We start from the raw sequence: 144,179 nt of genomic DNA, 5'->3' as shown, positions 1-144,179 counted from the left end.
CCAAAGAAATGACAAACTAAAGTTTATAATATCACAGTCCCCTTTAAGTACACAATCTCATGTAATCTTTCCGGAAACCCACAAGGAAGGCATTTCACTCCCATTTTACAGATGAGGAAACTGAGGCTTAGGCGAAGTGACATCTGTGGTTATTCAGCCAATATCAAGCATGGCTGGATTTGAACGGAGGTCTGTCAGGCTCCAGTGCTCACGAGAGGAGAGACAGCTGAGTGACACAGGCTGGAAGTGACTTAGGCTTGCTGGTCGAGGTTCTTGTTCTCATTAAATAGGACATCTATTTGGTGCTCTGTTTTCTTTCGCTCACTCATAATTTTCCTGAAAATTTCTCTCTTTAGGGCAACGTTTTTCATCACAAAAGGTGATTTGTTTTGGAAAAGTTGGAGTAAAAACAGCTCTGTATTTCTTGATTTTCAGAGAATGGAAAAACACATGTTATTCCATTGTGTTTTTAATAGCTACTTGAAGAAATTACATAAGACACATTAATTATTCTTCCTCGTGAATCACCCCAAATGCCATCCAAGTTTTCCAAAGAATAATAGGGAACGTGAGTTAAGAAAATGATTAATTTCTCAGCATATTTATTCTTTTTGAAATCTGTGTCCTCTGCTTTAGAAAAGTAAATGTGCTTGCTTTTTTTTTTTTTTTTAAAATAACTTGGAGTTATTTAACATTTTTCAAGGAACAGCCGACTTCCAGGTGCTTTTGGGGCATTCAAGTAGATATGGTTCCTATCTATGGGATTTTCAACTTTAAAATCTCATAAGTGGCTGGGTGCGGTGGCTCATGCCTGTAATCCCAGCACTTTGGGAGGCTGAAGAGGGTGGATCACCTGAGGTCAGGAGTTTGAAACCAGCCTGACCAACATGGTGAAACCCCATTTCTACTAAATATAAAAAATTAGCTGGGTGTGGTGGTGCACACCTGTAATCCCAGCTACTTATGGGAGGTGGAGGCCGGAGAATCGTTTGAACCCAGGAGGTGGAGGTTGCAGTGAGCTGATTGTACCACTGCACTCCAACCTGGGCAACAGAGCGAGACTCTGTCTCAGAAAAAAAAAAAAAGTCTCGTAAAATGGGCAAAGACATACAAAGCTGTGTGAACTCATAATAACGGCTAGTATTTATAGTGTTTTGCAATTTAAACAGCTCATTCACATGGAGTATTTCATCCAATAACCCTGTGAGATGGAAGAGGGGACACTAATCTCTGTTGTACAGAACAGGCAAGCAGAGTGCTCTGTGATTGAGGGACTGGATTAGGGCACCTGGCTGGTGAGTGGCAAAACTGCTCCTCCAACAAAAGTCTTCTGACTCCCAGATCTGTGTCCATTCCATAGGGAAGCTGATTAGGCTTTCAATCCTGACTCTGATGCTGGCCAACTCTGTGCCCTTAACCAGACACTTAACTACTCTGAGCCTCATTCCTGAATCTGTGGAAGGAGCAACTAGGATGCTTGTATCAGATGGGATACGAGAAGCATCTGTGAGCCTAGGAGAGATCCGAAAGAACAGACGTCTTAGATCAGACTTAGCAGAAAGCGGGGCTCAATGGGAGGATCCTGGGGTGGCTTATGAAAACTAAGGGTGCATGTGCATGCTCTCTCTCTCTCTTTCCTCCTTCCACACTTCTCCCCTAGACCCTGTGGCCTCTTGTTTCTGCTCTTCATTCTGCCTGTTTTCATCTTTCTCTCTTCCTGCAGTCTTCACCCACTTCTGTGGACACAGGACATACAAGGGCCACTTCAGCTCTTACCTGTCAGCTTGCTCCAAGAGACAACAGTAAAGAACTGGAGGCCGGGCGCAGTGGCTCATGCCTGTAATCCCAGCACTTTGGGAGGCCGAGGCAGGCCGATCACGAGGTCAGGAGATCGAGACCATCCTGGCTAACACGGTGAAACCCCGTCTCTACTAAAAATACAAAAAATTAGCCAGGCGTGGTGGTGGGTGCCTGTAGTCCCAGCTACTCGGGAGGCTGAGGCAGGAGAATGGCGTGAACTCGGGAGGCGGAGCTTACAGTGAGCCGAGATTGCGCCACTGCACTCCAGCCTGGGCAACAGAGTGAGACTCTGTCTCAAAAAAAAAAGGAACTGGAATTTCTTTTCTTTCTTTTTCTTTGTAGAAATAGGGGTCTCACTATGTTGTCCAGGCTGGTCCCGAACTCCTGGGCTTAAGTAATCCTCCCACTTTGGCCTCCCAAAGTGCTGGAATTACAGGTGTGAGCCACCGCGCCTGGGGACTGGAATTCCTGAGTAGCAATTACAAATTTTAGAAAAACAAAATCCAATTGGTCTAGCTTGGGTCAAGGTTCTTGGAGAGAGGGCCATGGTGGGGGCATGGGTCCAGTGGTCAACAGCATTTAATAAGCCCTTAAGTACCCATCAGTGTGTTTACTGCCATGACCAGGTCAGATTTTTAAAGCTACTGTTAATTGAGTGTTTCTGTAAGTCGGGGACTGTGCTTGGCATCAGTGATTTCATTTCATCCTCACAGTAACCGTTTGAGGGATGCATAATAAATCCCAAATTTTTACATATGAGGAAACTGAGGCTTATAGATAAAACCATTTGCCCAAGATGCATAGGTAATAAGAGGCAGAGCCAAGATTTGAACCAAGGTCTGTGTGACTCCAGATCAGGTGCAATGTAACCACCTGCCCATAAGACATTTATTGCTCATCTGAATATTCAGGAATGAATGAAGGAATGAGTGCCTTAATTACTAGTATTTGAAATATGCACAAGGTTAAGGGAGTGCTGTGTTCCCTTCCCAAGCTTTCCTGGAGACAAGTGTGCTCTGATTTACTTAAGAGTCATTCCTGGGTCTTGAGGCTGCCTGTCTTGGCCCTACAACTCTTTCCAGTCCAAGCACCAACCCAAGCCACTGACAGCCAGACCCCCGCTACCCCTGCTAAAGTTACCCAGCCCTCCAGCCTGCACTGAAGTTCCAGCTTTTCTTTTTGTACCTCATCACAAGGTAACTGATGAAGCAGAACTTCATACAAACTGAACTGCACCTTTTCAGACCCCTGTGTGATGAGATGTCTTGGAGGGTGAGGTGAGAGGCCTGTTCACTGACCATTCACTGACCACAGGGCAGTGTAAATGGGCCTTGGCGTTCATGGTGTCAGCTACTGAACCATCCCCAGGCCTTTTCTGGGGCTGTGTTGGGGTTGGAGAGTCAAAGATTGTTATGTAGGGCATGATGTGACTCTGTTCCCACTACTCCACCCCCAGTTAGACTTCTTACTGTCTTATTTAGGAAACAGGTGAAAGATTTTATACTAAGTTGACACTAGCATGGGCCAAGACGGCTCACCCTCATTTTACAGATGAGGAAACTGAGACTTAGATGAAGTGATATATTTGGTTTTTCAGCCAATCAAGTGCAGTTGGATTTGAACTTAGATCTGTCAGACTCCAGTGCTCACGAGAGGAGAGACAGCTGAGTGACACAGGCTGCAAGTGACTTAGGCTTGCTGGCCAAGGTTCTTGTTCTCATTAAATAGGACTGTTGGCTTCAAGTATCAACAGTAAAGAACTGGAGTCTCCTCTCTCCTCTTCTCTTCTCTTCTCTCCTCTCCTCTCCTCTCCTCTCCCCTCCCCTCTGCTCCCCTCCCCTCTCATTAGAGATGGGGTCTCACTATGTTGTCCAGGGTGGTCCTGAACATCTCACTATGTTGTCCAGGCTGGCTCCCAAGGCAGATAGGAAACCATGAATGAATGGGTCTCTTGGAAGGTGCACACTTTTTGAACAGGATTAGCATCGTGTGGCTGGATTTGTGTCTACTTAAGACAATCCTCTATAGATCTCAGGGGTTGGGAAGGCCCATTTACATCTGGGTTAGAAATAGAGCCTTTGTGGCCAGGAGTGGTGGCTCAAGCCTGTAATCCCAGCACTTTGGAAGGCCGAGGCGGGCAGATCACTTGAGGTTAGGAGTTCAAGACCAGCCTGGCCAATATGGTAAAAACCCGTCTCTGCTAAAAATACAAAAATTAGCCGGGCGTGGTGGTGGATGCCTGGAATCCCAGCTACTTGGGAGGCTGAGGCGGGGGAATCACTTGAACCTGGGAGGCAGAGACTGCAGTGAGCTGAGATCGTGCCATTGCACTCCAGCCTGGGCGACAGAGATCAGGGGGCAGACATAAAGACCAGGAACTTGTAAAAGTTAACCTCCCAATTAAACCTCTCAGATTTCTCCTGTGTGATATGGAGATAGTAGTGGGTGCTTTGCAGGGTAGATGTGAGGATGAAATGAGATCATGGACATACAGATCCTTGCATACTGCACACTGAACATGCTTTTTTCTCTCCTGCAATTCCCTCCCTTTCTTGCTGCTCTTTGGGAATGTCCTCTCTATCTCTGGGAGTAGCTCCTGGGTCACCTCCTCCAGGAAGCCCACCCAGCTCTCAGTCAGAGTAAGGCTGAATTTCCTCTGTGCTCCCACGTTTCTGTATGCTTTCCTTTCTTGGAGACTTCCTGGCAAGGTAGTCTAAGAAAAGTGTTTATGTCTGCCCTCTGATCTCATTTCAGCTCTTTGGAGGGATTTAATTTTATTCATGAGCCTATTCTTTAGTAATAAGTCCCTCCCTCCCTCCCTCCCTTCCTTCCTTTTCTTTTTCTTTTCTTTTCTTTTCTTTTTTTTTTACATGGAATTTCACTCTTGTCACCCAGGCTGGAGTACAATGGCATGATTTCAGCTCACTGCAACCTCCGCCTCCCAGGTTCAAGCGATTCTCCTGCCTCAGCTTCCCAAGTAGCTGGGATTACAGGTGCCCGCCACCACGCCCAGCTAATTTTTGTATTTTTAGTAGAGACCAGGTTTCACCATGTTGGCCAGGCTGGTCTGAAACTCCTGACCTCAGGTGATCCACCCATCTTGGCCTCCCAAAGTGCTAGGATTACAGGTGTGAGCCATTGCGCCTGGCCAGTTTTTACTTATTTCTAATGGACAGCGCATGGCTGTTCAGAATAAAGACTGCACTTCCCAACCTCCCCTGCGGCTAGTATGGCCATGTGACCAAGCTATGATATAGACAGAAGTGATGTGGGAAACTTCTAGACCCTTAGCCAGAGGGGGTCTGTCTGCTTTCTCTTTCCTCCTTCTTCCCTGTGGCTGGAAGGCACATATGGTGGAAAACCATGGTAGATCACGTGGGTGATGGCAACACTCTGTATTAGTTTGCTGAGGCTGCTGTAACAAAGCACCACAAACTGCATGCTTAATCAATGGAAATTTACTCTCTCACAGTTCTAGAGGCCACAAGTCTGAGATCAAGATGTTGGCAGGATTGTTCTGAGGGAAGGATCCATTTTGGGCTTCTCTCCTTGGCTTGTAGATGGCCATCTTCTCCCTGTGTCTTCACGTCGCCTTCCCTCTGTATGAGTCCAAGTCCAAACTGCCCCTTTGTAGAAGGACTCCAGTCATATTGGATAGGGCCCATCTACTCCAGTATGACCTCATCTTAACTAATTATATCAGCAACGACCCTGTTTCCAAATAAGGTGGCATTTTGAGATACTGGGGGTTAGGACTTCCACATATGAATTTTTAGGGAGGCACAAATACAACCCAGAATAACCTCATAGTGGAGGCTGCATTGCCCCGATGACCTTTCAGGGCCGAAGGCCTTATTCCCACAGCTGCCAGCTCTCAGCTATCAGCCCTCCTGAGAATGGCTCTCAGCTAAAGGGAGTCTTCCAGTCCAAGGCCACACCCCTTCCCAGGGACAGCGGTATCCAGTGACTAGTCTCTCTCTGTGTGTATCAAGACCCTGCTCCGTTATCTCAATTCGGACAACTCTGAAAGGCCACCACAGCTTCAGGGCTCCCCTGGGCCTGGCTGAGGCCTTGGTTGTGACTATATCACAGCCCAACTCCTCCCTCTGCTGCTTAGTCCAGCTTTGTACCTCTTCCCACAGGTGTTCATCCTGAGAGGCGCCTTCAATGAGCTTCCTGCATGTGGAGCTCCATCCTGAAGTCGGCTTCCTGGGAAGCCCGCACCGCAACATACCCTAATGACCCCAGAACGGTGAAAAATTCTATGTCTCTGATCCCAGGGAGCTGCCATATTAGCCCTGTACTGTTTACACCCAGCCTGTGATGTGAGAAGAAAAGACACTTCTTCATCAACCGTTGGTGTTTTCAGTCTGTTGTTTCAGCAGAGTCTATATCCTAAGTACTTGCTGGAGGCTGCAGGGAGGGATTAACACAGAGAAGGTGGTTGCACCCAGTGAGCTCTGATGGTCTTTCTAGTCTGGATTTTCCAGGATTCCCAGATTCCGTGAACATAGCATACTGGGCAGCGATCCCCAAATCTGTCTGTGCATCACTAAAAAATACTTGTTTGGGAGTTTATCCCAGACCTCCAAAATCTCTATGGTCACGCCCAGATGGTCCTGATGCAGCCAGCTGGGGCAGCCTCTATGAGTGGGATTTGGGAGGCACTGGCGTGTGAGAAACTCAGTGAATTTTGATTGGGAAACTTAGTTCCAGCTCTGAATGTATCTCTTCCTAGCTCTGCTATCTTTCTGGGTTTCAATTTCCTCATGCCTAAAATAGGACTAAGTTATTTGAAAGTCCTGTGCTCTGCCTCCTATAGAAAGTTGCACGAGGCCAAATTGAGCCCAGATGAGGGGTTCTGAAGGGTCAGGAGAGCTGTCTAAATACATGAGGTGCTATTATCATTATTGGTATTGACGTTAAAAGGCTGTTTTGGTCACAGGTTGTGCGAACAAATACTTGACAGATGGTGCTTCCAGAGCGCTCCCAGGGGCCTTGTTACTGGGGGATTTTCCACTGAATGCAGTCCTCTTTCAAAGTTTTTGTTTTGTCTTGAAACCAGAGAGCCAGTGAGAAGCCTTGGTTAATCCTGGATGTGGCCTGAGCAATTCAACTAGCGGAGCATGGGGCAAGCCTTTTATCTAGGCCTCAACCTTTAGTTGACCCGGGAAGAGAAACGCTCAGTCCCGAAGACAGCTGTCCACAGTTGACCAAATGTGAGCTGCAGGCTTATTGCAGTTCCCAGAAGTCTCTGGACTGAGCTGAGCCACTTTCTCTGCCTTGTCTAGATATGCTTTGTTTTGGGCAGGTGTGGAGGGGGCAGAGGGAGGGGGAGAGGGAGGAGGAGTGGGAGGGGGAGAGGGAGGGGGAGAGGGAGGGGGAGGGGGATCATAGCATATTGCAGTTATAGGGACCTTAGAACCATCTAATCCAACTAATCTTCATGTTGGTAATCATGACACAAAGCCCAGAGAAGCTTAGTATCCTGTCTAATAGCATGCAGAAAATTAGAAGACAGCTAGGAACAGAACACAGGACTTCTAACCTCTAGGCCTGGGGCTGTTTACCCACCCACAGAGGCTGTTTACTGCAGCTACCTGAGCACCTCAGCTGAGCGGGGGAGTGGGGGAAGGACTGGACCCAATTCCACATCTCAGCGACTGGTTCTCCCTCTGGTGTGGCAGGGCCCTGTCAGAGGTGACTCTCCACAAAAGCAGCCACAGTGACCTGGCTGACCCTGGCTAACCCGCTTTCAAATGCAACGGAAAGTTGATGAGGGTCTGATTTCTGCCTCCAGGACTGTCCCGACCACTGCCTGAAATTCCTCCATTAACACCCCTCTTTGGGGATGCCTCTCTAGGATTTCACTATTTAGAATGTGCATACCCCTGGGAGCAGCGACACTTTTGACACTTTTCCATCCGCTCTGCCTGAGCAGGTCCTGACAGAGTCAAGCAGAAAGCATTTGGGGGTGTGGTGGGTTGGGGTGACAGGAGAGGGTGTAGAAGCGAGGACTTGGGTTGTGGAAAACAAACTTTTCTACCCATACTCTGGTGACAGCCTGACGGCTCTGTGGGCCTGGCCCCTGCCCGGACGAGGGGTCATGTGCCCTTCTCACCTGATGGTCTTGACCTGACTTCTAACTTCACCGAGGCAGCCTGGGAAATCCAGGCTCTCCTCGGAATTTCATCTGCCTTTGACTCCGCTCACAGAGTTGAGGTAAGGGTTTTGGGGGGCACCGCACCTGGGAGCAGGAGGTGCTGGGAACAGGGGCCCAGGCAGAGGGCCAGGTCTCCTTCCGGTCATTTCTGGGGCATGGAAGGCCTCTTGAGGGTTTTTGCTTAAGGCTTCAAGTTGGCCTTGGCCAGAGTGCACAGTTGGTGCTTAGCGGCTATGATGGCCATGAGAGGGCTTGGGGAGGGAGTCTTTGCAAAGTCAGGGAAAGCCCTCCTCATTCTTGTGTGATTTCAGGGGAAAAGAGGAGCACTACCTGACCCCTAAATTTGCTCCCTCTGTTGACTCTGCCTTCTCACAAAGGGATTTCTTTGAAAAAATAGGGTCTGACAAAAAATAGCCATCTTCCCATCCTAACGGTGGAGTAGCGCTCCACCGCTGCCTCCTCACCCACTCCTCCAGGGAAAGGAAGACTGTTGTCTATTCATTTATCCCTGCCCTGCCAATCCATTCTCTGTTAAAGGCTGTTCTAAGTCTGAACCTCTTGAGAGTGCGAAGAGCTGGTGGGGCAGATCCAAGTGAAGAAAAGGGAGCATCGCGGAGGCCTGGGCAGGGTTCAGGAGCAAAAACCGTGACGCCCTGAGACTACCCACAGCTGGAAGACTTACCTCTCCTAGGAATGCAAGGAGATTCGGAGAGGCTGTGGCCATGAAAAGGGCTACAGGGTAAGATCCGAGGACACAGAAACTGCACTTCTCACCCTCTGGTCTTTGCCGGTGCTTCCCATGGACTGTGCCCAACAGAAAGCCAGAGGTGAGGGGAGCCCAGGAGATGCAGTCCCCAGGGCTCAGCCTTCCAAGACCAGAGAAAGAACAGAGAATGGATTGGCGGGACAGGGATAAATGAATAGACACCAGAGTCTTCCTTTCCCTGGAGGAGTGGGTGAGGAGGCAGTGGTGGAGCGCTACTTCCCCATTAGGAGTGGGAGACAGGCCAGGTGCGGTGGCTCATGCTAATAATCCCAGCACCTGGGGAGGTGGAGGCGGGCGGATTACGAGGTTAAGAGATTGAGACTGTCCTGGCCAACAGGGTGAAACCCTGTCTCTATTAAAAATACAATAATTAGCCAGGCGTGGTGGCACGTGCCTGTAGTCCCAGCTGCTCGGGAGGCTGAGGCAGGAGAATCACTTGAACCTGGGAGGCGGAGGGTGCAGTAAGCCGCGATCGCACCACTACACTCCAACCCAGCAACAGAGCGAGACTCCATCTCAAAAAATAAAAAATATAAAAATAAATAAGGAGTGGGAGACAGAGGCCAATTTTGGCGCTACTCCACAGGTACAGAAAGCCCCCTTTATCTGTGGGTTTGCTTTCCACGGTTTCACTTACATCAACCACAGTTCCAGAAATAAATGATTCATGTTTGACATATGGTCAGAAGGTCAATAGCAGTCTAACGCCACGTCACGATGCCTGTGTCATTCACCTTACTTCATCTTATCATGCAGGCATTTTATCATCTGATGTCTTCACGAGAAGGGTGAGTGCAGAACAAGAAGGTATTTTGAGGGAGAGGAGAGAGAGACACACCACATTCACACAACCCTTATTATAGTATATTTTACAATTGTTCAATTTTATTTTTAGCTATCGTGGTTAAGCTCTTAACTGGGCCTAATTTGTAAGTTAAACTTCATCATAGGTGTGTATACACAGGAAAAAACGTAGTACTGCATATATAAAGTTTGGCACCATCCACAGGAATGTATTCCCCACAAATAAGAGAGGAAAGACTGTAAATAAAAGTCAGGAGTGAATAAAAAGCCCTATCTATCTATCTATCTATCTATCTATCTATCTATCTATCTATCTATCTTTATCTCTATCGTGTATATCTGTCTACAAATTCTAGAAGAAAATCAGACGCCGTCTAGAATAGCAGCTAAGTGCAGGCTTTAGAACCAGGTCACTGAGTGCTGGCTGGGCCACTCACCAGCTGTGTGAGTTTGAGCTGTTACTTTACCTCTCTGAGGCTCCGTTCCCTCATTTTGCAGTGGTAGCAATGGTGGCTGGGAGAGTCAGATGACTGAGTATATGCAAGGTGTTTAGAACAGCTCCTGGCACGTGGTAGGCAGCTATGTCAACAATTCTTTTTTTATTTGTTTGCTAAAAAAATTTTCTTATTGTGAATGAAGACATTGTCAACTTACATATATCATTTTTATTTGGAGTATATTTTCACCTTACAGTGGTCTTGAGAAATTAAAAAATGCATTAACTTTAGCTCTATACATAACACAACTTAATATTAAGGTTGGATTGGAAATTTCCCACATTTAGATATTTCCCTGAAAATCAAAAGACAATTTATCAGTTTTACATAGAAAAATCTTAATAAGTATTTAACTTTTTAATAAGTTAAAAGATAAAGACTGGCAAATAATCATAAATGTCAGAGCATTAAAGCAGCATTTTTTCCATAGGAATATATAAAATAAATATTACCTATACTTACTCAATATTCACAAAATTAAAGATAAATTTTTGTTGATGGAAGATGTTTTAAATACTTTGATATGTGGAAAAACTTCATTATCTTTAAAAATCAGGTTCAAATGCTTTTAAGTTTGATGCATGATAGCATTTTCTAAATAATTCTCATTACTCTTCTGTCCCTGAAGACATAGCTTTTCCCCCCATCTATTGATTGGATAAGGATTTTGATAGTTTCTGTACTCTTTTTCAATTAACCATTAAGAGGTTAAAAGAAACCAAAGGCTTTATTTGGGGGAATACTGGACGTTTTAGTTGGCTAGTTGAAAAGAAGCCTTTCCTTTTTTCCTAAGGTTTTGTTTAATTTTGTTTTTTCTTCCTTTCATTTTTTAAAAATCAAGAATGACAGGAATGAAAATTCAAACAATTTGATCCAGAATTATGCTAAAATTAAATTCAACAGCTGGATGAATTTTCTACTACAGTATAGAGGTTGAAAACCATTAGGAATGTGGTGAAAAACTATGGCAGGGAAGGTGGAATTCAACCACAAATTCTGAGTGGATAGAGAAATAAACAGAAAAATTACTGTAGTTAAAATGTTGCAGTTAAATGCACTGTTAGCAATGTCCTACTGCCAACATTAGAATCATATGTTTCATCACTGTCTGGTTACTAAGATGGTTCTGTGAGCAGGTGGTTCATTTCTGACACAACTAAGTTTCAGAAAAATCGATGTGTTATATCTGGTTTAGATCAATGAACACTAAGTATGCATACCAGTCAGCTATAGTTTCAATGACACAATGGAAACATTAGGTAGTATAGCTTTAGGACAAAGTCACATACTTATTTAAATAGCAGCCATTTAATATCACGCTCTGTGATGTTTAACTATGCAATTCACCCACAACAGCTTTTAAAATTATGTTAAACTATGGGATGAGAGGGGGACACGTTGTTTCGGTCAGAGAAGGAAATACTAAAAATGTCACAAAAGGCATTTCAAATATGATGACATACTACCTAAATACCATGCATACCTTTTTCAAATTAAAAGAGAAAACTTTTTACAAATTCTATTTCTTAAAAATAAAGGACTGTGTGTGTGTGTGTTTTTAACTTAGAAACTAATGTTTCATTTGCTCCACACTGAAATGAAACTTCAATGGCAAGCGGCAAATAATGTAGAATAGTCAGTGAAAATATCTCTGCTAGGAGCGTATGAAAACCAAGGAGTACGCTGGGCACAGTGGCTCATGCTTGTAATCTCAGCACTTTGGGCGACTGAGGCAGGTGGCTCCCTTGAGGTCAGGAGTTTGAGACCAGCCTGGCCAACATGGCGAAACCCTGTCTCTACTAAAAATACAAAAATTAGCCTGTCGTGGTGGTGCACACCTGTAATCCCAGCTACTTGGGAGGCTGGGGCAGGAGAATCACTTGAACCCGGGAAGCAGAGGTTGCAGTGAGCTGGGATCATGCCATTGCACCCTAGCCTGGGCAACAAGAGGGAAATTCCGTCTCAAAAAACAAAACAAAACAAAACCGAAACCCAAAAAACCAAGGGGTAACAACTCATAGAGAAATAATAATGGGCAAAAAACCAAGAGGAGGCAGCTTGACAGTTCTAATATAGAACTTGTATGACCACTTCCTTTAAAGTATACTAAATAAAGAATGGCAATATAAATTAGTTATCCAAAGAGATAGAAGACATTCTGAAGCAGCATTCTCAGTTACTTCATTTTTCAGAAATAGAAGTTTCACCCATCAACGTCTAATTAAGAGTTCTAGTCTTCCAAATGTATTAGAAAGTACAGTTAATCACAGCAAAACTTGCAAGCAACCAAAAATAGTTCTGGCCTGAGCCAGGCCTATTTACATATTTGAATTTGTCTCATTTTCACCTTTCTTTGTTACATAAATGTTTCTATTTTAAAGGCATATAGAAATTTACAAAATTTGCAAGAAATGTCTTTTTAAAAATGTACAACTTTAACTAATAAAAATATGAATATCCAGATACAGTTAGGTTTCAAGTTAGGATTTTTTTATGATGGGTTTATAAAAAATTGAGGAAATACTCTCTTCAGTTTCAGACATCTGGGTACTAGTGCTATCAAAGGAATTTCACTGCCCTCCGTCGCTACTGTGATGAGAACAGTTAGGTCTCGGATTGCTATACCTCATATATCAGGAAGTGGCATGTTCAGTGATATTGCTAATTATACTTATGTAGATGCAGCTGTATGGTTTAACACTTATATGAAAGTTGTATGAATTTGTGTAAAGAAACATGTTTTAAGATGATGTCTTTAAATAGATATCGTAGCTGTTAAAACTAAGTGATATATCTGCACTACATATCCAACAATAAAAAGGAGAAAACTAGTGATACATCCAAAAACTTGGATGGATCTCAAGGGAGTTACGTTGAGTGAAAAAAACGCCGGTCTCAAGAGGTTACATACTGATTTCATTTATATAACATTCTTGAAATAACAAAATGACTGAGATGGAGAACAGTTAGTGATTGTCAGGGATTCAGGAAAGGGATCAGGAGGTGGCTACGATTATGAGAGGGTGACACGGGATGCTTGTGATGGAAGTGTTCTGTATCTTGACTGTGGTGGTAGTCACATGAATCTACAGCCAGGGCTGGGCACGGTGACTCATGCCTGTAATCCCAGCACTTTGGGAGGCCGAGGTTGGAGGATCACTTGAGCCTGGTAATTCAACACCAGCCTGGCAACATAGTGAGACCCCATCTCTATTTAAAACAACAACAACAAAAGAATTTACACACATGATGACATTACACAGGACCAAATACATACTTCATCTCAGGGCACCGATGACCTTCCAGGGACCATCTTGTTGGCCTATTACCACAAAGTCCTCTAAAGATGATCACTATATGCTTCAGATCAACTTTCCACACTATGCGGAGAAGCCACTACTAGTATTTTTTTATTCTTCATTAAAAAAAAAAAAAAACTCTCTTGACAAACCACAATCTCCAGCTTAAATGGGCTTGGAAATCACAGAAGGAAATAGAAAGCTAACATATAGCTACTAGTATTTTTGTCTGTCTGTATTTTTGTAAATTAAGATGAAAGATAAATCAAATGTTCCTAGCGTAAATTAAGTCAAATCAGAAGGAATAAATCAGATGATATAGCAAACACTTCCTCTTGACACCTGCAATTTCTAAAAGCATTAGGAATATTTTTATTAAATTCAGAGGAAGCATTAACTACAAATAAATACGTGACGTTTTTTTAAAGGCCACTTGGTGATAAAGTACATATCTATAGTGTTCATGGTTTCTTTAAAGTGCTAGACTGTCTCTGGCTTGAGAATCTTCTGTTGTTTCACAAGGTCTTTCAACACAGCTCCAGCGTTGTTGTCAGGTAACACTAGCAAAGGTGTGAATGTGGGCCAAATATCTGAGATGGGTTTCAAAAGAAGATGCTGGGGCCCACCAGGTCCAAGTCCAGCTGGGTTAGTAAGAGGTACACCCGCTGAGTGAGGAGCCAAAAACGGATTTACATCTCGTCTTTTACCCGACCTAGATTCTGCTGTATCTTTAAAACTTTCTGGTGCATTTGTATCTAGTTTTCTCCTTCCTGGTGAATCTAGAGGTTTCATATCATGAACAGAAAGCTTTGGTGGTGGAACAGATGAATGAGATTCTGTTTCTGGAAATTTAAGAAAAAGTTCTGAAAAAGAACTATTAAGCACAGATTGCTGATTTGGTCTCAAAGGTGTGTTGGGAACACTTTTTGATCCTCCTTCAAGCCACCCAAGTCATCCACCTGGTAACACTACCCTGATCGTCATGAAACAACTGCTCCATCTCCTCCCTTCTGACACCCAGGATGCTTCCCATCAACCGGAACATGTCAAGACGCTGATTTTTTTGGTGTGTGGAAATGACTGATGAAGAGGTTTCTCATTAGGACTTTGTCCACTTTTCCTTCTAAGCTGTTTGCTAAGTTCATCAATTTCTTTTGTACATCATCCAGCATTTCTTATCGGAACTCATTTTAAGTCCTTCAATTTGTTCTTCTTTTGGATCTGACTGTTCTGTAAGTCTTGATGCTGAATTCAATACAGCATTTGCTTCATCCAAACCTTCCTGTGATGATATCACTTTTCCTTCCGGATTTTCTGCCTTTTTCTTCCATTCAGCTATAAGCTGTTTTTGCTTTCCGAGTTCAACAGAATACATAGCTTTTTCCTCTTGCTGGAAATGCTGTAGTACCATCTGCAGGTTGGCCAGTGACAGAGCATACTGCTTTACTTGTTCCTGAGAGGCAGAAAGCAGCAGCGCAGTTTCATCCCTTTGCTTGGAGACTATATTCAATTGTTCTTGCAATGACTGTACCTACACATTGGCTTGATGACTTGCATTTTCCACTGCATTAGAGGACGAAACCGGCTTTTCCTCCAATACTGTGACTTTCTTTCTTAGTTTAGCCTATCTTCTGTGGCCAAAGCTTCATGGGTATGAGAATCTTCTGATTTTAAAAGATGATTACGCAATGTCTCTAGCTCCTGGTTTGACTGAAATTCTTGGTCACGTAAACGTTGAACCTTTCTCTGTAGGGCAGTGTTTTCCCTTTGTTTTTGTTTCAGGGCCAACATGACTTGGTCTCTCCTGTTGAAACTCAACTGTCTTCTCCTGCACGGATTTAACTGCATTTAAAAGCTGATTTAACTCCCAGTCTTGCTCTGTTCTTTTTCTTTCAGTAACTGTTCAAAAGCAAGAGTCTTCTCCTTCACTGAGTGGCTCTCAAACTCTTTTTCTCGCAGTATCTAGAAAACTTCATGTTAGTCTCTTGTAACGCTTGATATTCTGTTTCCTTTCCCCTGGAAGTTTCTACTATTTTTTCATTTTCTCCTTTTAGTTTGCCAATGTCCATCTCTAGAATTAATATTCTCTCCTTCAGGTTTGTTACTGCCTGCCTCAAAAGTTCATTTTCATTTACTTTGTTAGTGAAATGTTCATTGGAAGAAAGTAATTGATCACTTTTGGCTTTGAGGTCTTTTTCCTTAAGCAACTTTTGCAAAACATCTTGTTTCTCCTTTAGCTGCTTAATTTCTGAATTGGTTTGTTCGTGTTCTTTTCTTTCTAGCTCTGAGGTGGCAGCAATCGAATCAGACAATCTGTGATTATTTTCCTGGAGAGTTCCAATCATTGCATCTTTTTCCTGTAGTGATTTTCTTTGCTCTTCTACCTCTTGCTGAAGCAATTCAGAAGATTCACTCAACACATCAGACTTACTTGCTCTAAGAGACTCTGCTGGGAGTAAGCAATGACGCAGAAGACAGCTAAGGTGAAATAATATCAAGTTTTCCTAAAAGAAGATCCTTGGTATTGGAAAGCTGCCCAGTGCCGTGCTGAACTTGTGTGAATTCCTGCCCCAGATTTTTGAATTTGGTTTCATTCTGCTCATAACTTTGAATCGGGCCGGTTTAGTTCATTTGTAATTTAGAATTATTATTGCTGTCAACCAAAACCTGTGCCTGCAGTTGGTGAAGCTCTTCCTGAAACTGGGCTGACTCGTATTGCATATTTTGTACTGTGGTCACCACTTGCTGTTTCTACTCTTCCTTTTTTTTTTAACTTGCTGTTTTAACTTGTCACGTTCTTGTAGAAGCCCCTCAAACTGATTACAATTAACACCTCCAGCCTCATTACCAGTGCTGGATGTCTGTAAAACTGCCAGTAAAGTCTGACATTTCTGACTTAGTGTATATATTTCGATGTCTTTTTCTCGAATGATACATGATAAATTCTGAGCAGTTTCTCTAAACGTATCTTGGTCACTACTTTCAAATCTAGTGGACAATTTTTTATTTTCATCTTGCAGTTTGATGAGAGCTGCTTCTTTGGCAGCAACTATATCCATCATTTTGTGATATTCTGTTTTTAGATGGCTATTTTCCCTAGTCTTCTCATTCAAAACAGCTAATACCTATTCTCTTTCCATAGTATAGGCCTGCAGTTGCTGTTGAAGATAAATAACATCTTGAGTATAGGAAGTTGAAGAAATTCTAGCATGAAGAGCTTGTATCTCCAAATCTTTCTGCTGAATAATCTCAGTTAGTTTACCAACTTCATCTTTGGACAACTGATCAATCTGTTTAGTTGAAAATATATTCTTTTCATTTAGAAGTTTAATCTCTAGTTCTCTTTCTTTTATTCCTTTCACTGATCTTATCTAAAGCTTTCTGGACAAATGGATACTGATCATAAAGAAACTAAGGACATTTTGTCATCTAGTTTAGAAGAGCAGAAGCAATTGACACAACTTTTAAATGAGAAATTTTTATTGAAAAACTTAAAGATATATTCTTATCTTTAAGTTTTAATTTGGCAGAAAATCTGGAAGGAAAAGTGATATCATCACAGGAAGGTTTGGATGAAGCAAATGCTGCATTGAATTCGCATCAAGACTTACAGAACAGTTAGATCCAAAAGAAGAACAAATGGAAGGACTTAAAAAACAAAATGAGTTCCGATAAGAAATGCTGGATGATGTATATAATTTAAGTTATCTTTAACTTAAAGATATATGCTTATCTAAAGTTTTCTGGACAAATGAATACTGATCATAAAGAAACTAAGGACATTTTGTCATCTAGTTTAGAGATAAATCATGCTTTTCACTTCCATTTTCTATTTTAAGGCTCTGAACTTTTGTTTCTTGAAAAATATCAGAGTTACCTGTTTGAATGTCTTGTCTTTCTTCACGGAACTGGATTTTGATTTGATTGTTTTTTGCAAACTCTTAATTTCCTCATCTGTCTCTAAAAAGTGCTGGGTGTGTGTGGTGTTCATTTGCTCATGCTGGTATCTAAACTCATTCATTTCCTTCTTCTGCTCTTGTAAAGACTGAAGTAGTTGCATCTTACTCTGGTTTTGATCTTCAATTATCTTTTGATGATGTTTAATTGCCTCTTCAAGATGATCCTTGATTATGATCAGTTGAGATACCTCAGATTCTAGTTCAGTAATACTATCAAGGGTTTTAGGATCAGTCACAGGTGTGGTTCAACTCTGCTGTTCCCTGAGTCGTTCCAGTTCTTCTTGCAGACGATTATTTTCTTCTTTCATGGATCCAAGACTTCTGTCCTTTTCCCATATGGTCTGCCTTAAAATTTCATTTTTTCTTAAGGCCTGAGAATATTTATCCAATTGCTCCTGCAGCTTTGAACTTCTTTAAGTTTTTCAATAAAAATTTCTCATTTAAAAGTTGTGTTAATTGCTTCTGCTTTTCTAAACTAGATGACAAAATATCCTTAGTTTCTTTATGATCAGTATCCATTTGTCCAATATTCTGTTTGGGTTCTGCTATTTCAATGTCTTTCTTTTGATTGAGTTTAATTAAATGCTCATGTTCCAGCTGTAAGGCAGAGGTATTCAAATTACGTGCATTTGACAGTTCTTCAGTGGTTTTCTCTCATGTGTTTACTTCTTCCAACAGCCTCTTTACAGCCCGACACAATTCTGCTTCTTTCCCTCCTTTTTCCATTTTTGGAGTCTCCACATTGGTGATTTTTTCCCAGAGAAAGCTGATTGTTAGTAGCAATAGATTCTTCCCAAGTGATGCCTCACATCTTCACATGCTGAAACTAACTTTTCATTTTCCATTTTGACATCAAAAACAACTGTCTTTAAATTTTCATTGAGCTGTTCTAATTCTGAAAGACTTTGCTTTAAGTTTCTGACTTTGGCTTCTCTTTCTTTAAGTAAGTTGTCCTTAAAATTACTACTAGAGTCTTGATTTAGAGACTGAGTTAACTCATTCCTGACTCTAGGAAGCTCCTCCTCATTTTATCTAATATGCTCCTTAAGTTCCAAATTCTCCTGGATGCTTACAATTTTTTTGTGTGTGTGATTTATTTAGCTTATCTACTAAAACTTCTACTTTGTCCTCAAGTTTCTGGTTGGTTAAATGTAAATCATTTAGGGCCACTTCACTTTGAATTAACTTTTCTTTCTGTACATCCAACTCTTTAGGAATGTCCATTTTATCATCTTCAAGTTGACGAACTCTCTTTTTTTCATCATTTAGATCTTGTTTCAGTTTACTGATGGTGCTATCTCCTTCATTTTGTTGTTTTGATAGCTGATTTTTTATCAAAATCATGTGCTTTGTAGTTTCTTGATTTTCTCTGTCCAATTCTTCTATCTCAGCTATCAGTATTTCCTTTTCACTAATACTCTAATTGAGTTCTTGTTCCTTTGCCTCCAAATTAAGTCTTAAGTCATTTAATTCTGAATGCAAACTTATGCCTCTTGTAGCTGTACTTTTAATTACTTCATATTCATTGTTGGATTTTAAAAGTGATATCTGAAGTTCTTCCTTTTCTTGACTCAGTAATGACTTCTCTTTTTCTAAAACTTTGATATACATTTTAAGTTTCAGATTGTCTTCAGCAAGACTGTTATCCTGGTTTAAACTACTCAATCTCATTATTTCATTTTTGGCATCAGACAGTGCTTGTTGTACTCTGAACACTTCTTCCACTGAGGCACACTGTGCAAGAATTCTTTACTTTTCTATCACAGTATCACTTTGCTTCATAGCATAAGACTGCAATTTACTACACTCCAATTTCAAGTTTTCACATTCTTCCATTATTTATCTCTTTTCCACATTTAGCTGTTCTTATTCTCTCCTCAAAATAACTCTACCATTTTCTGCAGAAGATAATTTTTTATTTGTATCTTTTATTTTATCCTCAAGCTCCTCAATTTTTTTTTGGTGGACTTCACTTTTTCTGTTTGTAGAGGTTGGATAGTTTTTGCATCTCATAGATTTTAGAGTGATCAATTTCTGTAACTCCAGAGCCACCTTGTTGTAACAGATTTTTGAGTTCTTCAATTCGTTCTTCATAGTCACTTAATTCTTCTCGATGTCGTCGACTTATTTCTGTTGGTGTGCTTTGTGCAGTACTGATATTTCATGTTGATGGTCATCAATTTCCTGACTTCGGTTCTGTTTCAGTTCCTTAATGATATTTCATAGTTTGCATGTTTCACTTTGGGCAGAGCTATGTGTTCTTTGTGCTTTCAAAGTCTAAGCAATATGCCTCCAATAGCCAACTTCAGACTAAAGCCTTGAAACTTCATTTGAGAGTCGGTTTATTTCTCGTTGGAACAAAATTATATCAACAAAGTCCACGTCATCGTCATGGAAAGCTGAAGAATGATAACTAATCACATAAAAGAATGAAGCTGCAGTGGTTGCTGGTACATCGCCAACTCCCGAAGGTACTGACTGAGTAGATGACGGCAGTTTCAGCAACTGATCCCGGAGCACAATCTGTCTGGCTTTAAGATGGCTGATTTCTACCTCTTTTTGTTGAAGTTGATTTCTGCAACTTGTAGAATTCTGGTTTAATTTGAAGCTCTGATGCTTCATATTTCACTTCCAGATCAGTAAAAAGTTTCTTACGCCTTTCATTCTCTTGATCTCAAGATTGAATGAATGGCTTCAATTTCCTTTGTCCTAGAATCAGGTAATTCTACTTCCACTTCCTCCCAGTCCTCCATCAGCATAACCTTTGTAAAGTTTGAAATCTGGCCAGTGAGGGAAGCCAGGCTGTCCTCGACTTGACCCAGAGACTGGCCCCAGCCGAGCCGAGGCTCCCAAGCCAGGACGACATCGCGGTGACTTTAGTGAACGACCTGGCCCGCTCGGAAAAGAAAGGCTTAGTGCTGTCGGACGATCTGACCAAATATCCTTGAACGCCTGCCTTCGTGAGACTAGTCCAAAACACTCAGGATTCGATAACACAAGGCGGGGTTCCTAGGCAACGCCGGCTCCGAGTTCTGCTTAGAACCGCAGAGGCCTGGCCTGAGACTTGACCAGGTGCCTACCTCTAGTGACACAGTCACCCATGCAGGGTTTCTGCTCATTCCCACGAATTCCCGCTGTCCAGATTGGGTCACTTCTTCCTCTGCTCTAGTGCGTTTCCCCAGTTCCGTGAGCAATGCCTGCCAACTCGACACCGGCCGCCATGACACTCGCCAACAATTCTTCCTTTTTTTTAAATTTTACTTTAAGTTCTGGGATACACGTGCAGAACATGCAGGCTTGTTACATAGGTTTGCATGTGCCATGGTGGTTTGCTGCACCCATCAGCTTGTCATCTATGTTTTCAGCCCAGCATACATTAGGTATTTGTCCTAATGCTCTCCCTCCCCTTCCCCTAACTCCCCAACAGGCCCTGGTGTGTGATGATCCCCTCCCTGTGTCCATGTGTTCTCATTGTTCAACTTCCACTTATGAGTCAGGACATGCGCTGTTTGGTTTTCTGTTCCTGTGTTAATTTGCTGAGAATGATGGTTTCCAGCTTCATTCATGTCCCTGAAAGGACATAAACTCATCCTTTTTTTATGGCTGCATGGTATTCCATGGTGTATATGTGTCACATTTTCTTTATCCAGTCTATCATTGATGGGCATTTGGGTTGGTTCCAAGTCTTTGCTATTGTGAACAGTGCTGCAGTATGTGTACATGTGTCTTTATAGTGAAATGATTTATAATCCTTTGGGTATATGCCCAGTAATGGGATTGCTGGTTCAAATGGTATTTCTGGTTCTAGATCCTTGAGGAATCACCACACTGTCCTCCACAATGATTGAACTAATTTACACTCCCACCAACAGTGTAAAAGAATTCCTATTTCTCCGTACCCTCTCCAGCATCTGTTGTTTCCTGACTTTTTAATGATCACCATTCTCACTGACTGAGATGGTATCTCATTTTGGGTTTGATTTACATTTCTCTAATGACCAGCAATGATGAGCATTTTTTTATATTTTTGTTGGCCACATAAATGTCTTTTTTTGAGAAGTGTTTGTTCATATCCTTCCTCCACCTTTTGATGGCGTTGTTGTTTTCTTGTAAATTTGTTTATGTTTCTTATAGATTCTGGATATTAGAACTTTGTCAGATGGATAGATTGCAAAAATGTTCTCCCATTCTATAGGTTGCCTATTCACTCTGTTGATAGTTTCTCTTGCTGTGTAGAAGCTCTTTAGTTTGATTAGATCCCATTTGTCAATTTTGGCTTTTGTTGCAATTGCTTTTGGTGTTTCAGTCATGAAGTGTTTGCCCATGCCTATGTCCTGAATGATATTGCCTAGCTTTTCTTCTAGAGTTTTTATGGTTTTAGGTTTTACGTTTAAGTCTTTAATCCATCTTGAGTTATTTTTTGTATAAGGTGTAAGGAAGGGGTTCAGTTTCTGTTTTCTGCATATGGCTAGCCAGTTTTCCCAATACCATTTATTAAATAGGGAATCCTTTCCCCATTGCTTGTTTTTGTCAGGTTTGTCAAAGATCAGATTGTTGTAGATCTGTGGTGTTATTTCTGAGGCCTCTATTCTGTTTCATTGGTCTATATATCTGTTTTGATACCAGTCCCATGCTGTTTTGGTTACTGTAGCTTTGTAGTATAGTTTGAAGTCAGGTAGCGTGATGCCTTGAGCTTTGTTCTTTTTGCCTAGAATTGTCTTGGCTATATGGGCTCTTTTTTGGTTTTGTATGAAATTTAAAGTAGTTTTTTTCTAATTCTGTGAAGAAAGTAAACAGTAGCTTGATGGGAATAGCATTGAATCTATAAATTACTTTGGTTAGTATGACCATTTTCATGATATTAATTCCTCCTGTCCATGAGCATAACTTTTTTTTTTTTCCATTTGTTTGTGTCCTCTCTTATTTCTTTGAGCAGTGGTTCATAGTTCTTCTTGAAGAGGTCATTCATGTCCCTTGTAAATTATATTCCTAGGTATTTTATTCTCTTTGTAGCAATTGTGAATGGGAGTTCACTCATGATTTGGCTCTCTGTTTGTCTTATTATTGGTGTATAGGAATGTTTTTGATTTTTCCACATTGATTTTGTATCCTGAGACGGCTGAAGTTGCTTCTCAGCTTAAGGAGTTTTGGGGCTGAGATGATGGGGTTTTCTAAATATACAATCATGTCATCTGCAAACAGAGACAATTTCACTTCTTTTCTTCCTATTTGAATATGGTTTATTTCTTTCTCTTGCCTGATTGCCCTGGCCAGAACTTCCAATACTATGTTGAATAGGAGTGGTGAGAGAGGACATCCTTGTCTTGTGCCGGTTTTCAAAAGGAATACTTCCAGCTTTTGCTAATTCAGTGTGATATTGGCTATGATTTTGCTATAAATATCTCTTATTATTTGAGATATGTTCCATCAACACCTAGTTTATTGAGAGTTTTTAGCATGAAGGGGTGTTGAATTTTATTGAAGGCGTTTTCTGGATCTATTGAGATAATCCTGTGGTTTTTGTCATTGGTTCCGTTTATGTGATGGATTACATTTGTTGATTTGCATATGTTGAACCAGGCTTGCATCCCAGGGATGAAGCCAACTTGATCATGGTGGATAAGCTTTTTGATGTGCTACTGGATTCGGTTTACCAGTATTTTATTGAGGATTTTCGCATTGGTGTTCATCAGGGATATTGGCCTGAAATTTTCTTTTTTTGTTGTGTCTCTGCCAGATTTTGGTATCAGGATGATGCCGGCCTCATAAAATGAGTTAGGGAGGAGTTCCTGTTTTTCTGTTGCTTAGAATAGTTTCAAAAGGAATGGTACCAGCTCCTCTTTGTAACTCTGGTAGAATTCAGCTGTGAATCTGTCTGGTCCTGGGCTTTTTTTGGTTTGTAGGATATTAATTACTGCCTCAATTTCAGAACTTATGATCAGTCTATTCAGGGATTTGACTTCTTCCTGATTTAGTCTTGGGAGGGCATATGTGTCCAGGAATTTATCCATTTCTTCTAGATTTTCTAGTTTATTTGTGTAGAGGTGTTTATAGTATTCTCTGATGGTAGTTCGTATTTCTGTGGGATCAGTGGTGATATACCCTTTATCATTTTCTATTGTCTCTATTTGATTCTTCTCTCTTTGCTTGTTTATTAGTCTGGCTAGTGATCTATTTTGTTAATCTTTTCAAACAAACAGCTCCTGGATTCATTGATTTTTTGAGGGGGTTTTCATGTCTCTATCTCCTTCAGTTTTGCTCTGATATTAGTTCTTTCTTGTCTTCTGCTAGCTTTTGAATTTGTTTGCTCTTGCTTCTCCTGTTCTTTTAATTGTGATGTTAGGGTGCCAGTTTTAGATCTTTCCTACTTTCTGATGTGAGCATTTAGTGCATAAATTTCTCTCTTAACACTGCTTTAGCTGTGTCCTAGAGATTCTGGTATGTTGTCTCTTTGTTCTCATTGGTTTCAAAGAACTTCTTTATTTCTGCCTTAATTGCATTATTTACCCAGTAGTCATTCAGGAGCAGGTTGCTCATTTTTCATGTAGTTGCGCAGTTTTGAGTGACTTTCTTAATCTAGAGTTCTAATTTGATTGCACTGTGGTCTGAGAGACTGTTTGTTATGATATCTGTTCTTTTACATTTGCTGAGGAGTATTTTATTTCCAATTATGTGGTCAATTTTAGAATAAGTGCTATGTGGTGCTGAGAAGAATGTATATTCTGTTGATTTGGGGTGGAGAGTTCTGTAGATGTCTGTTAGGTCTGCTTGGTCCAGAGCTGAGTTCAATCTTGAATGTCCTTGTTTATTTTCTGTCTCATTGATCTGTCTAACATTGACAGTGGGGTGTTGAAGTCTCCCACTATTGTTGCATGGGAGTCTAAGTCTCTTTGTAGGTCTCTAAGAACTTGTTTTATGAATCTATGTGCTCCTGCATTGGGAGCATATTTAGGATAGTTAGTTCTTCTTGTTGCATTTATGCCTTTACTGTTATGTAATGCACTTCTTTGTCTCTTTTGATCTTTGTTGGTTTAAAGTCTGTTTTATCAGAGAATAGGATTGCAACCCCTGCTTTTTTTTTTTTTTTTGGTTCCTATTTGCTTGGTAAATATTCCTCCATCCCTTTATTTTGAGCCTATGTATGTCTTTGCATGTGAGTTGGGTCTCCTTAATACAGTACACCAATGGGGCTTGACTCTTGATCCAGCTTGCCAGCCTGTGTCTTTTAATTGGGGCATTTAGCCTATTTACATTTAAAGTTAATATTATTATGTGTGAATTTGATCCTGTCATCATGATGCTAGCTGGTTATTTTGCACATTAGTTGATGTAATTTCTTCATAATGTCATTGGTCTTTATATTTTGGTGTGTTTTTGCAGTTGCTGGTACTGATTTTTCCTTTCCATATTTAGTGCTTCCTTCATGAGCTCTTGTAAGGCAGGCCTGGTGGTGACAAAATCCTTCAAAATTTGCATTTCTGTAGAGGATTTTATTTCTCCTTGTCTTATGAACCTTAGTTTGACTGGATATGAAATTCTGTGTTGAAAATTCTTTTATTTAAGAATGTTGAATATTGGCCACACTCTCTTCTGGCTTGTAGGGTTTCTGCAGCGAGATCCACTGTTAGTCTGATGGGCTTCCCTTTGTAGGTAACCTGACCTTTCTCTCTGGCTGCCGTTAACATTTTTTTCCTTCATTTCAACCTTGGAGAATCTGACAATTATGTGTCTTGGGGTTGCTCTTCTCGAGGAGTATCTTAGTTGTGTTCTCTGTATTTCCTGAATTTAAATGTTGGCCTGTCTTGCTAGGTTGGAAAGGTTCTCCTGGATAATATCCTGAAGAGTGTTTTCCAACTTGGTTCCATTTTCCCTGTCACTTTCAAGTACACCAATCAATCATAGGTTTGGTCTTTTCACGTAGTCCCATATTTCTTGGAGGCTTTGTTAGTTTCTTTTCATTCTTTTTTCTCTAATCTTGTTTTTACACCTTATTTCATTAAGTTGATCTTCAATCTCTAATATCCTTTCTTCCACTTGATCGATTTGGCTATTGATACTTGTGTATGTTTCACAAAGTTGTTGTGCTGTGTTTTTCGGCTCTATCAGGTCATTTATGTTCTTCTCTAAACTGGTTATTCTAGTTAGCAGCTCCTGTAACCTTTTATCAAGGTTCTTAGTTTCCTTCCATTGGGTTAGAACTGCTCCTTTAGCTCAGAGGAGTTTGTTTTTACCCACCTTCTGAAGCCTACTTCTGTCAATTCGTCAAACTCATTCTTCTTCCAGTTTTGTGCCCTTGCTGGAGAGGAGTTGTGATCATTTGGAGGGGAAGAGGCTTTCTGCTTTTTGAAATTTTCAGCATTTTTGGGCTGGTTTTCCCCCATCTTCGTGGATTTATATACCTTTGATCTTTGATGATGACCTTTGGATGGGGTTTTTGTGTGGGGGTACTTTTTGTTGATGTTGGTGTTACTGCTTTCTGTTTGTTAGTTTTTCTTCTAACAGTCAGGCCCCTCTTCTGCAGGTCTGGTGGAATTTGCTGGAGGTCCACTCCAGACCCTGTTTACCTGGGTACCACCCGCAGAGGCTTCAGAACAGCAAAGATTGTTGTCTGCTCCTTCCTCTGGTAGCTTCATCCTAGAGGAGGCACCCACCTGATGCCAGCTGGAGCTCTCCTGTATGAGGGTCTGTTGACCCCTGCTGGGAGGTGTCACCCAGCCAGGAGGCACGGGAGACAGGGACCCACTTGAGGAGGATTCCACTTATATACCTTAGCAGAGCTTGAGCACTGTGCTGGGAGATCCACTGCTTTCTTCAGAGCAGGCAGGCAGGGACATTTACGTCCGCTGAAACTGTGCCCATGCCTACAGCTGCCTCCCCCCAGGTACTCTGTCCCAGGCAGATGGGAGTTTTATCTGTAAGCCCCTGACTGGGGCTGCTGCTTTCTTTCAGAGATGCCCTGCCCAGAGAGGAGGAATCTAGAGAGGTAGTCTGGCCACAGCCACTTTGCCACGCTGTGGTGAGTTCCCAACAATTCATTTTTATGAAGAACTAGCAAATAGTTGGGTAACACTTCCTAGCTAAAAAAAAAAAATTTGCTATTCACCAGGTTATGGGGGTGGGTCTCGGGTCTGCTTGCCCCAGGTTAGATTCAGATTCTCAGTCAGATACCCAGGGGTGACCCTCTAGGGGATCTTTCTGGGGACTTTCTCTTCCAGTTCATTCCTTTGAAAATGGGAGGGAGTGATTCTCACTGGGGTACTAAGAATTTATCACCTCCTGGCGGGTAAGAAGGAGATATTTACTTAGCCCAGACCCAAAAAGGAAAGAAAAGGGAAGGGAAAGAAGAAAGAGGGGTAGGAACTGCAGCAAAAGGCACCAAAGGGGATATGTGGGACCCAAAGACAAGTCCCACGGGGGCAAGTGGATACTGGGTTTCCCCTCCCACTCCCTTCTGCAGGTCTTCTCCACCTGAACTGCAGTGTGACTTAGTGGGGTCAGCCAGGCCTGCCTCAAATCCCTTTCTGCCCCTTCTGAGGTGGCCCCTGGGGCAAGCCATGAAAAAAGCCTCAGTTTTCTTACCTGTAAAATAAAGACAATAACCCCCTCATTTTTCTTGTAGGGAGGTTAAATCCAATAAGGCATCTGTGGTGCTTGCTAGAGTGCCTGGAACAAAACGTGAAAGCAAAATTTGATCAGGAAAAATAAAACCAAGGGCCTTGAACAGACATTTCTCCAAAGAAGATACAAGTGGCCGATAAGCACATGGAAATATAATCAATATTATTAATCATCAGGGAGATGCAAATTATAACCTAAAGGAGATACACACACCAACACATGCACCCATTATTATTTTTAAAAAAGAAAACACAACATAACAAGTGTTGGTGAAGATGTGGAGACATTGGAACCCTTGTGCACTGTTGGTGGGAATGTAAAATGGCACAGCCACTGTGGAAGACAGTATGGCACCTCCTCAAAATATGAAACATAGAACCACCATGTGATCCAGCAATTCCACTTCTGAGTGTATACCCGAGAGAAATGAAAGCAGGAACTTGGAGAGAGATTTGCACACCCATGTTCGGAGTAGCATTACTCACAGCAGTCACCATGTGAAAGCAACTCAAGTATCCACTGAAGGATGAATGGGTAAACAAAAGGGATATATCCAACAAAGGAATATTATCCAGTCTTAAAGTGGGAGGGAATTCTTACCAATTCTATAGCATGGATGAAACCTGAAGACATTATGCTCAGTGAAATAATCCAGATACAAAAGGACAAATATTGTATGATTCCACTTATATACCTGTTAAAGCAAACTAAGTATGGCCTGAGAAGGACTCCATACTTTCCATATATTTGAGTCCTTGTGATGAACCGTAACCTAGCTTAATAGGCAGACAAAATTGAAAACCTAACTTAGTAGTATGCAACTGTAACACTAGTGAAGTCTTGGCCAATCCCAGTGGCTACACTTCAACCATTCAAACACTGCTGTAAGCCACTTACACTGCTGTAAGTGTTCAAACTATGTTTAAATAAGGCATATACTGAGTTGTAACCAATCCAGTCGTCCTGTACCTCACTTCTAATTTCTGTACATCATTTCCCTTTTTTTTTTTTTTTGTCTATAAATCTTTTTCCACCAGGTGGCTGTGTCGGAGTCTCTGTGAATCTGCTGTGATTCTGGGGACTGCCCAATTCTTGAATTGTTCATTGCTCAATTAAACTCCTTTAAATTTAATTCAGCTGAAGTTTCTATTTTATTATGCCTGAGAGCAGTCAAATCTACAGAGACAGAAAATCTCTACAGTAGTTTCCAAGGGCTGGGGGAAGGGGACATAGAAAAATAGTTGTTAATGGACATGGAGTTTCAGTTGTGGAAGATGAAGAAGTTGTCGAGGTGGATAGTGGTGATGATTGCATAATAATGGGGATGTGCTTGATGCCACTGAACTGTACACTAAAAAATGGTTAAAATAGCAAATGTTATAAGATTTGACATCAAACAAGTAAAAGCAAATAAAACCAAGGAAGTTATCATAGCAATGTTATTAACAATAATTACTATTATTTTTCTGAAAGCAGATCCTGTTTATTTTCTTAACACACTTTTCTTCCCTGAGCCTAGCACGGTGCCAGGGTCTCAATACACAAAAGCTTAAACCAAAATGAAATACACAAACTGAAGAAGCAAAAATCCATGGTAGTTATAAGGATCTTCTCCCCTTCCTCTTCTTTGTCATCCTTCTTCATGCCCTTCCTCTTCCAGCGGGCAGGTCCTATGTCCTTTCACTGTTTTATTTTCAGGACCTATCACTGTGCCAGTTCACTAGATTTTTCTTCAATGAATACCTTACAAAAGGCTATTCCTGAGAAAGGCTTGTCTCCTAGTTACAACAGAGAAATGCACCTTGAGGCTATTGACTTGGGCTATATAAATACAGCAGGGTGGCCGGGCGCGGTGGCTCAAGCCTGTAATCCCAGTACTTTGGGAGGCCAAGGCGGGTGGATCACGAAGTCAGGAGATCGAGACCATCCTGGCTAACATGGTGAAACCCCGTCTCTACTAAAAATACAAAAAACTAGCCGGGCGTGGTGGCGGGCGCCTGTAGTCCCAGCTACTCGGAGGCTGAGGCAGGAGAATGGCGTGAACCCGGGAGGCGGAGCTTGCAGTGAGCCGAGATCGCGCCACTGCACTCCAGCCTGGGTGACACAGCGAGACTCCGTCTCAAAAAAAATAAATAAATAAAAATAAAAAATAAATAAATAAATAAATAAATAAATACAGCAGGGCATGAAGAAGCCAATAAAAAAGATGCTCCTCTTTCCTGGAGAGATCAGAAGCTACCCTTGGTTTTTTGAGACAGAGCTCATTAGGTGGAAATGAAAAGCTTTGCCGGGGCAGAGGAGTAAAGATTTGGCGAGAGAACTGGAAGGTTCTCATCCTTTTCAAGAAATTTGGAGTCCTTAATCACTAACCACACATGTGTTCTCTTCAAGAGTCATGTCACTATTTCTAAAAGAACTGGCTTCATTCCCTTTGAATACATGAGATTCTTTCCCAGCACTTTGTCTTCTTCTTCTCCTCCTCCTTCTCCTCCTCCTCCTCCTCCTCCTCCTCCTCCTCCTCTTCCTCCTCCTTCTTCTTCTTCCTTTTTTTTTTGTTGACAGAGTCTCTATTGCCCAGGCTGGAGTGCAGTGGTGTGATCTTGGCTCACTGCAACCTCTGCCTCCTGAGTTCAAGTGATTCTCCTGCCTCACCCTCCCGAATAGCTGGGATTACAGGTGCTCGCCACCATGCCCAGCTAGTTTTTGAATTTTTAGTAGAGACGAGGTTTCGCCATGTTGGCCAGGGTGGCCTTGAACTCCTCACCTCAAGTGATGCGCCCTCCTCAGCCTCCCAAAGTGCTAGGATTACAGGCATGAGCCACCACGCCTGGGTATCATTGAACATTTCCTTGAAAGGTTCTAATTCTGAGATACACAATAGTCACTTCCTGGTAGAGTAAAGTTTATCTCAGGGATTAAGAGCTGGTATGTTAAAACCCTTGAAGACTGGAACGAGGGGTCTGTTGGCCTGTCTGGCTTATTTTTATCCAGTATTTGAACCATCCATAGTCCTTTCTCATTTTGCAGACCATGTGACTAGTCTTTGGAGTGACAGGAAAAGGGAAGAGGCAGAACTGGGGTCTTTGGCTTAATTGACAAGGACAGCATGTGGGCTGGTTGCTGTCTCACTTCTTCATCCTTAGGAGAGTCTGTGCACAGTCACTGTAACTCTCACCACCATCCTTGGACAAACCCAGGTTGCCATTTTATTAGTTAGCTTTTGCTGGGTAACAAACAGTTCCAAAACTTAGTAGCTTATAACAATAGCAATTTGTTTAGCTCATGAGACTCTGTTTTCACTGGCTGTTTCTCATTATCTGGGCCAGGTGGGACTTATGTCTTCTGGGTTCATGTGTCTGCAGTCAGTTGCAAGATAACCCAAGGCCAGGCTGGTCTAGGATGGCCTCAGCTACGCTGGCTTATCTCTGCTTCATATGGTCTCCCATTCTCCAGTGGGCTGGCCTAGCCCAGGCTTATTCCTGTGGTACTACCTAGGGCCTCAAGGGAGTGAGCAGAAGTGGGTAAGGACTCTTGAGGTCCAAGTTTGGAACTGGCTGGACATCATTTCCACTTCATTTTATTGGTCAAAGCAAGTCACAAAACCAGCCTAGATTCAAGGAGTGGGGTAATTGATTCATGGAGGGGAATTATTGCAGCGCATTTTTGTTTGCAGTCTCCCATTCTAACTTTACAAGTTTGCGGTCATCTGGAACAGCATGTGGATTGAAGAAATAATGGAGTCGCACTTAGCACAGTGCTTGCCATTAGTCATGCTCGGGTAATGTTGAGTGAATAAAGAAAACTATCTTCTTAGGCTGAAGAGATAAAGTAAGAACAAGATGCATTTCATGTCCTCAAGAATCTCAGAGCCAACTGGGCATTGTGTCTGATGCCTATAATCTCAGCAGTTTGGGAGGCCAAGGCAAGAGGATCACTTGAAGTCAGGAGTTCGAGACCTGGGCAACAAAGTGAGACCCCCATCTCTACAAAAAGTAAAACAAAAAGTAGCCAGACACAGTGCTGTGCCCCCTCTAGTCTCAGCTATTTGGGAGGCTGAGGTGGAAAGATTGCTTGAGGCAGGAGTTTGAGGCTACAGTGAGCTATAATGATGCCCTGGCCTCCAGCATGTGTGACAGAGCTAGACCCTATCTCTTAAAAAAAAACAAAAAACAAAAAAAACAATGAAGTCTCAGAGCCAAAAGGAGAAGACAGACTCGTAAACAGATTACTCTGTAACAGTCGTCAGTGCTGTGATAGGAGTTTGTATGGTGCTTTGCAGACACCAATAAGAGAAGGACTCCACTCATCCAGCCTGGGAGACAATATGCAGGGGAGCTAGAGGCAGTAAAGCATAGTGTTCGGGTCCTGGTTTCCTACCATGTTGCCCACGTTGGAATCTGGCTCTGATACTAATTATGTGACCTGGGTCAAGTCCCTTGACTTCTCTGTGCCTCAGTTCATTCATCTTTGATTTGTGGATCTTAAAAATAGTAGTGTCTACCTTATAGTGTTTACATGAATTTGATTAATTAATTATTACTATTATGATTGAGACATGGTCTCACTCTGTTGTCCAGGCTGGAGTGCAGTGGCACAATCATAGCTCACTGTAGCCTCAAACACCTGGGCTCAAGGGATCTTCCCTCCTCAGCCTCCTGAGTAGCTGGGACTACAGGCATGTGCCACTATGCCTGGCTAATTTTTTTTTTAGAGGTCTTGCTATGTTGGCCAGGCTGATCTTGAACTCCTGACTTCAAGCAGTTCTCCTGCCTCAGCCTCCCGAAGCACTGAGATTACAGACATAAGCCACCATGCCCAGGCTGCATGAGTTTTAAATTGATAAATATTTGAAAAACACTTATGACAGTGACTAACACATAGTAAGCATTACACGAGTGTTAGTTATTATTATTATTTTTTAATTACTATTGTTCAGGAATGAGTAGATGTTAGCCAGATAGAGCCTGACAGAGGTTAGTGCGTTCTAAGTATCGGGGGTTTGGTGAAACGTTAGTCAGTTCTCTTCTCCTTCATACTGTAACCCCTGAGAAATGGACACAGGAGTCAGATAGAAGTGAAAAGATCAGTTTTATGCTGGTAAAGGTGGATCTCAGCTTGGGTCTCTCTGAAGTTGGTATGGTCTTCCTGCTCCTTTGCCCTATTAATAGACTGACTTACCTTTTGTTGGGGGCTAAATCCTGCACTGGTGAACTTATCACAGGACACAAGGAAAGGAAAAAATAGGCAGGCAGGTTTCTAGGGAGAGACCTTATTTGGGACAGTTCCCTTTTCCATCTTCCCACTTGGATAGTGAGAGATTGTTGAGAGAGGAAGCAATCTCTTAATATTGTTCTCTCCTGAATGGTGATCCCGTGGAAACAGAAGTGCAGTAGATTGTGTTATTGCATTTCAGATATTCATTGTCCTTCCCACTTTGCAGTGTAAGGAGTACACACTCTTGCCTCATTGGCCTTTGGCCCCCTAATGTGACTTGCCCTTGGCAATGCAATGGAACAGAGCTGACATACACCAGATCTGGTCAGAAGCTTGACATGTGCTCTTGTGGCTGGCTTGACCTCTTGAGCATCTGCCTCCATCATGAGATCAACGTGCCCCAGAGAGTGGCTTCTCTTCCAGTCCGGGTCCTCCAATTTGTAGACAAAAAGCTCACACTTGAACTGGAGCTAAACCCAGCTACACCCAGCAGAGCCACAGAAGACTGGTGAACCCACATTTGAGAAATAATTTCTTATCATAAACCCCTGAGATTTCGGACGTTGGTTGTTGCCACAGGAAAAGATAACTTCTAATGGCAAAGATTATTTTTAATGGCAAAAACTGCATTACTTTTGCACCAGCCTAATACTAAAGGTGAGTAATTGGCATGTTCCTTGATCGTTAAATGAGAAAAGGGCATGAACGAAGTCAGAGAGGCAAGGAGAGAAGGTGCAGGCTGTCAGGGCTGCTGGAGCATCACCATGGACTCGAAGATAGATGGAGAGTAGGCAGGGGACAGGCTAAGAAGGGTGGGTCCCGCGGTCAAGGCCTGTGAACTTTAACACCAAAGAAATGGAAGACATTGAAGAGTTTTAAGCATGGAGGTGACTTGAATAAGATGTGAACTTTAACTCATCCAGGAGTTGTTGCAGTGCAATGCATTACTCACATATCTGTGGTGATGCTGGTGTAAACAAAGCACTGTGCTGCCAGTCATATAGCAGTCCGGCACATACAAGGATGCACAGTAGATAATGCTTAATAATGATAATAAATGACGATGTTATGGGTGCACGCATTTAGTATACTGTGCTTTTTGTTGTTATTTTAGAGTACATTCCTTCTACTTATAAAAAGAAGAAGTTAACTGTAAAACAGCTCCAGGGAGGTCATTCCAGAAGAAGGCACTGTTATCATAAGAGATGACTGCCCCATGTGTGTTATTACCACTGAAGTCCTTCCAGTGGGGCAAGATGTGGAGGTGGAAGGTGGTGATACTGATTATCCTGACTGTGTAGGACTAGATCAATGTGTGTGTTTGCATAGTTTTTAGCAAAAAAAGTTTAAAAAATAAAAATAAAAAATTAAAAAAATGGAAAAGCTTATAGAATAAGGGTATAAAGAAAGAAAATATTTATATACAGTTGCACAATGTTTGTATTTTAAGCTAAGTGTTATTACATGAGTCATAAAGTTGAAAACGTTAAAAAGTCTATAAAGTAAAAAGGTTACAGTAAGCTTTATTATCAAGGTTCATTGATTGAAGAAAGAAAAACATTTTAAAAATAAATTTAGTGTAGCTTAAGTGTACAGTATTTCTAAAGTCTACAGTCATATCCAGTACTGTTCTCAACCTTCACCTTCACTCGCCACTCACTCAAAGTAACTTCCAGTTACATAGAACTTAGTTACATGTATAAGAGAATGTAATTACATATAAGGAAGGCTGGGAAATATAGTCTCTATTCTGGATGGCCATAATCTCTGTTAAAAATTGGGAGTTCTGCTACTACCAAAGAAAGGGAGAAGCAGATTAAATGGTGTGGCTAAGTGACTCACCCAAAGCAACTTCCAGTCCTGCTCCACTCATGGGAAGTGCCCGGTACAGGGGTACCATTTTCTAATCTTATATACTGTATTTTTACTATATCTTCTTTATGTTTAGATATATTTAGATACAAGAATACTTCCCATTGTGTTACAATTGCCTACAGTATTCAGTACAGTTACGTGCTATACAGGTTTGTAATCTAGGAGCAATAGACTCTACACAAGCTTGTCAACTCATGGCCCACGGGCTGCATGTGGCCCAGGATGGCTTTGAACACCACCCAACAGAAATGTGTAAACTTTCTTAAAACATTATGAGATTTTGTTTTGCAATTTTTTTTTTTTTTTTTTTTTTTTTTGTAGCTCATCAGCTATCGTTAGTGTTAGTGTATTGTATTTTATGTGTGGCCAAAGACAATTTTTCCTCCAATGTGGCCTAGAGAAGCTGAAAGATTGAACACCCCTGCTCTACCGTATAGCCTCGGTTTGGAGTAGCCAACACCATCTAGGTTTATGTAAGCATACTCTGATGTTCACACAAGGAAATTACCAAATGATGAATTTCCCAGAGTGTACCCCATCATTAGTTGATGCATGACTATAATTATAAAAGTTCCAGAGATACATTTGGGCTTTCTGAAAAGAAGTGAGATGGCGGAGACTCAACTCCTATTTCAAGTATTAGGTGGAACTTAGGGGACCTAGGCCAGACTGGAATTTAAGAACTTCGTTTCCTAAATCCTGTCTTTCCCAGATGTGTCCATTGAAAAAGAAAAGAGAGGTGAGACCAGCTTTCCCCATTAAGCTGTGAAGTATGTCTACTGAGGGGAGAGCCGTGGACACAGAATGACAGAAGCTGAGCCTGTGGCTTGGTCCTGCCACTTGCTTGGCTTTACTGAGTCTCATGATATTATTTGCAACTCTGCTTGCAAGTGTAACAAACACCTATTTGAGCTAGGGAAGCTCAAAGTGGGGGATTTACTGTAAAAATATAGAGATGGTTTGCAGAATTTAAGGAAAGAGATGCAGCTGAACCTTTGGCTAAGACTGGGATCAGGGTTGTAAAAGCCATCGGGGACCATACAGCTTCTCTCTGCTCACCTGCTTCAATCTCTGTTTATAGACTGACTTTTTCTGCTTCTTGGTCCACAGCTCTGGAGCTTACATCACCTCTACTCAAGTCATCAGCTCAGACCAAACTAGAATCACTTAATCCTCATTGCAAATAGATGTAGAAAAAGGCCTCTGACCCATTTTGGGTTAATTGTTCACTCTGGTGGCCATCAGGTCAAGGTCGGGGGCACATATTTAATTAGGGGAGCTCATACTTATTGGTGAAGTGGGAGGGCAAGGGCACTGCTGTAGCCTGGGTAGTTATCCCAAATTTTATCTGTAAGGAATCTTAGAACACAAGTTCACTGGTTTAACAGAGACTTCAAATACAGTGGTTTGAATAGGAAGTATATTCCTCTTATAACAGTCCAGTGATAAGAAATGTAGGATTGAGAGATTAAAGCCACAATGCCAGCACACTGGGTTGTACTGATGGTGGAGTCTTACTTTGATGTCTACCATCCCTAGGCTTTCACCCTCATCTCTGATGTTCATGGTTCTCCATCAGATTCACCTTCCAGGTAGCAACATAGGGGAAGGGGAAAAGAGAGGGAAGGCCATTCTCTTTAAGGGCATGACTCAGAAATTGGCCAGATCTTTTTGTTTATAATAGAACTTAGTTACATGTATAAGAGAACTTAGTTACATATAAGGAAGGTCTCTATTCTGGGTGGCCATAATCTCTGTTAAAAATTGGGAGTTCTGCTACTACCGAAGAAAGGGAGAAGCAGATTAAATGGTGTGGCTAAATGCTGCGGGCCAACTGAAAATCCTCCTGCAGTATAATATTTCCTACAAATTGTTCTGAGGATCAAATGACCTGGTTGGTGCAGGCGAAAATGGAAAGCACAATATAACTGTTCACCTCAGCCTCCCTCAGTTTTATGAGCCATAAAACCTTCTTATGAATAGTTTTCAGTCTAGTTTTAGAATTAAAAGCCTTATATTGGAGTTGGCAGGGCTTTGCCATTTGTTATTTGTGTGCCCTGGGGAGAGTAATTTCACCTTTCTGGTGTCAGTTTCCTCAATGATAAAATGGGGCTAACAATAGTGGCTACCTCAAGGGTGTTGGGAAGATTAAGACAACATACGCTGAGGACTTACTACTAATCTGGGGTATAGTTAGTGTTGAACATGTTATCATGATTTATGGTCCCACCTTGAGGTTAGAGCTCAGATTGCAACTGACTTTTGGCTTTTATCAGAAATCAAATCTCTGAGAACCCTTCTTGGTTGCCTCCCAGCAGCCGTCCTCCATCTTCCTTCTCTCCCTGCCTTTCGCTTCAGAGACTGAATGTGCCAGGTACTCAGCCTACTTTGCAGCTAAGGGTAGCTAGGTGACGGGGTGTTTAGGGAAGCATTTCCATCTGTCATAAAAGGAGAGAAAGACACATGAAGGGAGCTACTCTTTTCTCCTGGCTGAGCCTCCACTTCATTCCTTCTTACTTCCTTCAAAAATAATAGTATGAGAGTCTGATATCTGGAACAAAGGCACCCATCTGTGATTATTGGGTCACAACCCAGTGGATTTTAGAAAGCTAAATGGTAGAGAAGAATAGAAAGAGCCTGGATCTTTGATGACTTTGTCAAGCTACTGAGCCAACCTTGGAACCATTAACGCCAGTCGTCTTGTGTGAGATAATAACATTTTCACTATTTTTTTTTTTTTTTTTTTTTTTGTGACACAGTTTCACTCTGTCACCCAGGCTGGAGTGCAATGGCGTGATCTCAGCTCACTGCAACCTCTGCCTCCTGGGTTCAAGCTATTCTCTTGCCTCAGCCTCCCGAGCAGCTGGGATTACAGGCGTGTGCCACCATGCCCAGCTACTTTTTGTATTTTTAGTAGAGATGGGGTTTCACCATGTTGACCAGGCTGGCCTTGAACTTCTGACCTCAGGAGATGCACCTCAGCCTCCCAAAGTGCTTGGATTACAGGCGTGAGCCACCGCGCCTGGCACATTTTCATTGTTTAAGGCGCTTTTACTTAGCTGTTTTGTTTCTTGTCGCTAAAAGGATTCTCATATAAATCCTCCCATTAGGAGAGGAAAATGCACTCTCACTAAAGCTGTTCAAAAGAATGTGTCACCCACTAAAAAGGCTGTTTCCCCAACAGGGTACAGCAAGTGCACCCCTTCTTAAGGTGACTTCCCTGAAATGGACACCATTCATTTTGTATGTATGCATTCTGATATATTTATTTTTTAAAAAAACAGTCTCATTCCTTCATAGTTACAATTCTGGGCTTCCGCTCAGCTAAGTTCAATATTTACTTATCACCAGCAATATGAGGAACAGTAATAGTGCCAATGATGCACAATAAAAAGAGACCCCAACACTGCCTTCAAAGAGCTTGTAGTCTAGAGGGGAGAACAAATAGATAAATAGAGGATCCCAATACACAATGGAAAGAGCTATGATGCTATGGAAGGACAAAGAAGAGGAACTCAGCCATAAGGCAGGGGGGAAAGTGGGGAGCAAAACAAACCAGGAAAGGGAATATTTATTGAACACCTACTATGGGTGTGTTAAATGTATGAGTATGTGATTTTTAACTAGAAGTCTCACTTCTGGCACTAATATATCAGCACAAGAGGTCTGTCTGTCTCCCAGCAAGGACCATCATCAGCATTTTAAGGTAGCCTAATTTACACATCCATACAAAATAGAATGATAGGTGGAGGGGAAATAGAGTCAGCAGGCACTAATTAACATATCTAGGATCAACATATTTGGCCTTGCTTATTCACATATAGCCAATCAGAGCAAGAGGGTGAACAGCAACACCACAAATAAACCAATCACAAAAGGGAGTTCCTCAGGACAAAGCCCAAGGACACTGAGGGCAGATGGCTAGATGGCAGGGACTGTGCTGTGCTTCCTCATTCCATTTTCCCACTTCCTAAGTAACTTGTGGAGCTCTTTGTCTAGAGGCTCTGGGTCATGCTCTGGTAAGAACTCTTCTCCTAGATCCAACCTGTGGTGAAGGCTGAGATGAAGGCTGAGGTGACACAGCATTCATTCCTACAGGTGAGTGATTCCTACGGGTACCTCCTTGGACATTCTGGCTTCCTAGTAATACCCAGGAGAACCATGATATCACATTCTTTGTGTCCAATTTACGGATGAACAATGTGAGTCCCAGCAGCCTATATTATCAATAGAAATTTGGAATTTGAGCCAAGAGATAAGGCCTTTTATCACAAAACAATCTATGTGTGTGCATTAATGGGAAGGTTTAGTCGAGACAGTTTAGATAATTTTATATTAGATGATTCTTTTATTATTAAATACTCCCAATTTTGTGTGTGTGTGTGTGTGTGTGTGTGTGTGTATAATTTGAAAAGGCCTCCTCTGATGGGTTTCTACCTATGACAGAGCCAGTGGAGTGCACGAAGCATAGCTCACTGTAACCTTAGATCCCTGAAAGTTTGGTGGGTGCTCATAAATGGGAACTATGCCAGATGCTTCTGCTGAAGGAACAAGGATGGATTTGTGGAGTATGTCAGTGTCTTCTGCAGCTCTGTTGCCTGCAGGTTTCACTCAGGGGCCAGAGCCACAGTCGAGGCTGGACTCTACAAATTCAGGATAACACCTTCAGAGGACAAGGTCACTGACTCCTGGCCACACCGCCATATACCACTTATTTGCAAAGGTGATGGGAAGTTCCCATTTCATCTGCATTGACACTTGTCAAGCTCATGTGACTATGCCTCAAATTCCATAATTAGAATTTCATCCTTTCGGCTAAAGCCAAATAGGGAATCTGTGTCTTATTAAAGGACATTTCTACCTGGAGAGTGAGGTTTTATGCTTAATAGCCACAAATGTGATGTTCTCACATCCCCTCCTCTCCTTGGATGCCCTTGACAGCTCAGTAATATAGGTTTGACGATTTTACCTGTTTACCTGATGAGCAAACAGAGGCCCAAACGGAAACCAAAATGTAAACCCTTGACTCGAATTCCAGATTTCTATGGATAATGTAGGCTGTTGGGACTCACATTGTTCATTTGTAAATTGGACACAAGAGTGTGACATCATGGTTCTCCTGGGCGTTATCAGGAAGCCAGAATGAGGCACCCTGCTCTTTTGCTTGTCAGTTCCTCTGTTCATTCATTCATTCACATGCAGCAAGTGGTTCTTTGCAGTCTTTGTAGACAAACAGCTACCAAGATGCCTAAGCAGAACTTGCTGCCCCAACTCCCCTTTAACTGAGCCCTTATTATTTTCCAGATACCAGGCATATTTTAATACAATCTTCCCCAAATAACTATATTTGTTAGGCATTCTTTCCATCTTGTGGATGCAGAAACTGAGACCCAGAGAAGTTAAGCAAGTTACCTAAAGTCACACAGCTAGAAATGGTGGGAGCTGGAGTTTGACCCAGATCAGACTACAATAGCTTTCATTCTCCATATTACACAGCCTCTCTCACATTGGAATTTCTCTGTGCTTTATTCCCTTCAACTTTGGCTGGACTTACTTTAGATGGATGTAGCTGGATACTAAGGGGCTACACTGGATACTAAAATCTGAGCCAGCAGGTAGGCCGATGATCCAAGTATTTTGGTGAGAGCTACTGGGACTTTTAGGTAAAGGTGTTTATTTAAATTTTCTCTGGAAAATTGGTGTATCTGTGCTGTGGCCAGGTGTGGACCGAGTGGGTTGCTCACCGGCTCCTGCCTCAGCAGTAGGTCTTTGCTTCTTTTCTAGAACTGCCCTAGGGACTACTCATCCACTCTTTTTTTTTTAAATTTATTTTTATTATTTTTTAAATTTTTTTTGAGAGGGAGTCTCGGCTGTGTCTCCCAGGCTAGGCTGGAGTGCAATGGCGCAATCTCAGCTCACTGCAACTTACACCTCCTGGGTTCAAGTGATTCTCATGACTCAGCCTCCCAAGTAGCTGGGATTACAGGCACAAGCCACCACGCCTGGCTAATTTTTTATAGTTTTGGTAGAGATGGTGTTTCACCAAATTGGCCAGGCTGCTCTCGAACTCCTGACCTCAAGTGATCCACCAGCCTCGGCCTCCCACAAGTGCTGGGATTACAGGAGTGAGTCACCCCGCCTGGCCTCTCATTCACTCTGTCAGTACAGAGATTGGTCCCTATGGCCAGAGTCCACTCATCACCTGCTGTCTGTCTGCTATGAGTGGCTGGTACCACCTCTGAAGAGATCGCCAGCTGGTAACATGAGAAGCCAGGGGTGAGAGCGAAGTGCAAGGCTGGAGGGGACTGCTGGATAGCAATCCCCCAAGGACACATTAATTTCCCTAAATGCCCTTCCAGCATAATGAAGGTGCAGAGAATCCAATCAGTTGCCCTTTTGAAAGAACAGTGAGGCAGCTGCTCTTTTTGAAAAAGCAGGACTCCAAGCTGAAGCCACGCTGGATTTCTTTGTCCTGTCCTTTCTCTGGCTCACAAATATTCTACCTTGGAGGCTGAAAACTCATGGCATTCAGTTTCATTTTAAAAAGGAGATCGGGACCCTGAAACGAAGTATCTACAAATTATTTCAGAAGTGGCTTTCACAAACATGCTCTTTTGTTTTTTTTCATTTTGATGATGTCTCTACGTAGGAGGGTATCATTATCTCCATTTTCTAGATGGGGAAACTAAGGCCAGGAGAGGTTGTGTGATGTGATGGGAAATGTTGGGAAATTGAGACTATAAGCTGGCTCCAGTCTGATAAATAACAATAGACACAACATGTAGAGCCCTTTGCAGCTGACAGAGTATTTGCATGTTTAAACTTTTTAATCCATCCATCCAACAAACCCAGGAGGACATGTGATTGTTATCCCTGGTCTTACAGGTCAGTCAGTGACAGGCCTGGCCTTCTAACTCCTTCCCATTCTTCTGATCTCTTTCCATTGTATCACTTCTTCTTGGGTTCCTTGACTTCTTTGAGCCTTTATTCTAGGAGCTGGTATCTTTTTCTGTAGACAGCCAGATAGTAAATATTTTAGGCTTTGATGGCCATATGATCTCTGTTGAAACTACTCAATTCTGCCCTTCTAGTTCAAAAGCAGCCATAGATGTACATAAAGAAATGGACGTTACTGTGTTCAAATAAATCTCCATTTATGGCCCTGAAATCTGAATTTCATATAATTTTCATGAATCATGAAATATTATTCTTATTTGATTTTCAAAAGCAACTCAAAAGTGTGAAAACCATTCTTAGATTACGTATGGCATAAAAACAGGCAGGGGGCCATAGCATGCTGGCCCTTGGCCTATCTTCGTCTGTAACATTGGGAAGTAGTAATACCTCCGCCTTAGACTCACGTGGATTAAATAAGATCACAACAGTAACGTGTTTTGCACAGGATCCACCATTGCCCTTCTACCAGATGATGAGAGCATGAACGTCTCTGGGTTTCAGTTCTCTTATCTATTAGGAGGGAAGTGTTGGCTACTTCTAGCTCTGAGTCTATACATTTTTGCCAAATTACCTTTTGCTAAAGAGCTTCAACCGCCTTCCTTCTCCCTGCCCTGAGGACATCCATGCCTCCTGGTTTCCGTCTCTTCAGAATTTCTCCACCCCATTTTCATTTGGCCAACTTCTCTTTCTTGGCCCTAGTCGTTATTTTGTACCTTGGCTTGCACTGAAGCGAGTGAACTAGATTTCTTCTCCATTTCTTGGAGAAGTTTTCAGTGGGCAGACCCAGCCACTTGGTGGAGCTGTGGGAAGATGTTTTCCCTTATAAAGGTACCTGATGCTTCCCCTGGAGAACTTCAGGTTTAAAGATGGGGATGCTGGAAATGGTGCTTCTGGGGAAAAGAGGTGTTTTTCTTACCTGTGTGCATGTTTCCAGCATCTGTCCACATCCAGTTCATTTGGGCAGTCAGGGTTTTGAGTTCAGATGTTTCAAGAGTCCCAAGTCGGGCATCTGTATGGGAGAGGCCAGGGACAGATAGATCCTAGATCTGGCGAGGTGCTCAATCCAAATTCTTGGAAGTTTCCCAGTTGTCCCTGGTTCTGTCATAGAGGAAATCAGTCTCCCGCCTCACCATGCAAAACATGCAATTTCTTTTTGGAGCCATTAGATATACAATCAAATAGACTTTATCTCTCAAGGAGCTTTTTGTGACTTTTATATAACAACTGTTGGTGAGATGTGATTTCTTCCCCCTTTCTTGGAGAAGTTTTTGTTGCTTAGATATTAGCTACTGTGTAGCCAAATTACCTGAGTTTGTAAGTTGTGAGACCGCAGGGTAGTCTCTCGATCTCTTAGCATATCCCATGAAAAATGGGGGAAATAAAAATATCTAATCCTAAGTAAAGTATCATTTTGAGAATTAAAAAAGACCACTTGTGGGAAAGTGTTTTGTAAACTGTAAAGCATCATGCTGATGGGAGGTATTAGAAACTCCTTGAGGGCAGAGGACTAGTAATAAATGTATTACTCTTTGTCTGCAGAATGACTGCACCATCATAGATGCTCAATTAACATCTGTTGAATGAATGAGTGAACAGGTGAATTAAGACCATCATGAAGGGGTTGGCAGACTGGAAATGTGCCTATTAAATTAAGGGTTTCAAAGGATGAGACTGGGAGGAGCAGGAGAAGCAGGCCCTTGAGAGGAATCTAGGGCACGTGGCTTGTCTGCCAGGAAGGCAGCTAATGCATCACTTGCCAGTTAGCCAGCTGCTGGGCAGGCTGGCTCCACTGGGCAAGCTGCCAGGCCCCAGGCCATCTAAGGCTTGTGTGAGTGTCCCAGAGCAGGTAGGCCGGGAGCTTCTGTCGTCACGGGCGGGCTGGTGACCCGCCTGGAATGCCTTCCCTCTCGTGCCTGCTTTTAGAACCTTAGTCCCTGGTGACAGTAAACAGAACGGACGTAGGGCCTGACACTGAGCCACCCTGGGTCTTGGCAGGGTGGGTCTGATAGACCTGTTTCCCAGACTTAAAAGAATACACAGAAACACAGCACAGATAAATGTAGGCAGTTATATAGGAAATATTGGTCCCATGGCTATTTTTTCCTGACCTAGTTTTTTTATTTGTTTGTTTAAGACATAATTACTTGAGAAATGGTAATTGTTTTACATGCTTGCTATAGACCTGATAGAATAAATCTAATAATAATATTATTTAAACAACAATAATAGCAGCTACTATTTTGTCTGTGTTTACCACATGCCTATGTAGTACTATGTTAAACACTTCGTAGACATTTTCTTTAGTTCTACAAGGTAAGCATTAACTCTGTAGGATTGTATCCTGTCAATCCTACGAACTAAGTATTATGACTCTACCTATTTTACGTATGGAGGGATTGAGGTTCAGTTACTTCCTGGGGTCACAGAGCTGAATGGTGGAAGAGCTGCTAGAACTCAAACCATTCATCCACCCATTCATTCATTACATAATGATTGAGCACCTACTAGATAGCAGGTACTAGGGATTCATGTGTGAATAATACCAATGAAAACTCCTGCTATGTGGGGACAAACACAACAAATAAGGAAATGTTATAATGTATTACATGGTGGTAAATGCAATGGTGAAGAATAAAGCATCCAGGGAAGGAAAGCAGTGCCAGTAGCGGAATGGGAGGTGGAGAAGGTGGCCTGCAAAGGTAGACAGGATGGTCAGGAAAGGCCCCATGGAGAGGGTGACATCTGAGCAGAGTCAAAGGTACTGGGTTGCTGAACTGTGTGGATCGGAAAGTAGAATTTTGGTTTGTATGAACTTTGTCCAATGTGGCAAACAGGCAAATTGGAGTCCAAGGAAGATTTCTGTGAATTCACTTTTTTTCTTAAGTTCATTCTCACTTTCTTTTCTGGGTTATGCATTTCCCGAATAGGAAATTGAATGGCAAACTAGGGAGAAAGTAAAGGTATCAAATCAATTCATCCATCCATCCATCCATCCATCTACCCACCCACCCATCCATCCATAAATCTGTTCAACATTTCTAAGGCACCCACTACAAGCCAGATCTATGCTTCTGTTAGAAGAGTAAGATCTAGATCTATACTATTGGATATATAAAATATATATAAAATAAACATATATGTATAAAATAAAGATAAAAAACATTATATATAATTTTATATAATTTTATATAATCAACTGTAAATATATTTTACACTGCTTCAGATTTTTTCAATTTAAATTTTCAAATGAAAGTTTTATGGAATACAACTATTGTTTTGCTAGAGTTGCATTTCAGTTTAATCATTGAAAATTTATCTCTGAATTGAGAATTACTCTAAGTATGAAATGCATAATGAATTTTGAAGATTGAGTGCAGAAAAAGGTAAAATATTTTATCAGTGAGTTGTTTATATTAATTACATATTGAAATGATACTATTCCAAATATTTTATTATTGCTATTTATTTTATAGTAATATAGTAATATATTTATTATTACTATTCCAAATATTATTAAAGTTAATTTCTCTTGCTTTTGACTGGTTTTTAACATGGCTGCCAGAAAAGCTAAAATTATTTATGTGGCTTGCATTATATTTGTATTGGATAGCGCCGTTCTAGACCTTGCCATTCCAGAGCTTCCAGGCAACTGCAGGGAGCTGGGCACACAATTGAGTAATTGTAATACCATGTGGTAAGTGCTATAATAGACCCAGGAACCGAGTGCTCTGGGGACACAGAACTGAGCCTTCAGTTCTGCCCAGCCCAGGATCAGGGGAGAGGTGACGTCCTCAGTCAGGTCTCTGAGATGGTAGAAGTTTGTCATCTGGAGGCCAGGAAATGAGGTGTCCCAGGAATTGGGTATAGTGTGTGCGAAGGCCAAGAGACATGAAACCCTGAGAATCACGAAGGGAAAGGAATGTGTGCATTATTCAGCAAGAGAAAGGACCCCAACCTGCCCAGAACCCTATTTAACCTCAGTGAAACCCTAAGCCTCTTCCATTGTAGCCAATTAGAGTTTTTCTGCCACCTGACCCCAGCACGTTCCTGCACGTTCCTGACATTTTTACTCTCGCGACTTTCTGGCAGCCACTCTTTCCAGGGTGGCAGGGTGTTGTTTCTGCTCTGGAGTCCTGCCAGTGCCTTCTCTGTTGATGGGGATTTATCACCGTTCAGTTTCTTTTTTTGATAACAGAAACTTCCAGCAAATCCCTGCTGTTTTATTCCCCAGGAAGAAGCTATCTTATTTTTCAGTACAGGGTTTAGAACAGAGAAAACAAGGCAAATGGGACTTCTGCCAGCTGTCCACGTGCTCCATCCTATTCACAAGTGCAGGAGGAAGGGAAGAAGGAATGTGCAAGGAACGTAAGCCTGACATCTCCAAAAGGAATCAAGAATGTCAGTGTGAGAGAGTGTCATCGGTCATCTCCTGCTCCATTGGTTACCCACTGAGGTGGCTCCCCAAACTGACACTCTTCCCAACAGGCTCAACGGGCCCTCTCAACCATCAAATGCATGAGATAAATTAAAACTAAAACTCCTTCTGGGCTATTTCTGTTGACCCTTGTAAATATCCACTGATTCTATTTATACTTCTGTTTCCTGATATCACTCGTCAACCCCCATGGAAAGGCCTTCTCTTATATCCTTTTACACACAGAATGGAATATCAGTGGGCAAGTTGCAAAAAAACAAAACAAAACAAAACAAACAAACAAAACAGCCTACATTTATTGGGTGCGGCTACTTGTATCTTGCTGATCTTGTGCTTTCTTTAATTTTTTTTAAATTAACTCATCCAATCCTTAACAACAACAACAACAAAACCCTTTTGAGACAGGTATTACTAATGCCCCCATCTTAAAGCTGAGAAAACTGAGAAACAAAGAGGAAGTTGACCAAGATAACACAGCTAGAAAGTGGGAGAGTCAGCATTTGTACTCCGGTTTTTCTGATTCTGGAGTCTCTGCCCTTAGTCATCATTCTTATTGTTTTTCTAGCCATTTGGCAGGGGGAAGAAACATAGCTTTCTGTTGGATTTGTAAGCTTTAGTTTTATTGTAGTTATCTAGTCCACATTCAAGTAGCCTGACTTCTCCCAAGAAGTCTGATGGCTGGAAGTCAGTTGAATGCTATCAACTGTACTTAATACTCGTAGACTGCAAGCCACATGAAGATGAGATCAGACCTGTCTTGTCCCAGCACATTCTCAGACCCAGGTGCCTGGCATGTACGGGAAAATACTGTAGAATGAATAAATTTGTTTCTTCCTGTTTTATGACTTTGAATACTCCTCTTTTTTAATCTCTGACACAAACAATGCAGGAAAAATAAAGGAAAAACTCAAGACCCCAAATAATCTGCTATCTCCTTGAATAAACAGATAGAGAGAAAATAAAAAAGGCATTTTGGGTTCCAACTATTCAGGTACTTGTTATAATCTTACATTTTGCTTTTTCTGTGTAAATACAGATTTGGTGTAAACTGTATATTAGTTAGGGTAGTACTAGCTGTCATGACATATAAACCATCAAATTGCAGGGGCTTAACACAATCAGTTAAGTTTATTATTCACTGATGCAGCAGTCCAATGTCCTGGTCAGACAGTGACTTTATTTCTCAAGGTGAAGTAGGGGCCCAGGTTTCTTTTATCTTGTGGCTTCACCATTCACTTAGGGCCTCCAAGTCCTCTGCTTCCAGCTAGGCAATGTGGAGAAGGCACACCCACTTTTTAAACACCCTGGATTGGAAGAAAAAAACATCACTTTTGCTTCTGTTCCATTAGAGAGACCTTGTCTCACGGCCGCACTTGGATGTATGGAGACTGGGCAACGTGTCCCTGGCTGAGCAGCCGTCTGTCAGCTCTATGGATGAAGAAGCATGAATTTTTGGTTGCAATTATCTTCCTTCCTCTACAGTGAAGACTAAGCGCTTATTGAGCTTGCTATTTAATGTAAATTGTCCACCAGACCACATATTTTAAGTTAGAAACGTCACAGTCTTAGGTAACTTTTCAAAACTTCATCTAGCAAAGTGGAAGAACAGTTATCAACCAAAGCACAGGCATTAATTGACATGAGCTCGGGATAGAGCTTGGAGCAAAGCCTTAGAGTCAGAAGCTCTAAATCCCAAATGCAGTTACTATTTGATCACAGGCAAATTAGCCTCTTTGAGACTCCGATTTCCCAGTAGTGAAATGGGCAATGTAACAGCCACCTTGCAGATGATTAGCAGAGCGATATGTATATGTAGGGGTCCTAGCAGGCAGGAGGTAGCAAATAAACAATGACTGCTATTACGATGTTTTCTGAACAAATGTTTCTTTTTTTCTTTTTATTTTTAATTGACACATCATGGTACATATTTACAGGGCACAGTGTGATATTTTGATACATGCATACGACATGTAATGATCAAATCAGTGTTATTCGCATAGCAAACATATTTCATTTTGTTGTGTTGGGAACATTCAAAATCTGCTCTTCTATCTATCTGAATATATATAATAAATTATTAATTTATACAATATTCTACTGTATGTTTTTAAATATACAATATAAATTATTAATTTATTGTATCCTTCCATCCTCCCAATTATTAATTATAGTCACCCTGCAGTGCTATCAAACATGAGCACTTATTTGTCTTACCTAGCTGTAATTTTGTACTTGTTAACCAACCTCTGGCTATCCCCATCCCCTCCCCCAACCTGTAGTAACCACAGTTCTACTCTCTATTTCAACGAGATTAACTTTTTCAGCTTCCACATATGAGTGAGAACATGTGGTATTTGTCTTGCTGGGCCTGGCTTATTTCTCTCAACACAATGCTCCTCCAAACTCATCTATGCTGCCTGAATGACAGGATTCCTGAATGATTTCTTGAGAAAGCGAACATACCTTCTTTCTTTTAAATTGCTTTGAAAATAGAAAGTGCAGTGAAGGCCCAGTAATGAGCTTTATGTAAATAAAAGATGTAGGAGAATGTGGATGTCACACTTTCAAATGCCACCGTTACTACATCTGTCCTGTATCCAGAACAAAACCAGAAATCAGAGTCTAACCAAGCAGTATGATTAAACTGCTTAAAATTGTCCCAGGCCAGGCACGGTAGCTCATGCCTGTAATCTCAGCACTTTGGGAGGCCTAGGCGGGTGGGTCACCTGTGGTCAGGAGTTTGAGACCAGCCTGACCGACATGGTGAAACCTCGTCTCTACTAAAAATACAAAAAAATTAGCTGGGCGTGGTGGCACATGCCTGTAATTCCAGCTACTTGGGAGGCTGAGGCAGGGGAATCGCTTCAACCAGGGAGGCGGAGGTTGCAGGGAACCAAGATCGTGCCATGCACTCCAGCCTGCGTGACAAGAGTGAAATTCCATCTAAAAAAAAAAAAAAAAAAGACAAATTCTAGTAGGATCCATGGAAGATGAAAAGCATCATATTAATATCCACGATTTATTGAGTGTATATATTCTAGCCCTTAATCTTCATACCAACCCTGTGGGATGTATTACTGGTATAACTGCTAATACCACATACATTGTTACCATCACCACTTTGCAGATTAGAGAACTGAGGCATAGAGGGGGAAAGCAATTATCCAAGATGATCATAAGTGGTGGAACAGGGATTTGAACCCAGTCACTCTACCTCTAGATCTCAAGCTCTTCATCAAGGAGCCTGGGCTCTTGTTGGAGAAAATCCTTTAGCGATGTGAAAACATTCACACACAGTGCCTGATAGCATTGTGCTGAAGTGTGGTTCCAATTATAAATGTGGTAGGAATTCAGTCTGGAGAGGAACTCCCAGTGCCTGGGCATGACTGTGTGCTACGCATTGTACCGGGTGTTTTTCATCCTTCCCATTTAAGGAGATGGAGCATGGCATATATGGAAGGAGAAGAGGGGGAGCTTTGGAACTGGACAGGTAGGGTTTAAATCCTGGTGCTGCCATTTACAAACTGTGTAACCTCTGGGAAATTACTTAACCATTCTGATACGGTTTCTTCAATTGAAAATAGGGATTGTGGCCGGGCGCGGTGGCTCAAGCCTGTAATCCCAGCACTTTGGGAGGCCGAGGCGGGCGGATCACAAGGTCAGGAGATCGAGACCACAGTGAAACCCCGTCTCTACTAAAAATACAAAAAATTAACCGGGCGCGGTGGCGGGCGCCTGTAGTCCCAGCTACTCAGGAGGCTGAGGCAGGAGAATGGCGGGAACCCGGGAGGCGGAGCTTGCAGTGAGCCGAGATCGCGCCACTGCACTCCAGCCTGGGCAACAGCGTGAGACTCCGTCTCAAAAAAAAAAAAAAAAAAAAAAAAAGAAAATAGGGATTGTAAACAGCTACTTTACAGAGGAGGGTTCACTGTCATAAAACAGTACCAGCCTATGGTAGAGCAGATGCTGTTGATTCAATAGATACTGATGAAGTCCCACATATCTGGGAGTAACACTATCAGCCAGAATAAGCCAGGTTATGCTGCTTTAACAAATCCCACTGGCTTAACATAAATAAAGTTTAATATTTGCTGACGCTACTTTTCCAAAGCAGATTGGCTGGGATTTTCTGCCATCTTTACACAGAGACTCAGCTGGCTTAGGGAGGCTCCAACTTTGTACCACCATGATTGTCAAGACAGGAAAAAGAAGACATGGGGATTTGGTCACTGGCTCCTAAAGTTTCCATGTGAAAGCAACACAATCACTTCTGCTCTCATTCCATTGGCCTAAGCAAGTCCTATGGTCACATCTAACTTCAAGAGAATGGGGTAGTGGATTTCTACCACATCCCAGGGGAGAGGAAAAAGTAGAAAACATTTTAAAATACTACTGCAGACACAATGTGTTTCTCTCTACAATAGATCTGCTAATCCGTATCTTAAGAGGAAACCCAAGCTCTGAGAGGTTAAGTCATTTGACCAAGGTCACACAGCCAATCCTCTGTGAAAACAGGACTCAACACATGCCACTCACCCTGACTGTAGGATCTATAGGGACAACATCCACAAACTTTGTATAGAAAGCAGAACAGTTTCAGGATGGGGGGCAGGGAGGCCCTGCAGAAAAGGAATTGAACAGGCATGATGGTGGACAGAATAGGAATTGAATAGGCATGATGGTGGACAGAATAGGAATTGAATAGGCATGATGGTGGACAGAATAGGAACTGAATAGGCATGATGCACCTTTGTGTTTGTGTTCTGTGATTGATCCTGGGAAAGGGAAGAAGGGGCAGGGGAGTTTGTGTCAAACTTCAGTAGAAGAAAAGTTTGGACAGGTAAGAATATCACGCGTCAGAGTACAGCAGAGACACATGTGTGGAGGATGAGGGCAGTGTTTCAGGCCATTACTCTGGCAGCAGTGAGGAGGCTCCCGGGGAGGGCGGGCTGTTGCAGGAGTCCGGGGTAAGGTGAGGAGGGGCAGACAGGAATGAAGGCGGCGGGAATGCAGAGGAAGGGCTGGACCTGAGAGCTGCAGAGGAGGCTCCAGTGAGGTCCACTGGTGGAAAAGAATCGCCATGCGATTTGCAGAACACCAGATATTCTTCAGCCTTCACTCTTCCCACCCCAGTCTGGTATATTGCACCATTTGTTTAAAAAAAAAAAAAAATTCCCCAAGACCTTTTTCTCTAGCTTTCTTCCTTATTTTTCATGGTCTCTTCTTAGAAGGGGGGCAGTCACACCGCGGTGGGAGGCCCTTCCTGCCTGACCCTTACCGTGCGGGGTACCGTTCCTGTCACCATCGCCAGGATCAGGCTGGCCCTTACAGTGAAAGGAAATCTTCCAAGGCCTAAGGAGGCAAGAGGCCTTCAAGTCGCCTCCTGCTCAGCAAAGGGGTTGCTCAGCAGGCCGGGGTTCCTGGTCCACCCCAGGTCCCTGGTTTGCCCACCTCCGATGGCGGCCTTCGCTGGCAGTGTGGGCGCCTCTGGGGAGCCAGCTCCATCTCAGCGCCTTTAGAACCTCATCTCTTCCACGTCCCCGGCCTTCCTCCCCTTCCAGGCTGCTGTCCCTGCCGGGGTCCAGATAGTGTCCGAGGGCCGGCGGTTCGACGGCGGGCCCGGGGTTCAGCCTCCCGGCCTCCCTCGTCCCCGACTCTCCTTTCTTCCGAGAGGGCGCGGGGTCCGGGGCCAAAGCGCCGCTCTTGGGATTCTCCTGGACTCGGAGGTGCCCCAGGCGGGCGCAGCTCTGCCCCGCGGGGTGCCAGCCTCGGCGGGCAAGGTCCGTGAGTCACCGCCTGTAACCCAACACCAGGCCTCCCTGCCCCCTCCCCCAGCTCCGGCCGCCAGGCCGCGGCGACACCTACAAGAAAATGAAGGGGCGCCTGGGCCCGCGGCGCCCCCGGCCGGATGGCGAGCAGGTCCCGGCGGCCCCCGGCTCGCGGCGCTCTAGCTTCCCTGGCCCCGGGGCTCGGTCAGCCGCAACCGCCGTCCCGGCGCGAGCAGGAATCCAGGCCGAGCGGCCGGAGCCGGAGCCCCGAGGCGGCGGAGGGCCCGCGATAGCTGCGACTGGCGAGCCCTAGAGCGCCCGGGGAGGGGGCGCCCAGCTTGGAATTTCCCGGTCCCCTCCGGCCCAGCGAGGACCAAGCGCCCCTGGCCGCCGCCGCCGCCGCCGTGGCCTACGCCGCGCCGCACAAAGAGCGAGTCGCGACACGCTCCCATCCCCCTCCCAGCTCACGGCGGCCCCGGCCCGGGGTGGCTGCAGGGAGGTGGGGGAAGCCCTAGCTGCACCGCCCCTCGCTCCTCCTCCCCCGGGGCAGCGCGAGCGCCGTCCCTGCCCCCGCCCCCGCCCCGTCTGCGCGTCCTCCAGGGGAGGGGTTGGGGGGCGCGGCGCCCCACATAACACTCCCCCTCCTGCGCTCCGAGCCACCCTCTCCCCTCCTTCCTGCAAACACCACCGCCTCCCCTGCCACCGCCGCCACCTCGCCCGAAGCTCCACAGTTCGCCGCGGCCGGGGGGCGGTGCGCGGACCGTGCGCGCCGCGGGCGCCAGATGTGCAGTCCCCGCCGCCGCCAGTGACCGAGCCGCAGCCCGAGCGGGATCGGGCCGCCTCCCTGATGCTGCGGGGGCGACCTTGAGCGTACCGCGGCTTCCCTTAGTGGGGACCACGACAACCCAGCGCTGTGCCCGGTGTTGCCCTCTGCAGCCCGGCTCGCCCCGCGCTTGGACATGGAAGGGGCCGCCGCGCCCGTGGCGGGGGACCGCCCCGACTTGGGGCTGGGGGCGCCGGGCTCTCCTCGAGAGGCGGTGGCGGGGGCAACTGCTGCCCCCGCGGCGGCGGCCGCCCCGGAGCCCAGGAAGCCTCACGGGGTGAAGCGGCATCACCACAAGCACAACTTGAAGCACCGCTACGAGCTGCAGGAGACCCTGGGCAAAGGCACCTACGGCAAAGTCAAGAGGGCCACCGAGAGGTTTTCGGGCCGAGTGGTGAGTGGGTCAATCCTGGAGGGTGCGGGGGAAGCTGGCTGGACGGGCTGGGGACCGATGGCGTGGGAGGCGGGGATCTGTGCGCCCTAGGGCTCTCTTGACAGAGAGGGGGCTCATTGGGAAGCCCCGAGACAGACTCCTCACTCTTTCCCTAGCACCCCGTGACTCAGGCGTGTCTCTGTCCTGAAACACTTGTTACATCCTGTCTGCACATATTTTATTTTATTTTTTGGTTTGTTTTAAAAAATTTAATCCCAGCAGCAAAGGAATGTTTTAGATTTGCAAACATTTTGCAGCGTTGGGACGGCCGGGGTCTCCCTCGCAGGCACACATTCAGACCATGCCCCGAAATGCCTTATTTCCACAACTCTCCAAATAACCACATTCCCAGCTAGGAGCTAGCCCCTCAAGTCCCGTGTTTTTAGCCCCTCAAGTCCCGTGTTTTGTAGGTGTCCCTACCCCCTTGCACCCATCTGCCCGCAGCCCCTTGCTCTGCATCCTCCCACTCAGACTCTGCATTGCCCTGATGATGCTGTGGCTGCAAGGGAGGGCGACTCCTGCCTGTTTTTGAGACAAGGTTAGGGAGCAAAAATAAAGACTACTGCAAGTCTGAGGATTCTAACAGTTTGCATTGTGGCTTTGGGAGGAGTGAAATGTCCAAGGCATGTGTAGCTACACAGATAGCTGTGCTTAGTTGCAGCCGGCTCAATTGCGTTTCAGCTCCTGGTTGCAGGGCTACCAAACTGCTGAAGGGGTCTGGCCCCGCTGCTCTTGTGACAGCTGACACCCTGCCAGGGTCCTGGCACCATTTGCACAGCTACAAGAAGTGCTTTGAGTGCCTTGGGGTCTGTCTGCCTTGTCCCAGCCTTGGTTTGTTGTTATTTTCACTTCTGCAGAACAGGCCCTTGAAATCCACACTGCTTGTGGCTAGAGAGTTGGGTTCAAAGTGACTGACTGTTGCAGAAAGATTTTGTGTGGTGTGTGGCAGAAAATTAACATGGTTCTTTGATTTGAAACAGATCAGATGTATTTTAATCGATTTAGGGCCAAAGTCAGAAACTAGTTATGGGGCTTCTTGTGTGCACTTTTGGGAGTGTTTTGGGGGCTCAGGGTTGCTTATAAACAACAAATGACTGCAGGAAAAAAGGAAAATGAGCTGTCAAATAGCAGCTTAATATTGACATGTTTCTTTTGCATTTGGGCAGGGACAGTTCTGTGAAAAAAATGGGGGTGCCAAGTCAGCAAAGTTCAGTCCCCAAATTCTCAAATATCTGGATATCTGGATAATGTCCTCCCAACCCATTTCTCAGATTCGGTGTTTGAGTCTATATAACTTCATCCCATAACGTTATTTTAAAAAAAAATCTGTTATCAATTAATTGGAAATTTGAGATGTACATTTCTTTTTAAAGCTAGCTCTGTAATAAATTCTACAGCAAGCAAGTAGTTGAGAATTCACTCTGGGCAGGTGCCATTTTTGTAGGATGAAATTGTTACAGGGGCGGGTTGTAGGGGTGGCCTCTGATGAAGGCATTTTCAGGTTTGTGGAAGAAGAGGCTGGGACATGTGCGCTTCATTCATGCTTTTCTTCTGAGGTGATATTCCCCAGGCTGGATGTTGAATAAGCAAAAACTAAGCTTAGCTCCCTGCTCATGTTGTCTTAATAGCTGCTGAAGAATCGCACTGGGAAGGTGGGAAGCAGAATAATGAAAAACAGACGCAGTTCGAGTTGCAGGTTGAGAATGTGAGACTATGAGGGGTTGTTGAAGTGGTAAGGGTGTGCCTGGGGTCTGTGAAGGGACCCCAAAGTCTAAATGCTGGGGCACTGCCTCAGACCCTTCTAAAGAACGAACCCTTGTCTTATGGCAGATGCCTTTCTGAGCGTCAGTGGGACTTCCTGTCAGGCGTTCTTCGAACTGCCTGATCCACAGACTAGGTTAGAGTGAAAGGCATTTGCATCAGTAGGCAGCAGTCCGCCTTTCTCTTTGGGGGATGTCTTTCTCTTATTTGCAGAAACTGAACATTCCGTCAGGATTTAGTCAAGAGGCCGCGAGGGGGCGCCCTGAGAACGAGAGAGGCTTCTTTACCAGCCACAGGTCTGAAGTCCCGCTGTGTTATTGTTCAACCCTAGTTCAGTTTCCCATTGTGCTATTAATTTCAGCTAAATCACTAGTTTTACCCCAAAATTATATAAAGATTTTAAATCTGGCATCAGACCCACGCCCAGAAACTGGCAGTCTCTAAAATGCTTCATTTATTCACGGGGCTGCTTTCTCCTTGATAGCTAAGCTTATAGAATGTTAGCCAGATCCCTGGGTGAAAACCTTGCATAAAACAGATGGGAAAACTGAGGTTTGGGGAAGGGAAGTCCTCCTTGGCCCCCCTGTCCTCCCCCTGCCGAGCACACTGCTCACGGATGGTGTTAAGAACTTAAGTGAGAAACAGGAATTGTCAAGTGGAGAATTTCCTGTGACTGGCTGAACAGAAAATAACACCAAACACACAAGAAATTGGTCAACGAGTTGTTCTTGCCCATACAGTGCCTGGTGACTCAGAACCTGTTAAGAGCAGCAAGAAATTTTCATCTAAAATATGAACTTGGAGTTTTCTTCTGGTACCGATGATGTGCTAAACATTCATAACTTGCTTTGAAGGTGCAGTTGAGGAGAACTGAAAGGGCGCTATCTTAATTTAGCCTTTTGATCTTTGGGTAGAATTTTGAAGTGATGCTTTATTTTCATTTGCATCAGTGCCTTTTACAGCGTCTCTCAAGAGGAGCAGTGGTTCTAACGTATTTTACTAATGTGAGTGGCCCAAGACAGGTGCCGGGTACGGGGCTCTATGAAATGCTGTGAAATCAACATCCCTGTTGAAAGCAGGGGCTCTTTTCAGAGAGCAGAGAAGTTTCAAAAAAATGAGGATGTGGTGGTTTTTAATTGCATACCTGGAAGGACCTTCTGAATAAAACACAACACAACACAGCATCATTTTCTATGTGCCGCTAAAGGCAGTTCTGAAGAAAAGTGCAGAATGAGATGCTTGGAGTCAGCTGGTGCGACCGTGTGCGCCATCCAGGCATCCTCCTGCAGTCTTGCGGCCTCTGCTAAAGCATGTCCGTGAGACCAGGACTCAGAGTGGCTTGTTCCAGAGATGAACAAGCTCAAAAATGAGGCACTCTTGCAGAAAGGCTAAGAGCCCTGGCTTACATTCAAATCCTTGATCTATCCCCTACTAGCTTTGTGTCTTTTGGCAAGCTATGCGACTTTTTGAAACCTCAGCTTCTTCATCGGTAAAACGAGCTACTAAGAGTACCAACTTCATGGACTTGTGAGAACTGAATATAGTGATCTATATAAAACCTCAAAAGGGGACATTAATCAATTTAGTTCCTCCTTTGAGCAGATTTTTTTTTCTCATCTCATTTTAGGATTTCATTAGCTTTTAAGACCATGAGAGAGACACAATGCATTGTATCATGCAGAGAGAGATAGAAGAAATAATCAACTTTTCAGAGTAATAAAATAAATATCAAATTAATTAGGGAGGTGTGTCCATAGGAAGGTGAGATAATTAGCCAGATTCAGATAGGATCTGAATGCATTTCTCAAGTCTTGAATTTGGGCCTTGTTTATTGCACAACTTTTGTTTTGATACAGTTTTGGGCAGGCCTGTCGGGTGAGCCTCTGTGTCATAATTCAGCATGCATTTTCTTTGAGCTAAGCTCCCTGGACCTGCGGGCCACACAAAGCATTGCAAAAAAAAAAAAAAAACAAAAAAAACAAAACCACACAATTTTATGTCCTGTGATCACCTCTGTATCAAGGGGCCAAGTTCGACTTCCTCCCTGTACCAGGTTGTCTCTAGTGAGCAGTAGGTGGTATGGTGTGAGCTGGAGGCAGGGTCCCTGGCAGGGAGTATGGGATGGGAGTGGCAGGACTGGTGGTCAGTGTGTGCCCCTCCCCCACAGTCTGCCCTGCTGCCCCCGGCCACTAGAGCATTAGCTTGGGTGATGGGGCATCCTCACCTAGCAAGCCAAGTGTTTTGACCAAAAATGGGTGTTTTAAGCACTGGCCCAAAGCTATTCATAGCCCCCTGCTGGAAAACTGCAAATCAGGGAGGTAAATTAGCAAGCTGGCCTGCCAAGCCAGAGGGTGTGTTGACGTCACATGCATGGTGGCAGAAGTGCCATGTTGCAGCTAAGGCCCAAATCCAGTTTTAGAATGTAAGGGACCATGGCAAACATGTGGTTCAAACTTCTCATCTTCGAGGCGGGACCAATAAGGAGCAGAAGTGTTAAGTGACTTTGTCGAGGTTGCACAGCTGTTGAATGACTGAGCTTGATCTTAGAAACCTGATTCTTGGTTTGGTATTTTTCCATCACTCATTTAATAAATCTTTACTGGAGAAAGATATGGGCCTCACTCTTAAAGAACTTATAATCTAGTAGCAAAGATGAAATGTACTTACAAACATTGAACTAATTCTGTTCAGTTCAACGAAGATTTATTACCATCTGCCATATGCTACTCACCATGTTAAACGCTGAGACATAGAAATGAGTAAGACTCAGGGAGCTTCCAGCCTGGTGAAAGAGAAGGCGGAAGTAGTTACTAGGCATGAGTAACTCTTCCATAGAGGATTCGATTGTTTCAGGTGATTTTCAAGTTGGATGACAGCTCATTGAAGCTTAGCTCATCAAACTGAGTTTGATCCTGGACAGAATCATATTTCTGCTGCTACCATTATTTACTACCAGTTGATATTTTGAGAGCTTGTGGTACCTCGCACTGTGCTAAGTGCTTTAGAGACATTTTCCCTCACTTAACCTTCACAGCAACCCTGTGAGGTGTAAAGTAGTGAGACCCATTTTACAGATGGGGAAAATGACACATAGGGAGGTGAGGTAACTTGCCAAGGGTCAGACAGCTGGATGGTGTCTGACCAGTTTCCAAACGAGTTTGTTTGGAAACCCGTTGCTGCTAGAGGAATTGAGAACCTTCCTTAATGTTGCACAGCTGGTGACCTCTGGATTTGGGTGCGGTTCTTTGCTAATGGTGCCAGAAGAGCAGCCATGGAGTGATCCCCCACCCTTCCGGAAGGGGATCTAGAGGAGGGGCCAGGGCATACTGTGGGATTAGAAAGTGTTCTCCAGCTAATGGGAGGACAAGTGCTATTGAAAATAACCCTTGATTTGGGTTTCAGATGATTGAAATGTGAGGCTTTCCAAGGCATTCATTCACTTGTGTTTGGGGGAAGGTGAATATTCCAGGTGACTTGGAATGCAAGGTTTGTGCTGGGACACAATGGGAGGGCAGGATTAGTAAGGTAGGATGGGGGTAATAATAATAATTGATGCTAATGCAAATAATAGCAACTAATACTTCTTGAGTGCTTATAACATGCTAGGTGCATGTTAACTGATTTAATCCTCATAACAATTCTGCTATCATCCCATTTTCCAGATGAAGAACCTGAAGTCCCAGAGATGTTAACTAGCTTGCTCAAGGTCACAGGCAGCAGCAGAGCCAGGCCTGGACCCGGGCAATGTGAATGCAGAGACCTTGACCTTAACTCTCCCTCTAGAGGTGTCTGAGCTGGGTTCTGATCACAGTGGGCCTTGAGCCCATCAGTTTGGTGTGCTGGCTTGGAGCAGGGAGTTTTTGCAAGAGTTGAGTTGGGAAGATAAGAATCAGAGCCAAGTTAGGGAGATGAGATTTGCCTGCTTCTGGTGAGCCGTCTGTTTTTTGGTCTGTTTGTTGGACCTGGAGGAGCTTGTTTTAATGAATCAGGTCAGGGAGCTCTTCACCTGGACACACACAGAGTTCTTTGTTTCCCAAGCAGCCTCAGACCCTGGAGTCCCTAGGGGGCTTTGAGGGGTAAGCGGGTTCACTTCCCTGCCTGTAGACAAAAATGCCCCCACACCATGCCAGTATGTGTTGATCTTGCTTCCTCCTGGGAAGCAGCAGGAGATAAGGGTTTGAGTCAAGGTATCTTGTGTGTCGCTGTGTCCTGTGTGTCTTGAATCCATCCTGCATAGCTACTTATTGTCAATGCCTCGCGTGGTGCCAAGCACATAGTAGGTCCTCAACAGAGGCTTGTAGGATGGAACTGAAGTGAATACATTGAGTGAGAGAATATCTTGGGAGATGTAGAAGTTGTACGTTATCTTTCCAGACCTCAAGGAACTTCAGATTTGTAGGTAAGGAAAGACAATGGTTGGAAATGAATGGCAGGTTACAGAGTAAAGTCTGAAAAGACAGGCAGACCCTTCTCTGCACGAATTCCCCTTCTGTTACGTTTGCACATGCATTTGTTAGGGAGAGATGTATATCCAGGGTTTGTCAGGTTTCTGGCTGTGGCTTCCTGTCCTCAGTGGCTCCAGAGTCAGACAGCAGAAGTCTCATTTGTCTTTCCCACATGAAAGTCCTGGAGCATCTGTAAGTTATGATTTGTGAAGTATCTGCTTTAAAGCAGAATGCATTTATCATCGTACTGGCCCAGACGACATTGTAGAGTACAGGAATGAGAGGATCCGAGGCCTCAGAGTAGGAGGGGCCGGGCCAGATGACCCACCGTGAATGGAGTCTGGCTGAATTGATAAAATTCCCTGGAAACAGCCCAGGAGCAGCCAGATGTTGGCTTTACAGTGAAACTCTTCGGTAAACTTTTAACTGCATGTGAAAACCAGGGCTGGGCAGTTCCACTTCTAGGTTTACCCAGGAGAAATGCAAACATATGTCCACACAGAAACTTATACACAAACGTCCATAGAGCATTATTATTAATAAAAGCCCCAAAGTGGAAGGAACTGATGAATGGATAAATAAAATGTGGCACGTCCATTTCATTTGTGCAATATTATTTATGATCTATTCCATAATTTTATTTATGGAATATTTTTGGACTGTTATTCAGCAGTAAAAAGAAATGAAGTACTTAATACATGCGACAGCGTGGATGAGCCTTGAAAACATTATGCACAGTGAAGGAAGCCAGACACAAAAGGCCACAGATTCCATTTGTATGTAATGTCCACAAGAGACAGATCCATACAGACAGAGTGTAGATGAGTGGGCCTGGGGGTGGGGCTGGGAGTAAATGGGGAGTAGCTGCTAATGGGTATGGAGTTTTTTGGGGGATGCTGAAAATGTTCTAAAATTGTGATGATGGTTGCACCACTCTGAATGTACTAAAAAACCCTGAATTGTGCACTTTAAATGGGTGAATTGTATCATATGTGAATTACATTTCAATAAAGCTGGTAATAACTTTAAAAAGGAGGGCGCAGGATGGAGAGTGGGAAAGCGGTGGAAGCCTGTATCTCTCAGGCCTCTAAGATTGCAACCTCTGGTTCCACAGAAATCTCACACTCATTTTGTGAAAGAAGCGAAGACAATATCCTGCCAACCATGGTCAACATACAGAGCCCCAGGGCCAGGCTGCCTGTGTCCATATGCCAGCCCACCCCTTGATAGCTGTGTGACCTTGGGCTAGTTACTAATTTTTAACCTCTGGATTCTTTGCTGTGGCTCACGATAGTTCTTCTTTTATGGATTGTTGAGAGGAAGCGCCAAAGTGACATAGCTAAGCCTTTTGCCTGGTGCCTGGCATGCAGTAGGTGCACAATAGATGCAGCCAGGGCCATTGCTACTCTACAAGGCACCTTGACGCTAATTTTAAAAAGGCCTCCTCTAGGTGGATACATACGAAAAGGCTTCTGTCCTGGCCAGAAGCAGCCCCTCTCTGACTAGTGGCTCTGTGAGAACGACGTGGGCTGGGGCCCATTCACCTGTGCATTGGCTGGTGCCTTGTACGTGTGTGATCTGCACATCCCTGCTTGGCAGCCCTGGTGGTAGCTTGCTTTCTTCTTCTTCTTAGCTACCACTTGTCAATACTCTGTGGCTGAAGCTTCCCCATAAAAAAGATATAACATCTCCATATTGGGGCTCAACACACCTGCTCTTCTTTTCAATCTAGCAATAAACCAGATAGATGTATTTAATATGTGCTTATTTAATATGTCCAGCACCATAGGGACTTTCAGAGGAGGATATTACAAGTCCTGCCACTGAGATACCTCGAATTTAGTTGGGGCTATTAGATTCAGACATCTGGAATAATCTGAGAACAATGCAATAATCTGAGTATAGAAATGAGGTGTCGAGGCCGGGTGCGTTGGTTCACGCCTGCAATCCCCGGACTTGGGGAGGCCGAGGCAGGTGGATCACCGGAGGTCAGGAGTTTGAGACCAGCCTGGCCAACATGGTGAAACCCCATCTCTACTAAAAGTATAAAAATGCGCCAGACATGGTGGCGCATGCCTGTAATCCCAGCTACGCGGGAGGCTGAGGCAGGAGAATCGCTTGCACCTGTGAGGCAGAGGTTACAGTGAGTCAAGATTGTGCCACTGCACTCCAGTCTGGGTGACAGAGGCAGACTCCATCTCAAAAAAAAAAAAAAGAAAAAGAAAAAAGGAATGAGGTGTGGAAGAAGAAATCCCAGCTGTCAAATCAGACAGACTTGGGTTCAAATTCTGTCCTGCTAGCCAGGAGCTAGATGGTCCCAGGTAAGCTGCTCATTTTCTCTGGCTTCTGTTTACTCATCTGGAAAATGCAGCTATGAAATATCCTACCAAGTGTGAAATATCCTACCGAGTGAGATTGCCATCAGAAATAGGATTTGGAAGCTTCCAGCACAGAGCCTGGTGCATAGTAGGTTCTTGAAAACTAGAGCTAATATTACTGTTTCAGGGAGAAGTGCTAGGGTGGAGTACCCAGTGACCTTCTTATCTTGGCTCATGGCTCTTCATGCTTAAAATCCTCCCATGGGTTGCATGGGAACCAAAGTCTGAATTTACCATGTCCTTCGAGGCTCCTGCTTGGGTCTTCAGACCACCACTTCCTTACTCCTTTGTTTCAGCCCCATGTCTTGTGTCCTTCTGAGCACATGGAGAGTGTGTATTGGACTATGTGTAGGCTCCATTCTTCCTTGTCTATTAGAAAGGCAGCAGGGCTGCTGTCTGTCTCACTCGTCACTGCAGCCCAGCCTGTAGCCCAGTGCTAGGCATCTAGTGGGTGCTCAGTAAGAATGAATGAATGATCGAATGAACAATTGCGGGAAGAAGCACCAGCAATCCTGAGAAGGGAGAGTTCTGTGAAGGCAGGAGTCATCAGGGAAGGCCCTGGGGCTCCATCCTCCTCCTTGTCTGGATCACGCCTCCCCTTAGCATTGTGTGCACAGCATTGCCCGGTGCTTCTCAGTGACAGCTCTGCACCGCAGCTGGAGAGGCGGCTCAAGCCCATCCCAAACCCATTCCCCACCCTTGGAGGCTGCTCCAGGTGGGTAGTTTTTCAGCTCTCAGTAGCCTCCTTGGGCTACTCCCACACTGGCCCGGCTTCCTTCGGAGAGTCCAGCCCTCCATCTGAGAAGCCCGGGTAATCAGCTCTGCAGAGCCTGCAAGGTTTAGATGCAAAATGCGTCTGCAAGGTTTTCAAAACATTTCTTTCTGGATTGTAAATCAAGTACTTTAAGAATGGTAAACCGGCTGGGGTGCGGAGTTAATGTATGTCTTGAAAAAACACCATCATGATTTGCCTTTTAAATTTGAGAAAAGAATTCCACTTCGCTTAGTTTCATTAGAGATATTGAGATTTCCAGGGGGAAGTGCTAAGAGGAGGCTGTGGTAGGTGTTAGCTCCTTCCTTGGAAGGGCGGGGAATGGTGAATGGCTTAGGGCTCAACTTTCATCTATTTGGCTGAAGGGCAATTTCCGTGTTTAAAAAAGGTAGCCGCTGCTTCTCTTAGTATCTCCAGTGGGACCCCATTCACTTCTGCCTGTGTCAGGCTCCCATTATTCATGTGGCTCAAGGGCCACAAAGATGCTCGATTGCAGCAGGTTCAAACGAAGCCTTGCTGGCTGCTGCCATTTCACCATGAACTAGGCTCAGCTCATGTGCGGTTCACCTCAACTGCCAAAGGTCACTCCTATCCCAGTCTTCTACAGGATCATGGAAGGGAAGTGGACCGTCCAATCTACACATTGAAAAGGGAAGCGGGCGTGGTGGCTCATTCCTGTAATCCCAGCACTTTGAGAGGCCGAGGTGGGTGGATTACTTGAGGTCAGGAGTTTGAGACTAGCCTGACCAACATGGCGAAACCCCGTCTCTACTAAAAATACAAAATTAGCCAGGCACGGTGGCGCACACCAGTACTACTGGTGGCGCAACTACTCAGTAGGCTGAGGCAGGAGAATCACTTGAACCTGGGAGGCGGAGGTTGCAGTGAGCCGAGATCACACCACTGCACTCCAGCCTAGGCAACAGAATGAGTCTCTGCATAAAAAAAAAAAAAAAAAAAGAAAGAAGAAGAAGAAAAGAGAGAATCTGGAGAAGAAAAAGAAAAGAGATAATCTAGAGCTAGGCTTCCTGGATTTGAAAGAACGTGAACCTCCTGTGTAACCTTGAGATAGTCAGCTGTGACTCGATTTCTTCATCTGTGAAATGGGAGTTGCAGGGTTAACAAATTGTATGTCGAGTTCTTAGAAAAGTGTGTTGCCAACAGTGAATGGTCTGTAAATCTAAGTTTTGGAAGGAGGACTCTTTGGAAAGGCAGGATGGGGTCTCTGCCATGTCTGTCCCTGCAGCAGCCTGGGCACGGGGCATTGCACACAGTAGGTGCCGCTTTGTCGAGCACGCTTGCTTCACTTGTAAATTGAGGGGCTGAGACAAAAATGTCCTTAAGGGTTCCTTCCAACCCATAGGAAGAGATCCTAGGATTCCCTGACAGCCTTCATTTCCTGTTGCTTGTTTTTTGGCAGAAGGACTCCTTGCTGGGGAAAGCGGAAGTATCTTCCATTCTCATACCCACTTTGCAAGTGTACGGAGACTCTCCCTATGTAGATTGTCAGTCTACGTTTAGGGAGGTCTGCTCACCTTCCCTGCTCTCTGGTTCTGTGGGATGTGAATGCATTCTGTTCAGCTCCAGGCAGCCAGGGCTTTCTTAAACATGTGTATGAGGTGGCTTCTGAACTAGACTCTATGTGAGACAGAAAATGTTCACCCATGCTGGGTGTGGTTGCTCCTGCCTGTAATCCCACACTTTGGGAGGCCAAGGCAGGGGGATCGCTTGAGGCCAGGAGCTCTAGACCAGCCTGGTCAACACAGTGAGACTCCTCTGTCTCTATGAAAAAATTAAAAAGTTAGCCGGGCATGGTGGCCTGCCCCTGTAGTCCTGGCTACTTGGGGGGCCAAGATGGGAGGATTGCTTGAGCCCAGGAGTTGGAGGCCACAGTAATCTATGATCATACCACCGCACTCCAGCCTGAGCGAGAAGTTGTCTCAAATAAAAGAAAAGAAAAGGAAAAAAAAAAAAAAGAAAGTGCTCATCCTCAAAGAACCTCTCAGTTTTGTCATCTGTAAAATGGGCTGGTAATAGAACTGAACTCCTAGGTCGTCACAAGGACTCATGGGCCACACACATGCTGAGAACAGTGCCTGACATGAAGCCAGTTGTCAAGCAGTGTTATTTGTTGTTATTTATGATTCAGAGGAGGGTAAGCTCATGTTCTGCTGGGCTGCTCAGAAGAATCTTTGCTCATTCCTTAAATGTTTAGACTTTAAAGGGACTTTGCTTTTGGTCCCAGTGAGGCCAGAGGCTCGTGGCTGCCTCTGCTCTCAGGATCTCTCTGGGGACACCACTTAGTCTTCCCAAGGCTGTAGCAGTGATTGGGCACATTGAGCACGCGGGAGAGCTTGGCTTCTTGATCCTGGGTGACAGGTAGGCTAGAGGCAAGATTCCAGGGATGAGGAAAAGACTTAAGAGAGCCCTGTCCCCAGGGGAAGGGATGTTTTTGCAGTCTCACTTAAAGGGAAGACTTGACTCATATGTTTGCTACTCTTTCATCCTTGATGATGAACAAATAAAGCTAACCTTTACTGAGCACTTTATTTGCCAGGCCCTGTGCTGAGTGCATTGCCCGTGTCATCTCGCCGAACTCTTAGAACCATTCTATGAGATAGATGCTGTCACCTGACTTTGCCCAGAGGTAACTGAGGCCCAGGGCCCCACTGTTTGTAATTTGGGGATGATGGCAGGAAGGCAACCCATGTCTGTCTGAGCTTGAAATTATGAGCCTAGACTGCTTCCCAGGAAAGAGTAGAAATAACTGTTAATTTTTCTTGTGGCAGGTGTTCCCTTCTGCCTCTCTCAGGTAGCTGGTTTAAAAATATTTATTCGAATAGCACTGTGCTAGGCACAGGGGGAGGCAACAGAGAGTAAGATATTGCCCCAATGAGTTCACCCACCTCTTGCTTCTAGAGTGTACATCTAACCCTGGCATTTGAAGATCCTCAGTCTTTGTGGTCCACATTTATCCCTCCTTGCTGGTCCTTTTAAGGAGACTGATTTCTTGTTGTATTTTTTTTTTCTTCTTTAATCTCTCAGAATGTTATTACTTTCTATCAAACACATCCGTTAGGCAGCCTGGGCTTTCTCAGTATCAATTAAGACAGATACCAGCAAACCTTAGAAGCTCTCAGTGGTCCTTGAGGCAAGATAATTACCTTGTGTGATTCTTAGTAGATTTGGAAGTGAACGCTTTCTTTTATTAGCAGAAGCCATGCAGGGAGGAGGCTAATGGTCTGTTTCTCTGGTGAGCTCAAAGCCCAGCCGTGAACGTGTTTGCCTGGAGAGACAGGGCAGTGACGTGCTTGCTGCCCTGAGGAGAACCTCATTTTGCATCTTCCTCATGGTTTGTGGGTATCTGTTTTTCAGGCAGGACCAAATGGAATACTGAGGGAGGAAGCGAATGAGTGTGTGGGCGTGAAGCAGGTAGTAGAGATCCTAGAGAGGAGAAAAATGAAGTGGAAGTCTCCACTTATTTGGTTGTGCAGGAAGGTCCAGGGCAGAGGGAGCATCCTTCCCCTGACAACCCTAATAGCAGGAATCATTGAGTGATCAGTGTGCACCAGGCACTATTCTAACTATTTCCCGCTTTTTCACCTTCAAACCTGTATTATTATCACATTCATTTTGTAGATGAGGAAGCAGAGGCTTAGAGGAAGTCCAACCGCTTGCCCAAAGTCTCAGAGCCGGGATCACAGGATGTAGGGCTGGACCGTCTGACTTCAGCGTTCACGATTACAACCACTGTTGGAGCCGGACTTAAAGCACAGAGAAGTTGCCTCCGTGCTTGGGAAAATAGCAGTGTGAAGAACTTAATTTCATGATCCCAGTCGCTCTACGTCTTACTCATTTATTTCCTCCCAGCGCCTAGTTCAGTGCCTGGCACGCAGTCAGAATGCAATAAATATTTGTTGAATGGCTGTGGACTGTTATGAGTCTGCGTATGTTGGGCGACTTGACTGCTGGTTCCATCACTGCCACAACTTAAGCTGTGTGACCTTGGGCAAGACATGTCCCTCCATGGTTTCAGCTAACTTATCTGTAAGATGAGCGCTCTGGGCCAGATTTTTGTTTTAGAATTTGTTATCCATTCAACAGATATTTATTTATTTATTTATTTATTGAGATGGAGTCTGGCTCTGTCGCCCAGGTGGGAGTGCAGTGGTGTGATCTTGGCTCATTGCAACCTCCACCTCCCGGGTTCAAGCAATTCTCCTGCCTCAGCCTCCCGAGTAGCTGGGACTACAGGTGGGCACCACCACACCTAGCTGACTTTTGTATTTTTTAGTAGAGACGGGGCACAGGCTGGTCTCGAACTCCTAACCTCAGGTGATCCACCTGCCTCAGCCTCCTAATGTGCTGGGGTTATGGTCACGAACCACCACACCTGGCCATTTAACAGATATTTATTGATTACGTTCTTTGTGTGAGATACCACTCTAGATGGTAGGGAGACAGCCATCGTGAGACAGATGACGTTTCTGCTCCCTTCCTTGCAGCTTACATTCAAGCCCCTTCTAGAAACTGCATTTTATGAATCTTCATGCCTTGCACCAAAATTGTTTCAAAGTGGCAGTTGCTGGATTCTCTTCTGTTTGTCTTCCTCTACTAAAAGGCAAGCTCCACCAGGCCAGGGGTTTCCATCAGTTTTGCCTACTGATGTACCCCAAGTGCCTAGAACAGTGCTTGGCAAGTAAATATTGCTGATACGCATGCATGAATGATTGCAGTATCTCCTCTGCTAATGAGATCTCAGGATATAAAAATTCTAGGGCTGAAGCCTAAGAAAAAAATTAAGGAGCAAAAATCCAATTTTCCGGGAAAAAAAATCCCATTTTCCAGGAAAAACACTGCCTTTATAAAGGCAAGAACAGTTAAGATTGGGATGGTTTGTTATTATTCCTGCTAGCTGAGGGATCGGGGAGTCAGGCAGGATTCCTTACTTTTTCATCTGGTGATGCTTTTTGCAAACCGCAGAGAAAACAAAACAAAAACAAAAACTCTTCCTTTCCCCCAACCCCTCTGCTTCAAGCAGAAAAAGCACTTGCTTCTTCAAACAGCTCATGAAGGAAAAAATTATAATGAATATTTTGTATTTCTCTGGTGGCAGCACAGTCTGAATTCCATTCAGCCCCACAGTGAGTTCTAATTTTATGAAATGTTTGGATTAGCCACCAATTTTCCGGTGGAATTTAGGAGGCTTGTAATCGTGCTTACGCTTAAAGCGAAGAAATCTCATAAAATCCTTGCAGTGTCTCGGGCCCAGTGGGACGTTGTAGCCAAGGACAAAATGACCATCAGCAGAATGACGGGAGGAAAGAGATCCCTTTGGCAGCTGTGGCCTGGCTTTGCAGATGATGGTGTGATCCTGAGCTGCAGTCTCTGGGGCTTGGCTGGGCTGCATACCATTTTCAACTGCTCATGGGCTGTAAAAATTCCAGCCCAAGCACAATGCCTCGTACCTGACCTTGTTCTTTCAATTCCCAGAGCCAGAGAACATTAGGGCATCTGGTAATTGGGTGAGAGGCATTTGATATAGCACATGGTGCTCTGTCTTCCCCTCCTTATAGCTCATATTACCTTGTGTTGTAATTTCCAGCTCACATATCTGCCTCTTTGCCTCTTGACCTACACTGTCTGATAGGGTCACATATGGCTATTAAAGTTAAAATTAATTATAATTAAATTAAATAAAACATTCAGTTCCTCGGTGGCACCAGGCACATTTTAAGTGCCCAGTAGCCCCATGTGGCTAGTGGCTATCATGGGATGTTGCAGAATAGATCATTTCCGTTATCATAGAAAGTTCTGCTGGGCAGGACTAGTGCTGCTGTAGACACTGGGTTGAATGAGGATGTGGCACACACTTGGCCCCTTACCTTGCTTTATTAGCTCCACAGCACGCATTATGATCTATAAAGTATTATATTTCTGAGCAACCTCGTTCATCACATTTGTTGTATCTCCAGTGTCTAGAACAGTTTCTGGTATGCACTAAGCACCCAGTAACGATTTTTAGAATGAATGAAATTGCCTGAATCAGCATTGCTTTGCATGAGCCTAACACATAATGGGCCTGCAAACAAATGGAACACATACTTCTAGAGTTGAAACCATGGAGTGGATTCATCTGATATTTGTCAAGCATGGACTACAGGCTGGGTGCTATGCGAGGCTCCGGGTATATAGTGATGAGCAAACAGACATAGATGCTTTAGGTAAGGAGCTTATTCAATCCAGTGGCTCTTAAATTTTCAGGGATATGGGAGTCTCCTAGGTGCACCTGTTAAAATATGCCATCCTTGTCACTGACCTCAGAGAGTCTGATTCTGATTCAACAGGGTTGGGGTGGGACTTAGGGACACCTGAGTATCTTCTGCATTTTAACGAAGCAACTCAAGTGAATGTGATGGGGGAAGTCCATATGTTATTTTGAGAACACAGCTCTGGACAACGGGAAGCTAGCTGCTGTATTCATTTGGGGATACACCACACCATTTTCTGTAGTCTATACCTTCTCTTGTGATAAATGGAGGGCTCCTATTTGGACCTGAAACTCGAGGTCTCTTTCTTGTTATCCAATCATGGAGTAATAATAGTGGCAAACAATTACATAGCAGCAATTACTTGCCAGGCAGTAGTCTAAGCATGTCAGTCACTGACCTGAATTCATCCCCATGGTAACCCTAAGAGGTGAACACCATTATCATCCCCATTTTTCAGATGGATAAACAGGCACAGAAAATTAAGTCACTTGCCCATGTTTATACTCCTTGTAAGACCTGAAAATCCTGAACTGCTGTGATACTGCTGCTCGTGGCCACTGGACTTGGGGCAGCTGCCTCCTGAATGCCCAGTGTGCCTTTTTATCCTTTTCTGCTAGTTGCTTGGAATCAAAGTTCTGGTATACTTATGAAATGCCTGTTTAGGGGATTACCACGTGTGGATGTTATGAGCACTGTTGGTCTACAAATGTCTACCTCTGCCCCCAAGGAGCTTAACTATTCAATGGCCATTCTCTTGGGCCTACTGTGCAGCAGCCCTGTGTCGTACACCCAGGCATAAGACTTCACCTGGTCTGATGGAGGAGGCAGAAGCACAGGCAAAGAGTTTCTGAGAAAGTGTCACACACAAGATAGATTTTCTTCTAGACGGGAAAAGCGAAGCAAATCTTTAAGATTGGATTTTCCTCTCTTTTGCTGCTTGTGACTCAGGTTTTACATAGTTTTGCTGTTTCACCCAATAGGGGTGTATGTGTGTGTAGGGATCCACCACCCCATTCTGTCAGCAGTGTCGTTCATACCTGCTTTTCAGGAAGGATGTACCTCCCTCCCCACCCCCACTTTTTTTCCCCAAGACAGGGTCTCGCTCTGTACCCCAGGCTGGAATGCAGTGGAAAATCTGGGCTCACTATAACCTCTGCCTCCCAGGTTCAAGTGATTCCAGTGCCTCAGCCACTCAAGTAGCTGGGATTACAGGCACCTGCCACCACGCCTGGCTAATATTTGTATTTTTAGTAGAGATGGGGTTTTACCATGTTGGCCAGGCTGGTCTTGAATGCCTGACCTCAAGTGATCTGCTGGCCTTGGCTTCCCAAAGTGCTGAGATTACAGGTGTGGGCTACCACGCCCAGCCTCCCACCCTTTTTGAACCACTTAGAAAGGCAAGAGACCCCTTAGAACTGAGAGCTGCTTAGAACTCCTATCCCACATGGGAATACCTTGAAAAGAGAAACATGAAATGAGGAGGGGTTAACATTTAGAAACCACCTTGTGTGTGCCTTCTGCAAGGTACACTAGATGAGGCAGTTTACATACGTTATCTTGTACGATTTTCACAGCAACACTGTGATGGGGAGTGATGATCATCCTCACTTTAGGGTTAAAAGAAACCGATGCTCAGACAGAGTGGCTGATCTGCTCAAGAAAGCAAGACGGCATTGGAGTTAAAAACTCGGGTCTACCTGACCCCACTGTGGGTTCTTTCCACTATGCGGCTACTAGTTCTCAGGCCCGGCTGAGCATGAGAATCACCTGGGATCTTTTCAAAACACTGACGTCTGGACTTTTCCCCAGGCTAACCAAAGGAGGCTGTCTGGGGAAGGAACCCGAGTATCAGTGACCTACCTGTAGGTCACTGTAATGCACTGCTAGGGCTGAGAGCCACTGGTTAGAGCGTGCTGACAGCAGAGGTTCAAGGGTCTGCTCTCCTGAAGGTGTCCCCATCCATGCCTGGTCAAGCTGGAACCTTGCTCACAGGAAGGTGAGCCCCCTCCTCCATCCTTGCCCCTGTGGGACTGGTGTGTCCGAAGCCATTGCACTGGACCTGGGCCGTGACCTCTTGCTATCTTGCATCATAGGCTGCCTGTAAATCAGCAGCTGGCTTGTTTTCTTTTAGGCCCCAGTTGTAGTGACCTTTGACTGTCTGTTTATTTCAGGGAAATAATTCCATCCTGCGAAATCAATTCCCTGGGGGCTACAGAAGTACATTTGGAGGGACTTCTGTTAGTGGGGTGACCTGAAATGGCTTCTCAGAAGAGACGACAGCTGCTGTTTTTCTCCCAGCCCCCTTCTCACTTTGCCCCCGACATTATTCTCTGAGTCTCAGATTTTGAAGTTCTCATTGTGGTGTTTGTATTTGAACACACCTCTGCATAAGGTCTGTTTGTTATTATTATACTAATAAAGATGATAAGAACAGCCAGTGTTTTTGGAGCATATACTGGATGTTGGGCACAATATTGGGCATTTTCTGTATGCCATCTCACATCACTTTGTCTTTTCTTGGCAATGATGAGGGCAAATCTAAGTCTGAAATTGGACTTCTTATCCTTAGCAGAGGGCCAGTTGCAGTGGTACTGTAAGTTTCTGGTCGTGTTGGAGGCCGTGGTCTGTAGAGACTGCCGTACTGGAAGCGGTAGACTTGGCTGAGATGAGGGTGGGTAGTTGGCTCATTGTGTGGACCGGTGTGAGAAGAGCGGAGAGTAGCCCAACAGCCCCTAGTGTTCAGCCTGCCGTGAGCCTCAGTCAATGGAATGGAGAACGCTGGTTAATTGGATGCTTTGGTTAAGTGGAAATACTAATAAGTTATAATAGAGTGCTCTAAATATATATTTTTTCCAGACAATTGAAGCTCACCCATTTAAGAGCCAATCCTCTTAAACATTGCAGGCATTTCTTTAGGAACTCTTTCTCATCGGGATGCACACTTTCTTGCCTTCTTAAAACAAAGCTCCTTGAAGGTAATTAAAACCTTTTCTTGATGAGTTTGAGAAAATTCTCCTCGATGGTCCTCTGTACTGTGTTTTGGAGTTCTCATGTCTACTATTTATAGTTTGTGTCTGTCATCTCCCTCATTAACTTTCATTCCTCTTTGTGACCTTTTTAAAAAATAAAATTCTTCTTTTCCCTTAGCGAAAATAGTGCATGCTCAATACTGAAAATTCACCAGATACAGAAAAGTTAAAGATTAAGGGGAAAGTGAGTTGTCATGTCTTGCTTCTGTCAGTGAGGCTGTGTCTCTTAGCTTTCTAATTCCATTTTTTCCAGCTTCCCTACAGATTTTCTGTGACTAAGCTTTCCTCGTAATTGTGTTAGTGGGAAAGCTATGGGTGACCATCTGCAGGGGCTCTGTGCGTGGAATCCATGGCATTTCTTTGGGTGGCGTTTCTAAGGGCTTATTTCCCTTCCCCAAAGTCTTCAGGGCTGAATAGCACTCCAGGCATGAAGTTGTGTTTTCTGGGTAACAGGATGAGCTGCGTTGGGGTAAATAGGGCTGGTTGGGGTCACTCAGTTAGGTTGTGGCTGAACTGGGTCTCTTGACTCAAGGTCAAGTGCATTTCCTATTTTGCTACCTGTTGTGTTTTACACTACAGGTTAAGGGATAGTGGTTTTGGCATAAAGAAGCTATTGCTATATTTGGATAATTAAAACCAGGAAAAACCTACTTGTATCTCAATCATCTATGTTGCTCAGGTGACAGAGTTTTAGATTTCTTTTTTGAGGCAGTAAGAAGTAGAATTTAGTCCCCTCGTTAGCATGCGAGACCCAGTCTCTGTTGGAACATCAGTCTTAGATTAATACTGAGATGGACTCAGAAACACACTTGAAAGCAACTTGCATTATTATCCTTACATAGCTTACATTTTATGACCTGCTTAAAGATGCAAGGAGCATAAATCTTGGGAAGGACGGTCTTATTTACTTGTTCGTCTTTTCCACAGATGGGATGCTCACATTAGACCCGGGCTGGCTTCAGATGTCTGCTCCAGGATATTTTAGCTGAACTGTATGAGTCCATTAAACAAATGTAAAAGTTTTTGGGAAAGAAGAGCAGTGTCTCAAACCAAATGTTTTACATGGAGAACATCTGGGGAATATTGGTATTTGTGTGTACAGTACATCAGAAAGCAGCTTGGCGGGGTTCCACAGGGATGTTTCTGGCCTGTGGTTGCTGGATTTGACAGTTTTGTTGTAAGGGAATGGTTCTTATAAAGTATTGCCATCAAAGCAACGCTTGATCCAGGAAGGAGTGTCCTTGCTTAGCCGCACATTCAAATTGTTCTGATTAGCTCTCCGACCAGACCTTCCATTTGAGCAATCCGCTATCTGAGCTAGTTTCCCCCCCCCAAGGCTTTACACTCCAGAGAAAGAAAGCATCTCAATGCCAGGGCTAAGAGTGTTTTCTTCCTTAGCACACATTTCCATAGATTTGACAAATGTGGCAACAGGTGTGGTCCAGTGGAAGCAGCATTGGCCATCGGATCTAAGTACCTGGGTTGAAACTTGGGTGGGGCCTTCATGACCTGTGGAAACTTGGGGAGTTCTTTTCGGTTTCTGTTTTCCTCTCCTGCAAAATTTCTAGCCTGTCTTGTGGGGTGGTGGTGGGGGGAATAAAAGAAAGTGGGATGACATCATATCTACAAGTGGGAGGTCATTCATGCAACATGGCATTGCCTCCGTGGATCTGTGGTCTTAGCCACAAGTACAGAGGCCACTTGGACCAGAGTGGAATCTGGGTAGATTGCCCGACTTCAGCAACTTGTAGATATTGGGCCAAGTTGGTGGTAGTGGGTGGATGTGTAAGAAAGGAATAATTCTTATACAAATTAAGACTTACGATAGTCATCGTTTTTGTTAAAATTAAGCTCAACAAATATTTATTGGAATTCTACTACTATAGAGCCAGATCCTTTCCTAGATATTGAGGACACAGAGGGGAACACGGCAGTTCCTGGCTTGCAGTCTCTGCTTGCTATGTCTGGGGCATTGACAATGAATGACCTTCCCTTTTGTTAGGCTGTCATTATATAGCATGGACAGTGACAGGTAAATATTTTGTAGGTGTGAACATTTTTTGGCAGAGAATGCGGCTGCACTTCCTGCACCTTTGTGCAAAGTAGGTCAGTGTTATCCTTAATGAATCCCTCCCCCGAAACGGGACAAAGCTCCACAATAATTTAATATTGCATTTTGTGGTGTTTGAGGAAGTTATTACAAAAATGACGTCTACATGGGTCCTGAAGACTGCATTTCAACTAGCACCGGTCAAGTGAAATAGGCCCACTTTATGGAGGAGATGACTGAGTGTAAGGCACGCAGTGTGAGAAAGAGGCAGCAGCGACAATGCCTTGGCTCTTTCTGGAAACAGGAAAATGAATAGCTGAGCAAAGTGAGACTCGGTTTTCTGGTTTGAATTGATTCTTATTTAGGAGCGTGAGAAAGACACAGGGATAGAAATGAGGGAGCCATGCATGGAATGACTTCTCAGGAGGCCCCATCTCTGTGTATACACATCATGTGCCTGTGGGCTCCCAAAAGAACACTTTGCTGGGACGGTTCTTGAAACCTTAGAAAGAGCATCTCCAGGGCCAGCTCTAGAGTCGTATGCCTGCCTGTTGGCATGGGAGAGGGTGAAGTATCTTGGTCTCTTTCGAAAGGCATCTGGGAGGTAGGGATAGTCCTCACAGTGAAGTCAGGGTGTTCCTACCAAGAGGAGAGTGAATAGGGGCTGGGTGGGGAGGACCCCCTGTGACTACTGGCCTCTCCCATTGGATGGTAGGCAACTTGAAGGGTAGGTCTAGGTCATGTTCTCTAGGACTGGATCAATGCCTTATCCAGAACAGATTTTCCAAAATTGCTTGCTGTGGAGCTGACTCATTCCCACATCGTTTTAGGGACATGCCTCCCAGCCCCTCCCATACAATTCTGCCTTTTGCCCACCTGGTCCCACAGAAAGCAGCAGGAACACTGATTGATAGGTGTACTTTTGAAGATGGAAGTGGTTTAAATATTAGCTAACAAAAGGACTTCTGGTGGCGACAAGGCAGTGTGGCCTTGATGGGGCCTTCATGTCCAGAGGTTCTGATTCAGCTCGTATTTATGTAACCCCAGAGGGGTTGGGGATGACAGTAATGTGCCAGGCACTGTGCTGATTGCTTTGTCAGTGTGCTTCAGAGGTTAAGAGTATGGTCTTTCGGCATATGGAGACCCAGATCTCCTATTTATTTATGTGCCTTAGGGCATGTTACTTAACTTCCCTCAGACTCAGGTTATATTCATTGAGAAGGCAGAAATAATAATGTTTTTGTAAGAATTTAACGAGTGAGAGGTTGAGAGGCTTAACAGAAAGGTACTGAGGGCCTGGCACATAGTGAGGGCTTGATAACTGGTAGTTATTATGATTGCTAGCTGTGATTGTGAATCACCCCCAACCCCTCTGGAGTGGGCACTGTTATTATCTCCATTTGGAAGATGAAGATGTTCAGGCTCAGTGATTTTGGGACAAGAAGGTATTCCACATTTGAAAGGTGAGTAAGTAAAAGAAGGCTCAGGGGCAGGTGGCTGGGGTTTAGGTTGACCAGAATGATCAGATGTCCCACTATGGTTTTCTGTTTGTCAAGGGTCCTTCTTAATACTTGGGTTCCAGCTTTTTTGAATATACCATACATTAGGTGCATGCTCGGTACGGGAGATGCCATGGTGCATAAAACAGAAATGGTTTTCGTGCAAATGAAGCACGAAATGAGCAATGGCGAGCAAGGTTATAAAAGGGGACCCATATCTGCAAAGGGGTCATTGCAGGGGATGGGCCATGTCTGCAGCAGATGGATGCAGAGGAGTTGGTCAACTGAAAATGTTAATGGCAAGGACAGGGTGTGGAGGATCCTGGCAGAGAAAATGGCAGGTGCGTGTCTAGGGGCATGAGCACACTTCCCAACCCAGGGCACAACTTGGGTCTCTGAGATGACCACAGACCCCTGTCTCAGCCTCCTTGAGGGTAGGAACTGAGAGTTGAGTACTGGGCGAGGCTCATCCCCATGCTGGGACGGCAGGAAATGCTCGTCTGGGGTTGAGCACACGCCTCTGAGCTCAGCCTGCGGTTTCTTGGGGCTGTGCATTTGCAATGAGCAAGAGCATCCCAGCAGGCAGGCTTGTGGAGCACTAATAAGGGAGATGACAAGCCTCCCGACGGATCTTGCAATGGGCTAGGGAGCAGGGACCAGCCTGTTAACTCTAGGAATAATGGACAATGAGAGCTTCTCTTGGAAGAAAAAGATGCTTGTGAGGAGATAATGAGAGAGGCCTCAGGGGCTCCTGAGTGCTCTCCAGAGGCTTTAGGGGACAGACGGCAGCCTGCACCGTTGCTCCCACCCTATCCAATAGGTCTTATACATCCTGATTGCTCTAAATCAGTTTTCTATACAGAAGAGATTCTGTCTGGATAAAAATAACTTCTGCAGAATCTTCTCTTTCACTTTTTTATAAAACCATTCATGATTAAAGTATGAAATAAGATAGAAAATCATGCCTCTTTTTTGCTTGTTATATTTTACCATATTAAGAAATGAAGAAAAGTTTTTTTGGTTCTGCTCACCTGGATCCACTGAACTCAACTGACTAATTTCCTTTCCCTTTGGAAAACTAATTTTGCTTCTTAGGTCTCTGTGTTCCTAGCTCATTGTCCCCAAGGTTAGTGATTCAGTAGTGGTCTGAAGTTATTTAAAAGCAATGTTTGCAATGAATTAAGAAATAATGGGATGGAAACTTCCCAAGTGTGCGTGTTCATGGGTGATATTAAATCAGTCTTCAGAAATTGGAGGAAGGTTTGGATAGAACTGAACTGAAAACAGCGTCTCTGGAATAGCTATGTGAAGACAGACAATAGTTGGAGGTGAAACGCACCACGCTGCAACACAAGTCATGATTTGTCAGCACCCTGAAGAGTATCTGCCATTCCCATCTGGGTTTATTAATGATGCAACAGTTCTGGGGACTTGGCTGTGACTGGGGCCAGCCTCCCATGTAAATGTTGAATTTTGTTGTGGCAGTTTCAGCCCTGCTGCTCACTGTGGCTTAGTATTTGGTTAGGAAGGACCCCTTGCTCAGAGTGTTTATCCCTCCTGGAGTGGGAATCAGGACTCTTTTGTTGCAATTCCAGTGCTACCGATAACTTCATGAACTTGGGGCCTGTATGTACTTTAACCTCCCTGGGACTCAGTTTCCCAATCTGTAACATGAGGAGATTGGCGTAGAACATTCTAAGTCCTTACAGCTCTAACATCCACTGATGATAACAGTGCTCATTTTGGCTTCTGCCATAGGTACTATTTGCCTTCTCTGCCATTCATCATATACACAATCTGCCATGTTGCCACAGCAACCTTGTGAGGTTGGTACCATCATCGTCCTCATTTGCAGGTGAGGAAACTGAGCCGGTGGCGTAATCATCCGAGTCCCTCTGCTTATAGGAGTCGCCTTGGCTGAGTTGCTGTGACTGACGACGAGCCCAAGGTGCAGATGCTGGATTTCTTAGTAGTACTAGCTTGGGTTCTTCTGAGTTTGGAGGTTGATAAATAAAAGTTGCAGAACCTTAAGCTTATCCAAGCCTTGTTATAAACAGTGTCAGAGTGATCAGATGCTACTGGTTGAGGCTGTCCAAGTTGTAAGCAACCTCAGCCCTCTGGCCCAGCCCTTTCCCTCCCTCCCCAGGGCAATTGTAACCTGGAAGAAAAACAGTTGCACTTTAGAATTCTGATTTGGTGTTGCATTTGGCTTCAGAGATGTGAAAGTCCAAAAATAAACAGCTGCTTGGCAACTCCAGTCTCAGCTAAACAGCCTGGCATTTTCAGTCTTTCTTTGAATCTGATATTGCCTGTGTTAGCGTCTCTTGTGTTACCAGAGGCTTTCTCATGCTCTGGGTTGTATGTGTAGACTGTGAAGTAACCCATCCGCACCCAGCTTCCCTGGCCTCACTTCATCCACAGGCCCACCTTGGGCTGGGACTAGGGAGATACCCGTTGGAGGCAAACTTTCCATTTACCAGGGGTGAATTAATTCAAGTCACCGAGCCCCCTCAAGGAAGCCTGTGTTTAATTCCCCTCTGTATAAATGGAAGTTTCATTAATTTCATCAGTCATCTAGTGTGTAACATAACTGCTTCCTGTTTAAGCTACAGAATAATAGATATCGTCAGGGCCACATTTGCCCTGCTTTAAGGTGACTGCCCTCAAACCTCAGAGTGCAGCAGAATCACCTGGGAGGTTGTAAAGAATGCTGAGACCAGGTCTGCCCCCTACCCTGGACACCGCCACCTTCATTCACTAGCTCTGGGGTGGTCCCAGGAATCTGCATTTTAGCAATGTTTCCCCTTTCCCCCTAACCAGGGGATCAGAGGCAGGTGATCTGCTCACCACCCTTGGACAGATAGTGCTCTGGAGTCTCTGACTGTCCTTTTCAGGCTGATTTGTGGCTCACTTTTGGCATGCCCACTCAGCACGAACTTTACGGTGGCCTTTTTGCTATTTCTTTGGTTCTTGCCTGGTCAGCCACGGTTTGTATCTTATGTTTACATACCTCGACAGGGAGTGTAAATCTGCCTACTATTTCTTAGTCATTAATTCCACTTCCCTTGTGGCATCACCGCTTGCAATAAGGACATTCTTAGCTCAGTCTTTGAAGGGGAGAGGTGTGGGGGTGAGCCTTAGAGACCAAGGAATGACTGTCCCTGTAGATAAAATTGTCCCAGCCCTCTGAGGCCCTCCTGAGCTGGCCCAGGCCCAGTCAAGCACCAATCTGCTTTGTTGTTTATGTTCTGAAAATAGAATGCGTTTTTCATGGCAGGAGAGAAATCGATATAATCACAGGAATCCTCATCTCTTTAATGGAGAATTTTGAGAAATAGAGGTTTGAGAACCAAGTTACAGAGGCTTAAATTTTCAGAACCTCTGATAAGATTGAAGGGCTGATGGGGGCTAGTGAGGGGATGCCACTCTTTAAAGGAAAAGCTCCTAGCTACACATGCCGTGCTCCCTGACTTCAGTGCCTCGCCTCAGAGCCTGCTGATACAACTCTTGGCTTCCAATCCATTTCCTTCTGAAATACATTCATGTAGGACATGAACCAACAGGCCAAAGAGGAAGGGAAGAAGAGGCCCATGGGCCCCAGGCAGAGCTGGCTTGGTTCCCATGGGGCCCGTTGCATCATGGCAACTTGCTGGGGGGTTGTTCTGAGTTGGCCAGGCCCCTCCGTAAAGAGCTGGGGGTCATTTAATTAGGGGCTTTGTTTGCAAGATGGGTGACATCACCGTGGTGACTGTCGTTGGGCAGAGCCTTTCTGAATGAAAGCCACTTGGCGATCCTGGGAGCTTTGGACCGGTGTGGCCTCAGTGGGGCCGTGCCTTGCCCCACACTCTGTCCATCTCCCAGGCAGGAGCAGGAGCCCTTTACCCTAGCTTCCAGCTGGGCTTGGCTGCCTGCTCCTGCTGCAGGTGGCCTTTGGGCTCCTAGGTAAGAAGAGATCCCCTGTGCTGCCTCTGACTTCGTGCCCTGCAGCTCCTGTGGAACGTGCCTGGGTATGAGATCACACCTTGTGAATGGCAGGGAAGTTGCCAGCTCGTGTTGCTGGGATTAGGATGCAAACTTGTTCTCACTAAGCGATGCTAATGCCATATTTATGACTGTGTTTCTTCCCTGCTGCTCAGCCCTCCAGTCCCTCCTTTTGGGACCTCACATATGACCCTGTAAAACTTCATCTGCTTGGAGGGGGGTCCATCTCACTAGGTTTAGGGACCCTTTCTGATCCTACAGGAGATTCTGTTCCCTGTGATGTTTTCTGTTCATCCCGACTTTATTCATAGCCTTAAAAGTCAGCAGCCTCTGGGCTCAAATTCTAGCTCCACTTTTTTTTTTTAAACAAACTATGTAACTTTGGGAAATATTTATCTTTCCTGGCTTCAATGTTCTCATCTGCAAAATGGGATTGTAGGTAGGCTTAAATGAGAAAGTCCACTGGCACGTGGTTAACACCTAAGAAATACTAGTTATTGTTATCATTAAGAATATTGCCATTGATTAAAAAATGTTGAGACATCAGGGTCAAAGACAAAGCACTAAGACCTGGCTTAGTGTGGTCCCTGGGGCTGGCATCACCTGGGACCTTGCTGGAAATGCAGAATCCCAGGCTGGATCCCCAGACCTATGGATTCAGAATCTGCACTTTTACAAGATGCACAGGTGACTCCTATTTGAGAGGCATTTCAAGAATACTCCTTGAAGGCCAGCTTATATCAATGAATGAGCATGCAGGGAGATGGTTGCAAAAGGAGGAGGGCAGGGATTCTCTTGGTTAGAGCCTCGACAACATACCACCTGCCCAGACTCTCTGCCACGCCCCCAAGGCTGGTCCTACACTACACAGGCATCCTCTCGATAAGACACCAGGATACCCTGGGGCTGGCCAGATATTAATTTTAACCTGCTTTTGCCACTGTGCAAATGTGGGGAGGGGGAGGATATGTATAGTGGTGGAGGGGAGCTGAGAGACCTATGATATGATTTGCTGTGGGCTCATTACCCCTTAAATGTGGTTTATAATCACTGCCATTCAGTGAATACTGTGCCCTGGGGCCTTTACTTACCTAGTTTCCACTCCTCACAACAACCCCAAGAAACAGGATTTTCTAACCCCATTTTACAGGTGAGGAAACTGTGACCTGGGAAGTTTGGGCTTGCCTGAGGTTACCCAGCCGATGACAGTCTGAGCATGTACTCTTCCACTCTGCATCCCCCAGCCCTTCCTAGGTCACCAAGCTCTGAACACCCACAGCAGCGAATGTGGGAGAGGATGCCCAGCAGGCCGCAGAGCAGGTGGTTTTTGGTGATTATTCAAAAAAGGAAAAACCTCCAACCCTCAAGAGGAGGCTGTGCCTGAGTTTGCTTCCGAAACAGGCAGGCACCACAGGGCAGGATTCACAGGTTCTTCACCAAACCTGCTGCTGCAGAAGGTTTAAACATTAAACCATAGGGTGGCCTTATTTAAAAGCAGACCGTTTTATAAGGCACACGGTGCTGTCTAGACTTGAGAACATTTATGAACGTGGCTGTACTGTGAGTCGGGCTCAAACACCTGAGTTCCCTCCTCCTTGCAGGCTCTCTGACTTGTGCAGGAACAAATGGGATTTTTGGGGGTGAAGGGTGTGTGATTGCAGACGTTTGGTAATCTCTTCCTACTGGGCCCCTTCCTTACCTCTGTGTTTCTTTGTAGATGTGAGAATTGAGGAAAACTGGAGAGGAGTTTTCCTCTGCAATGCCGGGCATGTCTGTGCATTTCTTTGGTAGCCCTGGCCATGAGGGTAATTATGTAATTACTGGTGTGAGTTTTGCTTATTGCCCGTACCCTCCCCACCCCACCTCCCACCTTGAGGGCTGGAGCAGTCGCGCTGGCTCCCTCCTGTGTAGCCTGGTACATGGTAGGTTTTCAAAAAGAACAAGTGGATGAACAGCCAAATTTCATATAGGCTGAAGTGTGAATATCTTGAGGCTGACTTTTGATTTTAAGTAGAAACATATTTGTGCCCTGTTCAGCTGAATGGTCAAAGGAGGCAGTGTGGGAGCGGGTAGAGAAATGGTCCTGGGATTGCTTTTTGGGTTCAAGGTGTTCATCCTCCTGTCTGGTTTGGACTCAGGAGCCCTGCTGATAATGGTGTGTGACCAGCTGATCTGATCTTCCTGATTTCAGGTGAGGTTGCAATGTGAAGACCCAGGATGGAGATGCTCTTGTTCTTTATGTACTTTGGAAACATGTCCCTAAGACCTCCAGTGACTGTCCCTTGAGGAGCCAGGAGAAATTCAAGTTTGCTCTGAAAAAGAAAGGAAGAAAGGAAGTTTGTACTTATAGAACACTCACTCTGGGTTAAAAAAGACTGACACTTATTGAGCAGTGACCCCCTGGCCCAGGCGTATTCTTGAGCACCTGACATGTAATCCTCACCAGGACCTCTGAGGCAGGTACTATTATTTCTCTACTAGATGAATGAGAAAACTGGTGCACAGAGAGGTTATGTAACCTGCCCAGGGTCACACAGCTAGAGAGTGGCTTTAGCCTGGACTTAGAGCCATGTTCCTAAGCATTATGCAGTACTGTCTGTGCACTGGCTCAGTGTATCCTTCAACTTCCTCAAGCAGACACTCTTACAGGAGCTGCATTTAGAGATTTTCTTTTTTTTCTTAACAACCCTCAAGCAATATGACAACCATTCTTAGCTCCCTGGGTCCTACAAAAACAGGCTAAATATGCAGCTAATAAAGCAGTTGGTGTGAGATGCTCCAGAGAAGATAAAATGGGAAGGGTATAGAGAGAGGGAGGTGGCCATAAGGGTGGCCTTATCAGCTAGAGGGGTCAGGAAGGGTCTCCCTAAGAGGGTGCTGTGAAGCTGAGGCTTGAATGAGAAAGGTGCAAAGATCCCCGGTGTGTAAAGCATTCAGCATGGTGTCTGCTCTATCTATTAAGTGGCTAATGAATGCTGGCCATTATTATTAGTAGCAGTATTGTTTTTTTGTCTTGTCATTAACTGGCTGTCAGGACCTTGGATGGGTCTGCCACCACTCTGGGAGTAGAGCTGAATGTCTTCCCTCCAGCCTTGGCAGGTGCACAGATGAAAGTGATATCTAGCATTTGTCTCCTCCTGACTTCCTGTCACCCCTTTGAAATAGGGGAGCAGAATGCACCCTCTTTTACATTTTCAGTGGAAAACTCATTGTAGGGAAAGGGAACATTTTTGTGGAGAGACAGCCACAATGCTTATTAACATTTATGGAACCCTTTTAGTTTCCTCAGTGCTGAGCACGGCTTGATGAGAATGTGGGCACTTTCCTTTTCACACCCAGCTGAAAGCATCCCCTGGCGATTGCACCGTGGGACCCTCCGCCTCGCTGGACTGTTAGGGGGGAATCAGCAAGTGGGCTTATTTTCTTGCCCTTTAGAATGTTGCTACCCTCCTCTGACCCTGCATGGTGAAGAATTTATGCCTATTGTAACTTGACAATAGAGCCTCCTTGAGGCCAAGTTCAGCTTGCTGCATAATCAAAGGGGTGGTTTCTACCCTTGACCATCTTTAGCTTATGGAGGAATGTAGGAGTTGTTCCAGCAGCCACCCACACCCTCCACAGCCTGTGTGTGTTCACTGTCTGCTTCCTCCCAGAACAAGGTCCCAGGATTACAGCCCTTCCTCAGATAAAATAAAGCCATCCAGTCATATCTTTACATTTGACGTAAGCGAAGCGAAGTTTTTCTTGCCATATACTGAATGGGGCTGTCGTGAGGACTTGGGGTAGCTCTGAGTCTGGCTCTCTGCTGAAAAGGGGCCTTTAAGCTGGGAGGCTCATTCATCTCCATGCAGCCTCCTTCTATCCAGCCATGGGTCCACCCACGGTCGAAGGGAGGTGGAGCCTGCCCCTGGGTTTACAGCAGGGCCTCCTGTGTTTTATATTTGTTTATCTATTTCTCTATTGCCTGTGTAGATAGATGTTAAAGAAATTCTGAATCTTCTTCCCATTATGCTTGTCTTGGCAGTATTATTTAACTGGGGTGGTTCCCACATTTTTTGCCCCAGTTCTGCTACCACTTCTCTGGTCTGAGCTTGCATCAGTTAATAACATCAACCCTCCCCTCCCTTTAGCTTCCCTCCTTTCCTTCATCTTTCCTTCCTTTTTTATCTACCTGCCTGCCTGTCTACACTAAATGTTTTCTCGAGTCTACCATATGCCAAGCATGGTGTTAAGGACTGGAGTTAAAAAAAAGCAGTGAATAAGATCCCTACCAGTGTAGAGTCAAGTAAAGACACAAATGCTGACTTAATCACAACTGGGATAAGGAGACTGCAAAGGAGAAATCCAGGGAGCTGCTAGTCAGACATAACCTGTCTTTTGGGAGGTCAGCACATAGCGAAAACAGTCATAACAGCTACCCAGTTCTTGTTGAGTCATAGACGGACTGATGTATTTTAGAAATGTTTCCATTTGTAGTGCTTGGTGGAGAGCTGGTGCAAGTCAGAAGTAGCACGTGCTCCCAGAAGTGAATATATCCCTGCTGAGGCTGGCTGGGGTTGACTGTGTGATAGGCAAGGTGTAGCCGTGGGTTGCTGATAACGAGGACTTTCTTTGCTCCAGATAACTCTATGCCCTTATAATCCAGAAGGATGGTTTAGCTGCCTTTCCCCTAGGAAAGTTTACCTGACCTCCACTGATGAGAGTCGAGGTCACAAGAGGACCAGCCTGGAAGGGAACTGGGCAGGCTTTCTGATCCGGCAGCACATTGATTGGTGGGCTTCTTTGTTACCCATGGATGCTCCTTCCTCAAGTAGTTTTTGGCCCGCTTAGAGCCAATCTGATTAAGTTACCAACCAGCTTGTTTATGAGCAAAGATGAATCCATTGGCAAACACGCTTTTCCTTATTAGGTTCCTGTTGTCATTCATTGCCTTTTTCTTGGTGTGTTTCTTTTGAGTAATTGCTCTGTGTGTTGGCCCTAGCAGGTCTCTGCAGTTTGGATTTGCAACTTTGGCACTGAGCTTTGGAAATTGACAGGGGTCGGGCAGGGAGATGAGCTGTCACTCGCTTTGTTTTACCCTGATTTGTCTCCAGAAGAGCCCTCTAGTCATACCATGTGCTATTGAAGGTGCCTTGAGCAAGAGGAAGGATGTAGGAAGGAATTCGCTTCTGAGCCCTTGCGTAAACACAGCATAGCCTGGAGTCTTAAAAACCAAGGCTTGAGGCAGAGCTGGCCTTGAGGTTGGCCAGGCAGTAATGATTCTTTATAGCCACCGCTGTGGCAGCTGCACCGTGGAGCTGAGTGGTAACCAGTTTCACCTAACCATGTTTAATCATCAATACCCTGTAAACTGAACTTGCCTTTTTTCTTTTTTCAAAGCATCAGGGTTCCTCGAGTAAATGACTCTGGCCGTGTTAAGCAGCCTCTGCTTTATGAAAAAAACAAAAACAAAACAAAACAAGAACAAAAACAAAAACCACCATCACAAATCCCAGGCTGTTAAAACCTGATGTTTTCTGTTGCCGGGAGAAGAATGTTTTTGCTATGTATGAAAGACATGACAGGGGGCTTTTCCAAGCTTTGTTTTGGTTATTGTCGGTTCTGCCAACAAGTAACATCTGTATTTATTTTCCAAACTCCCCCAATGGCTGATTTGCATCTGTTTAGTTCTCTGAATAACATTTCATTTCCTGACTTTATAGGTTGCTATAAAATCCATTCGTAAGGACAAAATTAAGGATGAACAAGACATGGTTCACATCAGACGAGAGATTGAGATCATGTCATCTCTCAACCATCCTCATATCATCAGTATTTATGAAGGTCAGTGATTTTTTTTTTTTCACCCCCGTATCAGTTACCATTTCTCATACCATGGGGCCTGCCAAGACTTTGAGATAATTGCCCTTCTGGGCAGAAGCCAAGTATTTTTCCTCATGATGCAAAAATAGTCCGGTGTTATCTCTTACTTGGTTACCTTGAACACAACCAGACACATGAGTGCAGCTCATTTTGGTCATAAAATATCTCTGGCAGATGCCTTATTCTGTCTTCTTAATTCCTTGGCAGTTGCTAAGCAACCCACCTTATTGAAAGGCAGTCTGTGAGACAGCCCTGGTTTCTGAAAAATGACAGTTTGCTGGGTGACCAAATAACAGTGGATACGTTGTAAATGTCATTCCCCAAAGTCAGTCGCTTTGCCGGTGGTATGGAGTTATTCAAAGTTAGGTTCTTTGAGTTAGAAATTAACCCTGAGCAGGTCCAGTAAGCACCAAGAAAGAGGGTTGGTGCAGCAGATGCCTTATAAATGGAGCCCAAATTGTGTTGGTGTTTGCCAAAGAGCAGGGTGGGGAAAAGCTTATACAAATGCTCAGGCTTCAATTCAACTCTTTGGTCCTTCATGAGAAGAAATGGAGAGAATAAACCGCCTACAGACTATCATTTATTTTTTAAGACCCTGTAAATAAATTACACAGCAGTATGTGTTTATTGTAGAAATGATTGAAATAGAAATGTTAAAATTAAAAAATAATTTTTGTCCTAACTCCCAATTTGGTAAATAGCTTTCTTGCCATAGCTCTGTTTTTATCTATTTCTCTATATCTATTTGTGGGTTTTGTCCAGTTAGATCATGCTATTTAAACTATTTTTTAGCTTGATTATTTTTTCATTTGTTGTCTCATGCATCTTTTCTGTATCCATAAATATTCCCCTGTAAAGACCTTTGAAAAGGTTTTATAGCATTCTGTTTATGGACATACCATAATTTATTGAATCTAATTTCTTTTGCCAAACACTTAAGTTGTTCCAAATTTCTGGTTATTGTAAACAGGTCTTCACAACTCTCCTTGTGCATCATTTTGACATTCATTTCTGATTATTTTCTTATGAAAATTTCCCAATTTTGGTTTTACTGAGTCAGAGTGTTTCCCTAGAATATTTAAAAATACATGACTGAGTCAGAAAAATAAACTTATTGCCAGGTGCGATGGCTTATGCCTGTGATCCTGGCACTTTGGGAGGCTGAGGCAGGCAGATGACTTGAGGTCAGGAATTTGAGACCCGCCTGGCCAACATGGCGAAACCTGTCTCTACTAAAAATGCAAAAAGTAACCAGGCATGGTGGCGCGTACCTGTAGTCCCAGCTACTCAGGAGGCTGAGGCACGAGAATCACTTGAGCTAGGGAGATAGAGGTGGCAGTGAGCTGAGACTGTGCCACTGCACTCCAGCCTGGGTAACAGAGTGAGACTCTGTTTAAGAAAAAAAAAAAAAAAAGGAAAAATGAACTTATTTTTAATTTCTGGTCTGATTGTAAAAAGTTATCAGGTAGGGCTAAAAGGAAACCAACAGTGGTGCTCCTAAAGTTTTTCTGACAGTTTTCATTTTTCATCTGGTTCCCTGATCTTTTGTTGCCATTCTTTTTTTCTGCTGCTTCTATTTTTGCCTCTTATCTAGAAGTAAATGTTGGTAATATATTTCTTTTATCCTGGTCATTTGAAGGCTCATTTTTGGAGCCCTTGGTGATAGGATTTTTAAGGGAAATTTTAATCCATTCCATCTTTTATTTATGCCACAAACACCTCTTACAGTGCTTCTCAAGCTTACAGTGCTTCCCTAGGCCAGTGGCATCAGTGTCACTTGAGATTATTAGAAGTGCAGATTCTCAGGCTTCACCCAGGACCTGCTGAATCTGAAACTCTCTGGGTGGGGCTCAGCAATCTGTGTTTTAATAAGTTTGAGAACCACTAGTCTACTGAGTGTCTACTTCTTGTCAAGCACTCTGTTCAATGAGGTTAGAAATTTAAAAGCTGAATGTGATATGGACCACACACTCAAGAAGCAACATGGATCCCACACTCAGGAAGCAATACAGGTCGGACACAGTGGCTCACGCCTGTAATCCCAGCACTTTGAGAGGCCGAGGCAGGAGGATCACTTGAGGTCAGGAGTTTGAGACCAGCCTGGCCAACATGGTGAAACCCTATCTCTCCTAAAAATACAAAAATTACCTGAGTGTGGTGGCATGTGCCTGTAATCCCAGCTATTTGGAAGGCTGAGACAGGAGAATAACTTGAACCCGGGAGGCAGAGGTTGCAGTGAGCTGAGATTGTGCCATTGCATTCCAGCCTGGGTGACCAAGTGAGACTCTGTCAAAAAAAAAAAAAAAAAAAAAGCAATACAAGACAGTGTGGAAAAAGTGCTATGTAGATGTAGTTTGTTCTCATGCTGCTGTAAAGAACTGTCCAAGAGTGGGTAATTTATAAAGGAAAGAGATTTAATTGACTCAACAGTTCTGCAAGGCTGGGGAGGCCTCAGGAAACTTACAATCATGGTGGAAGGGGAAGCAAACATGTCCTTCTTCACATGGATGGAGGAAGGATAAGTGCCAAGCAAAAGGGGGAAAAGCCCCTTATAGAATCATCAGATCTTGTGAGAACTTACTCACTATCACGAGAACAGCATGAGGGTAACTGCCCCCATGATTAAATTACCTCCCTCCGGGTCTCTCCCACAACACGTAGGGATTATGGAAACTGCAATTCAAGATGAGATTTGGGTGGGGAGACAGCCAAAGCATATCAGTAGACATGTAAGCAGTATATTTTGGTACCATGTTCTGGAAGCTTGGGGGCTGGAAGTTTTCATGGAGGTGTATGGCATTTGGGCTGGGCCTTGAAGGAATTTTTTGATGGGGGAAGAATTGGGGAAAATAGAATTCCAGGCTGATAAGATAAAATCTGAATATGCCTGGTGAATGAGGGGAAGTTTTAGAAGTTAGAAGTGAGTAGAGACACAGACACAACGTGGAAGTGAGTTTTGTTAAGCTCCATAGGCCATGGTGAAGGATTGACCTGTATGGTGTGGACCCATATGGTCCTGTGGCCTGTGAACACTATTGTGATTTGGGATTTCTTGGCCCAGAGTAGAAGGCAAAGAGAGTGCATTCCCAGCATGAAGGTTCCGGGTTCTTTATTTGAGAGGCAGTGTGTAGTCGCTGGCATCCCACATGGAGAAACCCGACTTCTTTACCAGCACCATGCCCTCTATGGCCTTGGGAATCAGACAGGACTAATGGAGAACAGGAAATCATCCCTCTGCCAAAGAGAAGATCAGAGACAAACCTTAATGGAAGAATACTCAGTTACCAACGTGAAGTTGGCCTCAGTAGAGCCCGGGCTGGAGGCTTTAAGGAGAAGAGAAGCCCCCAAAGCTCTTGCTTGTCACTTTAAAGATGCATAGCAGTGTGAATGGAAGTTCTTTAGGTTACTAGAAATAATTTCTATCAAGGCCTCAGGAGGGAACCGGGGCTTCAGTTGGTGAAACCCTTAGGACAGGTTTTAGAGAGTTGGGGAAGACTTGAGGTCTCACATCAGGAGGTCTTCAGTTTCAGTCCCCAGTCCTCCACTGTGATCTAGGTACAACACTTGGGGTAAGATGGTAGGCTTCTCAGTGCCTCAGTAATCACATCTATAAAATGGGGATGACCATTCTAGCTCTGTCATGGGGTTTTCAACAGGATTAAATGGCATGATACATGTATCCGGTAAGCTCAAAAAAAGAGATAATTATTATGAGAACACTGTAATCATCACAAATAGTTCATAACATGGGGTCCATTGACAAGGGTATTTCATGGATGAGCTGCAGGGATCTGTGAATCCCTTGGAATAGTATGTAACTATGTTGTCCAACACAAAAGCCACTAGCCACAGGTGGATATTTAAATGGAAAATAATTAAAACAAAATAATTTAAAATTCATTTCCCCAGTCACACTAGCCATGTTTCATGTGCTCAGTAGCCACAGGAGGCTAGTGGCGACCGTATGGGACAGCATAGCTACAGAACATTTTCATCCTCATAGAAAGTTCTGCTGGACAGTGCTGCTCTATAATGTTTTATGTGTTGTGTGCATGAGTTACTTTTTTCTGAGAGAGGGTATGTAGCTTTCATCAGACTCTCAAAGGCATTCCTGACCTCAAGTAGGTTAACGAGAACCCAGTGCCTCCAAGTGTTTTGTGACCTGCAGGGTATCATGCAAATAAAAGGTGTTGTTTTTATCCAGAAAACTCCCGGGGTGTTACATGTGTCCTTTTTCTTTCTTTTAATTTCTTAGAGCTCTCCAGTTTCTGTTCTGTTCCCTTTCCCTTCTCCCACGCAAGTTCTGTTTCTCCCACATCCACTAAATAACTGTGGAGGAGGGCAGCTCCCCTCCCTTCCCTGGGGGTTGGGAGCAGGAGATTGCCAAGGCTGTATTCCAGCTCCTGCACCTCTCACTGGGAACCACAGTCCCAGGATCCCATGCCTTTATCTGCTTTCTTGCCCAATAGGACCCAAAGATCCAGCTCTGAAAGTGAAGTTAGACATCCTGTCATCTGTAGAACTCTTCATAGTTTACAAACATCTCCCACATCTGGTCTCATTTTATCCCCACAGCAAACCTGTGAGGTGGGCAGGCCAGGGATTCCCATTTTGCAGTTGTGGAAACTGAGGCTCTAGAAGGTTTAATGACTTGCTGGGTGTGTTAGTTTGTTAGGGCTGTTATAAGAAAATACCATAGACTGGTGACTTAAGCAATAGAAATGTATTTTCTCACAATTCTGGAGGCTGGAAGTCTGAGATCAAAGTTAATTCTTTCTGAGGGTGGTGAGGGAAGGATCTGTTCCAGGCCTCCCTCCTTGACTTATAGATGGCCGACTTCTAACTATGTCTTCATACCTCTTACCACCACATGTGTCTGTGTCCAAATTTCCTCTTCTCATGAGAACACCAGTCATATTGGATTTGGGCCTGTGCTAAGGACCTCATTTTAACTTATCTCCGTAAAGACTCTGTGTCCAAATAGGGTCACATTCTGAAGTATTCGGTGTACTCAATGCCTGAGTTTTTGCGGGGATGCAATTCAGCTCTTCATGCTGGGTGTCACGGCTACGTGATGGGTCTCCTGGTCCCCTTTGTTTTCTTGCTCTGCCTTGTCTCATCCCTGTATTTCTGATCCTGTGTCTTCTTTTGCTGGCTCTGCAGGCCACCTCAGCCTGGCCTTTTCCATTCTGCCCCTGCCTGCCCCTGCTGCAACCTGGAGGTGTGGTAGGGGCAAGAAGGGTGGCAACAGTGGTGGTGGGACCCGAGTCTGTGAGCCCATCTGCTGGTCTCCCTGCTACTCACAGAATGAGAGGGGAACCTTCTCTCCGAAAGCCGATTGGTTGACAGGCCAATCAAGAGCCTTAGCTTGGTGCAGAAATGCATTAATTTGCTTAGAAAGAAATGGATGCTAAGGCACCAAGTGGCTATTCGGATACCAGCCAAAGGAGTAGAAGCTGTAAAAGAACTTGCCAATGTCTTCTTTAGCAAAGATCTTTATGATTGAAATAAAGAGCCAAATGTGCACACACATAGTGACAGCAGCAACAACAACATCTACAAAACAACAATAGCAACATGACAACGCAATGATGTGCCTAACCCTGTATGTTTAGAAAGTGTGGGTTTTCATGAAAGGGAGCCATCATCTTGAGCTGTACTCACCGGTGATATTGAAATACCAGTTCTAGAGAAAACGTGACTTATTCATTAATGAAAATGCTAATAAAGTGCTTACTATGTGCCAGGCCCTATTCTAGGCACTAGGAATACAGGGGCCAACAAAACAAGCTCCTGTCCTTCTTGGAGCTGCCATTCAAGGAGAGGAGATGGAGAGTCAACAAAGTGAACAGACTAGGCGGTCCCTTTCGAACTGAGTCTTGAGCTGAAAGACTTTTGAGTAAGTGGTTATTGAGTGAAGACCTGAATGAAGCAGAGACTAAGCCCTTCAGAGTCCTGGGAATTCCATACAAAGGGAACAGCATGCGCAAATGCTCAGAGGAGAGAAGGCACTGGTATGGGTAGAAGGGACAAAGGATCTGGGAGGTTTGCAGGGGTGAGGAGGAGGGTAACAGGAGAAGGAGGTGGAGAAGGCTAGATCTGGACCACACTGGCCAGAGGAAGGAGTGTGGATTCTTTATAAGGAATGATGGGAAACTGCTAGAAAGGAGGAAGTAGTGTTTTTTGATTTACATTTTAAAATAATACTAAGGCCGGGCGTGGTGGCTCACGCCGGTAATCCCAGCACTCTGGGAGGTCATGTTGCTAGAGATGGGGTTTCATCATGTTGCCCAGGCTGGTCTCGAACTCTTGAGCTCAAGTGAGGTATTTTTGGTGGATCCTCTGGCCTCACTTGAGCTCAAGAGTTTGAGACCAGCCTGGGCAACGTGGTAAAACCCCGTCTCTACCAAAAATACAAAAAATTAGCTGGATGTGGCGGCACATGCCTGTAGTCCCAGCTACTCAGGAGGTTAAGGTGGGAGAATCGCTTGAACCTGGGAGGCAGAGGTTTCAGTGAAGAGCCAAGTTTGTGCCACTGCATTCCAGCCTGGGTGACAGAGTGAGACCCTATCTCACAAAAACAAATAAAATAAAATAGTACTAGTAATAGCAAGGAGTTATTGAGTGTTTACCTTGGGCTAGGAGGTGTGCATGTACTATCTCGTTTAACCCTTGTATCTGGGAAATATGAAATGTTAAGATCCCTATTTTTTGGTAAGGAAAATTCAGCTTTAGGGGCAAAGTCCATTTTCTAAGGTTACCAACTAATAAGTGGTGGATCCGAGAGTTGAACCCAGGCAGCGACACTCAGAACTCGGTGCTCCCGATACTAACCAGGTCATTTGGTGGTCTGCAGAGACTGCTAATTGGAAGGAAGTATTATTCTAGACCCTGTGATATGGAGAATTCCCAGTCTTCATAGAGGTTGCAGTCTTACATATCTGACAGCATTAAATCCTAGCTTTGTAGGCATTTTAGAAAATACTTCTGCCAGCATCTGAGGAAGAAGGTTGGGGTTCAATTATGTTAAACTCATAGGTCAAGTGTTTTCTAAACTGCAGAACACCATGAAAATTTGATTTTTATATAATCACAATACCCACAGGCCTGTGAAATCTGTGACTTCACTGAAGCAACTCTGCTGCTCACCAAATCTCAAAAATAATTCCTTTCAAATGTATCTTTCTTGAACCAAACCCTGGGGTTAACTCTCCTATTGACCCGTGGGTGAAGGTGATTAACCCTCAAATTTGTCAACTCTGTGTAAATACAAACATAACTGCCTTCTAATGCTAAGTAAATAAAAGAGGATAGACCTACGCTTTTCAGTGTGTGATACCGAGGGGAGCCTAATCAAGAGAAAAGAAAGAAATCTCTGGCACCATCTCAAAGAGGGACCCCTGTTTCCAGTCAAAGGAATTCCATTCTCTCAGCAGGGAGGTAATTGACAATATGGAAAAAACAGCTGAAAAGGAAGTACCCACTGGAGCTTTCAACTGGGTTGCCTAGGATGGAAGAGATAAAAACAGCTTTTGCCTGAGGTTCTGATTTCAGGACCGAAGTTCAAACATCAAAGGCATGCTGTCTCACCCCCACTTCCCCTTTGAAAGCCTAGGAGACCCGATCTGCAAAACCACTGAGAACAAACATCTTTAGCATCCCATCTGGTAACAGTCCGGTATATAAAATTGAAAAGGTGGGTGGAGGGGTGGGGGAGATTCGGCCTGTGACTTCCCTTTGACACCCTTGGTTTTGGTTTCTGGAAATCTCTCCTCTTGGCCATGCAAGATTGCATCTCTTTATGGGTTCTTTGCATTGTGATACGCTGGAACTGGCCAACCCTTTCATCACTTCTCCTATTTTAGGTAAGGGTGATCCTGGGTTTCTGGGACAAAGTTGGAAGCCTCTTTGGCATTTGTTAACTGTGATCTCTCATCCGTTGGAAGTGTTTCTCCAACTTGAAAAGAAACGAAATAGACAAACACGTCCTTTGATAAGCATTTGAATCTCATGCCCCCACCCTGTGAGCCTTAAGCATCCTGCCCATGAGAAGATAAGTTATAATAAGTCTGTATTCTCAAATATTCTCTGAATTCCCACCATGAAGACACTTTGGATGAGTGCACTATCAGTTAAAAGCTCCTCTCATCTTACTAGAGAAATTGCACTACAATATGCTTTTGCAAGCTACCTGTGCTCCCTGAGGTTTGGATAGGTCTTTCTAGGGGGAGATATCACTCTTGGCGAAAATCACTGCTCTAAAAATCCAGAGAAGCAGAAGAGAAATCAAGAGACAGGGGCTATGGAAAAGCCTGTATTCCTTATTGTACACGGCATTGCCCCCACCCCCCACTCTGACCTCCAGCTTGTGGCCAGGGGCAGTGGAGCTTGTGTAAGATGTTTCTGCAGACCCCAGCACAGGTCCTGGAATCAGAAAGTGTTGCTGCTCCATCCTGTGCCCCTGGAAAATCACCTCTTGAGAATGGCAGGACCCTGGTAAACTGCTTAATAATGCATTTAAGCAGCAGTTCTCAAAGGGCAGTCTCGGACCAGCTGGAGTCTGCCCCAGACCTGCTGAACTGGAAATGCTGAGGGTGGGTTCCAGCACCCAGAGTAATCATTAGCCCTCCAGGTGGCTCTGATGTACACCCAAATTTGACAACCCCACTGTGCTAGAAAAACCCCTCCATAGAAGGTTAGAAGCAAAACCTTCCAAATAATTGATTCTTGTTTCCTTAGAAACAAAAGCAGGGCTGTATTTCTAGCATCAGTTATTTGGAAATACTTACAAGCAGTTTATGTTTCTCTTCTCAGACACAACTGTGCTACTCCAGGGTTCTCAGCCAGGAAGATTTGCAAGCAGGTCCTGATTTAGTTTGTTTTGAAGGCAGAGAGTGGCTGAATTGATCTAACAAGATCAATGATGCTTAACATTACCCACTGTCCTCATTCATTCCTTTGCTTATTTAGTCTTTGAATCATTCATGTGTTTTACAAAAATGTATTGAGCACTTGTGTTCCAGGTGCTGTTCTATTAACACTTTTGTTTCGGGTACCATTCATTAAAGTAATGGTGAAAGCCGCAGTCACTTCTGCACCAACCTAATAGTAGGGCAAGAGTGTAAATTTGTCATCCACGTAGGCTGGGATTCGAATGAGCCAATTGCACTGCCAGTTACTGCTGTGTGACCTTGGGCTAGTGACTAAGCTTTCTGAGGCTGTTTCCCTGTCTATAAAATGGGACCAGTAGCTAGCTACTCTATAGATAATGTAGGATTAAATGAGCTAGTGAATAAAATTGCTAAGCACCGTGCCAGGGCCATGCTCAAGAAATGGAATTGATTATTCCTGATGTCATATCTAGGGATCAGTGAGATGTCCTTTCTGGCTGGGGTAGAAACTTCTGTTGGGAGGTTGGAGAAGAGAAGAAGATTGAGGCCAGCTTGCCTGTCAGTGATTCTGAACGATGGAGGCATATTAAAATCTCATGAGGAGTTTGTAAAAAATGCTGATGCCTGGGTCTCACCTGCAAATATTCCAGTGTAATTGACCAGGCTGAGAAATACAGGCTTACTCCTACAACAAAGAGAAAATGAGCCCTGCTCTGGAAACGTGTCTTGGTCTGATCACTTATCATCAGTGAATTCCAGGGAAGAACGTGTGTCTGGCGGCAGTCACCAGTGAGCAGTGAGTGATACGTTCGGGCTTGGGTGTACTTAGCTGTTGGGTTGCTGCCCTCATCAGAGACTCAGAGCCCCATGAAACGGTTTGTTGAACTTGGCAAAGTAGTGTATTATGCTTGTGTTTACTCTTTTGAACCCATGGCAAATCATTGAGCATTTTAACACACTCCCTCTGCTGCCAGATTCATAAGTTCCACATGAAGTCCCTGCAGACTAGATCCGAACTGAGGACTCGCCCCTGTTCGTAACACAGCCCCGGAGCGTTCTCTTCACGTGTAATCATGTGAGCGAGCGCTTCAGCTGTGAGCCTGTCCAGCCATGTTTCTAATGAGTTTCCTATTAAGTTAGCTATTTGACCTTCAAGTTATTACTTTCATTGTTTTCTTTTGATTACACCCAAGTCATTTTTCTAGAGGCTGGAGATCAGAAACAAAACAGCTACAAACTAACGCTACTCCCAGGCTGTCCTGCCTCACCCTCCTGGGTTTCCTGGAATTCAGTATTTTCCAGTGCCTTAAATAATGCCACTTATACTTGACACTAATGTTTAAAGAAAAAAAAAAAAAACAACTCTATTGCCCTTTACTATGGAGTCTTTCGGAATGAACTGGGATAGCTTTCTTAATTTGCACAGACAGTCACCAGCATGCATTTGGGAAGGCTCACAGAGCACAGAAGAGGGGCCTCCACAATGGCCATGTACAACAGTGGGGATTTGGATATTGAAAGGGGGGTCAGATTAGATGAACTGTAACTTTTAACCTACAGAGTCTGGGATTTTTTTTGATTTGGGGAATTTGTGCTCCCCGCCATGACTTCTGACAGCAGGTGCCTCTGGTAGGTATGGCTCAGAGATTGACACCCATGCTTGGAATGGCCCTAGGCACCAAAGAATGGAAGAGAGCTAGGTTTGCCTTCACCTCAGCTTTTACTGGGCGGCACTCGAATCCTCCGATGTCTTTAAGTGTTCATTCACTATTTCTGCCATTCCTCTACCTCCAGCCCATCACACACATACCTCAAGGGCACGAATGCAGCCTTGGGTGTGGACTCTGCCACTGCATACCCATAATTCTGGATTTGATGTCTTCCTTAGTTCCCATTTGCTGCTGAATCGGAACAGCTAACACTTCTGCTTACACTTGCTGCCGTGTGGTGTGATAATACTTACTATGAGGCATAAGGTAGAGGCTTCGTTTTAGCAGAGGAAGAGCCTGCGGTACAGAAAGGCTAAGTAACTTGCCAAGGTCACCCAACTGGGAAGTGGCTGGAGCCAGAGGTGTGATGACCACGGGCCTGGCCTTTCCACCTTGGTGAGGTGGTGAGGGTGAGATGAACCCCTGTATCAAAGCCCTCTGCCAGGGTTTCCAGGGGTGGAAGACTAAGGCTCTCTTCACAAAGGTATTTCTATCCCCATCACTGCCAGAACTGGGGAGCATGCTTTTTCAGAAGTTCACGGCATCAAGTACAAGAACCCTTGCTTCTTTCTGGGGGTAGTTGTGAGAGGTTCTGATCAATTGCCGGGGCTTTCTACGTTCAGGATTGTGTGAGTGAGTTGTGTTTTTTTTGAGAGAGAGAGAGAGTGGTGTGTGTGTGTTGTGTATGACACAAAGGCTGAGACAGAGCAATAGAGGGAATGATCAGGGAGGCTCTGGAGTGCGTGTGTGATATTGAGTGTGTATCATGAGCCTGTGGTGATGGCTGATAGAGCCCATTTCCACCTTAGGGTCTTTCTTGGTTTCTAGAAATGCTCCCCAGGGATGGTTGTGGAAGGAGGGTGGAGTCCAGTGGCTTGTCCAGCATGGTGTTGTCAAGTCCCCTCTCCCACACAACTTCTCTCTCTATCCTGACCACGTCCCCTGCCTTCCTAGGATTGGATATTGGGCCCCATTGGCACTATTAATCCTAGCAGGCATGGATGGGTCTTGGCAAGGCTTCTGCATCCCCTCTTCTGCAGGTGGCTTCTACACTTTCTTACCATTTATTCTGCCTTCCGTGGAGTCCACGTCTGGCCGTGGGTAGCCTCGTTGGCTGTGGTTCTCTTCGGGCATGCCAGCCAACATCTAGAAAGAGTTTTGGTTCAAGAAAAGACAGTGAGTGAACAAAAAAGCCTTTTGTTATGCAAACCAGGAACTGCACTGAATCAACTCAGACCAATTTATTGACAGGGAGATGCCAGTTTACATTTCTCATCCTCACTGCTCTGGGCTTTCAGATTCAAGAGATCAGAGGACCATTTAGTGAAGCCGTGAGCCCACGAGGTGTTTGAAATTGACTTCCAGGGTGGAAAGTTTTGAAGAACGAATCTTGTATTGACTAAGTGACTCAGTTGGTTTGCAGACAGTCCTTTCAAAGAAAAGATCACTTCATTTTTGAAGTGAAAAATAAGCTACTTTCTGTGAGGATTGTCCTGACCTTTAATAAAAGAGCACCCATGAGGACTGGAAAGGTACTTTGGTCTGAGATTTTGGGAAAATGACAAAAACGCTGCTGCCTAGGGAGGCAGTGCCGTGGAAGAAATGGCAGCACCCTGGATGCCACCTAGGAGACGGAGCTGATAGAAGGCAAAGGTGTGAAGAGAATTCTCATGGGGCCACTCCTAGGCCCTAGGCCTTTTTTATTAAAATCAACAGATGGGCTGGGTGCAGAGACTCACACCTGTAATCCCAGCATTTTGGGAGGCCGAGGTGGGCCAATGGCTTGAGTTCAGATGTTTGAGAGCAGCCTGGGGAACATGGCAAAACCGAGTCTCCAGCAAAAAAAAAAAAAAAATAATAATAATAAATAAATAAATAATAAAAAAATTACAAAGATTAGCCAGGAGTGGTGGTGTGTGCCTGTGGTCTTAGCTACTTGGGAGACTGAGACAGGAGGATCACTTAAGCCTGGGAGGCGGAGGTTGCAGTGAGCCGAGATCTTGCCACTGCACTCCCGCCTGTGTGACAAAGCAAGACCCTGTCTCAACAAACAAACAAGAAAACCAACCAACCAACTAACCAAAAAACTCAACAAAGGACTCTTCCTCCCTGGAGATTACAGAAAGAAATTCTCCCTTTCTAAAAGCCCACCCTTCCTGGCACATCCTGTAAATTGGTCCTCATTCTCTCTGCTTTCCAGGCCTCTTTCTTCCAAAACAGCCCAGTGTATTCTGCTGCCACATGGCCAGTGGATGCTTAAAATCCCAGGATCTCCTCACTCATCAGCGTTTCCCTCAGACCAGAGCACTGTTTTTATAATACACATTTTCTCAAGTTCTACACGTTGTGTTATTAACCTCGAGAGCTGCAGGAGGCAATCTCTGGGAGCTGGGTCATTAGCCTGGTTGTGAAAGCCAAATGATCAGAGGACGGAACGGGACTGTCAAACCGAACATCTGATGAAATTCAGGATTAATGTGGAGAAGTAGCTGTTGCTATAGCAACCAATCCCTACTCTCCTTTGAAATGGAAAATAAACAGCAAACAAGAAAAATAATTTAAGTTGGTGTCTGGGAAGAAGGAAGGCCTGCTTGTGGAACAGTCGAAGAAAAAGGAGAGTTTGGGTATTTTAGGATATGTTGAAACAATGGTGAAACTATCTCAAAAGCAAAACCCGAGTCATTTTTGGGTGGTTCAGTTCCATGCCTGCTTTTTCTAGAAATCTTTTCAGGTTCCTTCTGGGTGACCTCACTGATCTTTCTGATTGTCCAGGTACTTAAAGTCTGTACTGTACAGGTTAGCTCTTGAATTATTTTTTAAGTGCTGGTCGTTTCCAACTTGAAAGCAACTCCTTAGGGGTAATGACTGTGCCTTCTCCTCTTTTATATTCCCTTTGACACGTAACAAAATACTCAGATTGATGCCTCAAATAGGCTGATAATAAAGCTGTTTCAGCAAAATCGGTGAGATTGGCTCCATTTAATGAAGGAGAACCTTTATTGGATGTAATGCGAAAAGCAGAACTGGATGATGGAGGCAGGGGGTGGAGAGTCGTGGCAGGAACATTTGCTTTTGAGTTGCACAAATTTGCCATCCAATCTTACTGGGTATCTACCCAACAAAAATGTATACAGATATGCATCAAAAGACATGCACAAGGATATCCATAGCAATACTATTCATAACAACCCTCAACTGGAAAAAGCCCAAATGTCTATCAACAGCAGAATGGATAAACCACACGATACATTCACATAATGGAGTACTCTAGAGCAATGAGAATGAACAATCTTTGACGACATTGAGCAACATAGGTTATTCTCACAAACATATTGAATTAATGACAAAGGAAATATACTACATGATTCCTTTTTTTTTTTTTTTTGAGACAGAGTCTCACTGTGTCACCAGGCAGGCTCACTGCAACCTCCTCCTCTTGGGTTCAAGCGATTCTTGTCCCTCAATCTCCCGAGTAGCTGGGATTACAGGTGCCCACCACCACGCCCAGCTAATTTTTTGTGTATTTAGTAGAGATGGGGTTTCACTATGTTGGCTAGGCTGGTCTCAGTCTCCTGACCTCGTGATCCACCCACCTCAGCATCCCAAAGTGCTGGGATCACAGCCTTGAGCCACCGCTCCTGGCTATGATTCCATTTTTTAGAACTTCAAAACATCTATGATTTTGGTTCATATTCCTTATATTCATGGTATTGGTGTATCTGTATCTTTGGGGAGATGATTAATGACAGAAAGAGGACATGGCAGGAGTGCTTGCAGGGGGCTGGCAATATTGTTTCTTGATGTGAGTGCTGGTGCCCTATTTATTTATTTTATTTTATTTTATTTTTTGTTTTAGAGATGAGGTCTCACTATGTTGACCAGGTTGATCTTAAGCTCCCAGCCTCAAGCAATCCTCCCATCTCGGCCTCCCAAAGTGCTGAGATTACAGGTGTGAGCCACCATGCCTGGCTTGGTTCCCTATTTATAAAGTAGGGATAATATGGATCCCTATCTCATAAGATTGTTGTGAGGAATAAATGTTTTAATCCATGACATGTAGTAACTGTTCAATAAATGTTAACTATTCTTATTACAAGCGTTCTAGGGAAGGAGAGATCCCTGTCTGGGAAGTCTCCTGGAAAAAATTGAGCCCTGAACAATTTCGTAGGTCCAGGATCCTGGATGCTGTCCTGTGCCTTGCTCCTGTCTCTTGGATTGTTCTCGGTGATGTTTGGTTGCCTGTGTGGCTCACCTGCAGCTCCCTCTGGGCCTTCAAGTTCTTGTGCTTTATTCATCGCCCTCTTCTTTCTCTCCTCCTAGTCCCTGGCCCTGCCAGTTGCTGGTGCTTCTGTTTCTGCTCTGTTCCCTTCCTCTTGCTGACCCTTCTACCTGGCCTGCCTTTCCTTCCCCTCCAAACTGGGAACAGTCTTCTTTCGGTATCCCCAGTGCCATCTGCATAGTAGGTGCTTTCTGCTGTGCTAAATCCAGGCTCTGCACCACCTGGCCATGGCCCCAGTGCTGTGGGCTGACTCAGGCTGAGCTAAGTTTCTATTCAGGGATTTAATTTTCCTGGTAGGCCTGGCATGTCAAGGGCCATAGTTTTCCTTACCATTCTGGAGCCACCAGGCTTCTGGGTAAAACTGTCTGGCCAAGAGACACAGGCTTTCATTTTTCAGAAAGGAAACCCTTCCCAACTGGTGGAAAATAAGCTTTTGCTTAGTGACTAATAACATAAACACAGACAAGATTTCTGGGCTTATAAATAACCAGTTGTAAAAGTGCCCAAGGGAAGCAGCCGTTTTTTGCTAGAAGAATGGCCAAGAGTATCCCTGTCACCTTGTAGATAGTGACCTTAAGCATGGGCAAAGGAGCGTTGGGCCAAGGGTGCGGAAGCTGCTCATTCTTCAGTATTAATTCCCAAGGCCTTGCTCTTATGCATTATAAATCCTAGACTATTCTGAAAAAATAACACCCGCTCTCTAAGGTCCTTTCCTGCTCGAAAATGCTGTGATTCTGCGGCAGCCACAACATGTTTTAAAGAGCGATGCCAGCAGGGAGAGGAAAGTGTTAGGGTTTTGTTTTGCTAGAGCTGCCTAAGTGGCTGATGAAGTAATTGTGAGAACAGCTTCCATTTGTTGAGCACTGGCTGAGGCACCGTGCTGAGGGCGAGAGACCTGTGAGGAAATTACTAGTCTCATTGGACTGATGAGGAGGCCGAGGGTCAGAGGGGTTGACCAGATAGATGAGTAGTAATGGAGTGGCTGAGAGCTTGGGGGCAGCAGTCAGACTGCTGGGCGCAGTGCTGGCTGTGCCTCGTACTCCTTGTAGTTACGGGAATTATTATTCACCTTGTCCCTGGGTGTTCTCATCTGTAAAACGGGGATCCTCATAGTACCAAATCCTTATGATGTAATTCATGCAGAATGCTTGTTAGCGTGGTGCCTGCACATGGTAAGCCTACAGCAAATTTTGCTGTTACTAAGAAAGCCTTCAAGAAGCTTCATCTGTAACACCCCCAGCCTGCTTGATGAAACACTGAGGCTTGAAGTCTAGGAATCTTGTTTGCTCTCAGTTAATTTAAAGTGGCAGACATGGGCTGCTTCCTATGAGGAACTGGGGGATGGTGTCCCAGAGCCAGGCCTGGCCGCCTGGACAGTTCTCTGACCACCTTGCTCACTGGCCCTGCCTAAGAGCGAGGGGCCAGTTTTGTCCCTCGGATATCATCTCATTCATCCAGTGCTTTCCGAACTGGCTCCATATGAGTTCTTCTGGATGCCAATTGGAGGACTGAAATGGCCCAATCAACTGAGTTAAGGAAACCAGGTTCTCCGAGGACAATCAAGTATTAACGTTTGGCTTGTGTTTGACCATGGAATTCTTTTCTTCTTCAAGACAGCTTGCAGAATGAGTACCCCATGGGATATGCATTTGGAACTATTTCTTGACCCCTCCAAATGCAGTCAGCAGGGAGGCAAGTGTGAAAGGCTGGCAACCAGTAAGGATGGGGGTAAGGGGTGTCCTTGGAGGTGAGACAGGTAGACAGATCTGTGATATATTTTATTTTATTTTTGAGATGAAATCTCACTCAGTTGTCTAGGCTGGAGTGCAGTGGTGTGATCTCGGCTCACTACAACCTCCACCTCCTGGGTTCAAGCTATTCTCCTGCCTCAGCCTCCCCAGTAACTGGGATTACAGGCACCTGCCACCACACCTGGCTAATTTTTTATATTTTTTGTAGAGATGGGGTTTCACCATGTTGGCCAGTCTGGTAACTTCTGGCCTCAAGTGATCCACCTGCTTCAGCCTCCCAAAGTGCTGGGATTACAGGCGTGAGCCACCGTGCCCGGCTGGACTCGGGATATATTGTAGAGATAGGATCAGTAGGACTTGCTGATGGAAGCTGCTTAGTAAAATATTTGGTGTATTGGACTGTAGTATGCCGAATTGTGTTTACGTCTCCTTGATACCAAATCAGGCAGTTGGAGAGGGAAGAATCCAGCCGTTGAAACAGCCCTTCTGCCTGTGTGAGGCGAGTGGTCCACACCTCCCGATAGTCACTGAAGGGCCAGAGGCTTTGGCTCCCTTAAAGACGCACCAGACTCTTTGGGGTATGAGGTTTCTTGTTTGTTTATCTGTCAAAGTACTTTCCTTCTTCCTACATCCCTTCTTTTTAAAATTAGAAAACCCGCTGCCCTCTCCAGGGCCTATCACTCTTTCGTTTTTGGGGCCTGAGCCATGCATCCCGAGGCAGTCGGGATGTTTCCAGTTTCCAGAGTTTATTGTTAATGAAAAGTGCACAACAGGCTGAAATCCCTGGCAGGAGCCAAAGCTGCAGGGTACACCGAGGCCAGCAGACGCTGGAGCAGCCAATTTTATCTGGATGTTCTCTCCTCCTCCTCCCTACCCTCCTCCTTCCCCTTCATTTTATCAGGGAGGTTTGGCTGGACTTGAAGGAGCCAAAAAGGAACTGGAGGGGTCTGAGCTTCTAGCAGCCAGCAACAAGGTATGGGAGGACAGGGAACCCAGGCCTAGGATAGGTTCCAGGTTAACTCAGTTCTTCATTGAATGTGTGTCTGCCTTGGTGCTAGGCTCTGGGGATGAATTAGTATTGATAGCAACAATACTAGCTAACATTATTGAGTGCTGTAAGGGGAAGGCCTTGTAAACATTGAACGTACCTGATATCAGGAAGTCCTCCCAGCAGTTCTAAATACTTGCTAATATTATTCATGTTTTATAGTTGACTAAACTAAGCCCAGAGAGGGCAAGCAACATCCCTAGAATCACACAGCTCTAGGAGTATCTCATTCCAACACTATAGTTTTTAGCTCCGTCCATCTAGGCAGAGGACATGGATACGTAAACCAGGAAATAAACCATAGCACTGTTTGCATGTGCTATGAGGCAAGTATTGACTAGTGCAGTGGGAGGGGTGCTGTGGAAACCACGTATGAGCACATTCTTGGCTAATGAATTAGGGTGCTGGGCATAGGGGGCCTGATGGAAATGCTAGAAAAGTGGATGAGATGGAGGGAGGTAGGCAGGGGACCTTCAGGGAGGGCCTTGGGTACCCTGCAAAGGTTTTTGTACTATTTCCCTTAAGAGTGATGATGGATTTCAAAACAAATATTGCTTATTTTATCCTTGCTCAAAGGACATCTTATGTGAAAGTCCAAAGTATGAAACAGGTGGCAATGGAGTGGCTTTGGACAGCCTGTCATTTGTGGCCTCCCTTCTCCCTACCTCCATGCATGGGTCCCTGGCCATCTGCCTGGAACCCTGTCTTTGAACATCACAGCTAGAGAGCATCAGAGTTGGAGAGAAAGAAGCATTTACAAGCATTTGGGGAGACTGTTTCCTTGGTGGTGTGGAGGTTGAGTGAGAAGGGGCTGGACCTAGTGGCAGGGAGCCGGCTTGAGATGACAGTAGCAGCGGCCCTGCAGGCTGCGGCGTTAGTTCCCCATCCATGCTGGGGGCCGGAGCCTTGCTGATTCCAGCCAGCTCTTTGGGAGGCCGTCCATCTAATGGCTCTGCACTTGATCTTTGAAGCCAAACTGCTTGGTTGCAGGCTGTGCCAGATTCTTAACCTCTGTAGGACTCAGTGTCTTCATCTTTCAAACAGTAAAATTACAGATATTTCCCTGATAGTTTGTTGTAGGGTTTAAACGAGTCAGTACACGTGAGGTACTTAAAACCTTACACACAAATTTGGTGCATAGAAAGTGCTATATTGTTATTTATTATTAATGTTCAAAAATGCCTTTATGTAGTTTGAGTTTACTCATTTAATAAATATTAACTGAGCTCCTACTATGTTACTATGTGCCAAATACTGTTCTGGCTGCTGAGGATACACCAGTGAGTGAAACTGGATGACCCCCTTTTACATTTGACTGGGGGAGACAGAATAAACAAATACATGGAATGAATGTGTAGTAGGGCTGAGAGGGGCCCATGGTATTGTGCACAACTTGGTGGGCCACATTAAAAGCTTTGGGTTTTATTTGCCTGAGATGGGAAGTTATAAAGAGATGACAAGATTGAGCACCCATTTTGGGGTCAGAGTAGCTCTATCAGGACTGGGTACCTGGTCTATATCCAATGGTTAATAAATTATTAGTAGTGTTTATTGTTACCCATTATTCTGTCTACAGGAGAGCCGTTCCGGGAGAGGGTTGTGAGAATGATCTTACAAGGAGAGTGGGGTCCTCAGAAAAGAGAACCACATTTCCCTTAGCATGACAAAGGCGTGTCCAGGAACAATGGCGGTGACACACACCATTGCCCACCTGGCGGGACAGCACACCCAGTGCCTCGTGATGCTGAATTGACTGATTGGTCCTCTGCCTGGCGACGTCTCCGTTGTCCTCTCTCGCATTCTCTGTAGCATAAGTGAGCTTGTTGGCTAAACAGGGTGTTTGTGTATTGCTGTTTTCCCTCTGCAGTGTTTGAGAACAAAGATAAGATTGTGATCATCATGGAATATGCAAGCAAAGGGGAGCTGTACGATTACATCAGTGAGCGGCGGCGCCTCAGTGAGAGGGAGACCCGGCACTTCTTCCGGCAGATCGTCTCCGCCGTGCACTATTGTCACAAGGTATGGCTGCGACTGGCCCGCAGCTTTGGCCATAGATGGTTTTTATGGCACTGCATGATTTTTTTCCTGTTATAAAAGTGATATCTGTTCATGGCAACGTGTATGGAGAATTTATGAACTAGAAACAAGAAAATTACCATCACCCACGATTCTGGAATCCAGGGATAACCCATTTTTGACATTTTCACTTGTTTCTTTTCAGTTTTCTTCCTCCTCCTTCTCACATTTTTTTTTTTTAGGCAAACTTTTAATTTTGAATAATTTTAGATTTACAGGAAGGTTTCAAAGGTAGTACAGAGAGTTCCCATCTATGCCTCACTCAGTTTACTCTAATATTAACATCTTACATATCTGTGATACGTTTGTCAAAATGGAGACACCAATGACCTTTTTCTGTTCCAGCATCCAATCTAGGGTACCACACTGGATTCAATTTTACATCGTTTGTGTCATGCTTTTTTACTTAATACTTTGATCTAAATGTTTTCCTATATTATTAAAAATTCTTTGTGATTCTTGATTGTTGGACATTGAGGCTGTTTCTAATTTCTGGTTATTACAAATAGTGATCAATATATTTATATATGAATATTTTCCTCTCATGTGAATAATTTACTTAAGAGAGATTCCAGAAGTAGAATTACTGGGAGAAATGTTCTTGAAACCTTTCTATACTCTTGGGCCCTTTTCTTGCATAGGTTACCTGTATGCACATACGTCTTATTACAGCACACCTCAATGGGATGTGTTCAGAAGATAATCCAAGCTAGTTGGGAGGCTGAGTGGGGAGGATTGCTTGAACCCAGGAGTTCAAGACCAGCCAGGGCAACATAGCAAGATCCATCTTTGAAAAACTTTTTTTAAAGTAGCCAGGCATGAGGTTGCACACCTGTAGTCTCAGCTGTTTGGGAGGCTGAGGCAGGAGGATCCCTTGAGCACAGCAGTTTGGGGCTGTAGTGAGCTATGATGGTGCCACTGTTCTCCAGCCTGGGTGACAAAGTGAGACCCCATCTCCAAAATAATAATAATAATAATATAGCCACAGTAGAGCCACTCTTGGTTTCTGGAAAAGGCATGAAGAACACGGATAATTACAAGCCATGTCTCAGCCATTATTGTTATTACTCATTTTGACCATGATTTTCATCTCATTCAGACTTTCTCCAGATCTGTCACACCCTGAACAGTCATTTACTTTGAGGATAATGTGACTTGAGTCCAACAGGGCATCCAAAACAGAGTCAACTTGTTTATACAAATGATCGCAACATGGGGCCTCCTGGTTTGTTAAATATTGTGTTTAATTGAGAGTGGCTCTGTAAGTAATTAGAAGACAGTTACTCAAATCTAAAACCCTTAACCCGTGTGAACATTGTTTGACCTCTCTTTGTTGACTCAAAATGTGCTCATGATTTGAATCATATAATATTTTGTATTGCATCATCAGGTATTATTGTAAATCACCATAGGGATGATAGTTTTGTGATTTGAAGTGTGTGAACACTTGGATTCTGTATGAATGAGGCTTTATTAGACTCATTCCATCTTATTACGAAAATCAGGAATGAAGCAATGTAAACCAAACTGCTCCTGATATTTAAAATTAATGGAATCAGGTGCCTTATAGTCGACATCTTTCTTCTAAGAGACTTGGCTTTGTGCATTTCTGAATTCAGAAGGCCTCCTTGCAGGCTTGAATTAGAAAAAGATTAGTAGAAATACATGTTTTCATTCCTCCCTCAGAGCAGTGCTTTTGGAGATATTAAGAATGGTCAAATGAAAAGGAAAATAAACAAGAAAGAACCACCCATCAACATGCCTGTTGGTTTGCTCAAAAGAGCAGCTTTGATTGCAGATGTCCTTTATGATGAATGATGTTCAGAATCATTCAGTGCCCCCTGCTACTTGTCCACGCACCCCTAAATAGCCAGTTCTTTCAGGCCCACTGCTCTTCCCATGCTCACCCACCCCCTAAAAAGATAATAAAAAAGATAGTCTTAAAAAAGAATGAAGAAGGCTAATGGTTACTGCTGTGTAGACCGACAGCCTATTGGCTGATGACTGCTTTTCACATTTCAGCTGGCTGGCTGCTGGTCATTGAAGTTCAGCCTCCAGCCTTGCCAGAGTTTGCCTGAATGGAAAGGTCAGGCAGGACGGCAGCCACCTGCTTCGGTCAGGCCAGTGGTCCCGGTCTCACTGGTCTGCGCTCACGCTTCACCTTTCACCCAGCCCTGAGTCCTGCTGAGCAGAGAGGGACTTTCTTAGCCTTCTCTCCAGGCTGCTTAGGAAATATTATCCTCAGGACAGATCAAAATGGGTCGCAATAGATTGAGCCAGATGTCTTTCCAGCATTGGGGAGGCAGGCAGGCACACAGACAGACAGACAGACAGACAGACAGACGAGGAGTGCCTGTGAGCCCCACAAGTCTTGAGTCCCCAGCAGAGAAATCTGTTCTTCCCTGGGAATCCCATCCCAGACAGACATTGTTTGCCGCTGCCTGGGATTATATTGCTTTCACACAGTGGAATTACATTCCGACAAAGAATCCCCCTGCTGTTTTACAGGCTCTGGGGGAAAACAGATTCCAGTCATTTTTCCCTTAACCACACAGCAAGTGACTAATGCTCTCCTGTCGCTGGTCGGTCGCTGGCGGGGGAGCGTCAAGACAGTGAGAGCAGCCTGAAGGATGGAGGCGAAGACCACCGGGCTGGCGCATTTCTTTAATCTGTCAGACATTTCCCTTTGCGCACCCTCCTTCTTCCTCTTTCTCTCTTGTTCTCATCCCAGCCGCTCCCATTCAATTCCCTCTTTGTCTTCTCATTTCAGAACGGTGTGGTCCACCGGGACTTGAAGCTGGAAAATATACTGCTCGATGACAACTGCAATATTAAGGTAAAGCTCTTGTCTCGTTGATGGATGTGCAGGGCCTGGGTCTTGCAGCCTTGTGGAGGCTTAACCTGCTCCAAGCCGCAGCCTGGAAATAAGGCAGCCACTTCCTACCTGGCAGGCTGGTGGGGAAGAGTCTCTTTGCTTGAGCTCAAAGTCCAGTTCAAACAATTAAATTCGACAAGCAGTTATTGATCTCCTACTGCATGCTGGGCATTGTTCTTCCTCCCTGGGTAAGATGAGATGACTGAGATACACTGTCTCTCCTCAGGAAGCTTGTAGTCTAAAATCACCACCATAACAATACTTTTAGCAACCAATAGATACATATGTATTTTATATTTTTGCCTGATATCACTTAAATTCAATCTTTATGACAACTCTACAAGGTAGGTACTGTTATTTACATAATTTCACGGATAGGGCAACCGAGGCACAGGAAAACTAAGTAATTTGCCCAAGGTAATCCAATGGTAAAGAGTGGAGTTGGGATTTGAACCCATGTTTGTCTGATTCATGAGCCCAAATTCAAGTTGCTTTGCTTGATTTTCTAGCAGGGCCCTAAATTATTTTAGAGCTGGAACTCTTTGCCTGGCCATTTCTTTGTCACTCTCCACCCTGTCTCCTACTTCTCCCTCTCCACCTTCCCACTCCTGAAACCAGCCATGGACTTGGGAAGCTGACCAAAATGGGGATGGTGCTTGCTGTTGGGAAATAGCAAGTTCTGGAGTTTACTCACACAGAGAGTATTATTGCTGGCTGCTGCTGGAGCTGGAGAAAGCTCTCCTGGCCCACAGGGTTCAAGTGCCTCCCGGGGAGCCCTCTGAATGTCCTTTTGACCACGTCTACAAAATAAGCAAATAAGGTTTCAAAATAAACGGAGCTCGCTGCATGGGTTTCATTATGAAACGGCCTGAGTACTCCCGGCACCAGCAGGAGCCCTCCAATTGGCCGCTGGTGACGTTAGTGGCTTATCCCTGGTCCCTGGACAAAGCATGGGAATGATTTTTTGTTGTCGCTACTATCAGTGGAGGAGCGTGTGATGAGACTTGTTTCTTTGCTTGGAAGGATGGAGTCGCTTTGGTGTTGGGATTCTCTGTACAGATCATGGCGGCAACCATTAGTCACCATCATCCTTTGAGAGGCCCCTGGAAGCCATGACCCAGTGACCTCTTGCTCTTGAAGAGTGGTTGACCGTAGTCACATGCAGTCCATAGAATAAGGAGGAAATAGTTGGTCGAAGTAGTTCTCCATGGCAATAGGAACTGGAATCTCAGGGTCTATTTCTGGCAAAGTGGTTGGATTATTCTAGAAGGAGCACTGGTTATAGAGTTAGGAAATTCCGGGCTGTGTGGCTTACTAGCTTCTTGACACTGGGAAAACCACTTAACCCTGTTTCCTCAACTGTAAAATAGGGTAACAGTACTACCCACAGGCCTGCTTAGAGTAGTGAATGAGACATTCTGTGTTTAGTTTTGTAAACTACTAAGCACTTGTGTCCGAATGAGTCAAAGTTAAAAGCAGTGGCTTTGGAGTTAGATATTGCAACCCTGCCCCTTAGTAATGGCAGTATTTGGGGTAAGTTTCATGATGATTTAGGCTTTAGTTTCCTCATCTGTCAAGTAGGGATGCCAGTTCCTATCTCTGCAGATTATTGTTTATTTGTTCTTTTTTTTTTTTTGATGAATATTTTCTGAACAGTTACTGTGTGCAATGTCCTGTACCCAGTCCTGGGGAGTCAATAACAAACGTGAAGATTTTAGACAATACTACAATCAAAGCAATTCACGCTTAACTGTTACTATACTGGGAGCCTGCTTAAGTGGCTGGCCACTGGAGAGGGAATTGAACCAGAAGTCAGCTGCTCTGAAGATGCCTAGGTCCTGGGGAGTGGTGATCAGGTCATGGCTGAAAAATTGGTCCTGGCTTGAGGGCCACATTTTTCTAAGGGTTTGTGTCATCAACCTTATTGACTTCCTCTCCAGATTCTTCCTGCCACCTGCCCCCTGAGCGCTCAAAACTAAATGTCATCTTTACAAGGCCTGGAATGTGAGCCTCTTGCCTAGGGATTGGGTTCTATGGTGCAGTGTGACCCCTTGGTCCCATGATGTATTCCCAGAAGTGATAAGACACATAGCTTTCTATGCAATCATAGAATTCCCTAATGGAGGAAAAGAATGATTAGAATTCTGAAAGCAGTTGTGCAGGGAAACAGTGAGGCAGGAGCCCAGAAGAATGGCTTCGTTTGTGTAAGCAAAAGGGCAATGATGTTGAGCCTGACAGTTCCCCTGCACCAAGTTCTTCAACCTGGGGTCCCTGTGCATGACGGAGGGAAAGAGCACACACACAAAACAGTATTAACAATGAAGGCTTAGGCATACACTTTTCCTTAAGAATTTCTAATCCTGGCATTTCCCATGGTAAAGCATGGGTACGCATGCACACATACATCCCAAAGAGAAACCAGATCTTCCCATTATCAACACTTTTTAATTCCTTTCCTCCTTGTTTAAGGAATCCTACTCAGATCTGAGAATCTACATCTTCAAAGAACTTTGGGGGTCATTTTCCAACCCCTTGTTTTAATGATTAGACCCAGAGAGTCTAGATGATAATGCCCATGACCACACAGTGACTCAGTCTAGACTAAATTATTGTGTCTTTGCTTCCCCAGAGTGTGGACTAGTGCTTGGCACACAGTAGGTACTTCAAAATGGTTTGACTTTGGAATAAAGGAATGACGAGCTGGGATTAGAACTCATGTGTTTGACTTCCGGGCAAATTATCTTTTCATCATCTCGCATCCACTTCCAAGGTTTTAGAAAATGTGATTCAGCTGGTCTTGATTTGACTTCTGGTGGTATATGCTCAACTCTTCCTGACTCAGCATTTTGCTGAAACATATTTAGAAAGGACCCTTGCTGACAAAGGCAGGCAGACACATGGCCACAAGCTGGCCTCCATGCTCAAGAGAGCCCCTGCCATCCGCGTCTGGACCTGGGGGACCACGGACACATGAGCCACCAACCAACAGGACATGAGCAGCAAGGTCCTCTGTTGGAGCTCCCTCTGGTGCCTCTCTAAGTGTGGATCCATTTTCCACGTTTCAAATGTGGAGGACTTTGGCCTAGGAAGCCTATATAAATGCTACTGGTTTAAACTTGTCACATGTCGCTGCAGTGGTGGGGAGAGCCATGTAGCTCATTCCTCTCCCCTTCCCTGCCTGATGTGGATTTGCAGAGAGCACATCTGGCCTTGGAAATTATCTGGCCACTGCGAGAGGGTGTGGCTTCTAAAAATATTCACACAGTCGGTCAGCAGAAAGAATGAGAGCAATGTGCTGCTTTGGGCTGCATTCCGCACTCTGGAAGCATGTCTACTAAAATAGACACCCAGCACAGCATTAATTTGCAATTAATAAAAAACGGGCCAAATACACAGCCCACTCTCTGAGAGAATGGAATGCTGACAATTCCCATAGAAGGCTCCTGTAAAAATGTCTTACAATGAGAAGAGGTCCAGGCACCAGGGTCAGCCGACCTCTTCCAAGAGGGCTGGGAATCTGGTGAGCTCCCAGGGCTCAGAACAGAGGGGCTTAAGGGAAATGGCCTGCTGCCCCTTATGACAATGGAAACGCGGCTGCTGTGGATAAGAAAAGAAGCTTTGAATGGCCAGGGCCGAGATAGAAACATCTGAAGCTTAACAAGACCAAGTGGGGCAGCTCAGAGTCAGCCTCTGGGCTTTGATGATATGAATGTGAGAGCTGTATTCATGCATGAATTAATCAATTCATGTGTTGTGTGTATATATCCATGCCTACCTGCATTCACTCATCCATTCCTGCATTCACTGAGGAGTTGAATATCTCTTCTGGGCAATATTTATTTGATCAGAAATATTCATTAAGGTCCTACTGTGTCTTGGCCCTGTGCTGGGGATGTAATAGAGAATTAGATAGCCAAATTTCTGTCTTGGAACTCAGGATCTAGCAGTTGTTAAACTAGCAGTGATAATGAGCCATGAGGAGGATACAGAAGTCATTGAAGAAGAGAAGGTACCTGCTCTAGTGAGCTTAAAATTCCAGTTGGAGACACAGCAATCAACAAATAAACACATAATGTGATTGGCTGGTAGTGAAGAAAATCCATGCGGGGTGACAATGAAGAATAGAATTGCTCTTTTAGCTAGAGTGGTCAGGGAAGGCCCCTGGTATAGGACTTGAATTCCTCTCATCCCCCAAGCTGTGTCTGGCTTCTTGACCTTGGCACACATGGTTCACACTGTCTGGAATGCTCTGCTCGTTCCTTTTTGCCTGCTCCTTCTTTGAGGTCTCTGCTTGAATGTCTCTTCTTCCAGGAGGCCTTCCCTGATCCTCCTCCCTTGGCAGGGCCAAATGGCCCTGTGTAATGTATTCTGGAAGTTGTGAGCAGGAAGTAGTGGGTCTGTCTGGCTGGATGGACCAGAAAGCTTTCGTGTAGGAAGAGGAATTGAATTGGGTTTTGAGGGATGGGTAGGAGTTTGATAGTAAGGAACATGATAATGGCTTTTCAAGAGGAAGAAACAGCAAGCACAGGAACACAGCATGGAGACTAGAAAAGGAAAGTAATGCTTTCTGAGCCCCTGCTGGAGGCTAGAGCCCCATGTCAGACCTTCCACACCTTATTTCATTTGGTCCTCAGAATGTCTCCACTGGGGTGGGTGTGGTTACATCATTTTACAGACGACGAGGCTCTTGCAGCAAATAAGTGATAGGACTGGCTACAAACCTATGGCTATTTGACTCTAAAGACCAGACACCTGATGAATTCTACCCTCTACTCTCACTATCCAAATTTGCCCCACATCTAAGAGCACATCACACAAGGGCACTGTTTGGTCTGTGCTTTAGTCAGCCTTACCTTGTCTGCAGGCAGGCTTGCAGACAGCTGTCCCTGCGAGAGACTCTCCAAGTGCTAATGGTGGCTGATGGCCAGGCTGAGTCATGGTGGCCAGAGTAGCCATGCAGGGATGCCAGGGCTGTGTGCTATGAGCTGGCACTGGCTGCTCATTAGCATCCATGGAAGCTGCTGCTTGGACGCGCCCTCTTTTAAGAGCCTCCTCACATTGTTCGTGGTGGGAATTTCTTTTCTTTTAAGAGAGGCAGCATGAGCTTAGATCCTCCGAAGATGGAAGCTGGCCCCACTCACTTCGGCTCCTTGTTCCACTCCGCGCCTTCACTTCCTGGCAACTCAGGAGTGAGGCTGTGGTGGGTGAAGCCACAACGATCAACTCCAAGGCCGGAAAGGAGTTATGGAGTGTATCTTCCTGGATGGAATTGCTGATTTCCCGAAGAATTACGCAGAAAGTGCATTTCCTCGTCAGCCACCTGACAGCAATAACTCGCCTTTATGTAGCAGTTTACAGCCAAGGCACCTGTTCACCGATGTCTGAGGCAAGCCACTTTACCACCCTGTGCCTCAGTTTTCTTATCTGCAAAATAAGGATAATTTTAGAATTCACTATCCGCAGTCCTCCAGATAGGATTGTTGTGAGAATTTACTACATTAATATATGTAGCACTCATAGAACCGTGCCTGGCACATAGCAATGCTGCTACTGTTACTTTTATTTTTAGAGACAGGGTCTTGCTCTCTCACATAGACTGGAGTGCGGGGACACCATCATAGCTCACAGCAGCCTTGAACTCCTGGCCTCAAGCAGTCCCCCTGCCTTAACCTTGAAAAATGCTGGCATTGCAGGCATGAGCCACCACACCCGGCCTATTTTAATTCTTTTCTTGTTTAATCTGGCTTTGATGTTCACAGCACCAAGCGATTGGTGGTATTGCAATTCCATTTTCCAGCAAAGGAATGTGAGACTCAGAGAGGTTAAATAAAGTAGTCATAGCTAACATTTATTGAAGGCCTACTGTGTGCTAGGTAGGCATGGTGTAAGCACTTCCACGGATCAGTTTATTTGGTTTGGTACCAGCACTTCCAGGTAGGTGACATTATTATCATCAACTCCATTTTACAGATGAAGAAATGCAGGCTCAGAATGGCTAATGTGCAAGTGTGTATTATACACTGGGGCTCTTGTTAAAATGCAGTTTTAGTGGATCTGGGGTGGGGCCTGAGTGTCTCAGGTTCTGAAATGTTCCCAGGTGATGCTAATGCTGCTGGTCCGTGGGCCAGATTGGAGTGGGGTGGGATTAACTAAAGTGCCTTCCGTTAGATGCTGGTAAGAGGTGAGGCTGAGATTTGAACTCAAGTACTCAAACCCTGAATCTTTTCCTTTTCCCATCCTACGATGCAGCTTCTCACCCTGGACATGCCTCTGTTATGAATGAGTGATAAGATCTCCTGGCTGTTTAATGGGCAGTGGCTTTAATGCTTTCGGTTCCCCGTTTGCCTGGTCTAACAAACAATTGTTAGGTTGGCCAAACCATCAGTCTACCATAATGGCTGTAATTTATAGCGTCAGCTGGTCCCAGGACTGTTCTAGGAGCTTTACATACATTTTCTCTACTCTTCTTACCTATGTGAGGTGGGTTCTAGTCTGAGTCCCATTTTGCAGATAAGGAACTCAAGTAACTTGGCAGGTCCCACCCATCACCTAGTAACGACAAAGCCATGGTTAGCCCCAAGTTCTCCTGGCCCCAAAACATCTGATCTGTGGAGCGCACCACACTTCCTCTTAAACACTGCAGATGACTGTTAGACCATCACTAATTATTATCATTGCCATCAGCATCCTTTCCTATCAGTTAATGTCAGCAAGGTGACACTGAGTTTTCACCAGATAAGCTCATTATTAACAGTGTTCTGGAGTTAATCCTTTTATGGTGGTAAAATATGTGTAACATGAAACTTACCAGTTTTAGGCATACAGTTCAGTGGCATTAAGTATACTCATATTGTTGTATGAGCATTACCATCATCCATCTCTAAAATGTTTTCACCTTTCCCAGCTGAAACTCTGTCCCCACTAAACAGTAACTCCCCTTTCCCCCTCCTCCCAGCCACTGGCAATCTCCATTCTATTTTCCATCTCTATGAATTCGACTACTCTAGGGACCTCATGTACATGGAATCATATAATATGTGTCCTTTTGTGTCTGGCTTATTTCACTTAGCATAACGTCTTCAGGGTTCATCTGTGTTGTAGTGAGGTTAATCGTTTTGAAATATGAATGAATAATCCTTCCTCATTTATCTTTCTAACCCCAATTCTCATGCAGCAGGGAACACCTCCGGAAAGGCTTGATAACAATAAAAAACTCCAAATATTAAGGACCCAAGCCTTGAGTTCCACGGCTCCTTTTGAGAATCGAGGCTGAACTGAAGCACAGGGCAGGGGCAGAAGGTGGTTCTGAACCAGTATAGAGCAGGGGAACAGTCAAAACAACAAGTGAAAATGCCAGCTAGGTACCTTCCTCCAAGGCTTACTTGCTAGTGTGTCAGCAAAATACTACAGCCCAGTCGCCTCGTTGCTGGAAAGTCATCCTCTCCTTTTACAGCTGATGTTCTGTTGGAGAAACTGTACGGCTTGGGAAGATCCATGCACTCCTTCATGTACTTGCTGCCCTTTTTTGCAACCTTCAGCAAAACTTCTTATGCCCTGGAACCTTCAGCTGCTTCACTTTTAGAGCGAGGGGCAGGATTAACATCTCTCAGGGCTCTTTCAGGTCAAAGTAATTCTGAGATGCGATTATTTTTGTTTTATGATGTTTAAAATCAATATTTCTCAAATTTCAGTTTTTCATCCTTTTCATGGATTTTACCTTTCCGCAGTATCCTCACTGCTATTTTACTTAATATTTTTGTTGCGTTCAGGTCACTCTTTAAAGTTCTGTCTATTTGAAAAAGAAGCCCTAAATAATTACCTTAAGTGGAAAACCAGAATCACTTACCAAGAATAGAAGATAAGCTCAAAACTAAGTATAATGGAAACCAAATAGCATTATGAAGTTCCAACTTCGTGTTGGTTGCTGCTGCAGGCTAGGCCCGAGGCCTGGTCTCTTTAATAAATACTAAAGAGATGCTGAAGACACACCAGTGCCCAACCGAGACTTTCTCCTTGACTTAATCCAAAGAACTGACGGTGAATCCAGAAAGGAATGAATTTTTCATTTTATTATTCAACGTTGTTTAATTCCATTATTATTTGGCATCTAAAATGTCTGTATTTCTTCACTGTCAAGAGTCCCTGGCATTGGGGTAAACTCTGCTTCTAGTATAATGAAGGTAATTAACTCTCTGGATTTAAAGTTGGGAAGCAAATATATATTGAGCTCCAACTCTGGGCCAATTACTGTTGTAAGGACTTTACATACTTTTTGTCATTTAATCTCCACCATGGCACAGTAGGGATAGACACTCTTCCTAACACTGTTTTACAGATGAGAAAACTGAAGCTTCAGAGAGATTTCATAACCAGTGGCCGTTTCCCCTCCTATCAATAGTTGATATAAGTTCCATATGGCATTAAATCTTAGAGCCGAAGCCTAAGTTTCAATGGCTCAAGGTTTGAGAACGCTGTGTGTGTGTGTGTGTGTGTGTGTGTGTGTGTGTGTGTGTGTTGATTAATACTGCTTTCCCTTCGAAGTGCCAAGAACACAGGCTAATCTGGATTTCTATTAATCTTGTGTCAGTGGCAATGACAGTTTTACTGGGAGAGGCTGATAAACATCAGTCTGCGAGGATGGGAGTGGGCCATAACATAAACACACTTCTCCAGAACGGCTACAGAGCAAAAGAGGCTGCCCAGATTCGGAGTGAAAACTCCCAGCGTGAGTGTGCACATGTGCAGTGGGTGCCTCTCACACGCATGTGAAGCTCATTTGGTGCCCCAGGCACTGCTGCCAGGCGGGAAGAGAATGCGTTTTCCTGCGTGTAGCCATTCCATGCCTCTTCTGATTGACAGGGCACACTTCATAAAGCTTCCAACCAACTTCCTGCAAGCAAGTCAGGGGCCTTGATAAGAAAGTGGAATTCAGGGCAATTAAGTGCAGTCTGAGCCCAGAGAATGCATTTTCTGAGGATGGTTGTACACCAGCTGCTTTCAATGACATTCCGTTCATTCAGGGATGACTTTTACAAAATAGGCTGCTTCTAGGGGCTGTGACCACAACAGAGCCTCGGTGGTATTCAGGCTGGGCTGTCTCTGGGCATGTGAATCATGCAGCTCTTTTCCAAGCCTCAAATGGAAATCAGCTTGGAGAATGATGGAAACCTACAGGGGCTCAGCTTGCAAGGTTGACTTAGAGTGGAGTGAAATATGCTGGTGACCCAGGGGAAGGTGGCACTGTGGTTTGAAGCTTTAGAGACCCGGGGGTTTATATTGCTGCATATTAGTTACTCGTCTCCTTAAATGAGTAACCTCATCTCCTTAAACCTCAATTTCCTCATCTGTTAAATGAATTTTTCAAAAAATTTGCGGTAAAGTGGACATAACATAAAACTGACTATTTTAACCTTTTTTAGGCATAAAATGCATTCACATTGCTGTGTAAACCAGGTTTTTGTTAAGATTAGATTAAAGAATTTAAAGTGTTTGGAGCAGTACCTGATAACTGGAAGTTGTTCAAAAAGTGGCAATTAAGTTTATCATTATTATTATTATTTTGCATTATGTATTAATCATCTTGTGCTTTTCAAAATATAATGCCTGTTCCAGTGACAAGTGTTTCTTGGGTATGGGCGGGTGCTAAGGAGTGGATGATACAAAGTTAAGGGGAGGATGTGGAACCTGCCAACTGCCTCAGGAAACTCAGAGTCTGGTAGGGAAAGCAAATATATATATGTATGTATATATGCATATATATGTGTGCATATATATACACATATATATGTAAAAATGCTGTCATGAATAACACATAAAACATTTCAAGAAACCAAAGGAGAAGAGAATGATTCCAAGGAGCGTGGAGTACAATGGAAACAAGGCTAGGTGAAACATTTGCATGAAACTTGAAGGTTATGAAGCACTTTTACACTCACAGTCTCATCTTTTTTTTTTTTTTGGAGATTGAGTCTCCCTCTGTGGCCCAGGCTGGAGTGCAGTGGTGCGATCTTGGCTCACTGCAACCTCTGCCTCTCGGGTTCAAGTGATTCTCATGCCTCAGGCTCCAGAGTAGCTGAGATTACAGGCATGCACCACCATGCCTGGCTAATTTTTATATTTTTAGTAGAGACGGAGTTTCTCCGTGTTGGCCAGGCTGATCTCGAATTCTTTTTTTTTTTTTTTGAGACAGAGTCTTGCTCTGTGTCCCAGGCTGGAGTGCAGTGGCGCGATCTTGGCTCACTGCAAGCTCCACCCCCTGGGTTCACGCCATTCTCCTGCCTCAGCCTCCCGAGTAGCTGGGACTACAGGCGCCCGCCACCACGCCCGGCTAATTTTCTTGTATTTTTAGTAGAGACGGGTTTTCACCATGTTAGCCAGGATGGTCTCGATCTCCTGACCTCGTGATCCGCCCACCTCGGCCTCCCAAAGTGCTGGGATTACAGGCTTGAGCCACCGCGCCTGGCCTGATCTCAAATTCTTGACCTCAAATGATCTGCTCGGCCAAGGTCTCATCTCGATTGATTTATTTTTCTTCTTATTCTTATGATAATCCTGTGAGCTAGAACAGGGAAGGGATCATGGATTCCCATTTTCTGGTGGGTAAACTGAGGCTCAAGGTCACTGAGTGACAGATGGATAGGTGCAGAGTTGGGCTGAAATATGATGACTCAAAACCCAATGCTGTGAGTCAATTAGTCCACTTCATCTCAGGTCACAAGACAGTCAAAATACAGTTCTGATCAGGGTGTGAGTGGATACAGAGGTGGTATCACCAGTTGCGTAGGTCAGGGGTTTTCCACAGTGTGATATGCACGCCACTGCAGATGCAGTATGATTGGGTAGACCACAGAGGGAGAATTCCTAAATTAATAGTTACACGCTTTAAAGTTCATCAGAAACATCAAGCCAGTGATTTTGTGAATGTTATTTCTCAGAGCAAGTCTAAATTAAAGTTTAAATAGAGCATCCATTTAAAGAGTAATTTCTAAGTAAGTCGCAAAGCTTGTAGTCTGCAGATTTGGTAGAACTTGTGATGGTTGCCAAGGACTGCAGCTAGGAAACACGGACCTGCTTGGGCTGAGTGGTCCTTTATGAAGACTCAGGGCTGGAGAGAAAATGGCGATCCAGCCAGCAGACCAACCCAGGTGCTGTTCATCCACTCTGTGTGCTGTGTGGTGTGAACTGATTCAACACAGACATAATCTGGAATGCTAACAAGTCTCCCTGGGTCTTGCTTCTCTTTGTAGATTGCTGACTTTGGGCTTTCCAACCTGTACCAGAAGGATAAGTTCTTACAAACGTTTTGTGGGAGTCCACTCTATGCATCTCCTGAGATTGTCAATGGGAGACCTTACCGAGGGCCAGAGGTGAGCAGCTTGCCCGATGCATATGGGGCGGGGGAGGGGAGGGAGAAGAGGGAGGAAGGGCAAAAATTGGATTTGAGAAATGCTTAAAAAAACAGAGCCTAAAAAAGCAAGCAAGGAAAACTTTTCCTTATATGATTATAAAAGCAATAATATATACTCCTGGGAGGAAATTTGGAAAACCCAGAAAAGCCTAAAGGAGAAAATAAAGGTACCTGCCATCCCCCCACAAAAGAGAATCACTTAATACTTTTGTGACTTTTAAACTTTTCCCAATGTAGATCTCTACATTTCAAAACTAATTGAGATTAAGTTAATAAAAGGCAAGATATACATATGTATATGACACACATATGTATATCTTGCCCTTTACTATCAAAACTATCTTGTGACACTTTCCAAATTCATTATTAAAAACATGATTTTCAGCCAGGCATGGTGGCTCATGCCTGTGATCCCAGCATTTTGGGAGGCCGAGGCGGGCAGATCACGAGGTCAGGAGATCGAGACCATTCTGGCTACCATGGTGAAACCCCGTCTCTACTAAAAAATACAAAAAAATTAGCCGGGCGTGGTGGCAGGCACTTGTAGTCCCAGCTACTCGGGAGGCTGAGGCAGGAGAATGGCGTGAACCCGGGAGGCGGAGCTTGCAGTGAGCGGAGATCGTGCCATTGCACTCCAGCCTGGGCGACAGAGCGAGACTCTGTCTCAAAAAAAAAAACAAAAAAACAAAAAACCCACATGATTTTAATGACATTTTATTGATGAATATAGCATAATTTATTTAGTAATGTCTAGATGTGAACATTTAGTTTTTTCCCTATTATATCAAAACAGACACAAAAAACAAAAAATTGCCTCACGCTGGAGTAAATATCTTTTTTTTGTATATATTTTTGGCAGCATGCATATCTGACTAAGGAAATACATTTTAATGACATCTTCTAATTCATGAGAAATACATTTCCCTACATGCTAGTGTTTCAAGGGCCACTGTAAGATATGGGTATGTGGAAATTTTATTTTGAAAATGAGTGAGTTGTGCGTGATGATTCTCTTTTTGAAAGATGGTTCTCTTTTCAGAGAAGTTCATCCACTCAGTATCCTTTAAATAGCCGCTGCTCAGTGTGTTGAAATGTTTTCTTTTAAATATTTATCTGTTTGAGAGTGTTTTGGGGCAGGGCTGAAGGGTAAAGAGAAGGATGCCAAGACCATCTATCAACTGCAATGAAGAGAAAGTCTTTCTAAAATAAGAATGCGAGGGAGGAGCATAGAACTCAATTTACAAACTTGTACAAACTCAACACTAAATTTCTCGTAGATAATGAATATTTTGGTCTTTGATGACCTGTTTTTTGAGGTTACAGGCTGGCAGCCTGTGATCTGGTCAGCAAACTCCTTTATTTGGCCACCTTAGTTTTTATTTTTAAAAATTGAGCAAACATGTAATAATTAGGAGATTTCATATAAAAGTTTGGTTTCTGACTTCTCTTGAAAAACCAAAGAATCTAGTAGTGCTGGGCCCACATTACTACATGGCAGCAATTAGCTAAACAGAGGTTGTCTGCCTAAGACGGGTGAATGTACTGTACAGTTTGTCTCCATCCCCAACACTCTATGTCGTAACCCCAATTCTTTCTTGCTTTGTGTATATCTGTTGTTTGCTTGGCTCTTACAAGATTTCAGTTTGTAATTCCTGATTCATTTGAAGAAAGTGCAGGAAGGAATTGATTCCTGGATTAGGAATGAAGAGCCCCACATCCCAGTTTTACCTCCATCACTGGGGCAGGGCCTCTGGAGAAACCATTTAGGTTCTTCCTGCCTCAGTATTCTCATCTGTCAAATGGGGCTGAAAATAGTCCTGGCCCTAACTGCTTCACAAAATTGTAGTGAGGATTAAATAAGATAATCTGTTTAAGAAAGTACTTTACCAATTGGGACCACTGGCCTCTGTTCAGAATGGAAAGGTCAGGCTCTGTAGCAGGTCCCAGCTGCATTGCTGTCAGATGTCAGGCTGTACTGGGAACCTGTCTTCCACGTGCTAAATTTAGTTCCTGGGGGCATTGGGGGTGGCTGCTCACAGGCTGTGATGCTAATGGTTTGGAAGGCACCTTGGGATCTGTTTCCCAGCTCCTATATGTGCTGTCTCTCTGCTTCAGGTGGACAGCTGGGCCCTGGGCGTGTTGCTTTACACCCTTGTTTATGGAACAATGCCCTTCGATGGTTTCGATCACAAAAACCTCATTCGGCAGATCAGCAGTGGAGAGTACCGGGAGCCCACGCAGCCCTCAGGTGCGTGCCCTGTGGAGGGAGGGCCAGAGGTGGAGGGGAGAGAGACCTGTTTACCCACTCTCATTTTCTGCGTTTGTTTTAGTATGTCTGTCTGGAGTCTCCTGGTTTTCCTCTTTCTTCTTCCCAGAAGCATCATCCTTGGCAAAGCTTGCTTGTTAGGCTGCTTTCCCCAAACCTTCCCAAAGGAACTTTTCAGAGCGCACATTCTAGGAGTCCTGTTTGCTTGCTGTGTGGATCTGGGCAAGTCACTTAAGCTCTTTGGATTCAGATTCTCCACCATAAATACAAATTTTGGAAAAGGTATTAGACGAGGTCTCTCCCAGTCTGAGTAGACATAGAAACCACCCACCTCAGAATGTAAATACTGTGAGGGTGGCCACTGCTCTGTCTCTCACTCCTGTGCCACTGGCATAGGGTATGGCTCATGGGCACTGTCTCATTATTAATTTCTGCATAACAACTCTACCCCATCTGCCCCCACAAAACAAACTCAGTGGTTTACACAACCTTGAAATCATCTCTTTCACTCCTGTGGGTTGGGAGGTGCTCTTCTGGCCTTCCTTGGGGTTTTCCCTACAGTTGTAAGCAGATGGCAGCTGGGGCTGCTGCTGGGGCTGAACAGTGGACCTTCCTCGGTGCCCTCTGAGGTGCCACCCCACAGTGGCAGCAAGGGGTTCTAAGAAAGAGGAATAAAAAGTTGCTGAGCCTTCTTTCTTTTTTTAAAATTTGTTTTTCTTGAGACAGTGTCTTGCTCTGTTGCCCAGGCTGGAGTGCCAGTGCTATGTCCACGCTTGTACCCAGATTGTGTCATATCTGCTGTGTTCTGTTGGTCAAGACAACCACAGTCATGAGCTCCATCTCTTGATGGGAAGTATCATGCCTGTACAGGGAGTGTGTACAGCTGGTCATCATTGGTCATTTTTGTTAAAAAATGAAGTTAACATTGGCACTTCATTTATATACATACTATACACATGCATATATATACACACACATATATATGTATATCTGTATATCTGCACATACACAGTTGATTCTCATTATTCATAGTAGTTATGTTCTACAAAGTTGCTAGAAACACTGAATTTGTGAATACTGAACTATTGCTCCTAGGGGAAATAGAGGGTTAGATTCCTGAGAGCCTCTGCTCACAATATTTTTGTCAACTGATTGATATATAACCTTGTTTTATGTGTGTCTCTGTTTAAAGACACCTTATTTAATCTATATTATTAGTTCATTAACATCAAACTCAACAGCCAACAGCACTGTAACTCATGCCTGAACAAAGCTGATCTAACACACTTATCTTCTCCATAAGGCACATCACAGCCTTCTTGTGCTAGGAACACTAAACAGTGCTTCAGCACTGTTTTGGGGGGTCATTTAAAATGGAGGAATCGCCAATAAAAATTCCAAAAAGTGTGAGAAACACAGCACTAAATAGACTGAGAAAAAGACACTTTGTATAATAGTATGAGATCTGAAATAAGAAGGCAGAGTGTTGCCTTGTTTGACCTTAGCTGTGAATACATACGTGTGTTGGGTGGGGTGACTCTAATTGTTTGCTGCTCTGTGCATATGCAAAAATGACTGCAAAAGAGCTGTGAATATTGATTTTGAGGTTACAAATAAATTTTAGCGAGTAGACAAATTTGCAAATACAGACCCTATGGATACTGAGGCTAGACTGTTGTATGTGTATATATATAGATATGCATTCTCTCTCTCTCTCTCTATATATATATATAATTTTTTCAACAAGCCAGCCTATTCTTTTTGGAAAAATTCAGAGTGACCTCTAAAGTGGTCTTCTTTGCCTCACCAGCTAACTGATGTCAATGCGGTTCCTGGCACATTGTAGGGGTTCAAGAAATACTTATTGAATGACTGAGGATGATCATCTTGGTACTTTTCAGAGGTGTTTCTTGCCCCAGTCCCTTTTACCAGGCCTTTGCCAGCTTCTCATTCGCCTATATAAGCAGCTGAGGGGAGGTGGCAGCTTCCCAGAATATAATTCACCCCAATTGGGGGAACACAGTTTGAACCTAAAAGTCAGTTTATAAGCTGTGAGAGTCAGTTGGTTCCTGTGGCCTTCTCAGCATCCCTTTAGGGGTTTTCCCTAATTGTCTGGCAGCAGAAATTTGCAAGTAGAATTTTCAGACAGGCTGTGAATGGGTAGCAGATATAGATCACTTCTCTGATCTGACAGCTCAGTAGGAGAAGGCTTATGTCAGAGAGGGAAAGAAGGCGAGCTCACTGAGTATTGGTCTCAGAACCTGGCCAGGACCTTGGGGGGAGGCCAGTTTCGGAGACAGCTGCTCTTACTGCCCAGGTGTGTCAGGTAAGTGCCTCTGAGCCACACTCCATGTTCTGTCTCTGGCATGCTTGCCCAGTGACTGCAGGTGCTGTGTGTTTATACAAGCCCACCTGTGGAGGAATAAAGAAAGCAATGGTGATCTACACCTGTTTTTCCTTTGGTAAAATGATATTCGCCAAAGGAATGGTGGGGCACCTCTCGGGGTCAAGTCTGGATTCTTTCTTGGTTACCTGACCTTCCACATTTTCTAAAGATTCAAGATGATGAAAAGCTTCATAGCTCTATGACATTTCCTCACTTATAGGGAAAACATGCCACCATGTGATGGCACCCCGGCCTGTTCCAAGTCTTGATTACGCTTTTGATGGATGGTCTGAAAGGCTGGGGCATCCTGCTCCATAATGTGACTGGACCAGGTCTCCAAATGGATTTTTCCTAGAGGGAGTGTGTGTCTTTCATCACTGCTGGAGGGTCCCACTATCACAAAGCTAGAAGCTCCCACGTAATGCCCGATTCTTTTTGTCCCTTGTCCCTTAGATGCTCGAGGACTCATACGGTGGATGCTGATGGTGAACCCCGATCGCCGGGCCACTATTGAGGACATTGCCAACCACTGGTGGGTGAACTGGGGCTATAAGAGCAGCGTGTGTGACTGCGATGCCCTCCATGACTCTGAGTCCCCACTCCTGGCTCGGATCATTGACTGGCACCACCGTTCCACGGGGCTGCAGGCTGACACCGAAGCCAAAATGAAGGGCCTGGTCAAACCCACGACCTCTGAGGTCATGCTAGAGCGGCAGCGGTCGCTGAAGAAATCCAAGAAAGAGAATGACTTTGCTCAGTCTGGTCTGGATGCAGTGCCTGAAAGCCCATCCAAGTTGAGTTCTAAGAGGCCCAAGGGGATCCTGAAGAAGCGAAGCAACAGCGAGCATCGCTCTCACAGCACTGGCTTCATTGAAGGTGTAGTTGGTCCTGCCTTACCCTCTACTTTCAAGATGGAGCAGGACTTATGCAGGACTGGTGTGCTCCTCCCAAGCTCACCAGAGGCAGAGGTGCCGGGAAAACTCAGCCCCAAGCAGTCGGCTACGATGCCCAAGAAAGGCATCTTGAAAAAGACCCAGCAGAGAGAATCAGGTTACTACTCTTCCCCAGAGCGCAGCGAGTCTTCGGAGCTGTTGGACAGTAATGATGTGATGGGCAGCAGCGTCCCCTCCCCCAGCCCCCCAGACCCAGCCAGGGTGACCTCCCACAGCCTCTCCTGCCGGAGGAAGGGCATCTTGAAACACAGCAGCAAATACTCAGCGGGCGCCATGGACCCGGCCCTGGTCAGCCCTGAAATGCCCACACTGGAATCCCTGTCAGAGCCTGGTGTCCCTGCCGAGGGCCTTTCCCGGAGCTACAGCCGTCCTTCCAGTGTCATCAGCGATGACAGCGTGCTGTCCAGCGACTCTTTCGACTTGCTGGATTTGCAGGAGAATCGCCCTGCCCGCCAGCGCATCCGCAGCTGCGTCTCTGCAGAAAACTTCCTCCAGATCCAGGACTTTGAGGGGCTCCAGAACCGGCCCCGGCCCCAGTACCTGAAGCGGTACCGGAACCGGTTGGCAGACAGCAGCTTCTCCCTCCTCGCAGACATGGATGATGTGACTCAGGTCTACAAGCAAGCGCTAGAGATCTGCAGCAAGCTCAACTAGCACTCCAGGGTGCCGGGGGCAGGTGGGGGTACGAGGGAGGAAGGGGAGCAAGACTTGGGCTCATAGGCTGGTTACCTCTTTGCTGGCCATGACAACAGACTGAAAAAGGATTGGCACTGTCTCACTTGGCCAAGTTTGCAGCCTTGAGCCAACACTTAAAAGGGAGGGGTGGGCTCTTCTGCCAGTTCTGACAACTGTCAGTCAGAATTTGGGCCCTATTTGGCATTTGCTTTATGGCACCTCCTAGAGGACCAGCTGTCCAGGAGAGGTGGTGTTGACTGGCACTCAGTGGGTAGAGAGGAAGCATATGGGGAGGGAGCATTTCCTTAGAAGTTATCCAAATGCTTCTGGAGGAGGGGCAGGAGACACTTGGGCTGTTTGCCTTGGGTGAGCCCGAAGAACTTGCCCCTTTTCTCCTTGCATTAGCAAGCTAGGTCTGGCTGCATGGAGCTGGCAAGTAGATTTCAGCAACTTGAGCTTGAGTTGATGATCAATTAATAGTGGCTGCCGGTTGTGCTGGTGTGAGTGGCCCACATCATGGGGAAGGAGGGCTGTGATTGACTAGTAATGGCTACCACGGGAAAGGGAAGGGAAGCAGTAGCACTAATGCTATGTAGTTGTTATCTTTGATCTGGCTGGGCCCTCGGAATTGGGTTTAGTCATCCTGTGGGATCTATGTTAACTCTTTCATCCACTGGTGAGGCATTTGTTAATTTGCTACTCAACTTTGAGGAAAGACAGGGCCTTGGTCAGAGAGAGAACACTCTGAACTCTGCTAAGGACATAGAGTCAGCCCATGGTGATTTAGCTCCTTGCTGTTCACCTCCTCTTTCCTGATGTCTGCCTTGCTCTACAGCACAACCTCTTGAGTGTGGACAGGGAGAAAGATGATGGTGTCAGAGGTAAAAACTATTGTATATGACAGGGCACAAGATGGTCTGTGATCTTTGCACAGATGAATGGAAGTTGATGTGCACCAATAAGAGGCAACTTGTCACTTTCTTTCTCAATATTAACTGGAATGCTGCCTCTTGGGTTCTCACATGCATGGATGCTTTGAGTTGGACGTGCTACTGTCCATAGTTTCCAGAGGATTACCTGGCTCAACCATTGGCTCTGTTCACCAATGACAAATGGTTTGTTTCCCCATCCACTGAGTGTAGCATCCTCAGAGGTAGATAAGTTTGCTTCTAGGGAGTTAGATGTAGGTGGGATATTGGGATGAGGAAAGGAAAATCAGGTAGACGGTGCTTTTTTCCCCCAAATCTAAGTATTCTATGTCATGGTTTTAAACTTTGACATGAACTCCTGGGCTTTGGGGGAAAAGAAAGTTCCATTCATTTAAATGAATAAGGTGTTGAAAGAGTGCAGGGGGTTGGGAGGAAGCATGTAAGAGAGTGAACATTTCCTTAGATGTCACCCAGATGGTTCTGGGGGAGGTAGAAAAGAGGTGCGGCAGGACTCTTATCTTAAAAAGTAAAAAAAAAGAAAAAGAAAAAAAAAAAAAGAAAAAAACATTAGATATGTAATTTCTAAACACCCGGATCACAATGACAAGATGCCACTTCAACCATGGGACACCTTCAGGATTCTAGGTTTGGACTTCCTGGTCTCTTTGGGATGACTTCAGATTCTGCTGGCCAAGGCAAATTGAACTCATTTCAAGATGGCCACCACTGGTAGCCATGTAGATAGACAGGAAGACCGGTCTTGGGAACATCTTTGGAAAAACCAACAAAAAATAGTTCGTAGAGAGAGAAGAAAAAATTCACCTTACAGTGCTAAGAAAGTGCATCAGAATGGAATTGCCCTTTCCTTAAGGAGACAGTTTGGTTTCTCCCCTTGCCACCGGCTCTGGTGTTTTGGCTTGTGCATTCCTTCAGGTTGAGCTGAGCAGTGTGTTATGGGAAGCTGCTCAGTTTCCTTTCATTCAATTCCACCTCCTTCCTGAACTCTAATAGAGGTTAAAAGGGAAAAAAAAAAAATCTGTAGATAGCAAATTGTGCGTGTGTGGGGGGCGGGGGGGATGGGGGTGTGGGTGCATGGAGGGCAACCTGCAACTCTGAGCTCCCTACTTCCTGCCTCATTTCATTCTGGCTTTTCTAAATAGCCTATGCTGCTGCCCTGCTGGCCCCTTGCGCACGGCAGCTGGCCGTGTCCTTAGCTGTCAGTATGACTTAGATCTAGCACCAACCTACTGGTTGATGTCCTTTTTCCTTTTGCCAAGTGATTGAGTCTGTTTAGTATTTTCCATCATTCTAGTGTTTAAATAAAAATGACACTATTGAGGAAAGTCAGTCTACTCCCTTCTTCCTCCCCCCAAACACGTGTTCTCTTTCGTCAGGAAACTCAGCCAGTGGACTGTGGCAGAGCAAATCCTCCACTCAGAGGCAGAGACTCTGAGTTAAGTCATAGGTGGCCTTAGGCATCTGCATTGTTTGTGGTGGTTAAGTTTTCCTTCCAGTGAGGGCTGGAAGGATGAATTAGCTGGTCCCTGAAGCCCTGCTTAGCTCTGACACTGCCAACATCCTCTGATTCTAGGTGTGATGTTGACTGTCTTTTCAAGGAAGAACTTGCAATAGAGGGAAAAGCCGTTAAAGCAGCTCCCTGCTTCATCATTAAGTCCTGTCATCCCTACCAGCCAATCCCAGTCAAAGAAGTTATGCTTTATTCACTTCCGTGGAATTACAAGTGAGAGACACTTTTAGGACCTGATGGACAAAGCAGGAGATTCGCTGTCAGCTTTCCTGGTCCTCTCCTTGCTTCCGTGGGCCTTGCACCGTCTTAGTTTACACATCTGCCAAAGGGGTAGAATTACACTTCTTTTTACAGGTAAATTTCAAGGCACGATCAGTTTTCAGGAAGTGCTTCAAGACCCCAGGTGAAATGAAAATGCTAAGTACCCTCTGAATTGCCATCCCTGTTACCAGGTGCTGCTTCTTCAGATGATGGGGAGCACTTTTCAGGGTGAAATTCAGGCGAGTTTTGCCCAGGCCTGCTGTCTTGAGTACAAATGTGAATGATCGACTGACTGCTTGTTGCCAAACTGGAAATGTTCTGTAGGGATTTACTGGCATGGTATCATTCCTAGAAGAAAAAAAGAGAGAAACTTGACTGCACATTAAAAAAAAAAAAAAAAAAAAAAAAAATCCACGTTGTGACTTTTATTTAATTTCTATTTTTTTTTTTTTTTTTGGTAATAAAAAGTTGACTTTTTTTATTTGAATTTGTCTTTTTTATTTATTGGTCTGAAAGGCATTTCAAAGGTATTATAATAATATATTGGTGTAATTTAATTGGTGCAACATGCTTTATGGCTCCTGTCAAAATTGGTTTTCACTCATTTGATTGGTTTGAGCCCAGAACAGCCTACAGGGGAAAAAAAAGCTGGATAACTACCCAAAGTGTTTGTATTTTTATTGGAAACTGATTTTTGTTTCATTTCGGTTTTTGTTTCTGTTTTTATTTTTAAATTAAATAAATTGCAATGAACTGAACCAGAGAGCTTGCTTCTTTATTTGGTGGTTTTTCTTAGTCAAGTAAGTGACAGAATCAATATAAGTAACAGACACCTACCCAAATGAGCTTAAGCACAAAAGGGAATTTATTCGAAGTTCTCAGAAGAGGAAATGCAGCTTGCAGTGCAGCTGGAATTAAGAATTGGAGTGGTGGATTGAAGAGGACAGTATACCCTCTATTCTGCTTCTCTTTGCGTATCAGCTTTCTTCTCCTTTTATACTCTGGCTTTCTCCTCCCTGATTATGGAACCTACCTTGGCTTATCCCATAGCTTCCAAATTTACATGTTCTCAGTCTTGGTTTCCAACAGAGACTACTCACCAGGTTCCTTAGTTCTGAACTCTAGACGTCATCAAAGGCTAACACTCAGCCACGCTTTTCCCCCACATTGCAGTTTCCTGTGCCTGCCCTTTCCCTAGGCACTCCCTTCTATCCCAAGGGCAGGAAGTTGCTAATCTGATTGGGATTAATCAGAGTCCAAGATCAGTGGGTCATGATTTCCTAATGGGGAAGGCCACTCGCGGCTCTGCCTAGAATGACATAGTATCTTAAGTCCCATTTTGCCACTGTTTCTTGTGCAAATAGACCCTCCACAAAGCTCTTGGAAGGAGAGGTGCATCATAGAACAAGACTGAAGAGTTCCTGGATCCTGGTCATAGTATCAAGTGACATCAAACCCTACCCTAGTATCAAATATGAGAGAGTGATGCTGTGCACAGAATAGTAGTGTTATAGGATCCATGCCAGAAAAGTCTGACTTTCCAAATAAATTACAACTTGCACCCCTTTTCTAGTTTACTGGAAGAACATCTGATGTAGCATTGCCATATTTAGCAAATAAAACTATAGAATGCCTAGTTACCTTTGAACTTCACATATACTATGAATAATTTTTCAGTATAAGTGTGTTCCAGACAATATTTGGGTCATGCTTATACTAAAAAAAAAAAAATTTGTCTGAAATTCAAAGTTAGCTGGGCATACTGTATACTATCTGGTAACCTAACCTGATAGGGCTTAGTTGTTCAAATTGACCAGGTGCTGGGTATGGTAGGAGGTTGGGGAATGGATGCTTATAATTGTGGCTTGCCAAATTAGAACATGTTGGTGCCTCTCAGGTTGGGCCGAGGTGGGAAGAATTCCAAGTTCAGTCTGGACTTGATAATTGCAATTGAGTTAAGTTGCTACACCTTTTTGGAACTCAGCTTTCTCATCTGTCTAATGGGTGTATTCATTGCCCTCTTACCCAACTCTAACAGGGGTACGAAAAAGAAGGAATGAGAGAAATTCTATGAAGTTACCTTGAATATAAAACTCAATATGAATGAGAAACAATAGTCCTTTCTTGGCAGGGCAATATTCACTGACTTAAAATAGGACATTTAAAGACCTGTGGGCTTTTAATTCTTACTATAGCCCCTGCCCCCACTAGCAAATGGGCAGTCATTTGCAGGTAGAGGCGCTGTAGGTCATTTGTGGAGTATATTTGCTTAGAAGTGTGGACCTTGGAAAAGACATAATTCTCTATCCAGGCAGAAAGAACAGCCTGTGCGTGGCCTAGAGGCTGGACCAAATGTGACATAGTAAGCATAGTGAAAAAATAGGGTTGCTTGTAGTGGCAGCAGCTGACATGTTGTCAACTGTTGTGGGGTTAATGGGCAGTGGTCACTTTAAGGAGGAAAAGTTGAGAGAACTAATGTGTATTTAACTTCTACATAATGCTCTCTCCATCTTTGTTCAGTAGCAAATGACAGAAATCCACTCAGACCATGCTAAGTAATGACTAATTTACTGCTTCATGGAACCGAGAAGCCCAGGTGTGTTTCTCAGGCACAGTTGGATCCAGGAGTTCAAGGGATCTCACTGGCCTCCTTTTCACTCACTCTCCTTGGATGAGGCTTTATTCTTAGCATGCCCTCTCCACATGGCAGCAAGATAGCTCCTGGCCAAAGCAGGGTTATGATGTTATTTGAGAGTATGATCCCCCAACCAGATAGGTCTTAATGTCCTAGCATTTATGTAACAAGGAAGGACTGTGATTGTCTTTGTTTGGGTCATGTGTCTCCTTCTGGCCCATCACAGAGTCTGGGTGGAGAAGTGCTCTTATTGGCCAGCCTGGATCATATACCCACCTTGCAGTATATTTGAATGACATGGAATCACACAGAATGTGGGAGGACAGTTCACCAAAGGAAGGAATTCAGAGCCAACGATGTTAATTACACATTTTGGGCTTCAATTTCCTCACTCATATGGTAGCATTAAATAATTGCTAATTTTCAGAGTTATTGTGAAGATTAAATGAAATAAAGTACCTAACGCAGTGCCTGGCACATAGTGGATTTTTAATTTATACAGATAATCTCAGGGAAGATAATAGTAGTAATACTATAAAGAGGAGAAATATTTGTTAGGAAGATTTTAGCTGTAAAATCAGCTATAATATCAGAAAATTCAGCTGAAATTGGCTTAAACACTACAGGGGCTTTATCAGTTCATATACTCAGAATTCTAGAGGTTGGGGAGTTTCCCAGTTACTTGGGTCTAGTGAAATAAGTTACATATACAACCCCCCTCCCCAAATTACATATAGTAAGTTCTATGGAAGAAATGGATGTGGTGCAGAGATAGAGAAGTAAGGGTGGGAGCTACCTCCTGTAGAAAGAGCATTCAGGGAAGGCATCTCTGAAGAGGTGACTTTTGGGCAGAGATCTGAAGATGAAGACTAGCCATATGTAAAGTGAGCATTCTGGGCAGAGAGAACAGTATCTGCAAAGGCCCTTGGGTCTTCACATTAGAGCTTTACAGGATTCATTTCTGGTTCCATTGGCATAGGACAGCCATGATCCAGGGAGCATGATGTTTTGTTAAACATGTATGGCCATGTTTTAACATGGACTGAATGTGATCATTTATGACTTTGTGTACAGATGGCTGCTTCCTTCAACAGGTGGTCCCCAGACAAAGATACATGCCATGATGTGCAGTTTTAAATGAGAATATGTTTCTGCTGCAGAAATTCACTGCCAATTTATTGAAATTTATGGAGAGGATGTTCTTAATCTACAGAATCATGCAAAGTTTGGGATATGGAAGTGGAACAGCAGTGTTGCTATATGAAGACCAGAAAGTGCAAACAAAGGGGTTTTCATGTCACAAGACTTGTCTCCTCCTGGCACAACTGTCTGGTTCCAGTGGGAGGTTGCATGGGAAATTTGCAATCAACTTTGTTGTAAAATAGTGAGTTATTTTCATCCTGATGAAAAATTTACACTTCTCTACCTGACTGGGAATATCCATTGAATCTTGACCATTTGGTTCCCCATCCACTCCATGTACTAGTGTTTGTTTGTGAATTAGTCTGGACAGACTATGTTATGCTGAAGTAACAAATAAACCCTGAAATGTCAATGTCTCAATATAATAACAATTTCTCACTCCCACTAAGTCCAGTACAGGGCTGTTCTCTTGTCATGTCACCTCCCAGCAGGTACTCAAACACCTGAGCTGCTTCTATCCTGTGGTTCTGACATCTCCGGGTTCTTCATTTCTAGCTGTGCAAATGAAGGAGAGAGCAGCAGTCGGAACCTTTTAAAGATCAGGCCTAGATGTGGTGTGCATCATTTGTGTCCACCTCCCATTGGTCAAAACTCAGCCATCTGACCTCGACCTAATCATGGACAGTCCTCAAGTCTACAGTACTTAAAAAGCAAAAAGTAAAATGGAATCAGATGAACACTTAGCAATGTTTCGGCCACAGCTTATTTTTGCTTCCTGGTGGGAACTCTCACCATTAAGAAAAATAGTTATTGTTAGTATTAACCAAGTGCTTACCGGGCTGCAGTCCGTGTGCCTACCCTTTGCGTTTATTCTCTCTTTGAAGTTTCCTCATGTCCCTTTATCTCCATTTTTACAGATAAGGAAACACTTTTGGAAAAGCGCAGTAACTTGCCCAAGTCAACCAACTGTTAAATGTGCATCTGGATTCAAATATGGGCCTGGATGACTGACTTTCAAGCCCAAGCTCTTAGTTGCTCTGTTGGGAATCAGGGATGATCATTCTGCAACTCAGTCTCCTTGACGGTAAGCCCAGCCTGTTGCCATCTCTGTTGATATAAACAACATTTCCTGCAGGAGCTGAGCAGATATCAGGAACAAAGACAGTTGCCCAAATCAATGCACTCTCCAAACAAACATGGAGCAGAGAGCAACTGTCCCCAGTACCCCACTGATGTGAAGTTCTAGAAGCTCCCGTCTCAGCAGATGGGATTAACAGAATGATTCATGTTTCTTAACTACTCTACTGTGGGATGGGATGGAGGTCACTCCATCCTGAGCACCTGCAATGGCTCAGAATTCAGTAAAGGAGACAGCAGGTCTCCAGTGGCTGTCCAAAGCTGTGCATGCACATATTCCAACAGGGCTCTATATGGCCTTTTCTATGTTGTGGTGCCTCAGGGGACCCTACTTCTAGAGGACTGAGAGCTCAAAGCAACCTGGTTGGGGCCATATGGAAACACAGGATGCCAGGCTGGGTTGCATGGACCTGCATGGGGTCAGGCACCGCAACAGCAACTTCATCACATAAAAATCAGTGGGTCATCATGACTTCAAAGCCCAGTACAGGGCGATGACACTGGCATGGCCCTCAACCAGACTTCCCCAGAGACACCTCACAGTCAGTGAAATTCAGGGCCGGGGACAGTTCATTTTGGAGGCAGCTGGAGAAAAGGGACTCCAAAAAATAGCTAGCTTGAGAATGTTCTGCAAATTGGAAGTTGTGAATCACCGAAGCTGAAAAACATCTGATTCAGCAGTGCCTAGGGCGTTCCAGAAGTTTCAGCTGTCAGGCCTTGGAGTCCAGACAAAAGCATGTGTGCAGAGCAGAAAGCCAGATGCAGACTTCTTACCCAGTCCTGCTGGTCATCTCCAAAGGCATGGATGTGGATTCAATTGCTAGGAAGTACAGATGGTCACTGGAAATGGGCTCTGCTTAGACTGGCTTCTTACAAACACGTGTAGCAAAGCACTATTTTGATGAAGGAGAGAGACATGGGTGGCTGGGGAAAAGTTGCCTCCCATTTTAGAGAAACAACTTATAATCACATGCTCAGGTCCTTTGGGGATCTAGAGTGGTGGGATCGTGTTGCCCATGAAGCTACGTTGGAGCTAATAGGAGTGCTCCCTGTTGAGAAGGGGATTTCAAAGTGAAGAAACAGATTGAAAGAGGTGAGTTATCCTTCAAGTTTGCAGTGCAGTCATGGCATGTCAGTGCTTTGACTAGTTTCATCTGAGATTTTTCCTATTCTTGCACCAGAAGAGTAAGAAATACATTTATTTTTATTGTAAGTTACCCAGTCTCAGATATTCAATTATAGCAACAGAAAATGGACTAAGATAGTCATCTTCATGTTATTGAGTTATAACAGTTTTTTATATATACCAGACACAAGGATTTTGTGGGATACATTTTTATAAATATTTCCCCAGTTGTTGAATCTGTCTTTTATTTTTGATTCATAGAGTGATTTGAAAAGCAGAGGCTTTGAATTTTGATAAAGTCAATTTTATAAATTTTCTAATGGTTGAGCTTTTTGTGTCCTATCTCAGAAATTTTTGCCTACATTGATGTTGCAAATATATTCTTTACATTATCTTTTAAAAGCTTTATATTTAAGCTTTTGCATTTAGGTGTATGATCCATTTTAAGGTAAGTTTTATTTACTATGTGGGGAATGATTAAATTTTACTTATTTTTTTCTGTATGAGATGTTAGTTTTTGGAATGCTATTTATTGAAATGACCATTCTTTCTCTGTTAAATTGACATAGCACCCTTGTAAAATAATTAACTATGGATGTGTGGGTCTATTTCTGACCCTGTATTCTTTCCCATTAATTGGTCAATCATTTTGCCAAAATCATAGCGCCTTGATTATTGTAGCTTTTAGTAACTTTTGAAATCATATAACTTTGTTTCTATTTTTAAAATTATTTTGGATATTTTGGGTCCTTTGCATTTCCAAATAAATTTTAGAATCAGTTGTCCATTTTGACAAAGCAGACTGCTAAGATTTTGATTGCAATTATAATAAATCTATAAATCATCTGGGGAGAATTGACATGTTAACAATACTAAGTCTCCCAACTCATGGACAGGGTGTATGTATTTATTTAGGTCTTCTTTTATTTCTGTCAGCACTATTTTTTATTTTCAGTATGCAGAAATTACACAGTTTTTGTTAAATTTATTCCTATGTATGTTATACTTTTGAACTATTATAAACAGAATTCTTTACAAATTTATTTCCCAAGTTTTTTTGTGGCTAGTATGTAGAAATAGAGTTGAATTATATGAATTGGCTAAATTCACTTAGTAGTCCTACCTAGTAGCTTTTTTTTAAAGATCCAGTAGGATTTTCCATGTGCGTGGATTTTTCCATTTTAGGTTCTTTGTGTATAAAATTTGTTCTACTTCTTCCTTTTTAATTTGTATGTTTGTATTTCTTTTCCTTGCCTCATTACAATACAACAAAGCACACCTAGTACTAGGATTTCCCGTATGATGTTGAATGGACATAGACTGAGCAAGTGTCTTTCCTCATTCTGAACTTAGTGAAAAATATTCAGTCTTTCACGATTATGTATAATGTTAGTTATAAATGTCTTCTACCAAGTTAAGGAAGTTTCTTTTCTTTTTCTTTTTTTTTTTTGAAACCGAGTCTGGGTCTGTTGCCTAGGCTAGAGTGCAGTGGAGAGATCTCGGCTCACTGCAACCTCCACCTCCCGGGTTCAGGCGATTCTCCTGCCTCAGCCTCCCAAGCAGCTGGGATTACAGGCGCCCACCAATATGCCCAGCTAATTTTTGTATTTTTAGTAGAGATGGGGTTTCACCATGTTGGCCAGGCTGGTCTTGAACTCCTGACCTCAGGTGATCCACCTGCCTCTCGGCCTCCTAAGGTGCTGGGATTATAGGCATGGGTCACTGTGCCTGGCCAGAAGTTTCTTTACATTCCTACTTTGCTGAGAGATTTCTTTAAATTATAAATGGGTAAAGAAATTTGTTAAATACTTTTCTTAAATTTATTAAGATAATTATGTTTTTTCTTCTTTAGTATGTTAATATGGTGATTGTATTGGATGAGTTTTGAATATTAAACCAACCTTGCCTTCCTGAGATAATTTTCACTTCATGTTGTATTGTTCTTTAAATATATTGCCAAATTCGTTTTGCTGATATTTTGCAAAATATGTTCTTTTCACGCAAGACGTTGGTTTATAGTTTTTCTCTCTCTCTTTAATGTCTTTGTCTGGTTTTGTCTCAGGACAATGGTGACCTTAAACTGTGTTAGAAAATCTTGTCTTCCTTTCTATTGTCTGGAAGCGTTTGTGTACAGTTGGCATTATTTCTTCATTAAATATTTGATTTAGTATACCAGTGAAGGTATTTGGACCTGGAATTTCCTTTGTGGAAAGCTTTAATGTCATTATTTTTGATCTTTTCTTCTTTTCAAATATAAGCATTGAAAGCTGTATGGTTTTGTTTAATAATTGCTGAAGCATTCCACAAATATTGACATGGTTTGTTTTCATTTTCATTTGGTTCAAAATATTTTCTGATTTCCTTGTTGATTTATTCTTTTCATATTTACTCATAATCTTATGGTTGCTGTGTTTTCACTCTTTTATGTTCCAAGTCTCCCTCTGGTATCAGTTTTCTTCTTCGTGAAGAACTTCCATGAACATTTCTTCTTGTGAAAATCAGTTAGTGACAACTTCTCTCACCTTTTGTTTGTCTGAAAAAAAAATCTTTATTTCAACTCTACTTTTGAAAGATATTTTTTCTGGTTATCAAAATTTACATGACATTTTACATCTTTATCCCTCAAAGATATCAGTCCTCTGTCTTCTGGTTTGCATAGTTTCTGATGAGACATCTGAGATAATTTTTCTCTTTGTTCTCTGGGTTTATCATGTCTGTTTTTCTGTGCAGCTTTTCATATTTTTCATTTAGTAGTTATTTCTTTAGCAATTGACTGTGATTTCTCTTGGTATGGTTTTCTATGTGTTTATCTTTCCTTGAGTTCATTGACCTTCTTGCATCTGTAAGTTTATAGATGTCATCAAAAATTTAGATTTTAAAATTGCCATTATAAATTCAATTTTTCTTTTCTGTTCATCTTTCTCCTTTTGGAACTCCAGCAACATTTATGTTATACCATCTGATGTTGACCTACAGCTCAGTGAGGCTCTGCTTATATTTTTCAGTCTTTTTCTTTTTCTCTGTGGTTCCTCTTGAATTTTTTTCATTCCTGAAAGTTCCATTTGGCATGTTTTCATATGTGTGTATATAGTGTGTGTCACACACACACACACACTATATACACTATAGATAGATCTATCTATATATGCATACACTACATATATATAGTGTATGTATGTGTTCCTTTGTATATACATATATTCTTTCATTATACTCATGTTTTTCTTTAAACACTTGAGCTTGCATACCTGAAAGATTTAAAGTCCTTGGTTGATAATTCATTCATCTCTAAAATGTATAGATGTTTCTATTGATTGATTTTCCTTCTTTTACAAATCATATGCTTTCATCATAATTACTAATTTTTTAACTAGAGGTTGGGCATTGTGTATTTTATATTGGTTATTGGTGGATTTTGTTATATCCCTTTGAAGAGTGTTATGCTTTGTATTGGTGGGTCGAGTGACTAGGATGCAATTCAGCTTGATTCTTTTGAGGCTCAATTTTTATATTTTTAAATGGTTAATTTAATCCCTTTACTGAAGGGCTTATTTAGCCCCACTACCAAGGCATAAAACTTCCATGGCGTTACTACGTTTCCCTTGTATTTAGCATTGTCTCTGTGCTCTGGCTGGTGGGAAGTTGAATATTTTCAGCCCTGGGTGAGCTCTGAGAATTGTTTGGCTTGCAGCTCTCTAGTGATTTTTTTTCTGTTAATTTTCCTTGCCCAGCCTTATTTGCATGTGGAGATTAATGTTTAGCTAAAGATCCAGAGTGCCCCTATGCAGATTTCTGGAGCTCTTTCTTTGTATAGTTTCCTTCACTCCAGTACTCTGTGCTTTCCAAATCTATCTACCCTGGCCTCCCTGATCTCTGTGACTTTCTCTGTTTGGGTTCATCCTCCTGGTGACTCAGTCCAAAAATTACTTCCAGGTTAAGATGGTGCAATTGTCTGGTTTACTTTAGTTTTTCATTTTATTGGTGATTATGGTCCTGTGTTACTTGCTGTTTAATGTCTGAAAACACTTCTTGAATCTATTTTGTTCTGTTTGTAGATTGTTTTTTCAGTGGGTCAGGGTATATCCCATAGGAGTTTCTCCTTCATGGGTAGAAGCAAAAGTTGAGATTAAGTCTTTTGCCCAGTCACAAATAGATGTTAGCAGAACTGGGTCTAAAACCCAAATATGATAGACTTCAAAGCCTGTGCCCTTCATCATGATCAAGATCCCATTCTCCCCTTTTTTGGACCACATTCCAGAAAGAAGGCAGGTAAGAACCCAGTCAGTAAAAAGCAAACTGGCTATTCTTAGTGCTACAATTCCAGTAAGAAGGATTAGGCAGGGAATTTGCTGTTATAGTTGGCGACTTCTCAGAAGTGCCCTGCCAAAGTTAGCTTTTATTTATTTTCTTCCTTGTGAGTGAATGGAGAAAGTATGGGGCAGTTCTTCATTTATTTGTTCGCTGGTTCATTAATTCTATCATTTATTCCTCCATTTAAGATTATTAATGGAACACCTGCTGTGTACCAGGCACTAGGTTTTTGTTGTTGTTGTTTTGGGAGGGAAATACAGCTCCCAGTGGGTTTTGCTTTGCTTTCTTCCTCTTCATTCTTTTACTGTCTCCCAAACTTTCAATATGATCATGTGGGAAAGTCCTAGATGGTGACATTTTAGGGATGACTCCCTGGACCCTCGTGTAGTTTCTGGGTTGTTAGGAGAGAAGTTAGGGTCTCCTTCCAAATTAAAATAAACGCCAACACCCCCGGGGAGGTATCATACATTAAGCCATTGTCAGCCAAATCTTGGCCAGCTATTAATGTTTCAGGAAAGATTTATTAAGTGTTAATTAAGAGTAAGCATGAAGAACAACATAGGCCTCTTGGGAAATGGGACAGGATGAGAAAGCAAAGGAATTCTCACAGAAAATGTGGCAAGGATAAATTCTGAAATTTTGTCCCAAGCTGAGACGTATATGTCCTTTGTCTTCTTTGGTCTGGGTGTCATAATAATAACAAAGTTGAGTGACACTTTGTAGGTTACAGTTCCCCCCACCCACTCATTTGTTTTTCTTGAAGCCACCTCTCAACAGCCTTTGGAGAACATTCGTACTGCTGATGAAATGGAAATTGGAAGAAGGAAAGTCACTAGCTCAAGTTGCCCAGCTGATAAGTGTTATGGTCTGAATTTGAACCGAGGCCATCTAACTCCGGTGCTTCTGGTCCTAATTCTGCTTTGCCATCTAAACTTGCAAAGCTGCTTGCTATGACCAAATCATCTCTGTCTTCATTACTGGTTCTATCAGTTCAGGATTTTCCTGTGCAACTCTTTCACAGAGCACCAAGTTTGGTGTCCAAGGTGATTTGGGCTTTTTGCATGCATCCAGATATTTGTTGCCAACCTCAGGAACCATTTCTTCCTCTTTGTGGCTGGTTGATTGGAGTGGTAGCAAAAAAGCAAGTCTGGCCAGCTACTTCGTGGAAGACCAGGAAATGACAAAGGACACAGGATGTTCTTTAAAGTTCTGAACAACATGAGGCCAACTAAATGGGAATGAAAGGGCTTTTGAGGAGAAATAGGAATTAAACAATAGTCTATCATCAGGTTTACTGCTGCTGGAAAACAGAATGCAAATGTATTTGCAGGGTGAGATTCTAAGGCTATTTTTAAGAGAGGCACCAGCAGGCATTCAGTGAAGGCTAGATGGGTTAATGAAGTAAACGCATTTCCCGCTTCTCCATGATTTATATTTCTAAGGCTGCACTACATAGTAATTCAATAAAGCTGAAATGGCAGGAATGTCTGGCAGATTTTTTGGAATATGATACTTGGCTCATTATGGTGGTCCAGTTTCAGTATCTGGAGAAGGGTGAGATACAAAGGGACATCAGGAGCAATCTTTTCTTCTCTCTTTCAGCCTCTACCACTTCAGCATAGCCTGCTCTATCTCAACCTTATTCATGTCAATATAATACGTTATTATTAAAGGCTTCCTGAAGCTTATTTTCTATTTGAGAATGATGAGGTATTCACTGCCTGCCAATCATGGTCTTCACAATTAGGAAGTTTATGCCTCAGTTAATGGTTTTTCTTTTCCTCTTGATGTAACAAGAGAATTTATCCTGTGAGTAATACTGGAATTCATCCTCATGGTCATTTTCCTCTGTTAGTGCCCCAGGGACTATTTGAAACTACTTCTTTGTATGTGTATGTGAATATACGAGACAGAGAGACTCGGGGGAGAGGGAGAAAGAGATAGGAGTGAGAGGGCAGAGAGAGGAGAAAGTATTAATCTCATAGAACTCTTAGTTTCCATTCTGATAGCATTTATTGAATATATAGTCTGTGCCCCTAATGGTCCTATAGTGGAAATCTATATGGTCCTATATGGAAATCTGCTTTGTGTCAGTTCTACATCACTTATTTTGGGATTCTGTTTCTGGCAAGGCAATGTGATTCAGTGGGACCTCACCGGGCTGTAATTACCTTTCACACTATAGGGACAAGCTCTTCACTCACTCTGACTAGTTCAATTTTTTTCTTCTGGACCTAATAATTAGTTCAGTGTTCATTCTAAAGCCCAAACAGGACCAATCAATGCCACTTGGGTGATCAACTATGGATGTTGAGTGGTGGCGGGGGTGGGGGTGGGGGGATTTGTGATGATTGTTGTCATCATCTTCTCTTTCTTTCTTTCTGTCTTTCTTTCTTTTTATTCTGGACTCGCCATTAGGATGATGTAAATCTAGAGATACTACTGGTGGCCAATTTTTATCACCAAATGATAACAGAGATGGCCTAAGAATGAAGCCAAGAAAGAGCACCACAGAACTAAGAGAGTAAGTGAAATGTGTATTGTAGCATCACTTGATCTCCTGAGCCAGGCTACCCTCAAAGCAAACACTAACCTGAGACTTCATAGTGATGAGAGTTATTCTCCTTTTTTGGGCTGAATTAGTTTGATTTGGGTTTCTGTCACTTGCAATGGAAGAACAGCTTCTGGATACCTGAACACGTGGAGGTTCCTGGAGGGTGGTGCACCCAGGAACCTTCAGATGTTCCAAGCAAGAGAAAGCATGGAAACTGTGCACTCCTTCCCCCCATTTCTCACCCTATGCATCTCTTCATCTGTATCCTTTGCAATATCCTCTATAATAAACCAGTCAACTTAAGTTGTTTCCCTGAGTTCTGGGAGCTGCCTGAACAAATTAATTAAACCCAAAATGGGGGTCATAGGAACCCCAACCTGAAGCTAGTTGGTCAGAAGTTCTAGAGGTCCAGACTTGTGACTGGTGTCTTGGTACAGGAGAGAAAGAGAGTCTTGGGGACTGACCCTATCTCCAGGTAGCTAGTGTTGGCATTGAATTGGAGGATGCCCAACTGGGGTCTGCTGCTTGGTGTGTGGTGACAAATCTCCACATCTTTGTTACAAAAGTCTTCTGTGTTGATGATTGTTGTGGTGGTGTGAAAGCAGAAGAAAAGCAAGGTTTGGGAGAGTTTTTCCCTACACAGATCGTGACGACAGTGTGAGGAGGGGAGGAGTTGCTGGACTCTGGAAGGAGAGAGCTCTGTCAAGAGGGCTTCCTTGACAGGAGCTGTCACTAGGGAAAGCAGCCAGCCAGAGGTGACCTTGCCGGAAGGGAGCCTGGGAAATGACTGCTAAACCTCTGCTGAAGTCAGAGGGCAGATATCCCTTCCTGTAGTTGACACGGGTCAGCTTCCAAGGCTCAGAGCAGGTGGAGAAGGGTGGAGAATGCACCGAAAGGGGCATTATATGGTTTGGCTGTGTCTCCACCCAGATCTCATCTTGATTTGTAGCTTCCATAATTTTCACATGTCTGGGAGGAACTTGGTGGAAGGTAATTGAATAATGGGGACAGGTATTTCCCATGCTGTTCTGGTGACAGTGAATGAGTCTCACAAGATCTGATGGTTTTATAAAGGGGAGTTCCCCTGCATACGCTCTCTTCTTGCCTGCCACCATGTGAGACAAGACCTTACTCCTCCTTGTTTTCCGCCATGATTGTGAGACCTCCCCGGCCATATGGAACTGTAAGTCAATTAAACCTCTTTCCTTTATGAATTAAACAGTCATAGGTATGTCTTTATTAGCAGCATGAGAACAGACTAATACAAGGCAAATAAGAGATCCTCAGTGGAGGTGCATGCTGTCACTGTCCCTATCTTATAGATGAGGAAATCAGAGCTCAGAGAGGCCACAGTGATAACGGGCCAAAGATTATATCAATCAGTGGTAAAGACAGATGACAACTCAGTCCCCCTGACCATAAAGCTGTGCTCACTGCAGTCATCCTGGCCCTGGGGCTTTTGGCTGGACCTGTTTGCCTCTGAAAAGAGACCCACAGGCCTGTTTGCCAGGCTGGAGGATGGGGATGGAGATTGATTGGGCTTCTCCTTCTTGCCAGGCACTGTGCTAGGCATTTAACCCACAACAGGCCTATTGAGATAGGTGTTGCTGATTCCGTTCCATACGTGAATAATCTGAGCCTCAGAGAGGCTACGTAACTTGCTCAAGGGTACACAGCTGGTGGATACTGACCTAGGTTCCAGAGGTCAGATTCCAGAATCCATGATCTTTCCACTATGTCCCGGGGCAGGGACCTAAGGAGCAGAAAGGGGAAAGGAGAGGGAGAGAGGGAGAGGCCGTTGTGCGCATTGTTTTGAGACGGTGGGCAGGAACTGGGGAGAATTCGGGTGGCAGCATCTTTCTTGGGCCCAGGAAGCATAAGGCATGTAGGCAGGAATCCCAGAGTGCCATCTGGAGTTCCAGAACATCCCTAAGCAGCCTTTATATCTGCAGGCCTGTGCCGGGCCGCAGACTCACATGAAAGCATAAAAACGCTCTGTGGCAGATGGGAATTTGAAATCACGTGTTGTGAGCAGCCAGAGCCAGGAGCTGTGACTCCCATGTGGCGCTGTCAGCATGTCTGAGACACCGCTTCTCATCCTTCCTCCCCTGCCTGTCCTTTCCACTCTGAGTTTCTCCCCCCTCTCTCTCCTTTGCTTTCACTATTAAAATTTTATTTTATATGTTTTTTATTTTATCTTAGCTTGAGTTTTCTCAAGTTTCCTCTGCCTCCTCCCTGGACGTGGAGACACATCTTCACTTTGTTCTTCAGGCCTCTCAAATTCAACGTGTTCAAATAAAAAATCCCATTCTTCTCACTTAGCAAATCTGCCTCTCCTCCTTGTTGGTTTTGCATTTTGCCTTCTGGCACCGGATACCCGGATGAAAAGCTGGGAAGGGCCGGTTTTGCTTCCTGCCTCACCTCTCCTTTCCCTCCTTCTATCTCCAGTTGGTTTCCCCATCGCTCTTGGTGCCCCTTCTGCTTCCTCTGGCTGGTTTCTGCACTCTTCATCTTTCACTGAAGCTCTTTAGGTATTTTTGGAGCTGAGTCCCTGACTGCTTGGTCTCTTCTCTGCTTCCTCCAGCACATTGCCACAGATGTCACTTGAAAACATTGTCCAGGTGATACCAACAGTTTTAGCAAGAAGAGAAAATGGAGGCATTGTCTACGTGCCTTTGGGAAGGAGGGTGTAGAGGGCAGGCTCACAGCCCCCACAAGACTCCAGCCCTAATTCTGGAGGCATTGAATGTTAGTTATTTCCATGGCAAAAGGGACTTTGCAGAGGAAATCTAGGTTAGCAATGAGTTGACTTAAGATAGGGACATTATCCTAGATTAGCCAGGTAGGCTCAGTGTAATCACACAAGCCCTTAATTGCAGAAGGGGAATGCAGAAGGGAAAGTCAGAGAGATTTTAAGAATGGGAAGGATTCAAAGCTCTGTTACTGGCTTGAAGATGGAGGGGGTCCCGTGTCAAGGAAATGGGAACCTCAGTCCTACAGCTGGAAGGAGCTGAATTCTTTCAGCAACTTGAGTGAGCTTGGAAGGGGCTTCAGTCTGGAGCCTCTGGAAGAGAATGCAGCTCTGCAGGCACCTTTTCAGCACTTGTTAGATCCTGAGCAGAATTCAACCATGCCATGCCAGATGTCTGAGCTACTGAACTCTGATGTAATGAATGGTTTTTGTTTGTAAGCCCCTACGTTTGTGGTACTTTGTTATGGCAGCCCCAATACAAACTAACACAAGTAGAAAACTAATACACACAACAAAATCCAGAAAGATAAATCAGAAACCAATAATAATGATTATGTTTATGGTTATGAGGGGACAGAAATAGGGAAACATCTCTGACACACAGGGAAATTAGCATACACTGAACGTTTGCTGTAGACCAGACACCATGTCAAGTCCTTTGACTGCTATACCAGACCAGGATCTGAGTTGTAAGCAATAGAAAGGGTCTTTGGCTAATCTAAGCCAGAAAGAAATTTATAAAAGAATATAAGGCATCTCCCAGAAACTCCAAGAAGGCTGGAAAACAAGGCTTGGGAAATAGTTGGGAATATAAAGGAAGCAAGGTGGCCAGAACTCAGCCAAAATTGGACCATAGAGTCAGGGTGTTGGGTAGACTACAGCTACCCTGGCTGCCCCTGGCACTGTGGCTGCTGTGCTACCACAGCCAGCTCTGGCCTTTGACCATTGGGCATTGCTAGGGGTACCATTGCTCTAGAAAATGGGATGGTTCTGGTAAGTACAGTATTGCCAAAATGGATCCTGCCTC

The 144,179-nt window shown here is 44.1% G+C and overlaps 1 protein-coding gene, 1 long non-coding RNA gene and 1 pseudogene across 2 annotated transcripts; 1 reads left to right on the top strand and 2 right to left on the bottom strand.

Moving 5' to 3' along the window:
• Positions 1-13,809: 13,809 nt before the first annotated feature.
• LOC702357 (thyroid receptor-interacting protein 11-like) lies at positions 13,810-15,398 on the bottom strand (annotated as a pseudogene).
• Positions 15,399-45,661: 30,263 nt separating this feature from the next.
• On the bottom strand, positions 45,662-51,271 carry LOC114670941 (uncharacterized). Its single transcript, XR_013401303.1, has 2 exons — positions 50,666-51,271; positions 45,662-46,691 (listed from the first exon to the last, which is right to left on the bottom strand). It is a non-coding gene; the product is annotated as an uncharacterized LOC114670941 (long non-coding RNA).
• A 563-nt stretch (positions 51,272-51,834) lies between these two features.
• On the top strand, positions 51,835-128,252 carry NUAK1 (NUAK family kinase 1). The gene is made up of 7 exons (XM_001098986.4): positions 51,835-52,372; positions 84,301-84,421; positions 104,006-104,157; positions 106,985-107,050; positions 118,336-118,455; positions 120,612-120,744; positions 123,602-128,252. The coding sequence occupies exons 1-7, from the start codon at positions 52,115-52,117 to the stop codon at positions 124,753-124,755; spliced, it is 2,004 nt and encodes a 667-aa protein (XP_001098986.2). The 5' UTR covers positions 51,835-52,114; the 3' UTR covers positions 124,756-128,252.
• The last annotated feature ends 15,927 nt before the right edge of the window (positions 128,253-144,179 follow it).

This window comes from Macaca mulatta, chromosome 11 (assembly GCF_049350105.2).
Source record: "Macaca mulatta isolate MMU2019108-1 chromosome 11, T2T-MMU8v2.0, whole genome shotgun sequence".
Classification (NCBI taxonomy): Eukaryota; Metazoa; Chordata; class Mammalia; order Primates; family Cercopithecidae; genus Macaca; species Macaca mulatta.
This window is presented reverse-complemented; position numbering and strand designations above follow the sequence as displayed.

Bases quoted from the DNA above. Each gene is read 5' to 3' on its own strand.
- NUAK1 (XM_001098986.4), top strand. From the start codon at position 52,115: ATGGAAGGGGCCGCCGCGCCCGTGGCGGGGGACCGCCCCGACTTGGGG. The intron at 104,158-106,984 runs GTATGGCTGCGA...TTCTCATTTCAG, and splicing joins CCGTGCACTATTGTCACAAG to AACGGTGTGGTCCACCGGGA. The intron at 107,051-118,335 runs GTAAAGCTCTTG...TTCTCTTTGTAG, and splicing joins ATGACAACTGCAATATTAAG to ATTGCTGACTTTGGGCTTTC.